Source organism: Vicia villosa, linkage group LG3 (genome assembly GCF_029867415.1).
Source record: "Vicia villosa cultivar HV-30 ecotype Madison, WI linkage group LG3, Vvil1.0, whole genome shotgun sequence".
Classification (NCBI taxonomy): Eukaryota; Viridiplantae; Streptophyta; class Magnoliopsida; order Fabales; family Fabaceae; genus Vicia; species Vicia villosa.
In genome coordinates, this window is record NC_081182.1 from 169,617,443 (window position 1) to 169,737,442 (window position 120,000).

The 120,000-nt window shown below is 35.9% G+C and overlaps 8 protein-coding genes across 10 annotated transcripts; 2 read left to right on the plus strand and 6 right to left on the minus strand.

Moving 5' to 3' along the window:
* Positions 1-30,868: 30,868 nt before the first annotated feature.
* LOC131659356 (uncharacterized) lies at positions 30,869-32,727 on the minus strand. The gene is made up of 5 exons (XM_058928562.1): positions 32,517-32,727; positions 32,099-32,427; positions 31,870-32,054; positions 31,565-31,800; positions 30,869-31,446 (listed from the first exon to the last, which is right to left on the minus strand). The coding sequence occupies exons 1-5, from the start codon at positions 32,725-32,727 to the stop codon at positions 30,869-30,871; spliced, it is 1,539 nt and encodes a 512-aa protein (XP_058784545.1).
* Positions 32,728-33,087: 360 nt separating this feature from the next.
* Positions 33,088-35,054, minus strand: LOC131659357 (uncharacterized). Its single transcript, XM_058928563.1, has 5 exons — positions 34,658-35,054; positions 34,379-34,572; positions 34,075-34,321; positions 33,370-34,005; positions 33,088-33,134 (listed from the first exon to the last, which is right to left on the minus strand). Exons 1-5 carry the CDS (start codon positions 35,052-35,054, stop codon positions 33,088-33,090), a joined length of 1,521 nt encoding a protein of 506 aa, XP_058784546.1.
* A 12,583-nt stretch (positions 35,055-47,637) lies between these two features.
* Positions 47,638-51,142, minus strand: LOC131659358 (uncharacterized). The gene is made up of 11 exons (XM_058928564.1): positions 51,052-51,142; positions 50,039-50,241; positions 49,572-49,839; positions 49,233-49,451; positions 49,020-49,110; positions 48,795-48,933; positions 48,579-48,694; positions 48,372-48,492; positions 48,113-48,283; positions 47,948-48,010; positions 47,638-47,853 (listed from the first exon to the last, which is right to left on the minus strand). Exons 1-11 carry the CDS (start codon positions 51,140-51,142, stop codon positions 47,638-47,640), a joined length of 1,698 nt encoding a protein of 565 aa, XP_058784547.1.
* A 728-nt stretch (positions 51,143-51,870) lies between these two features.
* LOC131662579 (two-component response regulator-like APRR1) lies at positions 51,871-56,653 on the plus strand. Its single transcript, XM_058932392.1, has 6 exons — positions 51,871-52,487; positions 52,574-52,735; positions 52,844-52,977; positions 53,972-54,139; positions 54,694-54,790; positions 55,126-56,653. Exons 1-6 carry the CDS (start codon positions 52,319-52,321, stop codon positions 56,076-56,078), a joined length of 1,683 nt encoding a protein of 560 aa, XP_058788375.1. The 5' UTR covers positions 51,871-52,318; the 3' UTR covers positions 56,079-56,653.
* A 130-nt stretch (positions 56,654-56,783) lies between these two features.
* Positions 56,784-59,674, minus strand: LOC131662580 (vesicle transport v-SNARE 11-like). 2 transcript variants are annotated; one of them, XM_058932393.1, is made up of 6 exons: positions 59,524-59,674; positions 59,248-59,365; positions 58,227-58,285; positions 57,959-58,147; positions 57,223-57,393; positions 56,784-57,038 (listed from the first exon to the last, which is right to left on the minus strand). In XM_058932393.1, exons 2-6 carry the CDS (start codon positions 59,339-59,341, stop codon positions 56,886-56,888), a joined length of 666 nt encoding a protein of 221 aa, XP_058788376.1. In that variant the 5' UTR covers positions 59,342-59,365; positions 59,524-59,674; the 3' UTR covers positions 56,784-56,885. The 2 variants fall into 2 exon arrangements, with proteins under 2 accessions (XP_058788376.1, XP_058788377.1); XM_058932394.1 differs by lacking the exon at positions 59,524-59,674 and having other exon boundaries at positions 58,231-58,285; positions 59,248-59,330.
* A 1,055-nt stretch (positions 59,675-60,729) lies between these two features.
* Positions 60,730-61,911, minus strand: LOC131656905 (uncharacterized). Its single transcript, XM_058926464.1, has one exon. It carries the CDS (start codon positions 61,909-61,911, stop codon positions 60,730-60,732), a length of 1,182 nt encoding a protein of 393 aa, XP_058782447.1.
* Positions 61,912-79,326: 17,415 nt separating this feature from the next.
* On the plus strand, positions 79,327-82,895 carry LOC131662582 (probable xyloglucan 6-xylosyltransferase 3). The gene is made up of 2 exons (XM_058932397.1): positions 79,327-80,103; positions 81,677-82,895. The coding sequence occupies exons 1-2, from the start codon at positions 79,568-79,570 to the stop codon at positions 82,500-82,502; spliced, it is 1,362 nt and encodes a 453-aa protein (XP_058788380.1). The 5' UTR covers positions 79,327-79,567; the 3' UTR covers positions 82,503-82,895.
* A 536-nt stretch (positions 82,896-83,431) lies between these two features.
* On the minus strand, positions 83,432-89,739 carry LOC131662581 (putative phospholipid-transporting ATPase 9). 2 transcript variants are annotated; one of them, XM_058932395.1, is made up of 11 exons: positions 88,883-89,738; positions 87,225-88,591; positions 86,979-87,089; positions 86,607-86,884; positions 86,443-86,530; positions 86,237-86,345; positions 85,901-86,113; positions 85,482-85,607; positions 85,280-85,378; positions 85,002-85,193; positions 83,432-84,201 (listed from the first exon to the last, which is right to left on the minus strand). In XM_058932395.1, the coding sequence occupies exons 1-11, from the start codon at positions 89,270-89,272 to the stop codon at positions 83,674-83,676; spliced, it is 3,501 nt and encodes a 1,166-aa protein (XP_058788378.1). In that variant the 5' UTR covers positions 89,273-89,738; the 3' UTR covers positions 83,432-83,673. The 2 variants fall into 2 exon arrangements, with proteins under 2 accessions (XP_058788378.1, XP_058788379.1); XM_058932396.1 differs by having other exon boundaries at positions 84,063-84,201; positions 85,002-85,077; positions 88,883-89,739.
* Positions 89,740-120,000: the final 30,261 nt, after the last annotated feature.

A 120,000-nucleotide genomic window follows, 5' to 3' on the forward strand; every position in this document is an offset into this window, starting at 1 on the left:
AGAACTGGCGACTCTGCTGGGGATTTACTTTCTAAAAACAAAATGTTTTCAAAAGGGGTTACCTTTAGAGTATAGATCACTTCAATGTTTTCAATTGCTTGATTTGATTGCTCTATTTTTCAAAGGTTTGTTTGGGTATTTTGCTTGTGTGAAAGATTCCAACCCGAATCTCGAGATACCTTAAGTATGTGACAATAGACCAAGGAAACTGTCCGGCATGTACCGATACGGTTAATCTGGTAGTCACCGTTAGTGCGATACTTTGGTTTATATTGATATCCCTTGAAAACGATCAAGGAGTATATTAGGCTTCCGAAATGTCATTAAACACTAATTTATCTTAGAACCTTTTAGTTGAACTTGACTTGTGACCTATTAAGTGGCTAGCTTTGAAATTGATCGAAGTTAGTTATCCTCGAGGAATATTTTGATCGGCCGTCCGAGCGCCGTATTGAGATGTTACCTCCAAGGATCATAGAACCCGAATACTATTCTAGGACAGGTTTTAACCATCTCAACTTCAGTGGGGAGGGTATCACCTATCAGCTTCATGAAAGCCTTTAAACTTAAGGCTATTGTTTGATTTGTTTGTGTGTGCCACATGTTTGACATCATAAGCATCATAAGCATATCATTTTTTTCACTAATCATTTCAAGGATCAAAGAGTTTACCTTTGTTATTGCAGGTAATGGCTCCCGCCACCAGAGATTACATCCGAATCAACATCTCAACGGTGCCATCTGAACTAAAAGACTTAGTATCAGAATTTCCCATGAATGCTCAATTCACCGAAAAGCATGGTCACCTACTCCATTTGGTTACCTCAAAATTTGAAGAAGACATGATACGGGTCCTGTTCCCGTTCTTTGATCCCGAACATCATTGCTTTACCTTTCCTGATTACTAGTTGGTACCCACCTTGGAAGAGTTTTCTGAACTAATTGGATTACCTGTTCGAAATCAATTACCTTTCACTGGCTTAGAAAGGATTCCAAAACCTGAAACCATTGCTGCTGCCTTACATTTGCGAAAGTCAGAAATCGAGTCCAATTGGGAAACAAAGAGTGGAATCCAAGGTTTGCTTGCTAAGTTCTTAATGGAAAAGGCTCGGTTACTACTAGAAAGCAAAAGTTACCCAGCTTTTGAGGAGGTTGTGGCTCTTTTGATTTATGGGTTGGTTTTATTCCCTAATCCCGACCAGTTCATAAGTGTGCACATCATCAACCTTTTCCTAACCCGTAACCCGGTACCAACATTGTTGGGAGACATTCTACATTCTCTACACACTCGTACCATGAAGAAACGAGGAACTCTTATGTGCTGTATACCACTACTAGCTAGATGGTTTACATTTTATCTTCCCCGATCAGTGTTAAGGAATGAACAAAGAATGCAATGGTCTCGCAGGATTATGTCTTTGTCTCACTCATATATCCGGTGGAACAACTTCTTTCGGAGAGACATTACTATCATTGACCATTGTGGAGAGTACCCTAATGTGCCACTAATTGGCATCAAAGGAGGCATCACTTACAATCCCTCTTTAGCTTTACGCCAATTTGGATATGCACGGAGCAACGGTCCTCATGACATGATTATCCGTGGCATTGCATTTGATTACGAGGATGATTCCCATAGACACCGATGAAGGTTCATACATGCATGGGGCAGTGTTTATAGAGTGGAAAGCAAAACTTTGGGGCAATGGAATTCTATTCCTTTGGAACCTTACCTCAGATGGGTGGGTACTCATGCTCAGAAATTCATCATGCCATATCCCGCTATTCTACCTGTGACTATTGAGCCAGAAGTCGAAGGAGACGAACCTCAAGTTATTCTACATCCGGATATGCCAACTGACCTGGAAGAGTTGCAGAAATCTTGGGTTCAACTAAAAGAGGAAAGAGACACCTTCAAAGCACATTGTCAAGACTGTGAGAGAAGATTATTGGAGCTCACCGGACAACTCCAAGAAGAACAGCAGATCAACACATTCCTGGGTGCAAAGAGAAAGCGTCCATGGGAAACCTGAGGGATCCTTCATTTTCTTTATTTTCTGTTTTGTAAGCCCGAATGAGGCAAAGAAAAAAAAAAGAAAAAAAAAAGAAAAAATTGTTTAACTAATGTTTGTTTCTCCTTTGTTTTAACAAATCTAAATTCTAAGATCCTTGAAAACATTGCATATGCATTTCATTCATTCATACACATTGCATAACAGGTTCACATGACGGATTTCTCATCTCCTCGCTGTTTATTTCAGTCAGAAGAGATGGAATCTGAAACAAGTATCAAGAATCTAGAAGCACAGAACGCCCAAGTTCAAGTAGCAATTCTGGAATTGGCAAAGGGGAAACAAGAATCTAGGGAGCTCATATCATTTACCTTTCTCGAAGGCGCTTATCTCAGTTCGGCAATCGAATCACCAACCGAGAAGGTCCTGAAAGTCCAGTCCATATGAGTGTAGCATCGAGTATCAACCAACTTCAGTCGGAACCAAAGCCAGCTATCTCGCTACTTTCTAATAGGCCAAAGCCAAGTTCGACTAAGGTTCTAAGGGCAAATTAGTGCTTAATGACACCACGCGGCAGCCAAGCATTTCCTCAGGTCGGATCCCAAGGAACAACAGGACAAACCAATGTGTCACATAAAGATGGCCATCAGATCAACCACATCAGTATATGTTGTGCAGTCTCCTTGATCTCATGCCATTTACCTAAGGTACTCAGATCCGGGTTAGGATCTCTCACACAGCAAAATAACCAAAACAGCCCTGCAAAAATAAAGCAAACAAAGCAAACAGTAGAAAACATTTTAAGTGAATCCTAAACTTTTAAGGTAACCCCTCTTTTTAATCGAAATTCCCAGCAGGGTCGCCAGTTCTGTAATACGGTGAACTGACTTTATCGAAATGTGCGGTTAAGCAAGAGTCGCCACCGACTTTTATTTTATCCAAATATTCAGAAAGGCTAAAAGAACAGGAAAAAACCTTTTTAAAGAAAACTGAGTTCGGGGGGTAATTATGCAAAGGGAATGTAAGGCACCCTTTGCATCCATGGTTTTCCATGGGCTCTTAATTGCTTTGCTCTTTTTCATTCAGAAATATAGAAGAAGTGAATACGGACTTTAGCTCGTAAATGAGCGTTGTAACACCCATAATTTCAGTTTATTAATTTAATTTGGATTTAAATTAAATAATTGGAATTTTAGAATTTAAATTGGATTTAATTGGAAAATGATGGAGTAAGAGCTATTGGGCTTATGGTATGGTGATAGTAAAAGAGGGGTTCCAATTAGTTAGGCCTTTTACTAAGTTATGGTTAATTTATTTTATTTTATTTTTCATAAAATAAGAAAAAGGAACCATTTGGGGAAAAAGAAAGAATACGTGAAAAGAGCAAGAGAAGAGGAAGAGACAAGAACGTGAAACCGGAAGGAGAGCATTCAAGAAATTCATCGAGGTAAGGGGAGACTCTTCCTTTTAGTATCTCTTATGTGGTCTTAGGTGATAGGTAGATTGATGTATGGTTTAGTTCAATTAGATATTGGGATTGTTAGGTTAGGGTGTTAAAATTGGATTGAATTGATGATAATTGTGTGAACTACTTGGTTAATAATGAGTTTGGATGATGTTTTATGGTGTATAATTGAATGTATGATGATTATATGCCTGGACGTGATGTCTGGAATCGTTTTTGGGTGAAAAGGGAGTGAAATCGCAGGGTCTGTCGCAGACTTGGGGTTTGCTAAAATCGCAGGTCCGCTGAGCGGAGGGGGTCCGCTGAGCGGAGGTCCCAAAGTAGTTCGCTCCTGTTTGACGTCGCTTGAGGTCCGCTGAGCGGGGGTCTGAAGGATTTCGCTTCTGACTTGCTCCGCTGAGCGAGCCTTGCTGTGTGTGAATTTTCCCAAACTTCAAAATAACGTATCTTTTGATCCGTGAATCATCTCTTAGTGCCGTTTTGGGCGTTGTGCAAGTAATTAAATGTTTTACATGATGAATGATGAATAATGGTATTAGCCGACTTTATTTCCTTAAAAACTCGATTTAATTACTTGATGAGAATTGAACATTGTGTGCATATGAGATAGGTGTGACAATGTGTTTGATGTGATGATGAATTGGTGGTGATTTGTTATTATGATTGTGATGGATGCATGACTATTTGAATGATGTTGAAAACATGTACATACTTATTCGGTGATGTGGTGTTGAGATGAGTTGTTCATCGTGATTCGGTGTGTTTTAAGTATGTTATATGTGTTTCATTCATTCATATGCATTGATGTTGGATCCCAGTGATGTTTGGATCGTTGGTGGACATATTTCCCATTGTGTGGAAATTGTGTCGGTGGGCCGTATCTCGATGAGGCGTAGATCGGTTAGGTGGATTGATTCCACGGTTTATTGGTACCACATGCATATTGTCAGTTGTGTCATATGCATTTTGTCATAATATGATTGTATGGATTTCTGCAGTATGTGTTGTAACCTATTATTGTGTGAATTAATGAATAATAGATGTGAATCTGAATATGTATAATTGGGTGAACGGTATATTATGATGCTTGTTGCTTATGAATTGCATAATATTTACTAATTGAGAATGAGACTCACCCTTACATGTTGTCATTTTCAGATTGAGGAGTAGCGGCATTAGTGCTTGGTGAGGATGACTCATAGAGTTTATCCGTTTATGTTGGGTCGTGTCGGTCATGCTCTGATCTGTAACACTGGGGAACGATAGTTATAGAGTTTTTATGAAATTAATCTACTTTATTTGTGTTGGATTATGATTCCATTGGATGTATTTGATAATGTTTCTTATTCCGCTGTGATAAACATAATTACGATTTGGTGAACCGTTTCCTAATGAAGCATGACTTGACCAGGATTGGTTTATTTATTTTATATAATTGTGGCACCCTTGTGTTTATGTTTTACTCTGATATAATTGTTTAAAAATTGCCGCGGGGTTTAGAAGGGTGTTACAATAGTGGTATCAGAGCATAGTCGGTCGTTTGAGTCAGAGTTTTAGTGTTAGTTAATCCCTCGTATGCGAATAGTGTAAGGTTGACACTATCGATACATCTCGTTCTAATGAATATTGTTTTATATTTAGCAGAACAATGGCCGGAAGAGGAGGAAGAAACGACGATGCAATTGCTGAGGCTCTGGGCATGATTGCTGGTGTACTGGGAGGGAATGTCAATGGAGCTGGTATTGGTGCTGACAGGCAGCTGAACAGTTTTCAGCGGAACAATCCTCCGTTGTTCAAGGGCACACATGATCCTGAAGGTGCTCAGAAATGGCTTAAGGAGATCGAGAGGATTTTCAGAGTCATCGATTGTGCTGAGAACCTGAAAGTGAGGTATGGTACTCATATGTTGTCCGAAGAAGCTGATGACTGGTGGATGGCTACCAGGGCTGAATTGGATGCTGATGGTGTAGCTGTTTCCTGGGCTGTGTTCAAGAGAGAGTTTCTGAGGAGGTATTTTCCCGAAGACGTTCGAGGCAGGAAAGAAATTGAATTTTTGGAGCTGACTCAGGGTAATATGACGGTACCAGAGTATGCTTCGAAATTTGTCGAGTTGGCGAAGTACTGCGTTCACTACAACAATGACGAGGCTAGTGAATTCTCAAAGTGCATCAAGTTTGAGAATGGTCTTCGTGATGAGATCAAGCAAGGGATCAGGTACCAGAGAATTCGGCAACTTGTCGATTTGGTGGACTGTAGTAGGATCTTCGAAGAGGATAACCTTAGGCTGAAGTCATCTCACTCTCGCGAGTTGGTTGACAAGAAAGGTAAGAAGCCTATGGATAGAGGTAAGCCATATGGTAGAGGAAATCCTAGGGCTGGGGATTGGAAGAGGCCTAGTGGGGGAGATTCTGGTGCTCCCGTTAGGTGCTACAACTGTGGAGAGACTGGGCATAGAAGGAATGAGTGCAAGAGTGGAGAGAAGAAATGCTTCAAGTCTGGTAAGGCGGGTCATATTGCTTCAGATTGTAGGATGAAGATTGTGACTTGCTACAATTGCGGCGAAGAGGGTCACATCAGTCCGCACTACACTAAACCGAAGAAGGATCAGGTTGGTGGAAAAGTCTTTGCATTGTCTGGGTCAGAGACTACTCCGGAAGATCGTCTAATTAAAGTTACGTGTTTTATCTATGACACACCTTTAGTTGCCATTATTAATACTGGGGCGACCCATTCGTTCATTTCATTGGATTGTGCTAAACAATTGGGATTAGAAATATCTGTTATTCATGGAAGTATGGTTATTGACACTCCTGCGTTGGGTTCAGTAACTACTTCTTCTGCTTGTTTGAACTGTTCTATTGACATATTTGGTAGAAAGTTTGGAATGGACTTAGTGTGCCTTCCTCTTGAAGGACTTGCCGTCATTTTGGGGATGAACTGGTTGCAATTTAATCGAGTTCATATCAATTGTTTTACAAAGACGGTTATCTTTCCTGGAGAGGTTAGTGTTGAGGATTTGACTATGTCAGTCAAACGGATGAATTTGGCTATCAATGATGGAGCGGTGGTATTTATGTTGTGCTCCTTGATGGAAGTGAAAGGGGGCGATAGCACTGGTGAGCTACGGGTAGTGAATGAGTATCCGGAAGTGTTTCCGGAAGATGTTAGTGAGTTGCCACCTGAAAGAGAAGTGGAGTTCACTATAGAATTGATTCCTGGAACTAGTCATGTGTCGATGGCACCGTATCGCATGTCGGCATCAGAATTGGCTGAACTGAAGAAACAGTTAGATGAATTGTTGGAGAAGAAGTTTATTCGTCCTAGTGTGTCACCGTGGGGTGCGCCGGTACTGTTGGTTAAGAAGAAAGAAGGTTCAATGAGGCTATGTGTTGATTATAGACAACTGAACAAAGTGACAATCAAGAATCGATACCCTTTGCCGAGGATTGACGACTTGATGGACCATTTGGTTGGAGCTTGTGTGTTTAGCAAGATTGATCTGAGGTATGGATATCACCAAATTCGCGTGAAGGAGGAAGATATTCAGAAGACGGCATTCCGAACGAGGTATGGACACTATGAATATTCTGTTATGCCATTTGGTGTTACTAATGCACCTGGTGTTTTTATGGAGTATATGAACAGGATATTTCACCCGTATCTTGACAAGTTCGTGGTAGTGTTCATTGACGACATTCTGATTTACTCGAAGAGTAATGAAGAACATGCAGATCATTTAAGAGTGGTGTTGGAGTTATTGAAAGAGAAGAAATTGTATGCGAAATTGTCTAGATGTGAATTCTGGTTGAAGGAAGTAAGTTTTCTTGGCCATGTAATTACGAAGGACGGTATCGCAGTGGATCATATGAAGGTAGAAGAAGTATCTCAGTGGGAGACGCCGAAGAATGCTTCAGAGATTCACAGTTTTCTTGGTCTGGCAGGTTACTATAGAAAGTTCATTGAGGGATTTTCGAAGTTGGCATTACCAATGACTAAGTTAACAAGAAAAAGACAAGTATTTGTATGGGATTCAGAATGTGAAAGAGGTTTTCAAGAATTGAAGAAAAGATTGACAAGTGCTCCGATCTTAATTCTGCCTAATCCAGCGAAGTCTTTTAATGTGTACTGTGATGCTTCACTGATAGGTTTAGGTGGTGTTTTAATGCAAGATAAGCAGGTAGTGGCCTATGCTTCAAGACAGTTGAAAATTCATGAAAGGAATTATCCGACTCATGATTTGGAATTGGCGGCTGTGGTGTTTGTGTTGAAGTTGTGGAGACATTATCTCCATGGTTCTCGATTTGAGGTATTCAGCGATCATAAGAGTCTGAAGTATCTCTTCGATCAGAAAGAGCTCAACATGAGACAGAGAAGATGGTTAGAATTTTTGAAGGACTATGATTTCGGTTTGAATTACCATCCTGGTAAAGCAAATGTTGTTGCTGATGCATTGAGCAGGAAGTCATTGCATATGTCTATGCTAATTGTCATACCCCAAAATTTGCCCTCACATATTTGCAAATGTTATTTTATTTCGAATAATTGACATAGCACAGTTGGTAAGGATTTAAGGTTAAAAGGTACAAGAGCGAGAGGTCCCGGGCTCGAATCTCACTTCTAACATTTCTCCTTTTTATTTGTTTTCTAATTTTAATTCTAACTTTATTTCCATTTATTCAAAAATCATAAAAATTGCATTTTTTTTAATATTTTAATTTAATTTTTGCAATAATTAAATAGGCATATTTTAAAGTAGTCAATTTTCACTTTTATGCATTTTTTAGTCAAAAAATACCAAAAATCATAAAATATTTAAAAAATCTAAATAAAGGGAGTTTTTTTTATCTTATTTGTTCTATTAATAGCTCTTTTCATGTCTTAGGGATCAAGTCAATCTCATTAAATTATTTTGATTTAATTTATTGCTAGAATTAAAACAGATTAATTTTTTGGCCTTGATTTGATTTATAGATTTAAATTTTCCTTTTTTACTTAACCTATTTTTTGTGTATAAATAGTCACTCTTTTCACACATTCACAATAACTTTCTAACCCTTATTCTCTCCCTCTCTCTTCTCACAAACACAAAAAATATTTTCTTCTACTTCTCCTTCTTCAGGGTTTCAATTCCGGTTGCAACACAGTAATAATTTTCCATCATATCAGTCGAATTCTGAAACTACTGTTTCGATTTGCTCCGAATTTTTTCCAGAAGTTCAGAAGAAAATTATAGAACAATACTCCTTTAGAATAGAATTCTAAAGGATTTCGACCCTCAAAATCGCAAATTCCTCTTTTTTCTATTTTATTTGATTTAATTTCTATTTTCATGTTTTCGAAAAAATCTAAAAAAAATTGTAGTTTCGTGTTCTTATTTTATTTGATTTATAATCAGGTTTTTATATTTTTTTGATTTTATTTTAATCACTTTTCTATTTTCCTATTTGTTTTCTTAACCGTAACATTGTGTTGGTTTATGAACAGGTTTTCTATGGATTGACCAAGTGGATGGTACCCCAATTGTTTTTATTTGGCCAAAAACCTTTTGGTATTTGGCCAATTCAAGGTCATTCATATTTGGCCAAAAACCTTTTGGTATTTGGCCAAATCTAGTTTATTCTTATTTGTCCAAGAACCTTTTGGTATTTGGCCAAATCAAGGTTATTCGCAATTTTGTCCATAATTTAATTTTCTAAACACCAATTCCTTTTCTTGTGTTATTATTATTACTATTACTAATATTCTTATTCTTATTATTATCTTTTGCAGGTACCTCCTTAAGCCACCACACAGAATCCCACGCCCAGCTAAGTTTCTCAATCCTTTTTATTTCAATTACATGAATCTTTTATTTACACCCTTTTCTTTTTTTAATTATTTTTATTTTTATTTTTTTTCTTTTATATTTTTTTTATTCTATTATTATTATTTACTTATTTAACAAATTAGTTTTTTAATAATAATTTTATATTTATTTATTTAATCGAAAATTCAACTTTTTTCATAACATTACAAATAATTGTTTTTTTTAGGTTTTTAAGCTAATAATTATTTTAGGGTAATAGTTTAATTTTGGGTTAATTAAATTTATTTTATGCCTTAAACCCTAATTTTATCATGATCACTAATCACTGTTGTTGGTAGGTGTTGTCCATTAACCTTAGTCTAGGTTTTTTACATATTTTTTCAATTAAACTATAATTAACTTTTGTCCCCTTTCAGGTTTTGTTTTTTCCTTACCTTTTTTGTTTGCCTCAATTATTACTGTTTTAGTTTTTGATCTGCCACGTTATTGTTGAGTAGGTCTTTAATGCACTAACATTTCTCTTCTTTGTGCCTAATTTTCAGGATTAACCAAAATCTTTCAGCAACGCGCCATCAGATAAAAAAAGAAGCTAAGTTCCCTTTATTTTTCTTAATATTATTACATATTTATTTTTCTAATTCTTTTGGATTTCAACCTCCTTCTTTATAAATGTAAAAAATAATTTTTATTAATTTAAGTTGATAATTTTAAATTAATTATGATTAGTTTTTTTTAAATTAATTAGGTTAAATAATTAATTAAGATTTTTAAGCTAGTAACTATTTTAGGGTAATAATTGAATTTTTGGCTAACTATTTTTCATCATGATCACTAATCATTGTTATTGGTAGGTGTTATCCACTAACGCACTTTTAAGCCTTCTAAACCCTTTAAGCTCACAATAAGTTTTCTTTTTAGGGTTTTTAGATCTTTAATCAATTAAGATTTGTAGATCATTCATACACTAAAATTTTTTTTCTTTTGTGCAAATTTTCAGGGTTACCCCAGTATCCTCCGACTACGCGCCGTCAAATCGAAAGCTAAGTTTTAATTCTTTTCCTATTTAAATATTACTTTACTTTTATTTTTCCTTTTGCCCAAAATAGGGTTTGCCTCGAATAGTCAATGAATCCCTCCTACACTCACCCTATTATTTTTCTTTTAATTTTCAGAGTCAATCGAGGGTTCGAGGAAAATCAAAGCGTTCAAAGATGTCTAGAACTAATTATTGATCCCTTTTATTTTTTTCGCCTTTTTAATTTCCCCCGCCCCCGCAGGTGTTTATTGTAATAGCGTAGGAAATTTTATTTCTGCTTTTATTTTATTTTAATTGCGTGGTTAGTAATTTAGGGAGTGATAACCATGAATTGAACATAGATCACCTAATTACAAGATAAATGTCATCTAAGTTAACCACGTGATTGTGCACCCACACACCTTTAGGGTAATCCCTCTTGTTGCCTTATATTGTTGCCTTCATTTTGTTGCCTAAAAATAGTCAAGTCCCCCGATTCCGAGGATACCTAAAGCAAGGTTGCCTTTATACATTGAAATTATCATATAATATTTTGTCCCTCGAAGTTGCCTCGTTAATACATGATAATTGTCCCAATTGCTAAGGTATCCTCTCATGATGCCTAAAAAGATAAAATGACTATTATATCATTCCCTTAGACTACCTGTCCTCTTTATGGCATGGGACAGTCTTTTGGCGAATGATTATTCTCGATGACCCTTAAACATCCAATTGAAAGACTTCCTGCCCTCTCATGGTATGGATAGACCCTTTCGCCCGAAAAGCTAAAAGAACAAATTTCAAACTTAGGGTAGTTGCTACTAATTGCTTGCTCTAAATTCAAAATCTTTTTCCACTATTTTCAAAATCAAAATTCAAAAAGACTACGCTTATTTACAAGCTAAAGTTCTTATTCAAATTTCTATTCACACCTTACTTTTCAAACATTTTCAAACATTTCAAAAGTGAGCTAAGCAATTAAGAGCCCATGGATAACCATGGATACAAAGGGTGCCTTAAACCTTCCCTTTGTATAATCTACCCCCCGAACTCAAAATCTTTAAAAGGTCTTTTTCTGTTCTTTTAGCCTTTCTTATTGGATAAAATAAAAGTCGGTGGCGACTCTTGCTTAACCGCGACATTTTCAATTAAAAGTCAGTTCACCGTGTTACAGAACTGGCGACTCTGCTGGGGAGATGCTTTCAAATTAAAGAGGGGTTACCTTAGAGCTAGGATCACTTTAAATTTGTTTGACTTGTTTGCTTTATCTTTAAAGGCTGTTTTGGGTATTCTGCTGTGTGAAAGATCCTACACTCGGATCTAGTGTACCTTAGGTATGTGGCATTAGACCAGGGAGGCTGTACGACATGTATCGTTATGGTTGAACTGGTAGCCACCGTTAGTTTGACACTTTGGTTTGTCCTGATGGCCCTTGAATCTGATCGAGGAGACGTTTGGCTGCCGCGTGGTGTCATAAGCACTAATTCGCCCTTAGAACCTTAGTTGAACTTGACTTTGGCCTATAGGAAGTAGCGAGATGGCTGGCGTTGGATTTCTGACTGAAGCTGGTTGATACTCGATGCTACACTCATTGAGATTGGACTCAAGCGATGCTTTTGGCTAGCCGATTGTGCGCTATGTTGAGACAATGCCCACGAGAAAGATCAGGGATATGAGCACCATAGAACCCGGTTGCTATTCTAGGACAGGTTGAACCAACTAAACGTCAGTGGGGAGGGTGCTTACCTACGAACTTCAAGCAAGCCTCTAAACCTAAGGGCACTTGTATGACTTGTTTGTGTTTGCTACTAACCTTTGTTTCCTTGCAGGTTTTGTTAAAAGACTTGTTTGCCCTTACTATCTCACGCTGTGCCTAACGAACTGCATTCGCATAACATTCATGACATCATGACATCATAGCATAACATGATTTAACTAACCCTTTCAAGGATCTTAGGGATTTAGGGCGCACAATTTCAGGTACTCCCATCAAGGACCGATTTCCTAATCAAGGGGCAAGAGGATTTATTTTCCTCTAGCCATATACTTTCAAATCCAGAGGTATCCCAAATCAAAGGCGATGACCCACTCGATATGGTGAGCTTGATTATCAAAGAAGAATATTCCAAGACGAAAGTCAGAGTTCTTCAAACAAAGATGCGACTGAATCATTTTCTAATGTTGCTAACTAAATCTCCTATAGATCCTTGAAAACATTTGCATTTGCATTCATAACATCGCATCACAGGTTTCTACCACAGGTTTCTCACCTCCTCGCTGTTTATTTCAGCATCATGAATCTCGAACAATCAGTTAAAGATCTCCAAGCTCAGAATGTTGAATTCTAAGCCTTGATTCTGAATCTATCCAAGGGGCAAGAAGAGCTGAAATCCCTCCCTACCAAGGAAAAGAAGAAGAAAGGCAAGAAGACTCCGGTGTATAGGCTTATACCGATCTTACAACTCAGGGACGCCGAGCCCTCTGAAGACAGTAACGAAGATGAACAAAATGATGATGCTAGTGTCAAGACTGATGCAAAAAGTAACTCTGATTCTGCCAAGCCTTCTGAAGAAGAAGAGGACTATTAACATGAGGACGAACATTCCGATGACAAATTGTTGGAACAACGTATGAAAGCCATGGAAATTCAGAAGATACCTGGACTGGATTTTAAGGGATTAAGACTCATCTCTGGAGTTGTTATACCTCCGAAATTAAAGATCCCAACTTTTGCAAGGTACGATGGAGTCTCTTGCCCTAAGCTGCACTTGAGGTCTTATGTAAGGAAGATTCAACCGCACACTGTCGATAAGAAGCTATGGATCCACTTTTTCCAAGAGAGCTTATCTGGAACTCAACTAGAATGGTATTATCAACTGGAAGGTACCAACATCCATACGTGGGAAGATTTGGCAACTGCTTTCTATGTGCAATACCAATGCTGACCTTGCGCCAACCCGCATGCAACTACAAAGCATGTCTATGGGACCTAAGGAAAGTTTCAAGGAGTACGCCCAAAAGTGGAGAGATCTAGCTGGAAGAGCCCAACCGGCCTTGACTGATAGAATTGGTGGACATGTTCATGGGTACACTAACTGGTCCTTTCTACAGCCATTTACTAGGAAGTTCCTCATCTGGTTTCACTGACCTCATAGTGACTGCGGAACGTTTTGAAAGCGGTATCCGAAGCGGTAAAATTCAAGTGGCTACATACTCTAATACCTCAAAGAAGACGCACAATGAGAGGAATGAGTCTAATACCGTGGGAGCAGTCTTAGCCTCTAATCAAGTACTGGTACAACAAAGGGGCAACCAGCGTAAACAAGGCGCACCTAAAAGACAATTCACAAAGATCAACATAACTTTGGCTGAAGCGTTACAACAATTGCTAAAAGCAGAGTTGATCACTTTAAAGGATCCCCCTAAGAATCCTAGTACTTCTGCTCGTAGCTATAATCCTAATGAGAGGTGTGCATACCACTTCAATAGTCCCGGTCATGATACGAATAGCTGTTGGACATTAAGGAACAAGATCCAAGATATGATCGATGCCGGAGAAGTTGAATTTGATCCTCCTGAGACTCCTAACAGGAATGCTAATGTTGTGATCGGTTAGAAGGAAGAACTTTTAGATCATTAGTTTTACTTTTCATTTGCTGATTTCTATTCTGTTTGTTTAAACATTCGACTTATGATAGATATTATCTGTTTTAATAATCATCATTGATGCATTGCATATGTTTGTCTTGAATAAATTATTTCTCTATCACTCACCTTAAAATGCACTTTTACTTTGCATATGTCTTATGATATTTCAACTCCTGCTAAGCTGTGAGCCTTTTAAGGGAGAATGACGAAAATGATACCGCAACCTCATACAGTATGCTTTTGAACGGACTATGCTGACGATGTACAGGCATTGTTTCAATTCCTAAAAAATGGAGATATAAGGAAGTTAATCCCTCGTCAACCCCTTTGAGCCTAAGGTGTCCAAGTTTCTTTCTTGTGCAATTTTAAACCCTTGATCATAACCTGGGGCAGGGTAGTTCTCAGTTAATTTGGCTGTGTATTCTAAGAGAATCATTCAGTACATCTTTCAACAAAGATTTCAATCATAAGCGTTCATCCGCGCACATCAAAGAAGTGTTGGAGTTGTCAATCAAAAGCCAATGATGGTCCAGCAATCGTCAAGCAAGGCAGTCAATATATATAAAAAAAATGAAATGAAACGAAACAATGAAAAGGCATATATACGAAAAAAGCCTGCTAAGTCAAGAATCAAAAGATGACTTAGGCAAAAATCAAGGCGTCCCGCTGACTGTAAGCTCAAAATAGACAGTTCAGGCAAAAGTTAGGGGTATCAAAAAGATGAAAAAAGAAAATAGATTCCTGAACAACACAATGTTGTGACTACCTAAAGGAAGAAGTGACTGCCATCTCAAAGGTTCTCTTTGCTTATGAACCATCATCATTATCAAAGGCGCAAATCCAAAAGTCTCTTGCAACCTGAATGCATAAGGTGAATTAGCTGAGCTTAGGATCGAAGAACATCACGAAGATTGGGATGGGTATAAATAAATTTTGAGCCTTTATCTTTTGTTTCTTAAACCGTGAACCAAGCCACGTTACAACCCTCGAAAGTCCTAACTGAAGCAAGGTTAGTTCGAAAGCATACTGTCACCAAAAAGGTATCCCGACTCCTTAAGGTTTACCACAAATGCTGAGTTGATATTTCGTTTTTACAAACATCACGTTTTTACAAACATCACGTTTTACAAATATCATGTTTTTACAAACCTCACGCTTTTACATCTCCTATTTTTATGCTTTTCAAAAACTCAAGACAAATGTATGCATTGCATCTCATGAATTCATTATTAAACAAATCTTGCTACGTAATTTCAAGTGTTAGCATCAGAAAGAACCTGCACATGATACAACTAATGACTGAAGGTTATCCCGACTCAGAGAAGCAACGCCGCCGACGTATACAAGGGGCATGACACGTTTTGCCCAATCAATTTGGGGCAATAAAGTCAAGATTCCGAGAATCTCCCAAGGATGCCAAGAAAATCAGAAACATGCACCCAAGTGGGTCCAAAACTACTTCCCGATCAATCAGAGATATCATACTAAGTACTAGGGGCATGTCGCCTATAGTGCACATCTCATAAAGTCCTCGCGAGGCAAATCTCTTCAAAATTCCCTACTAGCAGGGGCAAATCCATTCAAGTACAGTTTAACGTCTTCGATCAATATCCATTGGCATGTTCTAATCAACACAAATCCAGGAATGGCAAGTGCTATAATCACTGGGGGCAATATTCAAGGCATTCATGTTTCTCCACAGAGTCGACTTCACAAGATCATATCCCCACAGAGTAATCCTCAAAGAAGATATCCTTAAACATACTCATCCAACAAAAGACATAGCTCCTCAACAGAGATTACCTCTTCAACATTACCGGTTCCCCGACACTTTTCTCTTCTCCAACATGGGTTACTAATACTTTTTGTCCCCAATCAGGGTACATCAAGTTACTGATCATCCCCAAGCAAGAATCATGAATTCCCAGCTGAGCATCTTCAAGACAAGATCAAACATTAAAATTACAAACAATAGAAGGATTTATTTTCTCAATCGAGATACTCCAAAATAGCATGTTCATACATCATGTATCATAGTAAATTCATACATACATACACCTCATTGCATAGGCATATTACTCTCATTCATTTCAAAAAAATTGCAATGCATGCATCACGACATTGCATGAAACTAATGTTTCTTTTTCAGCTTATTTCTATAATCAAATAAACATTGTCTTCTAGATATAGTGCAGAGATAATCAAGTCAACGATTCAATTCTGACGCTCATTCAAGACAAAGATTTAATTCTGACACTTAATTTTGGGTATCCTCCAAAGATAGTTCAGAGATAATCAAGACAAAGATTTAATTCTGACACTTAATTTTGGGTATCCTCCAAAGATAGTTCAGAGATAATCAAGACAAAGATTTAATTCTGACACTTAATTTTGGGTATCCTCCAAAGATAGTTCAGAGATAATCAAGACAGAGATTTAATTCTAACACTTAATTTTGGGTATCCTCCAAAGATAGTTCAGAGATAATCAAGATAGAGATTTAATTTCGACACTTAATTTTGGGTATCCTCCAAAGATAGTTCAGAGATAATCAAGACGACGATTTAGTTCTTATACTTAGTTTCGAATATCCTCCATGAATAGTTCAAAGGACTTAGATCTAATTCAGTCACTACGAACAGTGCTGACACGATCAATCTCCAATAAACTTTCTTTCAAGGCCTGGATGGCATCTGTAAGCCCATCTCCAACAGATGCCTCAATACTTCACAACACATTGAATTAGTCTTACGCATGACTTATTCTTCAACCTAACGTATGGTTTTCCAGAGACATCTAAGGATGCAATATTGAATCAGTCTAACGCATGACTTATTCTTCGACCTAACGTATGGTCTTCCAGACATCTGAGGATGCAAAGTAAATATGATCTGACGTATGACATACTTTCTAGCCTAACGCACGGCTTTCCAGACATCAATTGCTGATGCAAACTAAATTCAGTCTAACGTACGACTCATCCTAGGATACAACCTGACGTACGGTGTATTCTGACAAATATCAACACAACGAACCTGGTCTAACGTACGGCCCATCCTTCAGCCTAACGCACGGCTTTCTAGACATCTACGGATGCAATTGGATTCGGTCTAACGCACGACCCATCCTTCAGCCTAACGCACGGCTTTCCAGACATCTACGGATGAAAATTGGATTCAGTCTAACACACGACTCATCCTTCAGCCAAACGCACGACTTTCCAGACATTTAACAATGCAAACTGGACCCAGTCTAGCGCATGACTCGTCCTAAAAGTATAGCCTAAAGTACGGTTTACTTTGACACTTATCAATACAGTGGATTCAGTCTAACGTACGACTCATCACAAGTATATCCTTCAGATACGATCTAACATACGACGTATTCTGATTCTCAAGTCTATCAAGCTGGATGGCATCTTTAAGCCCATCTCCGACAATACTCTGCATGGATGGCATCTTTAAGCCCATCTCCGGAAAGTTCCTTCATCGTCAGCAAGGGCAAATTTCTTGGTATTCTAGTGTTCAATCCTCTTCCACCTTCAGATTCTGACAGGCACACAAGCCAATCTACATCTTCAGGTTTAAGAAGATTGAACAGGGGCAGCTGTCATACCCCAAAATTTGCCCTCACATATTTGCAAATGTTATTTTATTTCGAATAATTGACATAGCACAGTTGGTAAGGATTTAAGGTTAAAAGGTACAAGAGCGAGAGGTCCCGGGCTCGAATCTCACTTCTAACATTTCTCCTTTTTATTTGTTTTCTAATTTTAATTCTAACTTTATTTCCATTTATTCAAAAATCATAAAAATTGCATTTTTTTAATATTTTAATTTAATTTTCGCAATAATTAAATAGGCATATTTTAAAGTAGTCAATTTTCACTTTTATGCATTTTTAGTCAAAAAATACCAAAAATCATAAAATATTTAAAAAATCTAAAAAAGGGAGTTTTTTTTATCTTATTTGTTCTATTAATAGCTATTTTCATGTCTTAGGGATCAAGTCAATCTCATTAAATTATTTTGATTTAATTTATTGCTAGAATTAAAACAGATTAATTTTTTGGCCTTGATTTGATTTATAGATTTAAATTTTCCTTTTTTACTTAACCTATTTTTTGTGTATAAATAGTCACTCTTTTCACACATTCACAATAACTTTCTAACCCTTATTCTCACTCTCTCTCTTCTCACAAACACAAAAAATATTTTCTTCTACTTCTCCTTCTTCAGGGTTTCAATTCCGGTTGCAACACAGTAATAATTTTCCATCATATCAGTCGAATTCTGAAACTACTGTTTCGATTTGCTCCGAATTTTTTCCAGAAGTTCAGAAAAAAATTATAGAACAATACTCCTTTAGAATAAAATTCTAAAGGATTTCGACCCTCAAAATCGCAAATTCCTCTTTTTTCTATTTTATTTGATTTAATTTCTATTTTCATGTTTTCGAAAAAATCTAAAAAAAATTGTAGTTTCGTGTTCTTATTTTATTTGATTTATAATCAGGTTTTTATATTTTTTTGATTTTATTTTAATCACTTTTCTATTTTCCTATTTGTTTTCTTAACCGTAACATTGTGTTGGTTTATGAACAGGTTTTCTATGGATTGACCAAGTGGATGGTACCCCAATTGTTTTTATTTGGCCAAAAACCTTTTGGTATTTGGCCAATTCAAGGTCATTCATATTTGGCCAAAAACCTTTTGGTATTTGGCCAAATCTAGTTTATTCTTATTTGGCCAAGAACCTTTTGGTATTTGGCCAAATCAAGGTTATTCGTAATTTTGTCCATAATTTAATTTTCTAAACACCAATTCCTTTTCTTGTGTTATTATTATTACTATTACTAATATTCTTATTCTTATTATTATCTTTTGCAGGTACCTCCTTAAGCCACCACACAGAATCCCACGCCCAGCTAAGTTTCTCAATCCTTTTTATTTCAATTACATGAATCTTTTATTTACACCCTTTTCTTTTTTTAATTATTTTTATTTTTATTTTTTTTCTTTTATATTTTTTTTTATTCTATTATTATTATTTACTTATTTAACAAATTAGTTTTTTAATAATAATTTTATATTTATTTATTTAATTGAAAATTCAACTTTTTTCATAACATTAAAAATAATTGTTTTTTATAGGTTTTTAAGCTAATAATTATTTTAGGGTAATAGTTTAATTTTGGGTTAATTAAATTTATTTTATGCCTTAAACCCTGATTTTATCATGATCACTAATCACTGTTGTTGGTAGGTGTTGTACATTAACCTTAGTCTAGGTTTTTTACATATTTTTTCTATTAAACTATAATTAACTTTTGTCCCCTTTCAGGGTTTGTTTTTTCCTTACCCTTTTTTGTTTGCCTCAATTATTACTGTTTTAGTTTTTGATCTGCCACGTTATTGTTGAGGTCTTTAATGCACTAACATTTCTCTTCTTTGTGCCTAATTTTCAGGATTAACCAAAATCTTTCAGCAACGCGCCATCAGATAAAAAAAGAAGCTAAGTTCCCTTTATTTTTCTTATTATTATTACATATTTGTTTTTCTAATTCTTTTGGATTTCAACCTCCTTCTTTATAAATGTAAAAAATAATTTTTATTAATTTAAGTTGATAATTTTAAATTAATTATGATTAGTTTTTTTTTAAATTAATTAGGTTAAATAATTAATTAAGATTTTTAAGCTAGTAACTATTTTAGGGTAATAATTGAATTTTTGGCTAACTATTTTTCATCATGATCACTAATCATTGTTATTGGTAGGTGTTATCCACTAACGCACTTTTAAGCCTTGTAAACCCTTTAAGCTCACAATAAGTTTTCTTTTTAGGGTTTTTAGATCTTTAATCAATTAAGATTTGTAGATCATTCATACACTAAAAAAAAATTTCTTTTGTGCAAATTTTCAGGGTTACTCCAGTATCCTCCGACTACGCGCCGTCAAATCGAAAGCTAAGTTTTAATTCTTTTCCTATTTAAATATTACTTTACTTTTATTTTGCCTTTTGCCCAAAATAGGGTTTGCCTCGAATAGTCAATGAATCCCTCCTACACTCACCCTATTATTTTTCTTTTAATTTTCAGAGTCAATCGAGGGTTCGAGGAAAATCAAAGCGTTTAAAGATGTCTAGAACTAATTATTGATCCCTTTTATTTTTTTCGCCTTTTTAATTTCCCCCGCCCCCGCAGGTGTTTATTATAATAGCGTAGGAAATTTTATTTCTGCTTTTATTTTATTTTAATTGCGTGGTTAGTAATTTAGGGAGTGATAACCATGAATTGAACATAGATCACCTAATTACAAGATAAATGTCATCTAAGTTAACCACGTGATTGTGCACCCACACACCTTTAGGGTAATCCCTCTTGTTGCCTTATATTGTTGCCTTGTTGCCTTCATTCTGTTGCCTAAAAATAGTCAAGTCCCCCGATTCCGAGGATACCTAAAGCAAGGTTGCCTTTAAACATTGAAATTATCATATAATATTTTGTCCCTCGAAGTTGCCTCGTTAATACATGATAATTGTCCCAATTGCTAAGGTATCCTCGCATGATGCCTAAAAAGATAAAATGACTATTATATCCTTCCCTTAGACTACCTGCCCTCTTTATGGCATGGGACAGTCTTTTGGCAAATGATTATTCTCGATGACCCTTAAACATCCAATTGAAAGACTTCCTGCCCTCTCATGGTATGGATAGACCCTTTCGCCCGAAAAGCTAAAAGAACAAATTTCAAACTTAGGGTAGTTGCTACTAATTGCTTGCTCTAAATTCAAAATCTTTTTCCACTATTTTCAAAATCAAAATTCAAAAAGACTACGCTTATTTACAAGCTAAAGTTCTTATTCAAATTTCTATTCACATCTTACTTTTCAAACATTTTCAAACATTTCAAAAGTGAGCTAAGCAATTAAGAGCCCATGGATAACCATGGATACAAAGGGTGCCTTAAACCTTCCTTTGTATAATCTACCCCCCGAACTCAAAATCTTTAAAAGGTCTTTTTCTGTTCTTTTAGCCTTTCTTATTGGATAAAATAAAAGTCGGTGGCGACTCTTGCTTAACCGCGACATTTTCAATTAAAAGTCAGTTCACCGTGTTACACTAATGGTGCGAGAATTGGATTTAATTGAACAATTCCGAGATTTGAGTTTAGTATGCGAAAGTACTTCTAATAGCGTTAAGTTGGGAATGTTAAAGTTAACTAATAGTATCCTTGAAGAAATTAGAAACGGACAGAAATCTGACGTTGGATTGATAGATAAGTTGACATTAATCAACCAAGGTCGAGGAGGTGAATTCCGAATTGACGAGAATGGTGTCATAAGGTTTGGAGACCGAGTGTGTGTACCCGATGTTGCTGAGATCAGAAAGAGTATTCTGAAAGAAGGACACCGGAGTAGATTGAGCATTCATCCTGGTGCTACCAAGATGTATCATGATTTGAAGAAGTTATTTTGGTGGCCTGGAATGAAGAAGGAAATTGCTGAGTTTGTTTATGCTTGCTTAATTTGTCAGAAGTCGAAAATTGAGCATCAGAAACCGTCTGGATTGATGGAACCGTTGTTTGTTCCGGATTGGAAGTGGGATGGAATTTCCATGGACTTTGTATCTGGTTTACCTAGAACGAGCAGGAATTGTGATTCTATCTGGGTTATTGTAGACCGGTTGACGAAATCTGCTCACTTTATTCCAATAAGAATGGATTATCCGATGGAGAAGTTGGCTCAGTTGTATGTTGAGAAGATAGTGAGTTTGCATGGTGTTCTAGCTAGTATTGTGTCGGATAGAGATATGAGATTTACTTCTAAGTTCTGGACAGGATTGCAGGAAGCCTTAGGTACTAAGTTGAGGTTGAGTTCTGCTTATCATCCGCAGACAGATGGTCAGACGGAGAGAACGATTCAATCGTTAGAGGATTTGCTACGAGCTTGTGTATTAGAGAAAGGTGGTGCTTGGGATAGTTATTTACCTTTGGTTGAGTTTACCTACAACAATAGTTATCATTCGAGTATTGGTATGGCTCCGTTTGAAGCATTGTATGGTAGGAGATGTAGAATGCCGTTGTGTTGGTACGAATCTGGAGAAAATACGGTGGTTGGACCGGAGATTGTGCAACAAACTACAGAAAAGATCAAGATGATTCAGGAGAAGATGAGAGCTTCTCAGAGTCGTCAGAAGAGCTACCATGACAAAAGAAGGAAGGATATTGAATTTAAGGAAGGAGATCATGTATTCATGCGGGTTACTCCGATGACTGGCATTGGGAGAGCCTTGAAGTCGAAGAAGTTAACTCCGCGTTTCATTGGTCCATTTCAGATTACTAAGAAGATTGGAAAGGTTGCTTATCAGGTTGCTTTACCGCCTGCACTCGCTAATTTGCATGATGTGTTCCATGTATCCCAGTTGAGGAAATACATTGCGGATCCGTCTCATGAGATTCAAGTAGATGATATACAGGTGCGAGATAATCTGACTGTAGAGACGTTACCTATGAGGATTGAAGATCGTAAAGTGAATCAGTTGCGAGGTAAAGATATAGCAACGGTGAAAGTGGTTTGGGGAGGACCAGTCAGTGGAAATGTCACATGGGAGTTAGAGAGCCAGATGAAGGACTCTTACCCGGAACTTTTCGTCTAAGGTGTGTTTTCGAGGACGAAAACTCTTTTAGTGGGGGAGAGTTGTAACACCCATAATTTCAGTTTATTAATTTAATTTGGATTTAAATTAAATAATTGGAATTTTAGAATTTAAATTGGATTTAATTGGAAAATGATGGAGTAAGAGCTATTGGGCTTATGGTATGGTGATAGTAAAAGAGGGGTGCCAATTAGTTAGGCCTTTTACTAAGTTATGGTTAATTTATTTTATTTTATTTTTCATAAAATAAGAAAAAGGAACCATTTGGGGAAAAATAAAGAACACGTGAAAAGAGCAAGAGAAGAGGAAGAGACAAGAACGTGAAACCGGAAGGAGAGCATTCAAGAAATTCATCGAGGTAAGGGGGGACTCTTCCTTTTAGTATCTCTTATGTGGTCTTAGGTGATAGGTAGATTGGTGTATGGTTTAGTTCAATTAGATATTGGGATTGTTAGGTTAGGGTGTTAAAATTGGATTGAATTGATGATAATTGTGTGAACTACTTGGTTAATAATGAGTTTGGATGATGTTTTATGGTGTATAATTGAATGTATGATGATTATATGCCTGTACGTGATGTCTGGAATCGTTTTTGGGTGAAAAGGGAGTGAAATCGCAGGGTTTGTCGCAGACTTGGGGTTTGCTGAAATCGCAGGTCCGCTGAGCGGCGGGGGGTCCGCTGAGCGGAGGTCCCAAAGTAGTTCGCTCCTGTTTGACGTCGCTTGAGGTCCGCTGAGTGGGGGTCTGAAGGATTTCGCTTCTGCCTTGCTCCGCTGAGCGAGCCTTGCTGTGTGTGAATTTTCCCAAACTTCAAAATAACGTATCTTTTGATCCGTGAATCATCTCTTAGTGCTGTTTTGGGCGTTGTGCAAGTAATTAAATGTTTTACATGATGAATGATGAATAATGGTATTAGCCGACTTTATTTCCTTAAAAACTCGATTTAATTACTTGATGAGAATTGAACATTGTGTGCATATGAGATAGGTGTGACAATGTGTTTGATGTGATGATGAATTGGTGGTGATTTGTTATTATGATTGTGATGGATGCATAACTATTTGAATGATGTTGAAAACATGTACATACTTATTCGGTGATGTGGTGTTGAGATGAGTTGTTCATTGTGATTCGGTGTGTTTTAAGTATGTTATATGTGTTTCATTCATTCATATGCATTGATGTTGGATCCCGGTGATGTTTGGATCGTTGGTGGACATATTTCCCATTGTGTGGAAATTGTGTCGGTGGGCCGTATCTCGATGAGGCGTAGATCGGTTAGGTGGATTGATTCCACGGTTTATTGGTACCACATGCATATTGTCAGTTGTGTCATATGCATTTTGTCATAATATGATTGTATGGATTTCTGCAGTATGTGTTGTAACCTATTATTGTGTGAATTAATGAATAATAGATGTGAATCTGAATATGTATAATTGGGTGAACGGTATATTATGATGCTTGTTGCTTATGAATTGCATAATATTTACTAATTGAGAATGAGACTCACCCTTACATGTTGTCATTTTCAGATTGAGGAGTAGCGGCATTAGTGCTTGGTGAGGATGACTCATAGAGTTTATCCGTTTATGTTGGGTCGTGTCGGTCATGCTCTGATCTGTAACACTGGGGAACGATAGTTATAGAGTTTTTATGAAATTAATCTACTTTATTTGTGTTGGATTATGATTCCATTGGATGTATTTGATAATGTTTCTTATTCCGCTGTGATAAACATAATTACGATTTGGTGAACCGTTTCCTAATGAAGCATGACTTGACCAGGATTGGTTTATTTATTTTATATAATTGTGGCACCCTTGTGTTTATGTTTTACTCTGATATAATTGTTTAAAAATTGTCGCGGGGTTTAGAAGGGTGTTACAAGCGTAGCCATTTTGAAGGTTTATGAGAAAGAATATGAAAATGTTTTTTAGCCAGAGCAAGGCAATTAGGGGCATTTACCTTAATAATGTAGAAAATCGGTTCTTTTAGCCTTTCAGGGTGAAAGGGTCTATCCATGCCATAAGAGGGCAGGAATCCTTTCATTTGGAGGTTGAAGGGTCATCGAGAGTTCGTTCGCCATAAGACTCTCCCATGCCATAGAGAGATAGGTAGTCTAAGGGAAGGATTAGAATAGCCTTTCGTAGGCAACCAGAGGATACCTCAGCTTTTCGTAGGCAACTTTCGAGGGACGAGATCATATTAGTGTATCGAAGGCAGCATCATTAGGGACTTATGATCTTTGCATAATCGAGGCAACATGGCTGAGGTATCCTCATATTCGAGGGACATGGCTATTCTGCAAAAAAACACAAGGCAACAGGCAACAAGAGGGGTTACCAAAAAGTGTGCGTTGGTGCAGCAATCACGTGATTAATTCAATATATTATCTTATAATTAGTGAGGCTAATTCAATTCAAGGCTTGCACTCCATAAGATTACTAACCACACAAAAATATAAACAATATAATTAAAGCAATATGGGGAAGGGGAAAAAGAAACCAGTGGGGGAAAGGGAGAATGAAGCCAGCGGGTTTGACATAAGTAATAATAATAAGAAAAATAAAAAGAGGTTAAGGTTTTAGGGTTCCCGACTATTTGAGCTTTGGCGGTAGGCAAACCCTGAAAATGTGGGAAAAATAGAAACCAAGGGGTAGTGAGTGTATTATCAATTCAAACGATGATTAGGGTTAATCCTAATTTGATAAAGAAAATAAAATAAAATAGGTGTTTAAAATAAAAAATAGAACTTAGCTTTTGATTTGATCTGATATGGTTTATTGTCGGGAGTAGCCTCGAGGTCAATCCTGAAAAACGGCAAAATAGGCAAACGTGAGTGCAAAATAGTCCATTGACTTTCGAGGGTTTAAACCTAATAAATTTTATAAGGCAAATAAATAATAAGATAGAGTCGGGACTTAGCTTTGTGAAGGGCGTAGCGCGTAATCGGAAGTCATTCGATAATTACCCTGAAAAACTGCACAAAGAAAAAAGGAATTTTTCAGTATAGGCATGATCAGACGACAAACCTTGTAAACCCTGATTCGGGCACAAGTTAACTATGGTTAATAAAATAAATAAAACCAGATTAATTAATTATTGGTTTTCAACCTAATTAATTAAATCGGCAAAAACAAAATTTCGATTAAATTACTAACCCTAATAAGTATACTAATTAATAAAAATATTTAAACAAATTAAACAATCAAATAACTAAATTAAATTAATCATTTAATTTATTTAAATCAAACAAGAATTATTATTATCAATTAAGTCAATTTAATCATTTAATTATTTAAATAAAAATTATTAAAATAAATGATGATGATTTTATGAAAATAAATAAGTTATTAGTATAATAAAAGTAAAATAAATAAAAACTATAAAAAAGAAAGAAAGAAAAAAACAAAAGAAATAGAAGCATTTGTGTAATTAAAATAAAAAAAATTGGAATACTTAGCGTATAATCTGGTGTGGTTGGCTTCTGGACGTCCACGGTGTGCCTGTCAGTTTGCATGCGTTAGATCAAATATTTGCAAGATCTGATGGTGATGAGCGAAGATCCACCAGAATCTGGTGTGGGCGCGTAGCACCGAATCCATGAGTATACATAAGAAAAAGATTGACCAAAATTAAGAAGAGACACTGGGTATCGAACCCAGGTCTCGTTGATTGCCAGTTCGCCTCCACTTCCACATGCGCTGCTTGCTTTGATCGTTAATTGCCACAAACGAATTTATAATAAACAAAACAAAACACTTTTTTAAAAACTGAAAACATGCCCGCATACCATCCCCTTCCTCTGTTTTTCTATAAATGAAGGCAACCCCTTTACCTACGGTGCCTTTGCGTAGCCATAGGTTTTTTCCATGGAACCTGCAAATTATCATTGACAAACACGAACAAATAACCCAGATAGAACACACGTGACCTCCCGAGTCCAATGGGGCCATTAATTTAGTCTGAAATTGTCTCTAATTAAAAACCCTCATTTGAGGAATAAGAACACTAACTATGGCAAATCCCTTAACCTGCGATAAAACTCGAATTGAATCACCCAGATAGCTTGCACACATCATTCTAACCATGAATATGTAATCAAAGCTTGTTCATGATGCAAGAATTAACGTAATTGAAACCAAAAAAAATACTGTGCAAACCGTGAGTGCTCTGAGGATGGTACTGGATGTCTTGGCCGCTTGCGTGGATCGAATTCGACTCGAGGATCACTGAGAGAGCTTGCTTAATCCTTGTAAGGGTTTGAAATGATCTCCAAACTCCTCGGCTGCATCCCTTGTTTTCACGTTTTCTTTGAGACTCGGATAGGGGTTCTCAAACTGCCAATCCCCTTTGTATTGTCAATTTTATGCAGCTTTTATAAGGTCAAATTAGGTCTTGAAGAATAATTTTTGATTGAATCTCATTGAATGTTGATTGAGTGAGATTGAGGATAATTGAGATTTGTTTCTTTTTTTTGAGATATTGAAACCGAAAGTTGTTTCTGATGCACACAGGGAGAGACTCCTTTTTTTTTTTAGTCTAGCTTTACAATCCAACCTCATACCTCTCTCTTCATTATTTTATTTTTTATTATTTTTTCTTCTTTAATAAATTAACAAGGGGAAAAGGATTATAATACTATCCTAAAATAGAAGACAAAAGCCTAACAAAACTATTCCTGATAAAACTTATAAAAAATAAAAGAAATTAATTCATAATATAGTAATAATAATAATTAATAATTCTAACCTTTAAAACGTGACAGTTAAAAAACTAAACTTAAAAATTACTAAAATTAATAAAAATTGTCATATTAGAAAGATAAGGTAAAAGTGTCGAGAAGTGGGATTCAAACCTGTGAACTTATATCCGTAAGTTTTAACCTCTTACCAATCGTGTCATTACTTTGATTCGTAATAAAATGGCATTCACAAATATGTGAGGGCAAATTTTGGGGTATGACATATGGTCTTAAACAATCTTCTAGGACTTGGTTTGAGAGATTTAGCACTATTATTCAACAAATTGGTATGATGCGATGTGAAGTTGATCACTCAATGTTTCATCGTCACTCATTTGTTAGGTGTATTTACTTAATTGTGTATGTGGACGACATTACCATTACAGGTAATGATCATCATGGAATCACACAAGTAAAACAACAATTTGTCATCGTTTCTAAACAAAAGACCTCGACAGACTTCGTTATTTCTTGGGCATAAAGCTTGCCCAATCCAAACAGGGGATTGTGATTTCACAAAGAAAATATGCTATGGATATTTTGAAGAAGACATGACTGTCAAGTCAGTTGACACTCCGATGGATCCCAATGCTAAACTTATGCCAGCTCACGGGGAGCCACTTTCCAATCCTGAAAAAATATAGAAGATTAGTTGGAAAACTGAATTACCTCACTATTACTCGCCCAAATATTTCATTTCATGTTAGTGTGGTAAGTCAAATTCTTATCTCTCATTGTAAAGGGCATTGGGAAGCTATGATTCGGATATTAAAATATATTAAAGGAGCTATAGGAAAATGCTTACTTTATGAAGACAAGGGACACACTCGAGTTGTAGGATACTCAAATGCATATTGGGAAGGTTCTCCTTCTGATAGGATAGGAGACCCACCTCAAGCTATTGTGTTTCTTGGGTGGTAACTTAATTAAGAAACAAAGTGTCGTTGCAAGGTCAAGTGAGGAAGTAGAATATCGAGCCATGGCAACAATAATCTGTGAGCTTATATGGCTCAAACAGATGCTTCACGATCTGAGATTCGGGGATGTTTCACATATGACACTTATTTGTGATAATCAAGCAACTCTATATATTGCATCAAATCCAGTGTTCCATGAGAGAAGTAAAAACATTGAGATTGATTGTCATTTCATACGGGAGAATATTTTATCTGGAGATGTCAACATTAATTTTGTCAATTCAAATGATCAGTTAGCTGATGTTTTCACTAAGTCTTTGAGAGGTCCCCGAATTAATTATATTTGTAACAAGCTTAGTGCATATGATATATATGCTCCAGCTTGAGGGAGAGTATTAGATATCAAAATATTTCGTATCACATAAATAGAATATTCTGTAAGTAATTAGAATATCATGTAAATAGGAAATAGAATATTATGTAATTACTATGACATTTATTCCTCCTATTATATATAATGAGCTCCGTTATGTAATTCAAACACATAGATTCAATCCAACTTTCCTCTTGTTTTCTCATTATTCAACAATTTTATTTTTTTCTCTATTTATTTATTATCAATAATCAATTTTTTATTTTAATAAAATTAATAATTTAGTTTATCTCACATTTCACTATCAACACTATCTATTTTATTTTAATCAACCATTGTCTTAATTTGAGAGACAAAATCTTTATTTTTAAATATTAATTTTTTTCTCCATTTCACGATTACTTTTTTTATGATTATTTGATACAACTAAATTTATATGATTATTGCTCATTTTACAATTAAGTAAATTATTTCAAATTTTTCATGTGTATCTAAATACATTTTATATTGTATCAAATAATTTTTTTTCTCATAGGTCATTATCACTAGAATGTCTATCTTATTTTAATCAACAATTTTCAAGACAAAATCTTTATTTCAAAATATCTTTTTTTTTTCCTTTCTTCTTCTCACGAGTTACTTTTTTTCTTTTTACATTATTATTTAATACAATTAAATTGACTCATTTCTAATTTAATTGTATCAAATAAAATTTCTATTTTATGGGTCACTATCAACACAATACATATTTTATTTTAATCAACAACTACTTTAATCTTAAAGATAAAATTATTATGTTTAAATATTAGATCTTTCTTTTTCTTTCAATAGACGAGTCCATTTTTTTCTATTTTGTATTTTAATACAATTTAATTTATATAATCATTGTTCATTTTAAAATTAATAGTTAATTTTAAATTTAAATATATATCTAAATATTTGATAATTATGCAGTCGCACAAAAGTATATGTTTCTTGCTAGTTACTCCCTCCGTTTTTTATTATAAGTCGTTTTAGACTTTTTACACAGTTTAAGAAAAATAATAATTGTTGAATGAAAATGAGAAATTATGAAAGTTTTTACAAAATTATCTTTCATTAATGACATATGGAAGATAAATTTATATAATTGAAAGGAGAGAGAATAATAAATATTTAAGGATATAATAGGAAAAGTAGCATTAATTATTCATTGGAATTGTAAAGCGACTTATATTTAAATACAAATTTTTTTTCCAAAACGACTTATAATAAAAAACGGAGGAAGTATATAATAATTTCGTACTGATTTTGTCGATCTTTGTGCTCTAACTCAACCATGACATAATTATAACATACAATTTAGAATATTGTCTCCATAATGATTTATAAGAAAAACATACATATTTTTGTTGTTATAAACTAAACTGTATTTAAAGTGCATTTAATTTGTTTTTTTTATCTAATTTTTCACATAAATAATAATTTATTAAATTTGCTTTTACATCTTCGCATAAACATCTTTTAGAAAAACACAAAAATTTGAATTTTCTAAATAAATATAAAAAAAATTGTCAAGAAATATGAAATATTTGCCTTTGCTTATAAATCATTAAGAAGGAGCATGTTATTGTCAACTATCGCCATATCTTATGACAAATTAACCTATCATTAATGTTTTACTTAATCATCATCTATAACAAAACATTTAACTATTGTCCATTTTAGTTGCCCAATCAATAACTAACCTCATATTAACAATTATCATCTCGTTATTATTTATTACTACTAAACACCACTAGTAACCGTGCTGTCGCACGGGTTATTTTTTAGTGATGTTGTGTTGTTCCGGATGAAATTAACATATGGAATTTGACTATAATGAAAAGATATAATCTGCCAAAAAATATATTAATAATATATTGATAGTATTGTTAATGTCATGAAAATGCAGAAGTATTAGCCTCCATATGAATATTTTTGGCTCTAGTAAAATTCCAAATGTTATAAGCATAGTACTGACCAAACAATATGCTGCTATAAATAAGCGGAGAAATACAAAATGTGTTACAAAAGCTTATAAAAAATAAGTCGAGCTGCAACATGACATTCCAAAATGAAGTGAATGAATATAACCTGAAAGATATGAAAAAAACAGAATTTCAGTTATATTGCAAATGAATAACAATTCAAAGTGGTAAATCTATTTGATACATGTTTGGTACTAAATAATATGTAGCCTCGAACTTTTTAAATGTTATGAAAGACTTCCTTGAAAACAACATTGGTGGTAGAGAGCATAGGTTGTTTCTCTTTGTCATGAATAAGAATCCTCAAACCCTTTTTCGATTTGACTCTTGAGATAGCGACATACAATTGCCCATGACTAAAAACTTCCTTTGGCAAATACAATCCCACATTGTCAAGTGACTGGCCCTGTGACTTGTTAATAGTCATGGCAAAGGAAACAATAATTGGAAATTGGCGTCTCACCAATTTAAATGGCCATGGAGACTGTGAGGGGGATAAAGACATTCTAGGAATATAAAAGATGTTACCAATATTTTTTCCAGAAACGATCTTGGCTTCAATGACATGGGCAGCAAGTCTGGTTACAGTTAGTCGTGTGCCGTTGCACAAGCCCTCTGACTGATCTAGGTTGCGCATTAACATAATAGTGGCCCCGACTTTCAACCTGATTGAATGGCTAGGCAATCCCGAGGTTTTCAGAGCGTTCAAAAACTCGGGGGTGACATGCTCATATGCATCAAAGTTAGTTACATCTGATCTATCAATGGAATCACTACTAAAGTATTCTCTCTCTTCTCCTACATCATGAAAAAACAAAGAATTAGTTAATAATGTTAATAGAAAAAAGGTTATATTTATGTACCAAAGATATTTATGATTAACATTTAGGAAATGAACTAAGTGGCATATCAATACCTGGAAGAAGGTTAGTGATATATTGGTTGATATCATCAACTACTTCGATTGTTGAAGCTAATATCGCACGACTTTGAAGATCATTGGAATCAAGATAATTATGAATGAGATCAGGGTAGGTATCTTCAACAATGGCCTGAATAGGATCTGCAAAGTTTGAAATTATGAACTCATCTGGAATACAGATATCAACATAACCATCATTAGGTTCACACATGGTCCCATCTCCAATATTTAAAATCCACTCAGAAAAGCTCCTAATCTCATCAGCTGTAGCAGTAGGTGGACCACTTTGCAATCTCATGTTCTTTGTAAGTCTCAATACTTTACAATGATCCCAAATATAAGAAGCATTAATTGTTGCATGGATAATATCAGATCTAGTACCTCTTGGTATAACAGGAAGAATCTGTCTGAAGTCACCACCAAAAACAACAACCTTACCTCCAAATATTTTTTTAGATGCATGTGTGGGGCCACTCATGATATCTTTTAAGGATTTGTCCAAAGATTTTCGAAGCAAAACTTGTTAGCCATAGGAGCCTCATCCCAGATGATTAAATCCGTAAACTTAAGAAGCTCAGCAATATCATCTTTTTTTTCAATGTTGCAAATAGAAGTCTCTAAAGTAGGAACGGGAATCTTAAATCTAGAATGAGTTGTTCTTCCTCCTGGTAACAACAAACTTGCAATTCCACTTGAAGCAACCGGCAAGACAATTTTCTTTTTGGACCTAAGTGCTGCTGATAAAGTGTTCCACATAAAGGTCTTACCAGTCCCACCATAGCCATATAAAAAAAACACCCCACCTTGTTGCTTTTCTACGGCATCCATGATTTCCTCAAAAATGCTTCGTTGCTCATCTATTTATAATAGTTAATTCAAAAAAGAGTGTTAATAAAAACATAAAATGGGTATACTTTCAAATATTTATTCAATAGAGTCTACTTACCTGTAAGAGAAGCATACAAAGTATCAAAAATTTGTTTTTGAGCAACAACCTCATATTGAAGTTCATCATAAAGTAGCCTATTTCCAGTAAAGGAGACGACAAAATCTTTTGGATATGGCATTGTCTTGAAGTCTTTCAGACTTCGATTATTATTTTGTAAAAGTGTCTCAATGGCCATAAGTGTCCTTTCTTTTAGCTCGGCATCGCTCATTGTCAGACCTACGAAATAATTGGTAATAATAGAATGTGATGAATGATAGAAATAAGAACTAAATATTACTTAGACATTTGTAATAATGATAGTTACATATGGATGATAGGCAATGTATCAGTTTTGGAAATGAAGATCTAAAAAAACTTAATGAGACATAGTTTCTACAGGCTACTTTCCATTGTTCTTATACTGCACATGTAAGCTGGCAGTGTTTTAATTTCTAATGTGATATCCAACACCGACACGGTTTGAGTCATTGTTTGTACATTATAGTCTCCATTCTGCATACCATATATTGTAACCCATTAGTTAGGAATCTTCTCATAGAAAAAAGAATAAAACTTGTCAGATGGTATATTAAACGGATTCTGAGTTCCCAGCATATAGACCATAGTTTGTAAATACTAAAACAATTATGACATTTATATTTTTAAATTAGGCAAGGTATTTTAATTATTATATGATGGTGTTCCCCACGGTTTACTCTAAGTTAATGCATTAACTTGGATATTCTGGTTCAAATATATTGGATGCATGTTATATGTAAAATAAAAACAGTATTATGCAGGTAGACAGTTAAATGCATGAAGGGAGCAATATATCTAAACAAATACCACAGTGAGAGTAAAAAGAAAATACCTTGATTTCTTGTGAATAAGCGTTGCTCATAAAGAATGCCATCTGATAAATACATCCAAGTCTTTCTCCATACATGTTCCGGTCTGTTCATGGAAGAAGATAACAACATTGTTACAAATAACTTGCGTAAAAAAGGACCGGAACCCCAAAGATGTGCCTCTTTGATCGCCTCGACAAATTCTCGATCATCTTGTAGAAATCCCATCGCAAAGCATGCGTCCCTAAAAGTTTTAAGTTGTTTTCCATCAACTTTCTTAATGTCTTTATAGCATAAAGGACCCTTTGTGACAGTGAGCATCATTCTTAAATAAAACAATTCGCCAGTGCTTTGAGGAACCCAAATGAGTCGACCAATGGTATATCCTCTTTTCCTTGGCTTCCAAGTCCGACTTCTTTTATGATAAACAAATTTTGAAACAAAGTCACCATAAGTTAGCAATCTTGCTTCCTCGTAAGTTTTGTTTGCCTCAAACCAAGAAGTAAACATTGACTCGGTTACACTTGGCTTGAGTAAAACATCACCAACGTGCTCGTAGTCTTTGTAGTACACGGAGTTTTCACCTTCCATAAGAAAAAACAGTCTCTCTACAGCCGGCTTCCTTCCATGTATGGAATAAGAAAAGATCCTCCAACATGCTTAACTTGGGGAGATGTATCGACAATCCAAATATTGCTTGATCTCGTCAACGTTGTTTTTGTCCTGACCTTGTATGATTGCAGAAATACGATCCGACCCTTTGTTAATGTATTTGAAAAGGTATTTGATGGAAGTACTTTGGTTGCACCATTCCATGTTGATGTGGGCTTCGTATTTCAATAGCAAACTTGGATTGTGAGGCACCACATGACCACTATGAAAGATGATTCCGTTCATTTCAATTGTGTGTCCGTTGTTTCTTCTCCTATAAACCGGATAGCCCTCGTGATCCACTATAGTCGTAGGCTGAAATTTCTTAGGATAAAACTTGGTGCACTTGTTATCCTTCATGCAAGGTGAGATGAGATTTGCCAAACCACAAGGACCATGGACCATGTGAGATTTTACCAAATTGTATAACCGAGGGTGTCTTCTGGGATCGGGGACTTCCGCACTAATGATCTTGTCAATGTCATCGGGCGTTGGATATTTGTTTGAAGGATGCAAAAACAGCAATATATGGGCATGAGGTAGTCCTCTCTTTTGGAACTCAATGGTGTACATATCTAGCATGGGAACAATAAAACAAAATTAGAAATCATGAAAGCAATGGTATTCAAACGTTTAAGTAAATGGGAAGAGGTAACTCACAAGCAAGCACTTTTCCTAGAACGCCTTTTTTGGTTAAATCTGAAAGGAGTTGATCGAATTTGATTTTGAAAACTCTTGAAATGACATCCGGGCGATCTTGAGGCTTCAAATGTAGAGGTCCGAGAACTCTTTGAATCTCCGGCCAATTTGGGTTACATGTAAAAGTAATAAACAAATCGGGAAATCCAACTTTACTGCATATAGCCATCCCATCATAGTACAATTGATCCATAAACCTACGGCCGCCAACAAAGGAAGAAGGCAAAACAACTCGTTTACCTATGCTTATTCCTGGAGCTTGACTTTGATCGCCCTCTTTCTCTAAAGAGTTGTACTTGGACACTCGAAGCTTTGGTTGATTTTTACGTAGCCACTCTAGTTTCTCGGATTCTAACATTGTGTAACCATCGACCAGGAATTGTTGGAACAACCTTCTCGAAGATAACAAAGTCTTAGCTTCAGAAAACCTTGTCTGAATGCGGAAAGCAAGCCATTCGCGTATTGTGAGCCTATTTCTTATGCTGTTTTCGTTGACGGGCAAGTCTCTATGTGCAACATCAGGTCTATAACCGTCCGCACCATAAGGAAATATCAAAGGATACTGGTAAGCCATGTAAGCGGCATGTAGCTCGTTGATTCTTTGAAGTTAGGGATGGCAAACAGACCCAAACCCGCAGGGCCCACCCGCACCCGAACCCGAGTCAACGGGTGAAAACCCGAGTTGACTGGGTTTGGGTTCGGGTTCGGGTGCAACCCGATATTTCGGGTGCGGGTTTGGGTCCTATGAAACCCGCGCCCGAAACCCGAAATCACACCCGAATATATATATATATATATATATTATGGAAAGTTGTAAGAAAATTGTAGGAATAATATATTTTATGTATTTTGTTATGGGTTTGGGTTTGGGTGAAAAAACCCGAACCCAACGGGTGTGGGCGTGGGTGTTATTTTGTCACCCGAATAGCTTTTGGGTTTGGGTTCGGGTTCGGGTGGTAATTTCGGGTGCGGGTTTGGGTAGTATAAAACCCGCACCCGCGGGCACCCGTTGCCATCCCTATTTGAAGTCTTCCTCCCTTTGTATGCATTATGATATCCCTCATTTCCGCCGTGTCAATATCACCAACAACCAAAGCAGCCACTTCAGACACAGTTGGTTGATTATAGACCCTGCCATCGGTGGATCGGTTTGAAATGAGCCGCAGCTTTAGATTTGGAGTTTCCCCATTATTTAACCACTGTTTTGCCATTTGAAAACTTTTAGCATGAGGATTGAATTCATACAGCATGCTTGCTAATCGACTAACAACTTCCGGATCAAAATCTTCTTTGTTCCTTGATATGGAGAAAAAATGAATATTAATTCAAAAGATATTAAAACAGTAACAATATTTACAAAGGAGATATATATGTCACATTCACAGGGATGGGTTTCAAGAAATAACCTTAGTCCATGCATTCGATTTTCAACTTCATTTTCGGTGTCATAAATGTATAACTGAGCAAACTTAGGTTTTTGACCTTGCGGAGGCAACAAACTTCCTATTCGGTGACATGTTTGACCTTGTATCCTTAGTGTTGGAGGCCCACGTCCATTGTTAAATCGATTGTCAACCTTTGCCCCCGGTGATGTGAATGCAAACATCATGTTGTAAACTCGGATCTGTTGTTGGAACTTGCGGCTAACCAAACTATCGTGATCAAACAAAAGTTTTGCAAGGGTTTCTGGAGGCTCTCTAAGAAGTGGGATTTCAACTTTCCCGTTCCCACAACACATCATAAACTTCGGGTTGGCGGAATGAGAACTTTTATGCATTCTCTCTTGATACCACATCATCGCTTTACAATATCGGCATTCAATAAGAGGGGATCCGATATCGTAATATTCTACAAAAGCATGGAATATATCAATATTATAGAAGAAATGGAATATTTAAACATAACTGAAGTACTGTATGCTGGATGTGTTTTAGAACTTATACCTTCAGAGTGGCCGGCAGCGTTATCATGAATTGTGAAAGGTGCATCATAATTGTCGTCTTCCGAGAATAACTCATCATCGGATAGATATGCTGTAATTTTATGATAAAGAAAAAAATCACATGTGTGGGTATAGTTGAAACCCAATGGGAAAAACGGGCTGTAGAGACAGTTATGAATTTCAACCAATATATATAGTGTACTTCCAAGAAGGGTTGTTGAGACAGGTATGGGCTTCAACCAAACATACGGTGTACGATATCGAATTATTAAACTTACTTGCAAAAGGGTCATAGTCGCTTTCATTGTCCGATTCGCTATTAAAATCCAAATTGGCTGTAGGTGTAAAAACCGGACATGTTGGAGTCATTCGATTTTTGGGAGGATGTGTCGGTGTTGAGACCGGGGTATACTCGTCAGCACCAAGACTGCCCCTATTATCCAATTCGCATATTAGATAGTTGTATTGAAATAAATTGTCAAGGGAATGGTTACAATTAAATTCAGGTACCTTGATTTGCATACTTCAGTTGGCGTCATTCGATATTTGGGAGCATGTGTCGGTGTTGAGACCGGCGTAAACTCGTCAGCACCTAGACTGCCCCTATATTCCAATTTGCATATTAGATAGTTGCATTAAAATAAATTGTCAAGGGAATGGTTACAATGTCATGTTTGGTACCTTGATCTCCTATCTTCAGTTGGCGTCATTCGATTTTTGGGAGCATGTGTCGGTGTTGAGACCGGCGTATACTCGTCAGCACCAAGACTGCCCCTATTTGCCAATTCGCATATTAGATAGTTGCATTTAAATAAAATGTCACAGCAATGGTTACAATGTCAGGCAGTGGTACCTTGATCTGCATACTTCAGTTGGAATAGACTGTTGGAAGTTAATTGTTTGGTTGGAGATGTCTGTATTCTGATTCATAGGGAGGTTAGGAGCAGTGGATTTTTTCCTAGGCCTGCCCCTGCCAGGTTTATGGAATGTTGAACACCTATTCAATTTTCAAAGATTAGTAAGATCAAACTTACAAATATATAGGTGTTTTGAAGGGTAATTTAATGAATTGATCAAATAATCTACCCAGGCTGTGGGTTTGCGCTTGAGGTCTGAGTTTGCATGGCAGTTTCTTGCGTATTCGTTGGTATAGGAAACTTTCTGCACAAGTTAAGCGCCATATTTGGAACTCCATATTGATTTTTAGGCCGTCCCCGAGCTGTCTTGGAATCCGGTGGACATCTATTGACAAAGAAAATGTGGAATACATTAGAATTTTTTACCTATAGACAGTTGACTTATTAGATATAAACAATGGTTGAAACAATATGTATGAAAGAAAAATAATTACAATAACGTGGCTCTATTAGAAGAACTCTCGGCTCGAACGACGTTCTTTTCATGAAGCGGAAGGGGGTGTTGATTAGTTATGCTTGGAATTACAAAAGTATCATTTTCCTTAAGTGTAGAAGTTGATGCAAACTTTGAGTAAAGATTTGTTCCTAATGAGCCAATGTGGGAGCTTCTAAGATTTTTAAAACCGTGTATTGATAGGCTAGGTTCTGTCCCTGCTGTGGTGTCGTTTTCTTTTACCTCCCCGTTTCACTTGGGAGGACGGCACGCTAAACCCTTCACGCGAAATTTGGAAGGAGAATGCGCCCGTGGTGGGATGAATTTTATTTCAGTTCTTCCTACGATATCACACGAACTTTCTTATTTGTCCTACGAGTAGGAAAGGGGAAAAAAGATCTCAACTAAACCCTAGGAGTTTGCTAAGTGTGGGGATTTACACCTAGACTAGAAATTCTGGAGTCCGGGAGGTCGGTTATACATAGGGAAGTGTTTAAACACCCTACATATCTGTAGTACTCTACAGGAACCTTCTCTGTGTCATTGTGTTTGTGTTTATTGCTAATGATTGGGAAAGTTTCTCCTTTGTGTTAGGAGAAGGAATTGAATTGATTGAAGAAAGACAGACAGATAGACAGACTGACTATTTTTGGTATTTTATTAGCTCGCTGAGATTCCTTGTGAACCTCATGCCTACATATCCCTAGTGGAAGTCAGAGCTTAATGTAGTTCGGGGAACTAACTAGGGAAATTAATTGTTTTTGGTGCCTTGCTTGAAGCTCAAGGTTGAAGCTTGGAATTAAATCTCTGTTTACAGTAAAGAGACATGAAATTATCTCTACAAAGAGGTATTTGTACTATTCTACCACAAACATTTTGAAAGAGTGACAGAATAACTGGATTCATTTCATTCAAGAGGGGGACCTTACTTGGGTGTACAAGTATGCCAGTCAGATGCCTCTTAAATGAAAGAAAGATGCTCGTCCAAATTAGGGAAAGTGTACAAGTCTGGGGATGTGCCAGAGCATGTCTTTCAGAGTCCTAAATGGGAGACTTTGATTGAAATTGAAATTGAAATGTTTGTTTGTTTGAATGTGGTAGAGTAGTAAAAAAAATATCTCTCTATAGAGATAAGCTATGTCTATCTACTGTATGAAAGATTTGACTTTAGCTGGCTTGTATGAGGCCCAAGCTTGAGGCTTTTTGATTGATTAATTAATGTTATATTTGACTCTGGGAGGTGGCTCCATTGGGGGTTAATTACAGGGTATTTTTGTGTTCTGTACAAAGCCAAGAATTGAGGCTGACTCTGTTTAGGGAGACTCTATTTGTGTGCCTTGTACAAAGCCCAAGGTTGTGGCTGACTGTTGAGGATAATTGAATGAATGACTTTATTTTATGTGCCTTGTACAAAGCCCAAGGTTGTGGCTGACTGTTGAGGATAATTGAATGAATGACTTTATTTTATGTGCCTTGTACAAAGCCCAAGGTTGTGGCTGACTCTAGCTAGGGAAAACATTATTTTCTGCCTTGTACAAAGCCCAAGGTTGTGGCGGACTCTTAAATGAATTAAGTATGGATGACTATATGGGGAAAAGATCCTAAGTGTTAGGAATCTTTGACACATGAAAGATATGGTTTATCTGCCTTGTACAAAGCCCAAGGTTGTGGCTACTGAGTGATGAAGAACTCACTGGGGAGACTCTATTATCTGCCTTGTACAATGCCCAAGGTTGAGGCTGACTCTTGACAGGGGAGTTTTATTGTTTGGGTGCCTTGTATGAAGCCCAAGGTTGAGGCTAACTGTTTTTGTTGGTTTTAACTCTACTGGAGATTAAAAAAGACTGTTTTTCTTTTGGAAGCTAACCCTTTCCAGGGATTTTGACTCAGCTGGTGAATTTGTCTGTTAAAAGACTGACTTTATCATGTTTTTTGGAGGCTGACCCTTTCCAGGGGTTTTGACTTTTTTTGGGGAAATTATCTCCTAAGAGAATGAAATTATTGTTTTGACATTTTAAACAGATGTTGGAGGCTAACCCTTTCCAGGGGTTTTTTGTTGAAATGAAGGAATGGATTGATTTTAAATGACTTTGGAGGCTAACCCTTTCCAGGGAATTTAAGATTGAAAAAGAAAGATGGCAGAAAGATTATCTAGTGGAGACTCTTTGTTTAAAGCCCAAGATGAAGGCTGACTCAATGCTGAGGATGACCAAAACATAGATCCTAGACTCTACTAAGGAGGATTGATGAAGATAAGGGTGACAGAGACTGTCCATGTCTCTCATTCCAAAAAGTATACTCAATGCGAAATTGAGACAAACTTAGCTTGTTTTAAAGTCTGGTTTAAATTGGAAGAAACTCACCAGGGTAGGCTAAAAGGTGACTAAAGACCTGTTCCTATGTTTATAAGAAACCTGATGGGTCCTTGTATACAAGCTCAAGAGGAAGCCGGAAATGCTTTTAAGAAGCCTGTGGGTCCTTGTACAAAGCCCAAGAGGAGGCTAATCGAGGGTCCTTGTTATAGCACAAGAGAAAGCTTATGTGGTTTTGAACTTATTTTGGCTCTAAGCAAATGGGTAAGAGGTTTCACCGGGAATAATTCCTCTTTGGGTGGATGTGTCCTATTTATTTGGATTCTAAGGTTTTTGCCAAGATGTTTCACCGGGAATAATTCATCTTGGGGGTTTGAACTACAGATCTCTAATTAGGAAAGAGCCTTCACCGGGAAGACATTCTCAATCCTAGGTCATATTCCTATAATATATATATAGTTTAACTGTCCTAAGGTTTATACTCAAACGCAGTTCTAAACTAATATATGCACAGTTTATATTTGACAGTAATTTAAATAAAGACTGTAAATTGAAAGCTTGTAAAGCCTAACCTGGATGGAGTGGAGGCCATTGAAGAAGTATGTACAGAGCCTCAACAGTATTTTTGTTGTTTTGTTGATAACAGTTGAATATATATGATAAATAGTTAATGGTTTTTGAAAGCAGAAGAAGTGAAGATGGACAAAGGTCACATAGGTATCTGAAGAGTTTCACCGGGAATAATGCCCTTCAAATACCAGAAGAATGTTTTGAAAACAGAAAGAAGATTTTGAAAATACAGTTTTGAAAACAAGCTAAGAAGAGAAGGTGTTTGGGACTTACACTCTATTAGAGGCCCATTTAAAAAAAGGTTTACTGTTTATGAAAACAGTTGAAAAGATACGGGGTTCTGTTGTTTGAAAACCTCGATTGTCTGTTTACTTTGAAGTTTGAACATAATTTGAATTTTGACAAAAGTCAACTTAATTGAAGTACAGACAAAATCTATACCTAATTAAGACCTAAATGATTAGGGTTTTTATCATATGATTACTCACACAATTAATTAGATTAAAACAAAGTGAAAATGTATATTAAGTATTTAAGAAAATAACTTAAAACATATGATTTTAAACCTAATTAAAATATAGGAAATAAATAATATTTTTATGATTTTTTTGATTGAACACAAAATATATGTATTAAGTGACATGTGTGTGAAAAATGAAGTAAAAATGACTTAATTTGATAGATTAAATAATTAAGTGAAGTTTGTATAAAAAAAGAAAGAAAATAAGAGGTAAAAAATTGGTTTGGCCCTAGTATGGTTCGAACCCACGCCCCTTTGGTCACACCACAAAACAATAACCAACTGAGCTGCGCGCGCAGCTTGTTATTCAGATGCAACGAATTGTTTATATTTTAAAAAGACCCATGAGATTCAAATTTCGCGCGCCACCATCTTCGTCTTCAACCTTGAGCTCAGAAATTTTGAATTTCTAACTCCCTTGTTTCTCAACCAAATGGTGTGATGTAAACATCAATTTTGCTCTGAAAATGGAGGTCGTGAGGATGATTGAGAGCACCTGGGCTTGAATGAATGATCTCAATAGCTTCCCTGAGACTCAATGATGCTAACTGGATGTTTATTATGACTTGAATCCTTCTGAATTGCTCTATGGACCTCCCTCGATTTCAGCTTCAAGTGAACATGGAGGTTGTTGAATTTGGAGTTACAGATGAGCTGCAGCCATCTGGTTAGCTCCACTATGACCTGAGGAGTGTGTCTGGATGATTGGCTTGGCTTGAAACCTTCTGAATCACTCCATGGACCTCCAACTGCAGATGCTCCAAAGTGAGAGCAACAATGGTGTTCCTCCACTTACAGAAGTGATCCAGGTGCTTGGATCACCTCAAATGAACCCCCTGAGGATGATAGAAGGCTTACTTTTCAAAGATGAGCCTTGGTTTGAAGAAATCGATTCTTCTTGCCAAAGAACTTTGAAAAACAATAAGCAAAAGGAGAGAATGAGAAAGCAAGTATTATGGTTGCTTTGGTGTGTTTTTGAATGAGGAATGCCTCTATATTTATAGGCAAATGGTTCAGTACTGAAGTAGAGGAGTGAGCTTCCTTAGTGAAGTTGATTTGCTTCCTTAGCCATGAAGAAAGTTTGGAAAATATCCAAGTGCAATGATGCATTTTCGGGCTAGCTTCCCCAACCATTGATCTTGCAGGATCTTGGGGGACATTTCTGATTCAAAGGAGGGTTCCAATTGGCTAGTGAGAAGATTCCTTGATGATTCATCATTTGCCATAAATTCAAGAATGTAATCATTACTTAATCACATGGCTTGGTTTTGGAATATTCTCTTCAATCTTTATGCAATGATGGAAATTGATGCATGGTATGTTTTCAGATGCATTAGAGGTCGTGTAGCACCACTTAGTGAAGCAAGATGCACAAAATTGCAAAGTTCCAAATTGTACATGACCTATAATTTTAGTTTATGAGGCCAACTTTGGACAAGCATAACTCTTAGCTCAAATTGAATTTGGAGAAGGTTGAACACAATTTGGAAAGCCCTAAACATCTACTTTAAATCATTAGTTTATGTCTTCTTCAGAATCCTTTGGGAAATTTGTGAAAAATGAGGCCAAAGTTGGAAGAAAACTAGGTTAAAACACTTAGAAAAATTTCTAAGTGTTTATGACCTAAACTTCAAAATTTCCAAAACTTCATAAATGGTTGATCTTTTGAAAAAAGTTCCTTTGTAAGATGTTGTTTTATTTTGCAAGATCTACAACTTTCATGTTGGAAGTTTTTTGAGTTGTGTAGGTGAAATTTTGAGTTCTCACCATGCCTTCAAAAACCCTAATTCCCGACTTTTCGCTCCTTGATGAATTTCTTTGAATTTCTTTGGCCAAATGACTTTGACATCCATATATTGATGATATTGATCTTTGAAAGTCATTTTTTGACCAAAAACCTTAAAAGTCAATGATGATCCTTCACAGTTGACTTTTTCCTGACAAAGTGAATTTTTGGGTTTTTGTGTAGAAACAAGATCTTTTCCTCAAATGAATGATGTAAATGGATTATATTGAGGTAGTAGAGATCCTTGAATCATGTCTTGAGTTTTGGATTCATTCCCTGATCAAAAGTCAACCATCTTGGTGAATTAGGTCAAAACCCTAATTTGTCGACCATGTGAAAATAATGACTGTAGACTTGGAATTGAAGTGTGATGTCCAGTAGATCTTGTAATATGAGTTATTTGAAGAAGATTGATGTCTTTGAATGACCCTCTGGGGCTTTTTAGGGTTTCCCAAATGTGATCCCTGATTTTAGTCCTTGATAGGCTCAAAACCCTAGTCTGGTGACCTGAGTAAGCCTGTACTCAGATGACTGGATGTCTAATCAATCATAGATGAGAAAAATGAAGTCTTTGAGCCCCATGATTGTATTAGAGATTAGTCTTTGTATTGATTGATCCTTTGCCTGAGCTTTCTTGTCTTTGAGCATCCTCGATTAGGTACCAGGTGGAGAAATGACTGCTCTGGGTACTTGTCTTATCCTGATGAAAAATCCTGAAGATATGTCATCTCAGGGGGGTCAAAAATTAGGGTATGACACCTGCGTCGCTTATATTTGGACTAATAGAATGTTGATCAACTGGTGTTCTTGCAATAATATTTTGGAATGGCTGAGTAAGGTCGGACAAAGGTTGTCTCGGAGTGTGGAAGGTAGGATTATTAATCATAGTCTGCCCACGGAGTATTAGTTGAGGACTAAATTTTTGACGTTTAAACCGATTTTCTTTCAAAATCAACATTCTTCTAGCTCTAGCCTTTTTTCCCGATGCATTGTGAATATGCTCCATTTGTAGCAACAGAAAATTATCTACAACAGTGGCAATCATACTACAATTAGTAATCGGTAAATGATGACGGTCTTAAAGCAAAGGATTCTTAAAAACAATTGTTCATCAACATTTTATATTATACTTAAGTCAGAACCATTAACATTGTTGTATCCTTGGTCATCACAAAATATTCACTGCTCCTCACTAAAAGTAAATAAGAGATAGCATTAAATTTTCAAGGGTAGATAAAAAACAAAACATCTATATGACAGGTTTCAATTAGAAAACGGTTGATATATTAGTTAATGCTCTTAATGAGGTAGATGTGTCATACATTAAATGCTTCAACAAACATCAGCTCGTATAAAGAGATACCAATACGTGCTATCTATAAGAATTAAACGATGTTTGCCATTATATAGAGAGAAGTACAGTTCAGCCATATTCAACAAATTTTGGCTTTTCCGAATCAGAATAAATAATTGATCATTGAGATATTTGAGTCTCATGCTCCTTCACATGATAAATAAGGGAAGCTATGTGTTCAATAAGGGAAGGTAATACTGTTTTTTCTAATATTTTTGCATACATGATTGTTGCTGCATATTGATCACAGTGATAAATAAGGGAAGGACTCCTATAAATATTTTTAGCAGTAACTGTTTTGTAGAAGTACTACGCAAGGTTGGCCAAATTCAACATATTTTAGATGTCCCTTAAATATTCTTGCTGAGTATAGAACACAGTGGCCATGAGGTTTTTTCTAATAGATGGCATTGACTATTGAGTTAAGCACTGATAGGATATTCTTTGCTGAATATCTATACATGCCTAATTTGAAAATGTTAAACTATCTAGTCCTTTTTTTAGCATTCATATATAAGATTAAGGAATATTCTGTCATGGTACATAAGTTCATATTACACCATTATATTCAGTTTAATCCCTAAAAATATATCTTGACTGTCATGGTACATAAGTTCATATTACACCATTATATTCAGTTTAATCCCTAAAAATATATCTTGACTGTATTAAGGCATATTCTGGCATACCAATTTCGCAGGAAGGCAAAAAGATGATAAGCAATGGTAAGTTTAGTAGGTTTCATGAAAATTCAAGGCACATTATTACAGAAGCATACATACATTAATAGGGTAGGCAGGCTTAGATTTGCACCTGATGAAGTTATTCCAATCTGATGTATCGACCTTGCTTAATAGGATCAATGAGATTGCAAGACTGTTGCATACGAAATAGATGTTAACAAATATGAAAGATGTTGTCAATGCCAACACAAAATCACAGGAAAGGTTTAACTGGAAAAAGTTTTGTCAAGGTAGGTAAAATTTGTTTGTCCAATGAATATAATATTAAAACCTATTAAATTTTATTTCTTAAGAGTAAAATTAGATTTCCAATTTTTAAACAAAGCGTGACAATAGGTAAATCTTAATCTGCCAAGGACATGGTAAATATTTGGGAACTATAAATTGTAGTTAGGATTATTAATATGAAAATGGATCATAAAAATTGTAATGGCAAAACTACTCGGTTACAACAGCTAAATGTATGCAGTCCCAGCTAGAGATAGGACATCATTACATGCTGCAAGTGTGCAGCAGTGCCTGGCATGGATTTGAAACTTTCCAAAACAATTACAACTACAGCCGAAATTACTTTTGAATGGGCACATCAGAAATTAATGTTTTTATGAAAGGGATGTCATAAAAAAAAACAGAACCTATGTACAATGTTTGACTTACCGTGTCAAGGAGTACAAAGCATTTAAGGTAGAAGTGACTCTTTTCTCTAGTATTTCCCAAAATGATGGAATGTGTACCAATCTACCTGCTGTACCTGCGCAGATAAGGACAGTTTTAGAGACTAATTAGCATGGTCCAATGTGCAATGCTGAAAAAGGGAGCTGTGCATTATACAGTGGATAAATGAAAAAGTGATAGGGCTGTTTTGGAAAATGCAGAAATCATGTTTACAATAGGTAAAAGATCTTTAGCACAGAGTTTATCTTTGAACATACAGTCATGACACCTTTGCTTTTTATTTAAAACTCTTGCATCCAAATGGCCATCATTAGGTATCATCTAAAGAACATGTATTGTGACCACATTTTAATGTGATTTTAAAATGGTGCCTACTGCTCTAAGTTTCAGCTCAGTAGTAGGAAAAGTCGATGGTTCAGCTCAGACTACAAAATTGAGTGTTATAGTCTAAGTGAGGAAGCATAAGTGTGTCTAATATCCACCAGCTTAATAAGGGAACATTTAATTAGTGATAATGTATAATATTTTGTCACAGTTATAATATTATTATTACTTTGATATAAAAACATTGAAAATTAATTTTGGTAGTTATCAATATATTACAAATGGAAATTATTAAACTCAAGTGTTATATGCAATAGTTTAGAACAGTGTACTGCTTTGCCCTTTGAAAAATACATCAGCAAGTTAACCCTATGAAATACATAGCTGCAGATTAGTAATGGCAGGGCATGTGCTCTTGGACAAAGCTCAACCTTGATTCACTAACCGTTTTAACAATGAAAAGGGTGTTCAAATGGTTATTCCACAAAGGATGAGCAGCCATTTATCATAGTCAGAAAGAAAAATAAATCTCAATCGGCTTGTTTGTAGTATAACATAATAAAGGAAAAAGCAGGGCAAGATTAAATCTAATGAAAGCAACTTCAATCTTGTAGCACCTCTGTCTAAATAATTCAACATTGTAGCTCACATAAATTCTTCAACAAATTGCTTATTTTTATTACTTTGATATCAAAACATTGAAATTGCTTTCATTAGCTTTATTAAACTCAAGTGTTATGTGGAATCTACTGAATTTTTAGAAAGCTAATCTATTGAAGTCATAACAACTGCCAATACATATTCTTGATAACTAAGTTTGGTTGCATTACTCTGTCTAATAGCTACAGATTAATTAGGGAACATGTAATTAGTTTGGCTGCATTACTCTGTCTAATAGCTACATATTCTATGCACTCCAACATGTTTTTTCTGGTAGGTAATGGGAACATGTTTTTTCTGGTAGGTAATTAGGGAGAATGTGAATAGGGAACATGTAAATTATAGTTCCTCAAATTAGGAACATGTAGTTATCAGCAATGGTATTAGGGAAGATGTAAATTATTTGTCTGAGTTGCAGGATGTTTGCTTCATTTGCAACTCAGCCTTTTTGAATATTATATAAGTAAGTATTCATAAGCTGATAACACGAATTGATCATAAATTAGATAGTTATAATATCAGAACGATTACAAAACATGGTGAATATGCCATAAAGGAGTTATAATACTACAAAGTCATGGCAGAGATAACTACTAATGAGAGTAGTTCAGAAATTATGTCAGTTAGTGGAATATATCGTTACACTTCCAAAATGCTAGATTCAGCAACAAAAAAGAGATAAATTGTTGAAATAAACCCACCAAATTATTCTTTCTTCAAATGCTTAAGCTTCCTTCCAGTCTTGGGCTTAGTGGCGGATTGTTTGGGAGTGATCTCTTCAGCCTGGATGATATCATTAACCGAGGTTGACTCTGATCCCCTCTTGGCTGGAGTACTGTTGGAGCTTGCCTCTGGGCTCGAATTCGGGTTAGCAGCCGAGTATGGCTCAGCACAGATTGATTGCTCCGAAGACTGTGTGAGCTACAAATGAGACATAGAAATCAGTTAATCATTTGTTTCTGTTAACATTAGACTATTTTTTACAATAGATAAAAGTAAAGATCCATGAACTAACTTGGTTTGGAATAAGTATAGGAGCAATGGTGGATGTTTCAAGAGTGTTCTGAAGTGGCATGGTCTGTAACAGAAAACAACCAATTTGATATTAATGTAAATCAAAAGTTGGAGTACTGTAACTTCATATGGAAGTTCTAAAAGAAGCATGAAACATATGAATCACCTCATCTGGGGTGAGGTATTTGTCAAACTTGGCATAAAGGCCCTCCTCGTTAAGTATTTTAACGATAGAAAATTGTCGGTACTGTTGTTGATACTTGACACGGAACACAAATTCTTTATTCAACAAAACATCTAGATGAGCAGGCCAAATTTTAGGATTGTCTTCTCCTGCCTATGAACCAAAACGAAATTAGTTTAGGATTAATAAGCAAGAAACCGGCATAATGCAATAAAAGCAAAATGCCAATGACAAATCTCACCTCTTTCATAACCTCTCTTAATTCCCTAGCAGTCATTTTCGTATAAGGAATACAATCCTTATCCCAAAAAACAAATGTTCCACTGTGGTCACCATAGACAACTTCAACCTCAACTTTGAACCTACCATGAATAAGTGGGTTTAAGGTCATTGATAGATATTTTAGTAAGATATGAAATTAGGTAGAAGGGCAAGAAAAAGTGCTCACTTCATAACAGGTTCAGTCTTTGTATTTCCAGATGACCCAGCATAAGACTCAAAATACCATCCGTTCTTGGAAGCTTTGAAACCAACGGTAGTGCCAATAGTCGTTGCGAAAGAATCCTTTTGCATCGAAGATAATGGAAAACAGAATTAAAATGTTAATGGCGTGATAAAGAATAAGAATATTTTCAGAACATAAAGTATGTAAATTCAGTCAAACCTTTGCTAGTGCAGCGATTGCATGGATACTCCTGACCTCACTCAAGTTAGTCCAGAAATTGTTTCCAGATTGAATGGAAGAATCGCATGTTAATGATTGGGAAAGGGCAGGTATACCGGATAAATCAGTAGTTCCAAAACTGAAAACAACATGATTTTCATAAAATATTTTATCGAATTGAAACACATTAATTGAAGGATTTTTGAAGACAAGTGGATACATTACCTAGCTTTGAAATCTTCCACTTGTGGATGGTCCAAGTTAATGAGAAGTCTAGAGCCGTTCCATGCATTCGAAAGAGACGGAAGACCGGAAACTATAATGCAAGGCAAAGGTTTGTAAGGAAGACAGTGTAACATGAAACATGGAATAGTGATGTAAACATTAGAGTAGATAAATCTAAACATCAAATAAGAAGCATTGTTAACTAATTGAAACCTGAATTTGGCTTGCACCAGGCATGGGTCAAAACGATAATTGTAGGCCCAGAAGTGTTGTTCGGGGTAGTGTAGTTCATGAATTGCTTGCCGTAAGTTTCCCATAATGCCACCTCGATAACATTCCCTTCGACATCTCGCAAGGTAATATTGACGCAAGATTTCCTACCACCACCGCCCATTTGTGTCTTAACAACATCTTGCAACACCCCTATAACATCTAAAATGTATGAAGCAAGTAAAGCAACATTAGAAACATTTGCATTCATGGATATGTGACCTAACATAAGTAGATTCAAATAAGGAAACCATTTTGCAAAATAAAATAGTCTTAGCTCACCATATAAGATGTCATGCTTGTAGTTCCCTTTGAGAAAGTTATCAATAGGATGAAAAATGAACTTGTGGGTTGGTATGTCGGGTAACGCCGCCTTCATCATCGTAGTCCCTCCGTTGAGGACGAGCTTGAGTGGGTGGGAACAGACTTTTAAAGGACCTTCGTTGTCCACGGGCTCTCCGTTATACATAATATAAGTCTCATGCTCCTTCACTTGTTCAAACCAATCTTTGAAATCTCTGTTCCAACTTGTGACATGAATCTTATCAGCCTGCGAAGAGCATTGTTTAATAATGGTCAGTCTACCATATACACAGTTGTTTAATAATGGTCAGTCTACCATATACACAGAAGAATGTAAGGTTTTTTGAAAACTATGAACATAAAGAATAGATGTTATGACAGAAAGAAAACAGTGGTAAATTAAAAAAGCACAAACAAACACTTCTGAATCTTAGGAAAAATGATACCTTTACATCTTGAATGACCATCTCAAGGTGTTGATGGCCATTTTTCTCATTAACAACCCAAAGATCAACAACCCTAATCAGTATTTTCCATACTTGGTTCCCCTTGACCAGATCGTTTATCAGAATGGGAGCCCTTGACATTGTTCCTGTGGTAAAACGCAAGCATAACTTGTCAGGCCAAAGAAAAAACAATCTGAATGAAACTGAATAGGAAGCACGAAACCATTACTTTCTCATAGAGCTCTAAAACATTCTGAATGAAACTTAATCGGAAGCACGAAAAAACATTCAAACAACTTCAATGTTGACGGTAGTGTGAAGCACGAAAAGGGAGATAAACAACTAACAGCTCATGGTTTAAAAAAATAAAAGTAAGAAACGCTTACCTTACGGTGGTTTCTTCACCGGCGCCGACAGAGAACTCTAAAAGAAAGGGAGAAAAAACGATAGAAAGGGAGGAGCTCTGAGAGGAAACAGAATTGAAGTGTGAGAAAGAAAGGAAAAGTGTGAGAAGCTGCAGACAAAGTAAAGTAGGCAAGGAGAGAAAGTACAATTTCAAGTGAATGGACGAATAAGAGAAACACACATGGCCACAGATAAAATTCAATTTGTTAAATACCGAAACACCCTTTTGGCAGGTTAATGTATTTTTGGAAGAAGGTTATTTTAGGTAGTATGCTCAATTTAATAATATTGGGTAGATATAGTAGATTACCTATTATTTACTCAAAAATCAAACATTCTCGGCATATTAATGAAAGTCCATACTTGCCATAAGTGAGGGGATATTTTAGACATATACCCCACAATTACGGATCCGGATTCTCTAACTTTCTAGCGGGTAGAAAGTTAGAGGGACTTTCACTCACTCTCCACCATATGATGAATCGTACCACTAAAATGCTGCCATGTAGCCAAATCGTTTAACAAAAAAAATTAAAACAACATCTAGAAAAATGGCAACAAAACTCATTGCATATTTCTGGAGAAAAATCATTGCAAATTGTTTCTACATTTATCCTGAATATTGTTGTCTTCTTGCAGCTCATTATTATCATTCCCATTAGCCATGAGTTTATGGATGTTACCACTGCCATCAACCATCGTCGTTGTCGTCGTGCATCTACTGTTTATCGTCTCTTCCCCTGCCATCAACCATCGTCAAGAAAAAAATTATGCAAAACAAAATTTACATTTGAATCCTATGAAAACAAAATTTACAGAATACAAGTGAGAATAAAATCAATTAAAATTTCATATAAAACTAAAAAAACAACAACAATACAGTCACATTGCTTACATGACCAAAAGCAAATGAGACACAAATTAAATTAAAAAAAACAGATTTTTTTTTTCTATTTCCACTTCTTTCTCTTCTATGTTTCACCTTTAGTCTTCCTTTTTCTCTTAGAGTTCAAATCTTTCTCTTCTATGTTTCACCTTTAGTATCTCCTTTTCTCTCACAGTTCAAGAAAACTTCCTCATCTTCAATTGACAAGGCATGTCTTCAATGGAGGTGACAAGGTAACATGGGTTAGAGAATTTCAGATCCAGATTTGATAAGGTATGGCTTCAATGGAGGCAACAAGATTATTAAGATTGCATATTTTCTGGGTTATGCATGGGTCATCTTTCCATTTTTTATTTTTATTTTGTTTGTTAAAAAAATTAGCAACGTGGAAACATCTTAGCAATCCAATTTATCAAGCGGTGGAAAACAGGGGAAAGTCACTCTAACTTTCCCGCTAGAAAGTTAGAGAATCCGGATCCCACAATTACACTAGAATTGAGTGAAGAAAAGATCTATAAATGACGTGTCTTCTCCTCTATCGCTACCCAACTATCCTAACACCCATCCCCCCTCCCTTTTTTTATTGCACTTTTTCTCTCTTTTTTCCACGTCCCTTCTTTCTCCTACCGCACTCCATGTGCGCACAGCGCACTCCCCTCCCGCGTATTTTAGTCACCACCACCATTTCCCGATTAACCTCTTCTTCCCATCAAATTTCTACATCCCTTCTCTTTTCTCACGCTAAAATCAAACCTCAAGTTGCAACAATGCTTCAGATTTTCGAAATCATCGAATTTCAATTTTTATAATATATATTTTTACCAAGTTCTGCTAGCACGCGCCATCGATACGACGCCGTTTGATCTCCGTCGTTCTGGTCAACTTTGGAGAAGCTTGAGTTCTTAATTTTATAGATTGAATCAATGGTTTTGCAGAGTGAGGTTTTGGCAAGGTGAAGAGTCTTTGTTTTGATTTTTTTTTTTTTTAGTATGGAGAGAAAGGGGCTTGATTTGAATAAAGAAACAAGTGGTGTGAATAATGGTAATAAGATTGGTGATGGTTTTGTTGATAGAAGTAAAGTAAGGATTTTGCTTTGTGATACCGATTCAAATACCTCTCAAGAGGTTGTTACACTTCTCTTGAGATGTTGTTATCAGGGTATGTATGTATGAATCTAGTATGAAGCAGTTGACTTGTGCAAATTATCATTATTTCTAAAACTGTTGATTTTTCTTGCTTGACAGTTATTTCAGTGAAGTCAGCAAGACAGGTAATTGATGCACTGAATGCAGAGAGTGAAAATATAGATCTCATATTAGCTGAAGTTGGCCTTCCGAAGAAGAAGGGTATGAAGATGTTGAAGTACATAGCACGAGATAAAGAATTGCGCAGAATTCCTGTCATAAGTAAAATTTGGTTATTTACTTTGTTCTGACAATCCAGTATAACCCTTGAATATAAGCAAATTATATGTTCTGCGCCTTATCTTGTTTTGAATATTTTGTTTTGATAAGTGATGTCTGCACAAGATGAGGTATCTGTTGTTGTTAAGTGCTTGAAACTTGGAGCAGCAGACTATCTAGTAAAGCCCTTGCGCACAAACGAGCTATTAAATTTGTGGACGCACATGTGGAGAAGGAGACGCATGGTTTGTATTGTTCAACACTTCAACTTCATATTTATTGATCTTCATAATTTTTATGGTTCGTTCATCCTATTATTAGTTTCCCACCAACTTACTATAAACTTTGAGCAATATGAAATGGATGCTGAATACTAAACCTATGTGGATTTACACCTCTGTTTTGCGTGGTCAGCTTTCCCCATCAAAACCATTGTATTTTGAAAATTAAATGCGCCCTTTCCATTTTCATTTTCGTTTTCATTTTTCTTGTTTCTTGTATTTAGTTTCTAATTAAAGAAATGTTTACCTTGTTGCACTCTGTTTTTCTATATCTAGTGCTTCTTAATTGTTTTCACTGTTTCCTGTACAAATCTTCGAAAACAGGAAATTGAGTTGGTATTTTGTAATTAATAGTAAAACAAAATCAGAAGACAAAATACAAATTTTCTTAGATTGTCAAAATTTGAACTAGAGTTTGAATTACATTTAAAAGCTCCTTGTTTACGTGTATATGATATTTAAATGAGTAAAAAATATGGTCAGCATTCTGAGAGTTTCTGTGGTAGGTTTTGAGTTTGATCTACCTGCATACCTACAAATTTCTGGATTTATGATTGGGCTAGGCCAGTCAGTTCTCATATGCTTTCTTTACTTATCACAACCATTTGGCTAATCTTGTATGGAGTGATAGGAGATGTTTAATATGTTCAAGTCAAAGATCATGATACCTCCCTCATATGTGTAACAGTGTATGGTGAAAACCAAATTCTAAACTTTGTCTATTCAAATTAAACTGACGTCAATCGTACTTAGGAGTTTTATTTTGTATTGGATTATGTGATATGATTTTGTTGCAATGTAAAAGTTTGATATTTGAAAGAGATAAGCATCCTTGACAAGAGATTTTTGTATGGACTTTTCATGTCTACATACACACAGCATTTTTCTCTGGATTTTCCATTAATGCATAGACCTACCCAATATCAAATTGAAATCGTTTTTATATTTATGCTGGCAGCTTGGACTTGCAGAGAAGAACATGTTAAATTATGACTTTGATCTGGTAGCATCAGAGCCTAGTGATGCCAATACAAATAGTACCACCTTGTTCTCAGATGACACCGATGATAGGTCCAAAAGAAGCACCCTTCCAGAGACAGGAATGTCATCCCAACAAGAGCATGAGGTAAGCGTTAAAAAATAGTAAATTAGTATTTAAATAACAGTTGTTTTATTTGGAACATCGAATAAATACAGACATTGCATGCGTCTATGCGACGCCGTATATGTTTATCCCTATCTATCTTTTACTTTTTATTTTCTTTAATATTTCAAAAATTCCACACGAAAACCAAACGACACTGTGCTTGACATCAAAATTTTGATGTCAAGAATAATTTCTTTTTATAGAACGACCACACTGAATACAGGCAGAAAGACAGAAAATATTTAGTTGAGATCTCTCTCAACAATTATGAAGTTCATAGAATTCTGAAACTCTAACAGCGTCCATGGATAGAATCATAGGTAATCCAATTGTGTAAAAACTAGAAACAGATGTAAGTATTGTGTTTATAAAAAAATGGGTGTGCGGTGATTTAGAATTAATTACTCTAATTTCTTTTTATTCAACCAGCTACTGCCTAATGGGAGCAGATATTATTATATAGCTGCTTATTATTTCATGTCAGAGATGCTTTCATATGTAGCTATTTCAATGTATATATTTTACCTTATCAGTCTACTATTGCTAATGCCGCTGATGTTGAGGAACCCCCAGATGACCATGCTTCTGAAAGTCAGCCTGATGCTCATGGAATAAATGATCAGAGGACAGGTGTGTTTCTCTTCTTTTATCCGTCTTTCATATAATTATTATTTTTGCATTAGCATTGAAGTTGTAGTGTAATGGCTAACTACTTCAAGAATATTGTTAGAAGTTAGAACAAGCCATTGTGGCTAATTTAATTCCATAAAATGAATTAAATAATGATTTAATTTGGTTTTCTCATGTTTCCCCCTCCTTTTAGGTAATTTTGTTTGTAAGTGTATATTTGTTCATGTAACTGAATCATTACTTGTGGTAGTTTGCGCAACTACTTGTGGTATTTTCTGTTCATGCCGTTTACATTTTGTCGTTTTCTCTCTCTGAAGATGCTAGTAATTTTGTAGAACATTTTTCATCTGGTCCAAAAAAGAGTGAACTAAGGATCGGGGTTGGGGAGTCATCAGCCTTCTTCACATATGTTAAAGCATCAATGATAAAGAGAAACATTGAAGGGATCATTCATGTTGACAACAATTCTGCTGCACATGTGCAGATGGAAGTTATGCATCAAACATTTGCTCAACAAGGGGTTAATGACCTCGAAATATGTAAAAATGGAGAGACGTGTGAAAGTCAATCGCAAGATGACTTCCCCAGCAGCAATAGTATACCTGATTCCTTATCTATTGAGAGATCTTGTACTCCACCTTCATCTAAGGAAGCTTCACATCAAAACGGTTATAGAGAAGAAAATTTGAATCACAACCGTCCGAAACATCCAAGAAATGGAACATCTTGTTCCGAGCTTGAAATGTCAAACATGGCCGCACAACATGCTTATCCATATTATATGCCGGGAGTTGTTAATCATGTTATGATGCATTCGTCAGCACAAATACATCAAACCAATGACCTGCAGAATCATGCTGCGACATCTATGATTGCCCAGTACAACCATGTTCCACAAGGCGGTCCTCATGCCACTGCAATGATGTCTTATCCGTATTACCCGATGAGTATGTGCTCACAACCTGGTCAGATTCCTACACCTAATTCATGGCCAACCTTTGGAGGTTTAAATCCATCCGAAGCAAATTTAAGTAAAGTTGATAGGAGAGAAGCAGCGTTGATTAAATTCAGGCAGAAAAGGAAAGAGCGCTGCTTTGATAAGAAAATTAGGTATGTCAATCGAAAACAACTTGCTGAAAGTCGGCCTGGTGTGAGGGGGCAGTTTGTCAGAAAGTTGAATGGTGCTAATGTGGCTCTTAATGGACAGCCTCCTTCCATTGAATTTAATGAAGATGGTCAAGAAGATGAAGATGAACAGGGAGCTAAAGACTCTCCCAGAGATGCTTGAATACCTCAATAATTTGCTATTTCATCCAAATGATGAAGGACCAATCAATTCATGTATTATCCTGTCAAGGATCTGCCTATATTAATTGCTTCAACGGAAAGTTTGCGCATCCAAATGATGAAGGACCAATCAATTCATGTATTGTCCTGTCAAGGATATGCCTAGATTACTTACTTCAATGGAAAGTTTATGCAGTGGCATTAATTGGTCATCACTTACTTTCATATGGGGGGATTGCAGGACACTATTTTTAACACTAGAGTAAAATCTAATGTTGGCTGGCCACTATTTTGTACACTTCAAAGTTCAAAGGAATAATATAGAATGTTCAGAGAAATTGTCAACCTTTTCCCTGTACTTGTTTTAAACTAATTCAGAATGTCCAAGTTAGGCAGCTGGAATTTATGGTTTAATTTTGATGAATTTAAATATTAAAATTTATATTAGTTTTATAATTTTTTGTTGCAATTATTGATGTAGAAAAAATTGTTCTCTAAACTATAAACAACAATATTTAAATAAAAATTGAGTAGCTGAATTCAGTTGTTTAATTAAAAGTGAATTGTTCAGGCACAACAAATTAGCTCCAAGTCTAAATGAAATGTTCCATTGTTTAATTTGCCAATTTTTTTTTTTGGCATACAGCCGATTTTTCAGCTGTTCTTTACAAATCTAGTTCAAAGTACCATAAAATTAATTGAGCAATGAAGCATAAAAAACTATAACTTTTTTGAAACACTGTCACATTGATGAGCAGCAAACACTTAAAATCTGAGATACACCTATATAGCAATCAAAGTTAGCAGGCTAATGTGTAAGCTTAAAATATAGAATTAATATGATTGCAAGGACCAGAGCTGCCATCAAGGAGCCGACGATCCATTTGTTCCTGCTCATCCTTTTTGACATGGCAGCCAAAATCTTCTTGCTCTTGCTAATGTTATCATCCACTCCATGGAGCTGGATGAGGAAAAAAATCAGCTCATTTGGAAATGCACAGGGAAAACAGTTTTAAATAGTGAAGTGCCTTTATATAGGTGCATCTACCTCTTGACCTTGAGAATCAAAAGCTAAATCATTTGGATAAAAAGGGGGCCAATATATTACAAAATGGAAATCCAGGCGGTAGAATGCTAGAACTTACTGATGTATGGGCATGGAGTAGAGATTGCCGTTGTTGATGCAAATCTTGGAGAATAGAGACACCGAGCTCCTCTGTCTCCAGCAATGTTTTTCTGCTGTTTGTTATTCTATCAGTGGATTGATTTAATCTCTCAGTAGTCATTAAAAGTCTTCCTTTTTGATCATTTGATACCTGTTCTAGCATTCATAAGTAGCAATGAGAATACGTAGAGAAGAGAGGCTAAAAGGTTGCTGTACATGAAAAGCATGTATTGAGATACACAAGTGAAATTCGAATGTCAAAAGAATTCAATGTTGAGTTTAAAACATCTAAACCAGGCAATGTCTTCCACTCCTAGCCCTTGAAAGAACATAAAAGACTTCGGTCCATTTATGAATGCACCATACTCGCTCGGAGGATAATGTTTGACGACACATGACTTCCACTAAGAAAAGGCCTTTTTTTACTAGCTGTTATTTATGTTAATATTTTTCTCCTTTACAAGGTTTGAGCTTCTGTCCTTTAACTCTTTTAACTTAACCCTTAGTCCAAATCAGTTGAGCTACCCAACCCCACTAAGAAAAATGCCTTTAGCACTATAATTTACCACTATCCTGTTCTCAGAGCTCCCACTAGCATCTTCATCTTCTTACATGCGTAGTAGTAGTAGTAGTAGTAGTAGTAATCTAAACTAACAGTTCAAAAAGACTAAGATTGACAGCTATTAATACCGAGGAAGGATGGATAAGAGATATACCGATAGTGAATCAACCCTTCCTAACTCTAACAACTCTTCTCGAGAAGCCGTATTGACATTAGTTGATGAGATTCTTTTAACTTCATTTTTCAAATTGTTCAAATCAGTTTTATATTCCCTTAATTTGGCAAGAAGGGTTGCCTTCGTACTTGGCTGCAAGCTCCTAGCCTCAAGGTCCATTTTCCGAATCTGAAAATTTTCAAACAGGAATTATTAGAGTCAAATATCAGGTATAGGGAGTAGGACAAGGAGAGAGGTTCAATTATACCAACGTATCAGCATCCTCCAATCCAGATTTTATTTCAGAAAGTTTCTGCTTCTTCTGTTCTACAGCACAAAATGGTAACTGGCAAATCATTAGTAAGAAAAATATAATTCTTTACTTGAATGGAAAAGGGGAACAATAAAACTAGCAACCTTAACAATTTAGGTTAAGCCTCTTCAATGAAAACAATTCAATATAAATAAATCATCACAAGAAAATGCTCTTCAATTAGCATTTCACCCAGAACAAGCCTTAGATGTGTGTTCATATTTCACATAAAATACTCTTAATTTCATCAGTAGAAACTAGTAAAATAGAAATTTTAAGATCAAATAAAATATCACATCCACTAATTGCAATATGCCAGACAACAGCTTAAAAAATGAAGCAGCGAGTGGCGATAGAAGGTAAAAGTTTCACATGCCCTGCATTCCCAAGCGTGAGATCTCAATCAAGCAAGTTCACGGACATAATTTTAGCAAAGAACACTGTTGATCGAAGGACTATGTAACCTGGTTTATCTGTGAGAAACTAAAAGTTGATTTCTTTTTCTTCTTTTCTAAGTAACAGGTTCTATAGTTAATTGTAAGGAATGGAGAAGAGACTTCACTCTTTAAAAAGAAACACCCATGAAGAACAATTGAGGGTAAACTTCAATGTCATAACAACATCTTCAGGAACTAACAAACCAAAATTACAACTATCCTTTCTAGGAAAACATTCAATGAACCAATTTTGCAATAGAGTTGACTCTACACAACCTAGCAAACGGCTTGAAAACTGTTTAAGAGGTTAAGCAGTTATTTCGTTTCAAAACATGTTTTCCGTTTTCAACAACAACAACAACCAAGCTTTATCCCAATAACTCTACAATCAACTACATGGATCAACTCCCGCCATAATGTTCTATTCAAGACCATACTTGTATCCAAATCATTAATCTTAAGATTTTTCTTAATAATTTCTCCTTTCACAATCACCATAATCTCAAAATCATTAACATCAAACAAAGAGAATCCATTACCTCCATCAAGACCAGAAGCTGTAGTGCACTGCCGCGAAAGATTTGCGGATAACTCACAGAACTGACGCTCGTACCCATCAAATACCTCGCTCATCGTTACCGATTTCTCTTCACCCACCTTTTCAATTTCAAATTCAACGAATCAGATTGAATACAATAACGAACAATCTCAATTACTGTATAATTCAATTGTATATATAATTGCAGAAATTGAATGTCGGAAAATAACTATTAAAGAAGATGTATGCGTAAAGATGAAATGTTGAGAGGGTATACCGGAGATCGATCGGAGGGATCGCCGGAGATTGATCGGCGGAGAGGTGGTGGTGAACACAAACGGAGCTGGCCCAAATGTTTTCCAAGGAATCGAAGAAAAACGACATTTGGTTGGAATCCAACAAACTTTGGCAGTTAATTACGAATGTGCCCTGGAATTATCGGGTTTACATTTGTGACCTTTACATAAAAGTTAATTGCAGAAATACCCCTCATAAGAAAAAACACTTGTTTGAAAATAACCAACCATTAATAACTAAACCTGTTAATAACCATTCAATTATATCGGATATTTAAAAGTGATTTGGATTTGGTTATAAATTTGGACATCACATCCGGATATTTTGCACACCCGTAAGAGCACTCACATCCATACTACTCATGTTGGTGGTATAAGTGGGTCCCATCTAATATAATATACTACTTCACACTTCTCAATTATTTAAACCATCTATCTATATTTTCTAAATATCCATACTACTCACCTAAAACTCTAATATGGGTCCCACAAAATTTACATTATATTTCAAATTTATATTTTATATTAAATAATAATAAATTAAAAGAATATGAAAATATATTAAGTAACATACTACATGACACATAAGTTATACCAAAATACAAAAAAAAAGTCATAAATGTTAAAATAAACTATTACCATAAAAAATAATAAACGTTTAAAATAACTTCTAATCCTGATTATTCTCATGTCCAAAACGTTCCCATATGTGTTCTATCAAGTCCTGTTGAAGGTGTCCATGAACATTTTTCCAAGATGGGAAGGATTGGAAGGATCCATGTGAAGAGAAGTTTGATATTGAATGAAAAGGGAGAAGTTGTGAATGATTTTTTTAAGGGCATGAAGTTAGGAATGCTTTTGAAGTTTGTTATGCATATAATATTTATAGGGATATGGATAACGGCTAGTTTAACTAAAATTGAGTTTGAATAACGGCTAGTTTGACTAAATTTGAGTTTGAATAACGGCTAGTTTGACTAAAAATGAGTTTGAATAACGGCTAGTTTGACTAAAATTGAGTTTCAATAACGGCTAGTTTGAATAACGGCTAGTTTGAACAACGACTAGTCTTCATAAACTAAATTTATATATAGATATTAAATCCAACATACATAATAATTAAATCCAACATAGATAATAATTAAATCCAACATACATAATAATTAAATCCAAACTACATAATAATATCAATTAATTCCATATCTATCTCTAATTACGCCGCACAAAAATTCATGATCTTGTAGTTGTCTTTGTGTCATATTTGTTGTATCTTTCGTGAGTATTTGCAAATCATTAATCTTTGCCGCGTGCAACTCAACATCAATCCTTTTCCTCTCTATCTCCATTTTTTCACTCTCAATACGTGCATAATCACGTGCAAACCCCGACATTAATTCAATTTTTTTGTTTAAGTCCTCTTTCATAGCATCAAATTTAGGAGTAGGCTTTTCCACAAACTTTTCTTTTTGCTTCCTTTTGGCCGCCTTATTACCGATTGGACGATGTAACAAAGTCGGCGATGGTGGATCGTATTCGCTTGTTGGCGTTGGTGGGTTAGAAGATGTTGAATATGCTACAGAAGCCGAACTCTTTGTTCTTTTTGCAGAAGGTTCCGATGAACCTCCAAGCCATTTGGGTTCATCTCTCAATAATTTCCATGCACTTTGAAATGTGAACTTTTCATGACCGTCTTGATAATAAATATCGCATGCCGCCGAAACGATGTCACTCTCAGAGCTACCGCTTTTCTTTACAGCGACAGCTTGTTTGTAGCACCCAACAAACTTTTGTACACAAGGATTAATCTTTTTATGCCATCGACCTTTCAGTGCCATCGGATTCCTATCTGGAAAATTCTTGTGGCGGTGGTTGTTATAAGCTTCACCAATCCTCTTCCAGAAACTATCTCCTTTTTGATCAATCCCAACAATAGGATCCCTTGAAATATTGAGCCATGATTGAATGAGAAGTTCATCCTCCTTTGGTTGAAATCTTATTTTCAACATATTCGTAACCGGTGTAGTTTTGACTTCTTCATCAAGGTTGATTGTTTCCAACCCATCTTGAGCTTGAGTACAAAATTGTGGTGTTTCAGGCTCTTGATCATTTGCTTCCACATGACTATTATCCATTTGAACTCCATGAAACATAGTGGGACTATTTGATTGAGATGGAAAGTGTTGATAATAATATGGGTAATTTCTAAAGTGTGGATAATTTTGTTGATTCGGGATAAAAGTAGGATTTTGAAATTTTGAGTTATGATGTGAGTTTGGATTATTGGATGCATTTTGTTGATTTGGGATAATTGGTGGAATGCCACAATTTTGCATGAAATTGGACCAAGAATTATGGTGGTTGGGGTTCATTGTAGAAGAAGAAAAATTAAAAAAAGATGAAAGAAATGATTGATTAAATGTAAATGAAAAATTATGGTAGATTGACCAAACTACTTTTTTTTTATAGTAAATTAAAACTTGTAAAAAAAATTGAATGAGATGCAACGGTTATTTTTTTAACGGTAAGAAATTAATTTGAAATTTATAGTTCAACCAAAGCAGTTCCAAATTAATATATTAATTGAATGATACGGGTCTTATTTTGGATACGAAGCTAATAAATACCACACCTTTTGTCTTCAATTATCCTTGCTACACTGACAGCAAATGGTACAGCTAAGCAAAAGCCATTGCGGTATTTATGCTCTAAGTACCCCCTCATAAGAAAAAAAACACTTGTTTGATATTGCAGAAGGTCCCCTCATAAGAAAAAAATACTTGTTTGATAAGAAAAAACACTTGTTTGATAGACTGAAATTTAAATTGAGGAAAAGATTTTATCGATATACACTATCATTTTATTTTTAAAATGAGAAAAAAAAAAGAAGGATATGTACCGATATTGTAAAATACACTTACATTGTCCATTAATCACCATTATGCATTATGTTAAGTTATTTTAAATTAGTTGTGTGATAGGATGAATGATGAATCTCTATTGAATGATAATATAAAATTATTTTAAGTTATTAGTGCATTATTTTTAATCTCTTTTAAAATTAAATATTCGGTTATGTGATCGAATAATTTGATGGGATAGTCATATTGTCTATTAACGGATTTAATTTAAGGTTGATGGAATTGTTCAATGCGTATATTATTAACATTTGGTAAAAATGTGTATATTATTAACATTTGGTAAAATTTAAATCTGAGACTTTAAGATTGACAAACTCTCAGATTTCAAATCTATTAGAGTTTTTTAAAATAATTAATTTTTATTATAATTTATTTTAATGTCATGTTTGAATGGTTATGACGGAAACAAAATATAAAATTCTTTTAATGTATAATAATTAAATTTTAATAAAAAGAGATTTAATATTATTTTTGGTTTCTTTTCCATATCTCGGATTCATAATAATTAACTGGAAGTCCAACTTTTAAGATGCCTTATGGTGGAGAAATCGCAGAGGGAGAAATATTCCCGCACCGTCCGAAGACTATGGTCCAAGGTGATTCATGTAAATAGGAGTATTGGTCAAAGCAGGACGAAAGTAAAACTCCTAAGGGAGAAGCGAGATGTCATGAAGGCACTTACCCAAAAAATGGCCACTGAGGTTCTTGCCTAGGCGAGTTATAATCTCGTTCATGTTTGTAAGGACATTAATGTTCTTCATGGGGCCACTCTTTTCTAGCAAGTAATGCTCAATTTTTAATTAGGATCTCTCTTTACTTATATGAATGTTGGATTGTTGCTAGTTTACTTGTAGAACTTCAAAAAACAAAGGAGCACAATCATGATCACATCTTAAAACATGTTGGATCATTACGTGAGAGTCATTGCCGTCTCTTAAGGCTATTAACCATGTTAGATCCCTACATAGGATTCCTTTATACCTCTTAAGGTAATTAAACACGATGGATCCCAGCGTGGGACTCCTTTTCGTCTCTGAAGAGTATTAAACTTGTTGGATCCTTATGGGGAGTCCTCGCATCGAAAGTTAGGATATATATTATCCCTCAAGTGAAACCTAAGATGCCTCAGGGTAGGGCGTGTAACACCCCTTTTTACCCCCATAAAATAATAAGCATATAATCAGAAAATAAGCATGCATATAACTCAAAAGGGCGTCACATCGACGTTTTCAAAAACTAAAAAAAAAAGCTTTTAAAACCGACAGCATTTATCCATAAAATACAATACACCTGGTCATTTCAAATAACACCTGACATATAATCATAATTCATCCAGAATATGCATTAACAGCGGAATTAATACTCATGTGTTTCATATAAATGATACATGTCCCATACCATGATCATAATATTTGGCCTAAAGCCTCTCAACAACAAGTAACCAATTAAACATGTTCACAAGTTATAACAAAATACATAAGCAAATAGAACATGAGTTCGACATCTAAGCTACCCAGTGTTACATGACCAGAGCATTGACTCGCTACTTAATTACCAAGCAACTCGGAATAAACTCCGACTAGATCACACGCCAGCTACTAATTGTCAAACCTGCATGTCGCCAAACGAGGGCAACATTAAAACAGAAGGGTGAGAATACAAACCATTATGAAGAAAGTATAATGAGATACAATGGTTAAATCAACAATTATAGGAATGCAATACACTTGTCTAATCATAAAATTAATGCTAATCATAATTCACATATATCAAGCATACACCTAGTATAAGAGTATAATATATCAATACTATATTCTCAATTATACACATAGCCATAATTATCACATATTCCCGCATTTAACCAATTACGTATTCAAACACCACCCATTCTCAATTATCAACTAATACAAATATCGCTACAACACCAAGTGTACATAATCAATTACCAAACTCATACACATAGCATTACGACATCAATGCACATAATCAATTGTTCACTCGTACACTTATTACAACAACATAATGCACATAATCAATTATCACAATCATGCACATATCATGACAACATAATGCACATAGTCAACTATCACATAACTCTAATGTGACTCAATGAAACATGTGACACTATGCATGTGGTACCAATGTGAAATTCTAAGTTTCACCGGCCTCCGATTCATATCTCTAGAATCTAAGCCACACTTCCGATCCGGACAAGACCAAAGTCCACCAATTGTAAACATATAGTTTACGGCTTCCGATTCGCTCTAGAATCCAAGCCCGCTTGTGTTTCAAAGCAAATCCACCTGTATTTCAAGGCACACTATGATATGAATGTATGTACAATATCACAAATATATGCAATTAAGATCATCTCTACCATCTTAACTTTCCGCATATCACAATAATTCAACTCTATGAATTATCCACCAATTGTACACAACATTCACAACACACACACATCATTCACATATGAGAGGCCAATTAATCAATTACGATTCACACAATCCAATTAACACTAGTAACCATACTATCTCATGTTAATTCTCATTTTTGTCAATTATACATGAACACACACTTTCCACATCAAACAATTAATTATTAGAATTAATGCCATCCAACTACTCATAGAGAATAAATATTAGCACAACATCATGGCATATACATATATTTATTCTCAACATAAACATATTCAAGCCAAAACACAATTACGGACAAATTCTCAAAATACCGTAATTTACCGATAACCGAATAATTGATCCAAGTGCGAACATAATCCAATCAAATCGGCTCAATGCAATTAATATCACTTACTGCCAACAAAACTATTTTTATTGAAAAGAATGTCACGCTAGCTTTCTAACGCTTCAAACGGTACTCAAAACGGATTCACGGTTTAAAAGTTATGAATTTGTAAAGTTTCAACGATAATGTAAACCCCGACATCCTAAACTGACAATCTAAACATGTCAGAATTACGTAAAACAATTAAAAGTATGACTCTTAATAACTTAAAACAACCCTGGCAACTTTATTGACAATTCTAACGACTCTATTGACAACTCTATCGATAACTCTAACGAAATTGGAAATACTTTAAATGAGGGAAGTAACCCAAATATTTATTTCTAACTTAAAATTCAAAAAGAAAAATATTGTATACTAATAATAATTAATCAGTATTTATTAATGTTATTATTAAGTATTATCTAATATAGGGCCCGTTTGTTTTTGGCTTTTTTCAAAAATGATTTTTATAGTGTTGTAAAATTTTGTAAAAAGAAAATTTGCAAAGAAACTTTTTATAAAAACTTCAAATGAAAATTTTGTTTGAATAGTGATTCTTAAAATGTGATTTTAGGTATTTCATCTATTTATGAAAAAAAATTGGATATTAAAATTTCAAAAAATCACTTAATTTTGAAGCTATTTCTAATAGATTTTCATAAAAATCATTTTTGAAATACAACTTTTTGAAAAAATTACAATTTTGACTAAGTTTTGATCTTCAATAATCTATGTTTATGTTCTAGGATGTCAAACTTAATATTTCATTTTAGAAAAAACGAATATAAAAAAACATGTAATATTTTAAAAAACGGTTTTGGAAAATCTATTTTCAAAAATACAAAGAAAAAATTTATTTTTTTAAAGCTGAAACAAACAGGCCCATACATATTAGTAAACTTGAAATGATTAAACTGATTTTCTCAATTAGCTTTAAATGCCGCTACAGTACCTATATCAGTAACATGTCATTCTGACACCAATTGGAAGAGATTTACATTTATTGATTCAATTTATGTGTTTCCTATTTCAATTATTCTAAACAAAATTTATCTTTTGTTCCATGTGCATGTAGTAATAATATCATCATCATCAAAGTATCAATAAAGTCATGCACTTTCTAAAATAAAACTTCTAAATTTCTAGAAGAAAGTATATGATATCAAGTTTACCCATAAAACTAGAAATAAACAACCATACTCTTTTTCTTATAAAGCAAACATATAGTCACATTTATTTATTCATTTTCTTTTGGTCATTGAAAACTTATTAGATAATATATTATGATACAAACATGTTGCAGGTACCACAGTCACTAAAGTATCCACTAGGCTTATCAATTGTCATATTAGTCACTACATATCATTACAACATTGACATTAGCTATATCTAACATTATTAGATAATATACTAAACAATGTACCTACTAAACATGAACCGCTACAGTGCCAGTTAATTTGTTTTTCTCCTCACAGACCATAAGTATTAACATATACAATACGTACCAATTGACATACTCAGTATGTAAAACATCAAAATAGGTTCTCAATTTATCTCTCAGTTTCATCAATATATCAATTCCAAACACAATTTATCATCATATATTAAGGATTACTCATCAAAACCTAACAATGTCAAAACCATAAAAATTAGGGATTTCAACCTAAACATGTTTCTACCCATTGACCCAATCATATTAACCCATAATAATAAGGATTCTCCCCCTTACCTCTTCAATTTCTTCAAACCTAACTTTTGCTCTTCTCCTCTCTTAGTCTCCTTTCTCCCCTTTTCTCTTCTCTTAAAAAAAATCAGCAAAATGAAATGATATCTCTCACTCTCACTCAAACCCTTACTATCTTATTTCCTCTTAATGGGCTTAAGGAAATAACATCCAATTACTTCTATTTCTAATAAATAGGCCCAATTAGATATAATCTTTAATAACTCAATTAACCCATTAAACCAAATAAACACAATTATACACAAAATTAATTAATTAAATTAATTATTATATCACATAATAATTAAATAAATAATTAACACACAAAGTAACATAAAATAATATAATAAAATAAATACGGATAAAATCCTCTAATAACTCAATGTCTCATATTTCCGGTCTAATCTTAATTCCTCGGAAAATTCTCAAAACGCTAAATATTAACTCATTAATATTTCTAATACTAAAAATATTAAAATTTTTGATTAAATATCGATCCGCTATCCCGAATTAATATCGACTAAATCGTCCCAAAACGCGAAAATTTCAATAAACATCACAAATGACTAAATTAAGCAAATAATTATTAAAAACACCAAATAATATAATTACTAATATAATTACTAATAAAATTAATAAAAATATTAATAAAAATCGGGATGTTACAGGGCGATTTGACCCAGACAATAAAATCTTAACAATTGATGAAACATATCAATGGAACAAGAAGCATAATACATGGAAGCCCTTACGGGCAATTTTCAAGGTTACATAAAAATCCCCTTATGCCAATTATTATGGGCGCAATTACAAATACAATAGAAAAATAATAAAAAGAAGGGGAAGTATGCAAGTCATTGACCCTTTTCAGGATCTAGCTTTTCTTTAGGAGTGTCCCCAATGAAGGTTATCACTATGGTAGCATTCTCTACCGGCTTGTCATCGTCAAGCTTAGCTTGACTATCAGGGGAAAACGATGAAGGGGGTCAAGAAGGTTAAGAGATAGCTGAGACATCCACCAAATTTCCATCACGAACAACCTCAAGCATATCCATGAGGCTTAAGCCCAACCTAGGATGAAGAAAAGGCTGTATGATCCTTGACCCTCTCAAAGAAGATATTGGAGGTCTCTGCCAAATTGTCCTTCAACACAAATAACTTGTCCTTCAATCTTTTCTGAGTGTTAAGGGCCTTTTCCAGGGATTCCCTTATCTCATGCTCTTTGATAGTGTCCTTAGATTTGGAATTTGCCTCCTGAAGTTTTCCTGACTGGATCATCTTCTCTACTTGTAAAGCCTGAATTAGAGTATGCCCTTTTGGCTAGATATCCTTTTGTACTTTAACAACTTCGATTTTCACCCCTTATATTCCTGGGTGTGCCTCTCCTTATTAATTCGCTCCATGAGGAAAACCATTAGTAGATGGATATACTCGAGGTTAGACATCTTCAGGGAGGGATGTTTAGAGATTGCCTTGTAGTCCACCGAGAAATCTTTGGAGAAAGGAAGGTGGGAACACATGTGAACTTGGTGGAATCAAAAGTTTAATCACACCACAAAGAGTTTCCATTTGGTGGGGTCCTCTTCTGAGGAGATGTCGGCTAGGCCCCAACAGTCACTTGAGTGGCATTGCCCTTAAGGGATATTTAACCTCCTGCCTTTGCACCTTTGAGATTGAAGGCCCGGTTGAGGCCTTGTCCTCAGGTTAGCGCTTAACCCCTATGGATTATGCTTTCAAGGAAACTCTAAGAGTTGTGAAGACACGTGTAGTGATATTTTTCCCGACGAGGCACTCCCTCATCTCCTCGAACAAAATCTTGGACATTTTCTCTACAACAAAGACGAGTGGAAATAATTAGTGCAAGTTATCTCAAATACAATAAAGGGTGACATTATTTAAACTCATTTATATATATATTTCTAGAGACTCCTCGTTCCATTGGGACAGAGTAATCATAGTACGAGACTTCATAATCTTAGAACCATAAAAATAACCCACTATTTATTTCAGCCTCAAATTCAGTAAGGAAATCATAGTCATACACGTTGATCTTCGCGAGGTTGTTTGTAGAGGTGAGTGGGAACTTGGGGATATCATTAGCCACATTAGTGATTAATGAAGATCTACATTTCCACTCATTAATACAAAACTCTCCCTACAACCTTTAAAGTGGTTAGAGTGAGATTTAAACAAAGCTATCCCAGGAGGGCCGACCCGAGTTACCCAAACCTAAGGCATAGGCACCTTAGTACAACAAAAGGATAATAAGATTCAGATGGTTGGGTTAATCTTTGTTCACCGATATGATCTCGAAGGCTTTGATTAGGCTGCATCCATTAGGCATGATCTGGCAGAGAGCCACGTTAAGCATCGTGAGAACCTTCGCACAAAAGGAAGAAAATGTGAGGCGAACACAACCTCACGGATGGTAGATAGATAAATGTAAAAAGAAGAAGTAGAAGAGACATCAGAAGTGGCCATATGGGCCATCTTCTTTAGCGAGCACGCCTCCAAAATAACTTCTTCGTCATAGGAGGAAAAAATGTAAGTTGTTGACGAAAGGGGGATATATGGTAATTGATGGTGTAGGTGGATCATACTTCTCTCGTATCTTTGGGCTCGAGGTCGGAAATAGCCATGATCGTCCTGTTTCTTGAAAAAAGTGAAGGAAATGAGAAGTCAATATCACTTCCACCACTATTATCACTCTCAAAATTAAGAGAACTTTCATAGCTTCTGAACATGCGTAGTTCCATAAATCTATATTCAACTATCCCATAGGATACTTAGCATTTTTATAACAATATTTCCTTAGGGATATACACTCATCACGAGTAGAGGGTTCAACCAGGTTGCCATCCACATCTAAATCCCTAATAATCACCATAAATAAAAAGGAAAATAACGAGGGAGTACCTACGAAGAACTTAAACTTGAGCTCGTGAAGAGGGAGAAATTACACAATGTAGGAGAAGCGATTTATAAACTCTAGACAAGAAAGTTCATGAAAAAAAAGGAAAAAGGTGGTTCTCATATCTTAAATAGGGTGTGAAAATAAGGGTTGTCAAATGTCTCTAGGTTTCAAATCATATGAGAAAGGTTTCGTACATTCCAACACGTGCCAAAGGGAAAAGGCCAATTGGGTGTCTGAAGGGTAAGTCATTATTACTGGCATTAAATGCCTCGCATGTTTTCCTTATAGCAGACACTTAGAAACTTTCCAGCTGACAGGTATCGCACAGACATACACCTGTAAGGGCGCTTGAGGGACTCAACTAAGTATTGCATAAGGAAATAACTAAGTCTCGCCTCAGTTACTCAACTAAGTCTCGCATGGGGGCTCAACAAGTATCACCTTAGTGACTTAACCAAGTCTCACCCGAAGGAACATTTAATACTTGGGGGGAAAGAGCAAAGCCTTTTCAAGGCTCATTACGAAGGTCCAAAGATGAGTCAGGAGATAAAACAATTCAGCTTCTATGAGCCCTCGGGCTTGTGGAACTGTGTAATCATATAATTTAGAGAGACCTTGGGGCGAGGCGAGGAAAACACTCTTGGCCTTTTAACCTTCTCGAATCTCCTTTGTATTAGTTCGAGTGCCCCTTGTCCAAATGTGTCGCTTGAGTCTCCAAATTTCTTGTTTATAACACATGATCGTGTGTAGAGCATATACTTAGTCAACAGATGTTTCATAGGAAGTTGTGAGACTTAACCACGCCTCTTGGATTTCGGGGAATTAACCACCCATGCATAAGAGTTGTTGATAAATTATAGGGGACTTGATTCAAACCCCATTGATATAAATACATTATTATCATCATAGTGAAATGGATTAACCAATAACACCAACGCTTACTCCTATACAACGATTTCTCACCTCATGTGAGCTAGCTCTTCATACCATAACTATCTTAAATCCTTTAACAACCCTTGTCTACCAGGGGTTATCGTGCATATTGTACTTTTATCCAGTACACAAGATGCTCAACATAAATGGGTGATAGCCGATTAAGGAGAAACTAGCAATTGATTTAAGACGCCGATCACAAACTTGTTGAAATGAAGGCGATAAACGTTTAAGGAAAATAAACATTCGTGAAATGTGATAGCACACCGACAGTTTGGAAGACATATCATCTTCATCTTTTTGCTTCCTCTTCTTCTTTTCTTGTATTATTTTTTTGTTTCTATTTGTGTATTTATATCGTCATCATTATCACCAAAATGGCACTCAAGAGAATTTGTATTGTCGCTAGATCTTTTGCTCAAGATTATGTTTCCGAATAATTCTCATCTCAAGATCAAGAAACCATCATCAACGAGTACTTTTCCAGCCGTCAACTTATCTCATCTCACTATATTGAGGAAATCTTCTTTGGGAAGTTTATATTCTTCAACTTCTTCGAGGAATATAAGGAGTTTTGCTGCAACAAGTCACGAGAAATGTTTTTGAAGCTGGTAAAAATAATTTACACAAGTCTCAGCTACAAGAAGGGGTTAATCACAACTAAGGTATGTAAGACTCAAATTTCTCTTTCTATTGAGGAATTTGTTACTAATTTTGATTTATCATACACTAACTCTCTCTACACTTCTAAGGCCCCTAATGTTGTGTATGATTTTGATTTTCTCTCTTCTTTTCAATCACATTTAATTTATCCATCAACAAATCATATATTTCCTATCACTGTGGGATTTATGACTACGAATATTCCTCTCATTCACTGTATGACTACTTGGTTCTAATCCTAGGAAGTTTAACCTCACATAGGTATCGAAAGCCGATGTGGTAATCACATGGTTACTAGTTAGCAACATGAAAACAAACTAGGCTAGTGGGGTAATCCAACATGTGCAAGAAAGCTGAAGAAAATGAATGGTTACCATATGACAACTTGATTACGAAAATTATTATACATGTTGAATCCAATTTAGAAATTGAGAGTTACACCAAAATAAGGAAACATTGTTTGAGCCAGGTGGAGATCAAGGACTAAAATAGAGTTTTGGTATATAATGGCAGTAAAACGTCAAAAACAACTTCTCAACATCAACAATCGACAACTCAACAACAAGTATCTCAACAAGTAAGAACTTCAAACACTGGTGAATTCGATTATGATATTCCTCAAACACCTTCTACTGTAGTTCTTCTCATAACTATCACAACCAATCAAAAGAAGACAATGTGACTATTAACCAAATGACTGTCCAAGTATCGTTTTTGGAACGCAACCTAGCTGACTCTGGAGTACCTATTCCCTTGGGAGTTTTGGTGATGATAATGATGGAGACATTTATTTTCTCTAGTTTGTTATTTGCTTTAGTTGTTAGCGTGCTTTGATTTTGCTTCCTTTATGTAACTCTCTTTTTTCCAAAATATATTAATGATGTTTGGTTTATCTTAATCTGCTTATGATGTGTTCTATGTGATGTTTATTTTTATCTATTTATAACCTTTTCAATAATAACAAAGGGCAAGAAGTATACCCTAAAGAGGAGTAAAATATACTCTATTTATCTGTGAGAGGGATTTAACTACTTCATTCTTTTTACCTATCTCTTTATGTTTTATCACCTCCTTAAGAGATGCATTGCCAGCATAAAAAGGAGGAGATATGGTTATATAAGTTGTGTAGGTAATGTCGTCAAATGTTTTGATAATGACAACTCTTCCAATGTTTCTTAACGATGACATCTAAAAAAAGAAAGATTAAATCACAAGTCTCGTCAGTTAAATGTTTCAAGTTCTAGTAGTTAAATGTTTCAAGTTCTAGTTGAAAGTGCTACACAATGTTGAATTGACCAAAAGAACTTGAAGTTATGAAGTTGTGATCTTAAAGTTGTGAACTTGAAAATGTGAAAGCTCGCATGTTCCTACATTTAGCGTTTTATCTTATTTTTAATAATTTAAATATATATATGAAACAAGAGTATGCCTTGAGGTACTAAGGTGATGTACACAACAAAAAAGTAATTCAAACTTCTCATCTTTTTTATTAAACTTCCTAAAACCAATATGAACAAGTGATTAAACATTTAGGAAGCTTATTTAATCAATTAAGGAGGTAAAATATCTTGGCTAATCGATTAAAAATTTCTTCTAATTGAAAAAGTGTAACGCCTCTTAATCGATTAAGAATGCTAGTAATTGATTAAGTGACGTCAAAATTCAAAGTTTCATTTTTTGTGCTTAAGTTAATCAATTAAGGCATGTTCTTAGTCATATGAGAGTTATGTTGTACTAGTGATGTGTTGTAATTGATTATTCAAGGGCGTAGTTCTCTTGTGATCTTTTGTAATAGACTTGAAGGTTTCAAGCTAAACTTGTTAAAAGCTTGGTATAAACTTATTGAGCTGAACCTATGTAAAAACTCTAGTTATTTGTGAAAGATTATTAAGCCGAGTCTTTGTGAAAACTCTAGTTACTTGTGAAATCTTATTAAGTCGAGTCTCTATGAAAATTCTAGGTCGTTTGTGAAAGATTTTTGGGTTTATCATGTGCAAAAGTTCAAGTTGTTTTTTAAGTTATTTGGGTTGATCCTATATAAAATGTCTAGCTTGTTTTAGTGGAAATCTTAAGGAAAAACTCTTGAGGACTAGTGTAGGCCACGTACGTGATTTAGGCTAAACTAGGATAATCTTTAGTATGATCTTTATATCCATATCTCTTTAATTTCTATTATTTATTTTTATTACACCGCCTATCTCTCGGTCTCTTCCCATTTCAATTATTTTGCTATTTTATTTATTTTTATTTCTCTTTTCTAACATAATATGTTTTTAAAGTTAAACATTTTATAAAACCAATTTTAAAATTCAAATATCTCAATTCAACCCCTATTATGTTTGGAGTCACTTCGTCAACAAAACACTTGATCCACCAACTATCTAACTCTTAAATAACACAAATGATATTTGAATAATAAGGGGCGAGATCGTGCGATCAAGCTTGTCCACCCATTATGAGTTGTATCTCATAGGAGAACGTGTCAAGTCACATTTTAAGCAAGTTCAATAAAACTCTCTTAATAGATAATTGAAGTATTCGTTGGCCTCATAGATTGATTCCACCTCCTACATTAGATGGCTCACCTCAATCATTCACCAGAGTCAAAATCTAGAGACATGTAGCCAAATTCGTAAGCATTAAAATCACATCTATAAGTACTCAACTAAGTATATTCATTCACTTTTTGCAAATTAAACTTTAAACTTTTTTGTGCTCAACACAAACAATGTGGTATCTATTTTAGTTGTTCTGCAAATACAAAATACTTAAAATTATTGGTTTTGTATTTGATTTTACAATAAAAAAACTATAAAATAAAATAAATAAAAAAGACAAACTTATTTGCGGATCAGTGAATGTATTTTATAGAAAAGTCCAAAATTTTACGATTTTTTTTAAATCTAAAAAAATGTATGTATAACCGTTTTACTCAATTTTATTAAAAAGGTAATAACATCATCTCACAATTTGCATTCCAAATGTGGAGATGATCGGTATAATGTTGCCTACATGGTAAAACCCCCCAAATCATGAGCATTAATTAGTTCAATACGCATATTTGTTTTTATCTAGTTAAAAAAACGGTATGTTCGTTTACTTGCACAAAATAAGACGAAAACTACACATACATCAAATGTGAAAACAAGAAAGTCGGTGTCGTAAATGCCCTCCACTCTCACTGTCTAATACACCACAACACCCATATGCTCCCTCCTCTGTGCTTTGGTTTGTTTCATTCACTTCTCTCAATCCTCCATTACTATGAACCTCATCATCATCACCAACCCTAACCCTAAATCAAATCTCTAACAACACTCACACTCACTCACACAAACACATTATGGGGCAAAAAAATCACTTAATTCAAAAGAGAACAACCAGCGTCAGAGGCTTACCAACGCCCACAACAACAACCCCAACCTCCTCCTCACGTAACCGAGATCTTCCACGTGGCCGTCAGATCCATAAAACATTCAACGACATCAAGATCACAATCCTCTGCGGGTTCGTCACCATTCTCGTCCTACGTGGCACCATCGGTGTTAATCTCGGAACGACACAAAATGACGCTATGAATCAGCATGTTATCAAGGAAACAAACCGGATCCTCGCGGAGATCAAGAATACTTCCGAGTCAGTTTTTCTTGAAATGACAGTTTCCAAAACATGCACAGTTGTTAGAACACGTGATACACACCACCATGACACGTCTTAGATAAAACGTTTAAGAATGATCCTTGTTGGTCTTCAAGGATAAAACATGTCTTGAGATATGTCCTGATTTCATGTTCGACATTATCCTCCTAGCTTGAAAAGATTAGTTCTTGAACGACTTTCCCTAAGTTTAAAAGCAGAAGTACACTGTCTTTGCTGATCTCAATACCCCCTTCAGATTCTGCAGAGAAAAATAAATTCTCCCAGACTCCCTATAATCTCTCAGAGTCCATCTTGAGAAACGTGAGATCAGATAATTAAACCAACCATCTTCATATAGTTCAACCATCTATGCCTTGTCAAGCATACTGAAATGTCACGACATGTTATCTGACATTTCCACCCCACAATTGCATTACTGCATCTCCAGTCCATGAAAAGGTCCAATACTTCCCCTATTATGGACAATAATGCTTCAGTTGAAGATGAACCTTGAAGCACAGGATGAAGAATCCTAAGGGAATTCATCTTCCCATAGAGTAGGGTAACCATTATTACATACTCCTGGTTGGACATACCAGCTGAGTATGACTTCATATTGTAAAATCAGTCCTGACTTTTACAGATCCAGAACCAACAGGTCCTTGAGAGAGATATCAAGTACCCTGAGTTATCCACATAACAGGAACACTTCTGGTTCGTGCCCCTATACCTCCACACATGTTGTCATGACTCTTTTGGTGGCTAAGATGTTATGCAACCATAGTCTGAACCCAACCTCCAACCATTTCTTAGTGTGCTTAAAAGCTTTACTAAGATTCAGACTCTCTAACAGTAACAAAAGGAATACCCTTTAAACAACATGCTGATCAAATCAACCTTTTACAATCACTAGTAGTTGTTGATACTAGTGAAGTCTTCAAAGCATCATAGTAGTAATGCATTGCCTGAGCATATCACTCAAAACAAAATTAGAATCTTCTTATTCTACCCCATATATAGAACTGCCACTTCTGAACGTGGCGTTTGAATATTAAGATTCATGGTCCCAAGTCTCTTCCCCAGACTATCATCAATAATGATGTTACAACATCATTTGAGACATCAACAACTTTACCACAGAACCTATCAGCTTTGGTTCTGGAGTCACCATCCAAGGGACTTATCTCCATTGAGGTCCAAACAGACTCCCCAATTACATAAAAGGATCTCAAGAGATCTCATCTTCAGAGTAACCACACAATAGAATACCATAGAGAGAAATAAACTTTCCACCATTTTCTGAAATAATGTTCAGAATTCAAATTTGTGTACATACGTCAGACAAACACTTAACTCCCGTCAAAGTATTTGTAGTCAGTTCTTATGCAAAACCCCAAATAAATACTCAGATCCCGTGAAAGTATTTATTATCAGTCAGATAAGACTACCTTTTCACACTAGGTAGGACAATTTATCTAACAACCTTCTTCTTCACATGTGTGGTACTTGATGACTTTTAGAAACCTTTTAGAAAGACCTTTTTAGAAACCATAATAAATGGCTCTAATCATTCTTCAACAGTCTGCAAGACAAGCTTCTTGAAAAATACATCAACCACATACTAAAGTGCCTTTTTGGGAGGACTTGAGAAATAAAGCTTAAGTCTCGTTGGCAACTTTGGTTGAAAACAGTCTTGCACATATCCTATCACCATAGGATACACCTGCTGAGGAGATCAAACCCAAATTCTTTTCCAATAAAATGCCTTACTTGGAACAACCAGGGTTGCATCAAATACCATGCAGCAGAATACACAGACACAACCTCCTCAACAGCCTTCAGGCATAATATAGGTTTGAAAATAAATCAAACCATACAGTAGCTTATCACCAAAGCTACACGCTTGAAAAACAACAGACATGTCCAATTTTCACCCTGTCATGAATAGTCCATCCTCCACTTTTAGGGACCATTCAAACAATAATATGAACTTCTCCAAGTTCAAAAAACATTTTAGTAGGTACCACCTACCTTAACCATAATCAGAAAGTATCTTCCCTAGGATCTCACCCTGAAAATATAACAGGATGCCCGCTCTGATAACAATTGAAATTCTGGTATGACAGAACTCAGATGTCCTATAGGATGTCGAGACATCTGATCTGACAGAAAACATGGCAAGGCGTATAACAGATAAAATAGGTACTAAGAAGATAAACAACACACATGATTTGTTAACCCAGTTCGATCTAACTACCTACTTTGGGGGCTACCAAGCCAGGAATAAGATTCCATTATCAGTAGTACTATTTTATGTAAACAATCTCTGGTTTACAGATAAACAACATCTGGTTTACCTAGTCACTACCCAATGCAACCTTTATCTTAAAACTTTATCTAAGACAGGAGAACCTCTGCTCACTCCCTGGTGATACCTAACTGTTACAACCCTACAACAACTATTTAAACAACAACAAGAAGACACACTTCCTCGACCTAACCAGGACCTAAAGCAAACTCCAGTGTTTATAACTTTACTCCTAATCAAGATCAATAACTTGGAGTTGCTTCAAATCTTCCTACAAGAACAATACTCAACTCATTACCTAAAGGTTTCTGAGTAAGAACAGAGTGACCATCTCATAGCCTGTGTGGTTCACTTTACTAACTCTCCTAGAGAGTGGCCCTAAGACTCAGCCCTAATGATTACATCTTAATGAATTTGGCTGGCTCCCTAAACCTAGGTTACAAAGCTTCTATTTATAACTTATACCCAACTGGACTTGGGCCTTCAATCACAACACTTCAGCTGTTACAAATCAGCAAAAACTTCTGCTACAATAAAAGTCTTCAATCGTTTGTTTCCTAAATAATCTCCTTACTTAGAAAGTCTTCATTCTCCTTGATTTCTGATTGAATCTTCTAGACCTTTAAATCTGCGCCACATAGGATTGCATAATATTCTATGAATATTCTTCTTCTATTAATTTTGATCTGAGTCTCATTAATCCAGCTCAGCAGGCGCGATGTCAAAAGCTCCCTCATTGGACATCTTCTTCAACATGTTGTTTCAGATGTTGAATAACTTCAACACAACATGTTCTGACATTTCATAGGACATCTTGTTATACCTGTTCTTCTTAAAAAGTATATACATTCTATTTTACATACTGCTGCTATTATTTGTTTTACTAAAATTAATGTCAATCCTAAAAATAGAGAACATACATCGTCCACCCACTGTGGGTTGTATCTCATAGGAGAACATGTCAAGCCACATTTTAAGAAGTCTAATAAGACTTTCTCAATCGATAATTAAAGTATATGTTGGCCCCAGAGATTAATTCCTCCTCCTACATTAGATGACTCACCTCAATTATTTAACCAGAGAGTCAAAGTCTAGAGACATGTAGCCAAGTTTGTAGGCATTAGAATCACGTCTATAAGTACTCAGCTAAACAAATGAATAGATTCATTCACTTTTTCCATATCAAACCTAAAACTTTTTTGTGCTCAACAACACAAACGATGTGATATCTATTATACTTACTGCAAGTACAAAATGCATAAAATGATTGAGTTTGCATTTGATTTTTATCTAATATTAACAATACAAAAAATAAAAAATAAAAAAGACAAACTTATTTGCGAATAAGTGAATGTATTTTAGAAAATCTCTCATCCCACCAAGTCGGATGTTCCCGTACCGTATGCGTTTCCAATTTTGTCTCTTACTTCTGAAGGTGTATATATGGAAGCATTTTTTTATTGTAACATTAAATTATTCCGTAGATGCATCTACGAAACCTTTTTTTAACGTTGTTTAAACGAGTCTGTAGATACATTTACGAAACAATTCAATGTTAAATAAAAAATATTTTTAGAGATACACTTCAGAAAACGGGGAGAAAAATGAAATTTTGTCAGATACCTAAAAATATTGTGGAGTGGATTGACATATTATCCATATTTTATAAAAAAATCCAAAGTTTTACTATTTTTTTAAAAATCTACAAAAATGTATGTATAACCGTTTTACTCTATTTTATTAAAAAAGGTAATAACATCATTTCATAATTTTCATTCCATATGTGGAGATGATCGATATAACTGCTGCCTACCTGGTAAAACCCCCCCAAATCATGAGCACTAACTAGTTCAATAAGAAAATTTGTTTTTATCTAGTTAAAAAAAAACGGTATGTTCGTTTACTTGCACAAAATAAGACGAAAACAAAACACACACACATCAAATGTGAAAACAAAAAAGTCGGTGTCGTAAATGCCCTCCACTCTCACTGTCTAATACACAACAACACCCATATGCTCCCTCCTCTGGGCTTTGGTTTGTTTCATTCACTTCTCTCAATTCCCATTACTATGAACCTCATAATCATAACCAACCCTAACCCTAAATCAAATCTCTAACAACACTCACACAAACACATCGTTATGGGGCAAGAAAATCACTTAACTCAAAAGAGAACAACCAGCGTCGGAGGCTTACCAACCTCCACAACAACAACCCCAACCTCCTCACGTAACCGAGCTCTTCCACGTGGCCGTCAGATCCAGAAAACATTCAACAACATCAAGATCACAATTCTATGCGGATTTGTTACAATTCTCGTCCTACGTGGCACCATCGGTGTTAATCTCGGGACGACGCAAAACGACGCTGTGAATCAGCATGTTATCGAGGAAACGAACCGGATCCTCGCGGAGATCCGATCTGATTCCGATCCGGCCGATCGGAATCAAACCGAGACTTTTATGAGTTTGAATGAGACTTATGCGCTGGGTCCTAAGATCCGGAATTGGGATACAGAGAGGAGAAGTTGGCTTGGGAAGAATCCTGAGTACCCTAATTTTGTTAGAGGGAAACCGAGGATCATGCTTCTTACGGGTTCGCCGCCGAAACCGTGTGATAATCCTATTGGGGATCATTATCTTTTGAAATCTATTAAGAATAAGATCGATTATTGCAGGTTAGTGCTGTTTTTGCTTCCAATTTTTTTGTATTGTAATGTTTAGTAATGCTCAATTTTGTTTGTTTGCTGTGAGTTGAAATTGATTTTGCCTTGGAATCTGATTTTCATAGGCAAATGTTAGTAAAGTGGTGCTTAATGCTTTATGTTACTTTCCATGATTTGGATGCTAGACTTTATAATGAGAACTCTTTGAAAAAATAAGCTTGTGTTAGCTTGATAATTTTTCATCAAATCTTACAAGATTTATAGTAGAAACCAACGTAATGTACATTACTTCACTTTGAAGCTTAATTTCAACGCAATCAATTTTGTAGATCAAACTTATTCATAATTGAGTTTAAAAATGCTGGCCCGGCTTTGTCTTTTGTGTTCTGTTGTAAGTGATTTAACTTGTTATTTAGTGCAAAGGTTACTTTTTTCATTATATGCTTTTATCTGTGATATTTATGGCTAATGCTATGGTGCACAAGTGGAATAAGTCTCGAACGATGCACACTTTTTTAACCATTAGATTATTAAGCACCAACCTGTAATGATAAACTCACCATGCCATCACATCATATCCACTCCCTCTTCTTCGCCTTCTCTGCCCTCTCTATTCTAGCGTGGTTGTATTGGCTTATTTTAATGGAAATTTCCAGTTTGGTTATGACAGATTCATAACTTCATATGCTAATGTAGCAATAGTATACAATAGCCCTATGGTTCTGTTATGCATCTATATCTATAATTTGCTTCTAGGTGAAAACATTGTTCACCCCAATGTCGTTAGGCTTTTAATGCTTTTCAAATTCATTAAGTATTAATTAAAGGTCTTAATGTTGTCGATGCCATATAAACATGCCAGACGGGAATTCCTTCACAAATTTCCTATGGCAGTTGTCCAAAACTTTGTCGTGCCATGACCGCCATTTAATAACACTGAAAATGCTTAAGTGGAATTCTTTTGGGAAGTGAAGAATCAAAGAAAAGTCATACTTTTCTGTGACATGTATCATGATCGGCAGAAAACATAAAAACAGTTGAATAAACTATATTTTCATAAGAAATTTCATTCGTCCTAAAGTGGTGTGCCCAAAATAGATCTTCCGGTAGTATTAATTTATGTGATTTTTGTAAGGTTGGTTTGGGACATAAAAATTGTTGAAGTTGAAGTCAGGGAGGGGGAGAAGATGGAGTAGGTTTTGTGTGGTAGAGTACATATGGCCGGACTTAATGATCTATGGTGAAAAAAACTTGTGCACAAGACCTATATACCACTTGTGCACAGTAGAATTAGCCTATTTTAATATCTACAATGAGCGGTTTGGATCCGTTTTTGGAAAATGAGATAATAAATTTAAAAATAGTTATTTATTTTTCAAGTATGAGCTGTTCATTTAAGTTGAAATTAGCTTTCAGAAACTCTCACTTAATTTTTCCATAAATGACTCTTAGTTTACAGAAATTTTTCCGGAAGAGAAGAAACTTGTTTGCTCTAAAATGCTTGAAGTTGATTTGAATTTATGCTGAATATATCTTCATTAACTACAGTTGTAATAAAGCCCGTGTATTATATTCTAATCTGCAGATTGCATGGCATTGAAATTGTGTACAACATGGCTCACTTGGACATGGAGCTTGCAGGTTACTGGGCCAAATTGCCCATGATTCGGAGGCTCATGTTATCACACCCTGAGGTGGAGTGGATTTGGTGGATGGACAGTGATGCTTTCTTCACGGACATGGTGTTTGAGCTTCCCATGAGTAAATATAATGATTATAATATGATTCTTCATGGGTATCCTGATTTGTTGTTCGAGCAGAATTCTTGGATTGCGGTGAACACAGGAAGCTTTTTGTTTCGCAATTGTCAATGGTCCTTGGATTTGCTCGATGCTTGGGCCCCCATGGGCCCAAAAGGACCAATTCGGGAGGAAGCTGGAAAGATTTTGACAGCAAATCTCAAAGGAAGGCCTGCATTTGAGGCTGATGATCAATCGGCATTGATATATTTATTGTTGTCAAAGAAGGACAAATGGATGGAGAAGGTATTTCTTGAGAATTCTTTTTATTTGCATGGTTATTGGGCTGGATTGGTGGATCGGTATGAAGAGATGATGGAGAAGTATCATCCAGGGTTAGGGGATGAGAGGTGGCCTTTTGTAACACATTTTGTGGGGTGTAAGCCTTGTGGAAGTTATGGAGATTATCCAGTGGAGAGATGCCTTAGTAGCATGGAGAGGGCTTACAATTTTGCCGATAATCAAGTGCTTAAGCTCTATGGGTTTAGGCACCGTGGATTGTTAAGTCCTAAAATCAAGCGGATCAGGAATGAGACGGTTACTCCTTTGGATTTTGTAGACCAGTTTGACATACGAAGGCAACCTGCAGGCAAGGTGGAATCAAGAAATTAGATTAAGGTTTCAAATTGCAGTTTTTGATACTATGGTTGATAATTGCAGTCAATACAACCTCAATTGCTGTCACGAAATTAGAGAAACATTGATATTTGATTTCACCTGAAACATTCATGGTGCGGTGGTTCCAGAATGTAATTTAAAACCATGAGGAAAGTAACATGTCTGGGGTGGTAATGCATAGGCTATATTTATAAGTGGAATATGATGCGAAGACGGTGAAACATGTAACTTTTTCTCTTTTGTTTTATTGTCTTGGTAAGTTAATAGGAACACCATATAGGATAAAATTCTTTCTTCATACAAGTTGTTATTTTTCTGTATCATGTTGAGTAATCAGTACTTTTTTTACTGATTTGCTGTATACTGAGCATCTTTGTGTGTTTTTCCCTTCTCTGGCGCAAATTCATGGATTTATTCCATTTCCTGTTAAATTTAAGAGTTTATTGTAACATGAGTGATCCCAGTAGTAGCACAATTGAAATGTTAATGTTCAAATTAAAATGTTAATGTTCACGATAGAAGGGTGAGGAAACAAATATGTTTTTCAACTTGAAAGATAGTTAAATTAAAAAATAAAAAGGTGTTGTTTACTTGTGATGTGCTCTAAGAGTAGATGTTAAAAAAATTAAAAGTGAAAATTAACTGTTGAATATTATAAAATTTTAACTAGGTTTATAATGGAATTTAGACTTTAGAGAGTAATATACAGATTTTAGCATGAAACCAAATTGCATCAAATTCTCATTTGCATTCAAATAATAATTCTACAATGTTACTCAAAGTTAAATTAAGGAGGTGTGAGGTGTGTTGATACAAGGTTTGACCCATGCTAGTAGCATTTTGTCTTTTCTCTTAATGTACTTGCATAAATAAATTGTGAATACTTATAAATCAATTATTTTTTGAAAAAAAAAATCTCTAAATTAAATTGAAAATAAAATGTATCATAAATCTCTTGGATCTTTTAAACTCTACATATTTAGTATCCAAACTGTGTAATTTATGTAACTACAAAAATAAAAAAATTTAAATAATTTACATACACATGTAAGCTCTACCTTGCTCGCAATCTCAACTACAAACCGTTGCTGTACGTCCTTTACATTCTAAACATGTAACAATCATATATTCACAAAAGTTACTGGTTGTTGGCAGCAAATAATTTCTATTCAGGTTCATTACTCTTCTTGTCCCCATACCTCATCCATTGTACCCTTTCATGATGCATAGGAAAAAACCACATTTTAATCGTCGAGCTCGAAAAGTACGGTATAAGCGAAGAAAGCGTCACGAATAGCGTGACAATCCAATAGGAAGGAGTCGGAGCAAGAGTCTCGACAAAGACTTTGTAAGCATTTGTGGAAAAGCTTGGAGGCAATGATCCATATACAAACATGAAGAAATACCAAAGAGCAATAGAACCCCATATGGCAATATGTTGTACTAAAGTGAAGTATCGCACAGATAGCGCCATCTGTAGGTTTACAACCCAAACGACACAAGTATACATGGTTTGTCCTAGCATGGATTTTCCGGCGGTTTGTCCGTCCTTGTCGAAGGCTTGAAGGCCTATCGCTTTTGTGCAGAAGAAGAAGATTATTATGGCACTGACGAATCCATTGAGCATCCAGCTTAGAATCCGGCGCCAGCTGAATAGGACATTTTGTACACCTTCTTGGTATAAGATGGGAAACTGCAACATTAAACAGAAATATCATTGAATGATTGTCATTCATCATTGATAAGAGGAAACAAAATGAGTGTTTTTAACTTCGTTTGTGTTCGGCTTTTAGTAGTTGTCTCTGTCAAACATGATTTTAGTGAAAATGTATATTTTTAGTAGAAATCATAGTTCTTTTAAGAAGCTATTTTATTTTAAGTAGTTTTAGTTTCACATTATAATCGAATATTTTTCAAAATCTTAAACAATTACAATAAAAAAATGTGTAAATTTTCTTCAGTATAAAAGTGATTTCTATTAAAAAGAAGCTGAAAGAAACAGGTAACCTTATAAAATAAAAGTGATTTTTGCAATAGTAACCAAACGGAAATTTTCGGCTTTCTATAAAATCTGTAACAAATAAACAATTTTTTTACACAATCATAAAATTGCTATTAAAAAAAAACAAGAATTTGCTAAGCACTACTATTTTCAAAAGTTAAAACAAGTAAATGCAATGTTTTTGTATTTAGTCTTCTCTTTCATAAACAAGAATACTATTTTAAAACAGAACAGTGAAATTTTCAGTTTCTGAATTATTAGTGCACACATGTCAAACTAAACCTATATAGTACCGATACTTCAAATTGAAAGTGAGTTTAGTGTCCAACACCCGTCAGTGTTCAACACCGACACATGTGGTTACATTCAATTATTTTACATTTCAAATTATTACCAGTAGTTGTATCGTATCAGTGTCAGTGTTGTGTTGGTATCCGTGTATGTCTCCGCGTGCTTCATAGAACATGTCAGATGGTGAATAGTAAGCTTACCTTATGGCAGTACCTAGCAGATACATCTTGATCAAAGACCCCAAGGGCAATGGCAGGAAGTGAAGAAAACAAGACACTATAGAAAGATAAAAACCAGTCATTGTATGCCGGTTGTCCAGAAAATGATGCATACACCTCATATAAGAATAGAGTGAAGCCAAATGTAATATTCTTGTAGAAAAAGTAACATATCTGCCGCAAGAATAAACAAGGTACATTAGATCATCTTTCGGAACCTTAACCTATTGAATGTTGAGATCAAATTTCAAAGGTCTTACCATTGTGGACATCCTCCGGTAACACCAATGTCCGTGTACAAGAAGTAATCTTTCTAAATACCGGAACTGCGCAATTGCAATATCACTAGACATAACGGCCTAGTGGAGAGAGAGGATAAAAAATGAAAAAGTTATAACAAAATGGGATATGGAAGTGAAAATCAATAATACAAAAGAACACTGTAGTTTTTTTTTGAAGTACCTGCATTCCTTCAACACCACTGATTCCAACACCTACATCAGCTTCTTGAAGCATTCCTACATCATTAGCTCCATCACCAATAGCTAATGTTGTCTTCCCAGTTCCTTCTTTGACCAGTCTAGTAACCTTTAATCAGATGCACCAATAAAAATTAATTTAAAAAGCTATCCAGCACCATTTTCATAGCTAGCATACAGACAGAAACAAACACGCCGGTCGGTTTGCTTTTCTCAGTTTTATCACAAAAAAAAAAATTGAAGTTACAAAATATTATGCAGTTGTTTAGAAAAGAATCAGTTAATTAATTAGGTATGCCAAAAGTTGGTATCCCGTTTATATGTAGGTATAGATCAACCATAAAAAATAAGGACAAATTTGTCAAGTCGAGAGGAAAAACAAAGAAAAGGCTTTAAACATACCAGTGCCTTCTGCTTTGGTGAAGAGCGACAGCAGATAACAGATGCACAGCGAGTTGCAAGCTCTAAAAACATATTCTTTGTATTATCCTCAAGAGCATAAACAAGTGATTTTCCATCAATTATAAGAGCAAATGTTTGCTGAGAGGGCCCTTTAGATGCAGAAAGCAGTTTAGAACCTTCCGATATCTGATGATACACACTTTCCCTTGATGCCTGTAACATGAATCCACGAAAAAATATTAGCACTCCAACCCTTATGTTCTTTTCCCTGAAAAAAACCAAGTCACTTTATCACTGCACTTGTCAAAGATTAAAGGCTAAAATATTTTATTTTACGTTGATGATAGCCTTCTTGTCTCCATTCTTTTCCAATGCTTGAATATCTGGAATCTCCAAATGAATTATAATCTGTTTCATTCCTTGTCGAAGCAAACGACAAGAAAAACTGCATTCGTATATTCATGTCAAACATCTTGGAAAGTAGTTCTCTTGATAAAGCCATTGTAAAAAAGAAAATGCAAAATTAAATTATAATATTGTACCCAATGTTGATGGCTGTCTCCATTTTGTCCCCAGTCAAAACCCAAATCTTAATTCCAGCCTGTGCAAGCTTGTCAATACATTCAGGAACCTAGCAAAACAATATTCATGATTTCAAGTCTTGATCCAACGGATACATTTTCTTTAAGAGAAATTATTTTGTTACCCCCGTTTTGGAGCTTGTCCTCTACAGCAGTGGCCCCAAGAAGGATTAGATTCCTCTCAATCTTATCTGATACTTCCTCAATCAACGATTCACGGTCTACAGTGACCGAATTTTTTACTTCGGAAAATTTATCGTCAAACTCGTGATATTCTTCTTCATCGAGTTCACGATATGCCAGTATCAACGTTCTTAAACCTGCATCAGCATACTCATTCATATGTTCCAAAGTTTTCTCTTCAAACTCTCTCCCACTCTTGGCAAGCCTTTCAAACATGACACTGCATGAAAATTATAACTCAAAGCAAGTTAATAGGTTAAATGGAAAGGTAAAACTCGAAAATACCGCAGGCGACATGTTATTTAGCCGCTAACCTGTCGGCACCTTTAGAGAGTAACAAAATTCTCCCTTCTTCATCTTTCACTATCACCGACATTCTCTTCCTTGAACTATTGAATTCTAAGACATTGAGAATCTTGAATGTCCTGCAAAATGAAATCAGTTACTACTACGTAGATGATGTATTTGGATTACTTGACATGAATAAAATAAATGTGTGAATGCAGGAGTCAAAATCCCAAAATAACAAACAGACAAGAATTTGGAAAAACAAAACTAACCTATTAACTTCATTACCAGATACCGGATCCAACTCTTTCATCGATAAACTATTCTGGGTCCTTTTGTAGAATTTAAAACCAACTTCTCTTGCAGCAATCACAAATGCGGCTTCATCAGGAGATTCAGCTTCATATGACACTCTTCCAGTATCTTCATCTACTTCAGGTATGGCGGTATGACAAACAGACAATAAACGGAAAAACTTTTGTATAACATCGGCACGAGGCTCATTAACCCAGTTTCCATTCATTATCCTTTCATCCATAAAGTTAAAACCTTTGATCTGTTCTTTTCGATCATGAACTTCTCTGATATCATCTGATTCTGATTCCGACCTATTAACTTGTTGATGTATCATAGGTGAATTATTATTTATATTACTAATGGCTTGCTCAACCTCGGTGACACCACGACCATAAGCTACCCCAGCAACCGAACATTTGATGAACTCCATCGAGTTGCAAGTCAAAGTTCCAGTTTTATCAGAAAGGATCGTGTCAATTTGGCCCAGTTCTTCGTTCAAGTTTGAAGTACGGGCAAGAGCCGGTTTGTCCAGTTCTTCGTAGTACATATTGATATCTTGATTAATGAAGATGCATTGAAGGACTTTGACCAATTCTATTGAGAAATACAAGGATATTGGAATGAAGAAGTTATATAACATTAAGGCCGTCAAAAAATGAAATACAGAAGCTGCAGCAACTCTTTTAGGATCGAAGAAAATGGTGGAGTCATCTGGTCTTAGATACCATCTTTTCATAACTCCGTTGTGTAAGTCGCGTTTAGTTACAATTCCAAAGAGAATAGAACCAACGAAAGCAATTAAAAATAAAACACAAAATAAGAAGTAGATAATCTTATCCATCTTCTTCTCTATTTTGCTTCTTTTCGAAGGAGGGTCAGTGGCATTTTGAATAACCTTCGTGTCATGACCGGTAAAGATGACTGCTCCATATACATAGTCCGTGTTACGAAGTTTAGAGTCTCGTAGAAGAAGTTGTTGAGGAGAAAGGGGATATTTTTGTCTATCAAACTCCATGCTCCCAACAAACGAGTACAAATTTGCATTTGGATCTTCACATTTGACCTCCGCTTTGAAATCACGGAATTTAAAGTCCTCGTTTAAGGAAGAAGTTACTTCCAATCCTTGTTTTAGCTTCAAATTTGTCTCCCCATCCAAGTTCATAGTCTCAACATAGCACACTGCATCGTCATAACTCGACGAAAGCAATAGGAGATCAGCAGGGAAGAACTCATCCTTCTTTACCTTCACTATATTCCCCACCTTGAGATTCTTCCACTCCGTATATTCGAAATTTCCATCGCCTTTGTGAAATATAACTCTTCTATTGTTCACCTCAATATCCTACAAAACTATGCAGTTAGCTAAGTAATGAGATGATAAAACCAGTCTAATTACGTTCAAATCTACGAAGCACTAACACAGACACCACACACGACAACAACAACAACGGTAATAATTAAAAAAAGTGAAAGTGATTGAATATAATCACATTGTCAATGTCACTTTCGTGTCGGAACCAAACACACTTTGATTCTGAAGTGTCATTTCTACATTCATATCTACATACATTTGACATTAAAAGAACAAAACTCACAACATGATAAAGTGACATTTATCAGAATACACAACTACCTGCTTTTTCCGACGCCAATCTTCAACACCTTCTTTCACCATAGTTGCTCCAGTAATGATACATAGAGGAAGAATAGCACTAACCGCCGTATACGGAGCAAGATTAGTGAAAGCCAAGATACCAGTAACAAGAAAATAGAAATTAGCTACCCTCCTAAACTGCTCAAACAATGACTTAGGCAAGAAATTAGCAACAGTATATTTTGTTGATCTAACAGAATTATCAGCATAACTATTCCTAAAATCTGATTCAAAACTATCTTGTTCATTACATAAAACAACCCTAGAAAACCCTTGTCTTCCAATCTGTGGATTTTCTGTCCTAAAGTTTGGTTTTTGACCACTTCTAAATGAATATATCTTGCTGAAATTAAGCTTCTTTATCTTCATACTACAACCCTTAAATCTACTTTTATCCAATAATTGAAGTAAGTCAATCCAAAAAAAAGGCAAAAAAAACCTACTCAGATGGTAAATTTCTTTAAATTCTCAAAAAGCTACCCAACTTAATTAAAAAAGCACTTAACTTTAAAGTTCACAGCAAACAAAATTATCACAAAAGCGCGTTTTGAAAAGCAAATATTAAGCAGAATATATATATAGAAAACCAGAAACAGTGTGAAAATTGAAGAAAATCTAGAAACTGAGACAAATTCAAAAATGAAGAACTTTGAAATTGACTCCATAAAACCGTGGTTGTTGAGCATTTTATCAAAACGTGTTAATGGTAAATTTCCTAGAAATTGAATAGAAGAAACAAAGATTGGTTCTTTGTGAAGTAAGATAAAGAAGTAGCATCAAAGTGGGAGTACTAGGAACTGAAAAGTTTCATTTGAAACAAAACAGAGAAAGATCTGGATTTTGAAGATAGAATAGTAGTAAAAAAAAACCAAAAAAAAACATTATGGAATAATGTTTTTGATATTATTAATGAATGACACTAATTAATAAATAATGTAAAATGTAATTTTTCTATAAAAGAATTTAGTAATTTTTTAATTCTTTTTTTAACTTTTTTTCCATAAATCTTAGTTTTCTATTTTTAAAATTTTTTTATATATATATTTTTGATAATATTAATGAGGGAATTTTCATAAAACATAATTTTATTTTAGAGAATAATATTTATACACTGTCAGTGTAAAGTTTTTTTACACATTTAATCAATAAATAATCAACAAAATGTTATGTCATTAAAAAAAAAATTAAAATAAAAGTGGGGTGTAATTGAATGCATGATTGTGATTGATTGATATTGTAAAACTATTTTAAACTGTAGTGTGTGACTTCTTTTCTCTTTATTTTATATAATATAAATTATATTGTTAGTTTATTTAAAATAGATACAGTAAAATATAAATTTAAAATAGAGGTTTAAAATATCTTTGCAATACATGTCGATTACATTCTTAAATCTAATATATTATTAAGTAGATACATCTCATATAAATTTTTTTTTAAAAAAACACATTACCACCTTAACTACTTTTATATCTTTTGCATTTTCTTTAATATTGTGTAATTTAGGCTATGTTTGTATTTTGAATTGATGGAACACGGAGTAGAATGAAATAAAATAATATTACGTTTTATTGTTTAAATTGATAAAAAAATGATGGAATTGAGCGGAACATAAAGAAATGTATTTTATTCCATTTCATTCAATTCTTTAATTTTGGTTTTATTTAATTTGGGGTATATGAAATAAAATGAGACATTTTAAATAAAATAATTATATAATGGACTTAGTCATATTTCATTTTACTCCGACATGTTTCATTTCAACTCTGTTGTGTTTTTTCAATTCAAACATAATCAAAAAAAATTTTAAAAAATTAACATAAAAGTTTATTTTATAATATCCTTCGCATTTTATGCACATAACATATCGTTGTTTCAAACATTCATTTTCTTCTTTTTGTTTTATTAATATATTGTTTATTATTGAGAAATAAATATTTTCAATGATAAGAGAATAAAAAGTAATTTCCTATAAATTTAAAAAACACACTACCACTATAATTACTTTTATATCCTTTTATAGTATCTTTAATATTGTGACACACGTTATACTTTAAGGGTTTTATAAAAAATTAATATAAAAATTAATATAGAAGTTACAAATTATGCATGTATATTTGAATGTTATGGATTGTTAGCATTGCTCTATTACTTATTATCTATAGTATATAATTATTTAAAACTAAAAATAAATAAATAAGATTAATTAATTAATGAAAAAAATAATATAAAGTTTTCTATTACAATAATGATATAGTTATATATAGAATTTTTTTGGCTAAATATCTTTTTTTTTCTCTTAACTATATCTATGGGTTCAATTTGATCCCTTAACTTTTAAAAACATCATTTTAGTCTCTTAATTCTACAAAATCAGTCACGTTTAGGGGTGGCAAAACGGGCCGCCCGCCTCGCCCACCGTCCGCCCCGCCTTATGTCCGCCAAAAAACGAGCGGGGCGGGCATGCCCGACAAGTAAAATAGGCATAAAATTCATGTCCGCCCCGCCAAGATGGCGGGTTGGCGGGCTTATCCGCCTATTTTTATTTATATTTTTTTAATAGATTAATAGGCTTTTTTACCTTTTAATTAAATTTTTCACTTATTTTTTAAAACATTTTTTTATAAAAGCAACTTTATAAAAAATTTACTTAAAAAAATATTATATATATTTATAAATAAATGTATAAAATAAACCATCAAGAATTGAAATTACTAGAATTAACTAAAAAAAGAGTGAGTTTTGGAGGAGAGGCGGGTTTTGGCGGGCGACGGGCTTTGGCGGGGCGGGTAAGGCGGGCGGCGGCTTTTTGCGGGGCGGGCTTTGGCGAGCAGAGGGCCTAAAATCCCAACCCAACCCGTCATTTTTTGGCGGGTGCGCGGGTCGGCCCGGCGGGCCACGACCCGTTTTGCTACCCCTAGTCACGTTAGTCCTTTCTGTCTATATGTTAGTCAAAGTCAAAGTCAACGGATAAAGTTATGTGACACTGACGTAAAGTTTCACGTGTTTAGATCAACTTTAGTGAATGAGTTAGCGACAGGAAAACCGTCACTAAATAAAATTTCAAAATTTTGATTTGTTCTTCGTCATCTTCATCTTCTTCAAGTTTCTTAAAAAATATGGGAATCATTAGATTTTAAAACACAAACTGAAATTGAATGTTTTACTTAAACACAAACCTCCAATTTATTCATACTGAAATTAATAAGCAAGACTCATACTACTTTTTTATGAGGTAATAAGCATAACCATCCACTATCATTATTATTTGTTTTTGTTAAATTTCATATATTAATTTGGTTGTTAATTGGTTGTATATATTATGTTTTTTTTTTGTTGTACAATTTGTTATTAGATTAATATTTTAATTTTTGTGAATAAAATTGTTCTGGATTGGGCCAAGATTCGGCTCAATCTACTTTCGGCCCACTTAACCTTGGGAGTCCAAACCAGCTCATGGCCCACAAAGAGCGAACAACACTCGTCTAATCCATGTCCGACATAAGGGCTCCCCGCGAACTATCTTGCGCCCGGCACAACACTCCCCGCGAGCACCCTCTTTGCCGAGGACCCTACTCCTCGTAGGGCTCCTTCATATCCAACCCCCCGATTAATATGGAGTCCACGTGGTCCCTAAAAGACCGCGTCTCCCTTAAACTTCGAAGTGGTTGACCAGAACAAAGGGCACTCACGCATCTCCGATATTTCCGCCTAGGAAACCTGGCAGTCTCCTAGTTGGGCCTGGAAATTCAGCCCAGTAGCGAGATCATGGCCCAGCGCTGGGGGCAATAAATACCCTCTTTCACTAGAGGGTCAGGTATTCAATCTCTTCTAAACTTTAGCTCGTACTTGCACTCCCTTGCTCGTTTTCTTACTTTGGCATCGGAGTACCTTGCAGGTACACCCCCTTCACTTCCCAAAGATCCAGTTTCGAGCAGGCCGTGACGATCCTTCTGATTAGGTACGATCAGTGGCACCGTCTATGAGAAACAAGCTTCCCCATCTTTAACAAACAAAGATCAAAGCAAATTCATCCTGCGATCATCATGGCCGGCAACAACAACAACATCAACCAAGCTCCCGACCCCTTCCACCTCGATCCCCTCATCCATGGTACCACGCCCGACGGGCTGAATCGACACCGGAGGGAGGGACAACAACCCACTGCTGACGGGCCAGGGAGAACAAGGCACGAAGTCTCTCAGCCCACCATGAACGAGCAGGCTCAAGTCCAAAACAACAGGAACGAGCAGGCTCAAATCCAAAACAACGAAGCTGACTCCAGGGACGGGCGTCCCGCTTCCTCCTTCACTCATACCTCTCATAGGAAAGAAACCCAGTACGAGGGCAACCATGAGCAAATCGACATCCCCGAGGATGCTGACCGCACGGCCATTGTCATACTCGAGGCCCTCAAAAAGACCAACCGCCTCATTCAGCAATAGAGTGAATGGATTGATAGGCTGGAAAGGAAGTGACGATCACGATCTCCCCCACGGAGACACCACTGATCACGCTCCTCCTCGTCTTCACGCTCCCCGTCGAGGAGGTACCGCCGACGATCGCCCTCATCTTCGCGCTCTTTGCCCAAGAGATATCGCCGCCGAAAATCCGATTCCCGCTCCCCTTGACGAAAGAACTAGAAACCCGAGGAAGAAGAAACTGGAAGCCTCTCCCCAGAACGAGGACATCAGGGCCCCACCAAAGTTGTTGTGAAGGGCCGCGAACGCTCCCCTCCCAAAGGTAACCGTAAGACTTCTGGAAAAACACAAAGGAAACCTCGTTGAAAGCACAGCAACCGCGGAAGGCACTCAAACTCCCCCAGTCCCAGCGACGAGGAGGACTTCCGCAGCCCTTTATCAGAAGAAATCCGAAGAGCTCGTCTGCCCCGAGGAATGGAGAAACCCCCAACTCTGGACCTCTATGACGGGACCACAGATCCTGACGACCATATCCGGAGCATTGAGGCCGTCATGGACTACCATGTGGTCCGAGGATCTATCAAATGTCGGATCTTTCCTACCACTCTCAGGAAAGGAGTGATGACCTGGTACATGAACCTTTCTCCCAACTTCATCCATTCTTGGTCAGAACTCAAGAAATTCTTCTCGAACCACTTCACAGCATCTCGTCGTCAGCCGAAGTCCGAAACGACCCTCGAAGCCGTAATTCAAGGGGCCAACGAACCTCTCCGAGAGTACCTCGACAGATTCAATAAAGAGGTCGTTCAGGTGCAGACAACCGATCACATGAAGAGGTATCTCCTGGAATGGGGACTCCTCCCCGGCAGTGACTTCAAGAAAGCCATCAAAATCGAAAAAGTACGCACCATGGACGCCCTTCTGCTTAAATCCCAAGCCTATATCGCATATGAGGAAGGCGAAGCAGCCGTGAAGAAAGGCTCGTGAGGCAACGATACTACTCGCAGCTCGAGCCAAGACTATTCTCTTTCTCGCCGAGGCAACGAAAAGAGAAAAGATGACAGGCCTCGTGACAATAAGGAGCAGAGAGGACCAGCTGGTCGGTTCAACGACTACACCCTGCTGATCACCTCTCGCGAGCACATTTTGACCGAATACAAAAACACAGAGTTCAAAAACTCCAATGTTCGGCCCCCGAAGCCAAATCCCACCAAACCGGGGATCGACAAGTCCAAATACTGCAAGTACCACAAAAGTCATGGGCACCTAACCGACGAGTGCGTACACCTGAAAGACGCCATCGAGACTCTGATCAAAGAAGGTCGTCTCTCCAAGTATACGAAGAAAAGAGAAACCTCCCGCCGAGAAGGGCAAGGGACTTCTGATGGGGACAATTCACCAGATGACAGACCACTGCAGGTCGCTCTATCCGTCACCCGACCAGAAGACTTCATACCCTCGGCCGGGGTAACCTCCGCCCTGAGCCCATGGGAAGGATTCCCGGCCGCCATGGTCATCTATAACGGCGGAGACCCAGGCTCCCTCGGTAAAGAGAAATTTTGACGAGCTCATCAGCGCCAACTCAGACCTCGGTCCAACTCTCCAGAAGTTTAGGGGAAAATCAGATCCGATAACCTTCTACCTCGAAGAGCTTCCGGGCGGAGCCCCAAATGCCACGATCCCCCTGCTCGTTCGAGCAAGGATGCCTAATTTTGACGTCCGTCGGATCCTGATCGACGAGGGAAGCTCAGTCGACATCATGTACTCCCATCTCTTCAAAACCCTCAAGCTGGACGACTCCCACCTCACTCCATACGTGGGTTCCGACCTCCAGGGCTTCAACGGAACCACCACCAAACCTTGGGGTTAGATCGAGCTGATCCTTACTTTCGGGGAAGGAGAAGCTTCTAGACAAGTCAAGACCCGATTCCTGGTGATCGACTGCAAAACTCTCTACAACTGCATCATCGGACGGCTCACTCTAGCCGAACTCACGACTGTCCCCTTGACCGTGCACCTCAAGATGAAGTTCTACACCAAAAAGGAACGAGTATCCACCATCAACACCGACATCAAAGCAACCAGAAGGATATTCGACGCATCGATGAAGGGACTACAACTGATCACCCCTCCTTATAGCGCCAACAATAAGCCAAGGGCCAAAGACAAGCCAGCTCAAGAGGACCTGCAGCAACCGACCAATGTCAGTTCAATCGACCACGACGCCTGATTTACAAAGGAAGAACTGAAGAACGGCGAAGAGTCACAACCGAGGACAGCCCACCCCGTCTGACCAATTCCGGACGGCGACTTTGAGCTTGTCCCACTGGGCGACAACCCCAACAAGGCTGTGAAGATTCACAAAGACATCCCGGATCTGCCGAGGAAGCAACTCGTAGCATGCCTTCTAGCCAACGCCGACTTGTTCGCGTGGAGCGCAACTGAGATGCCCGGACTCGACCCCGAGGTCGCCTGCCACCACCTCTCCATTGATCCAGCCGCAAAGGAAGTAGTTCAACGTAGGCGTGGGCAGTCTCCGGAGAAATCAGAGGCTGCCGAGAAAGCTGTAAAAGACCTCCTAGAGGCAAACTTCATTTCTGAGGCCAAGTATTCAACTTGGCTCTCAAATGTTGTACTAGTTAACAAATCTAATGTAAAATGGAGAATGTGTGTAGATTATACCGATGTTAATAGGGCTTGTTCCAAAGATGCTTACCCTTTGCCTAACATTGACAACTCGGCCGGTTATAAATTGTTATCTTTTATGGATTCTTACTCAGGTTACAATCAAATCCCCATGGCGAGATGCGACAAGCAGTGCACGACATTCATGACTGAGTCGGGCAACTATTACTACAATGTAATGCCCTTCGGACTCAAGAATGTCGGAGCCACTTACCAGCGGATGATGAACAAGGTATTCCGAGGAGAGATCGGAGACACCCTCGAAGTATACATGGACGACATGATCGTCAAATCCCGAGAAGACACTGACCACACCTCGTATCTCGAACGAGTATTCGAACATGCCAGGTCCTGCAAGATGCGTTTCAACCCAGAAAAATGCACCTTCGGCGTTTGGGCAGGAAAGTTCCTTGATTTCTACTTGACCGAAAGAGGAATAGAAGCCAACTCGGACAAATGCCGAGCATTCTCGGAACTCCCGACACCCAATAATAAGAAATCGATCCAAGTCTTAAACGGGATGCTCACAACATTGTCTCGATTCGTCGCGAAATCCGCCCAACACGCTCTCCCATTCTTTAAACTGTTGCGCAAGGAAGCGACCTTCGAATGGTCCGAGGAGTGCGAACAAGCACTATCCCACCTCAAGCAAATCCTCTTGGAACCACCCGTCCTATCCCGACCAGGAAATGACGATATCTTATACCTCTACCTAGCCGTCTCGAACGAGGCAGTTAGCGCGGCCTTAATCCGAGAAACCGAAGACGGGCAGAAGCCCGTATACTTCACCAGCAAAGCTCTGCAAGGACCCGAAGTGCGATATCAACAAATCGAAAAAGTTGCTTTGGCACTAATAATCGCCGCTCGAAGATTGAGATACTACTTCCTCGCTGTCATACCCAAAAATTTGCCCACCATATTCAAATATTCAAATTATTTCAAAATTGGATTTTTTTTATAAAATTTTGAGGTCATTGACATTGACGTCTTGAATTTTATAAATATTCGATTTTAAGTCTATTATAAAATATAATAATTTACTCTTAAATTATTTATATTTTAATAAATAGCAAAATGTTTTCCCATTCTTCATACACTTTCAATTGACTTTTATTTCAAACAAATAAGATAGCGCAATTAGTAAGGAGGTAAGACTTGCAAATACAAAATCTCGGGTTCGAATCCCACTTCTAACAATTTTTTCTTTTATTTGTTTCTAACTATAGTTTTAATTTTATTTTCATTTATACAAAAAAATCATTTTTTATCATTTTATTTTTAATTTTCGTATTAATTAAATAGGACTTTTTTTAAATAAGCAATTTTAACTTTTTATGCATTTTTAGTCAAAAAATCACCAAAAATCATAAAATATTCAAAAAATTCAAAAAAAGAAGTTTTTAATCTTATTTGTCTTATTTTTAGCACTTTTTATAACTTAGGGAACAAGTCAATCTTATTAAATTAGTTTGATTTAATTTTTTATTAAAATTAAAATAAATTGATTTTTGGGCTTTGATTTGGTCCTTAGTTTTACTATAATTATTTTTTTCTAACCTAATTCATGATTATATTAATAGGACTAACAATTCTAACCTTTACTCTGAATCTCTCTCTTCTCACAAACACAAAAATCGTAGAACACTACTCATTTAGAATAGAATTCTAAAGGATTTCGACCCTCAAAATCGCAAATTCCTCTTTTTTCTATTTTATTTGATTTAATTTCTATTTTCATATTTTCAAAAAAATCTAAAAAAATTTGTAGTTTCGTATTCTTATTTTATTTGATTTATAATCAAGTTTTTATATTTTTTTGATTTTATTTTAATCACTTTTCTATTTTTCCATTTGTTTTCTTAACCGTAACATAGTGTTGGTTTATGAACAGGTTTTCTATGGATTGACCAAGTGGATGGTACCCCAATTGCTTTTTTGGCCAAAAACCTTTTGGTATTTGGCCAAATCAAGGTAATTCATATTTGGCCAAAAACCTTTTTCAAATCCTTTTGCTCAAACTTCTCAAACATTTTGAAAACAAAAAGTGAGCTAAGCAATTAAGAGCCCATGGATAACCATGGATACAAAGGGTGCTTTAAACCTTCCCTTTGTATAATTTACCCCCCGAACTCAAAGTCTTTTAAAAAGGTTTTTTCTGTTCTTTTAGCCTTTCTATAAATTGGATAAAATAAAAGTCGGTGTCGACTCTTGCTTAACCGCGACATTTCAAAACGTCAGTTCTCCCACTGTATTACAGAACTGGCGACTCTGCTGGGGATGCTTTCGAATAAAAGAGGGGTTACCTTAAAAATTTAGGATCACTTAAATGTTTTCTTTTGTTTGCTTTGCTTGTTTTATTTTTCAGAGCTGTTTTGGGAATTAAATGAAGGACGAATCCTACACCCGGATTCAAGTACACCTAAGATAGGAAGTGGCATAGTCATGGCGACCTCCTTCATGTATGTGGAGGATTGGTCAATATGAGAGTTCACGCTTAAGTTAGGACTCTATGGGTGTTTGAATGCTTCTCTTGTATGAGAAAGGTTCGTGCGGATATTTGTGGGTGAGTCGGAGCTTAAGGACCTTTAGTTACCTTTAACCCATCATGGCTTTTAGGAACGTAGTGCAGGGACTACTCTTGATGTATGTTGAGAGCATAGTCGCTACCCGATACTACAACTCAGATAGGCTCTTCCTCAAAGTATCATTGCTTGGTATGTATGTATCATGTTCGAGGGTGCTTTAGGAGGGCTGACAATTCTGGGTAACTTGGTAGAACCCGTTGCTGATATCATCCTTATCCTTAGAAGTACCTTTGGGGAATGGTAGTTACCTAGTCAAACTCCATGCAAGCCCTTAAACCCAAGGACATTTGTGTGACTTGCTTGTGTGTTCTACTAACCCTTCTATGTCCTTGCAGGATTTTCTTGTAGGACATTTCGTCCTTATTACCTCATGCTTTACTCAATGCATTACATCTTCATGACATCATAACATCATGACATCATAACATAACATGATTGACTAACCCTTTCAAGGATCTTAGGTATTTAGGGAGCACAATTTCAAGTGCTCTTATCAAGAACTGAATCCCTATCAAGGGGCAAGAGGACTTATTTTCCTCTGGCCACATACCTTCAAATTCAGAGACTCAGTACCTAGCAAGGGACAAGAGGATTCGTTTTCCTCTGGCCACATACCTTCCAATTCAGAGACTCAGTACCTATCAAGGGGCAAGAGGGTTTATTTTCCTCTAGCCATGTACCTTCCAATTCAGAAGCATCCCGAATCAGAGGCGATGACCCACTCGATATGGTGAGCTTGATTCTTAAAGAAGGACGCTTTAAAACGAAAGCCAAGGTTCTTCAAACGAAGTTGTGACTGATTAAATTTCTAATGTTGCTAACTGAATTCCTTAAAGATCCTTGAAAACATTGCATCTGCATTCATAACATCGTATAGCATGTTTCTCACAACAGATCTTTCATCCTTCCTCGCTGTTTATTTCAGCATCATGGATCTCGAGCAACCAGTAAAAAAAATTCAGGTTCAGAACAAACTAGTTCCAAGAGATGATCCTTAACTTGGCCAAGGGGCAAGAAGAGTTGAAGGCATTTCTGATCAAGAAGGACAAGATCAACATAGGCAGCAAGGTGGTCAAGGTAAATGGAAATCCAAACCTAAGCGATCATTCACTCTGTTGCACATGCCGCTGTCTCAAGTTCTGCAACAACTGCTCAATCAGAACTTGATAACCCTATCGCCTCCATATTCAAATCCTTCCAATCCTGCTCCTGGATACAAGTATCATGTGAGATGTGCTTATCATTCGAACAGTCCTGGTTATGATACGGAGGAATTGTGGACCATTGAAGCACAGGATTCAAGACTTAATCAATGACAAGATCATTGATTTCAATTCACCTGAGGAACCTCATAGAGCTGATGCTGTGCACAACCAGAAAGGTCGTAACGAACGCAACCAATCTGTTGGGGAAGTTCTAATCTCTACACCAGTTCCACAACAACGACGTAAGCCAGATGCACCTAAGCATCAATTCACCAAAATTAATATGTCATTAGATCAGGCATTGCAACATCTTTTGAAGGCAGGAATGATTACTGTGAGGGATCCTCCTCAACACATCAACACTTCCTCCGCTAAGCACAATCCAAACGTGCGATGTGCCTTATCATTCCAATAATCCCGGGCAAGACACCAATAGCTATTGGGCACTAAAGATTAAGATCCAAGATATGATTGATGCTCGGGAAATCGAATTCAACCCTCCCAAGACTCCTGTGGTGATCATTGCTCCCATGCCTAATCACGACAAGACTGATTAATGTCTAGAAGGATGAACTTTTAATCATTAGACCTATTTTCATGCGCAATTTCTATTCTGTTTGTTTAAACATTCGACTTATGATAGACATTATCTATTTGAATAATCATCATCAGTGCATTGCATATGTTTGTCTTGAATAAATTATTTCGCTATCTCTCATTTAAATTGTGTCTTTACTTTGCATATGTTTTGTGATATTCAACTCATGCTAAGCTGTAAACCTTTTGAGGGAGGATGACGAAGACGATGCCGCAACCTCATACAGTGATGCTTTTGAACAGACTATGCTGACGATGTACATGCATTATTTCAATTCCTAAACAGTGGAGATGTAAGGATGTTAATCCCTCGTAAACCCTTTTGATCCTAAGGAGTAGAAGTTTTCTTTCATATGCAATTTAAAACCCTTAATCATAACCTGGGGCAGGGTAGTTACTCAGTTAACTCAATTATACTAGCCGTTGTTTACGCAAATAATGATGAGTCCCCGTAACCTTAAGTCAGACAGTCAATATCCATAAAAAAGAAGAAGAAAAAAACTGTTAAGTCAAAACCTATGAAGGAGACTTATCAAAAATTGAAACATTCCGCTGACTGTAACCTCAAAATAAACAGTTCAGGCAAAAGTTAGGGATAATAAAGTAAAAAAAACCAAAAGAAGTTGTTATAAATCCTCGACAAAAAAAATATTACAAAAAAGGATGATTGTCTGTCCAAAATAAACTATCGGGGCTTTAACCATCATTAAAAATCAATGTTACAACTTCAAGCTTTGCTAAGGCTTAAACGTAGAATTAACTGAGCATAGGATCGAAGAACATCACGAAGATTGGGATGGGTCCAAATAAATTTTGAGCCATTATTTTTTGTTTCTTAAACTGTGAACCAAGCCACGTTACAACCCTTGAAAGTCCTAACTGAAGCATGGTTAGTTCGAAATCATACTGTCACCAAAAAGGTATCCTGACTCCTTAAGGTTTACCAAAAATGCTGAGTCGTTATCACGCTTTTACAAATATCACGCTTTTACATCTCCTGTTTTAATGTTTTTCAAAAACTCAAGACAGACATTTGCATTACATGTCATGAATTCATTATTAAAACATATTCTGCTACATAATTTCAAATGTTAGCAACGAAAAGAATCTGCAAAGGGTACAACTAATGACTAAAAGTTATCCCGACAGACAAAATCACTTCAGAAGCAATGCCTCCTATGTATATAAGGGGCATGACATGGTTTATCCACTCAACCTGGGGCAGTCAGGTCAAGATTCCGAGAATATCTCAAAGAATGCCAATCAATCTGGGGCAATTAGGTCAAGACTCCAAGAATCTCTCAAGATTCCAAGAATCTCTCACTTTATGATTACTAATGGCAGGTCTCCCATAGTACACATCTCATAAGGTTCTCACAAGGAGAATCTATTCAAATTCCCTACTAGTAGAGACAAAGCTGTGCAAAACCTGTTTGACACTTCAACCAACATTCATTACAAATCCAGGAATGGCAGTTACTATAATACTGGGGGCAACGTTCAAAGCATCCATGCCTTCTCACAGTGTCGGTTTCATAGGATCATATCCCCACAGAGAAATCCTCGAGAAGATATCTTCAAATGTTCTCTTCCCAACATAGATTTAGCTCCCCAATGGAGTTTACATCTTCGACACTGCCGGTTCCCCGATACTTTTCTTTTCTCCAAACAGGGTTATTCGTCTATCTTATCCCCAGTCAGGGTACGTCCAGATCAATCATTCAAATTGCTTTCATCCCCAAGCAGAAGTCAAAAATCCCCAGCTGAGTATCCTCGAGCATGGAGCGGGAGTTCCTACTAAAATAGAAGACTTATACTCTATATTCTTCACAACAGTCAGGGATTTATTTTCCCCACCAAACTATTCTATGATCTACTGTCATCGTCGACAATATGTTGCATACATACATCATTCATAATCAATCATTACACAAATACATACCATGCATCATGACATTGCATGCTTCTAACTTTGTTTTTCAGGTAAGCTCCCAAGCGGACGAATATCATCAAACAACTTATCAACTCTAACAATCAAATTTTCTTCTCCAAAAGCAATCTAGACGAATATTCGTTCTGATAATCATTCATATTAAACTCTCATCACATTAGTCCCCTGGCAGTGAAATATCACATTAGTCCCCTGGCAATGATATCTACATCAGTCCCCTGGCAGTAATCAAAATTTTTCCAAGATCTAATTCAGTTACTACGAATGGTGCTGACACGATCAACATTCAAAGATCTAATTCTATCATCACGAACGATGTAGACACGATCATCCTGTAAAGATCTAATTCAGTTACTATGAACGGTGCTGACACGATCAACATTCAAAGAACTAATTCTATCATCACGAACAGTGTAGACACGATCATCCTGCAATGATCTAATTCAGTTATTACGAACGGTGCTGATACGATCAACATTCAAAGATATAATTCTATCATCACGAACGGTGTAGACACGATCATCCTTCCAAGGTGTAATTTAGTTGCTACGAACGGTGCTGACACGATCAACATTCAAAGATCTAATTCTATCATCACGAACGGTCTAGACACGATTATCCTTCCAAGGTCTAATTCAGTTACTACGAACGGTGCTGACACGATCAACATTCAAAGATCTAATTCTATCATCACGAATGATGTAGACACTATCATCCTTCCAAGGTGTAATTCAGTTACTACGAACGGTGCTGACACGATGAACATTCAAAGATCTGATTCTATCATCACGAACGGTGTAGACACGATCATCCTTCTAGGATCTAATTCAGTTACTACGAACGGTGCTGACACGATCAACCTCCAACAAACACTTCTCAATACATCTGAGCTCAAATACAACCTAACGTATGGCTCATTCTGGTACTTCTCAATACAAAGGATCCAGTCTAACGTATGACTCATCCTAGGATACAACTTGACGTACGGTGTATTCTTATAACTATCAACACAGGGGACCTGGTCTAACGTACAACCTATCCTACAGCCTAACGTACGGCTTTCCAGACATCTATCGATGCAATTGGACCTAGTCTAACATATGACTTGTCCTAAAGTACAACCTAACGTACGACTTACTTATCCAGACATTTATCAATGCAAATTGGATCCGGTCTAACATACAACCCATCCTACAGCCTAACATACGGCTTTCCAGACATCTATCGATGCAGTTGGACTTAGTCTAACGTATGACTCATCCTAAAAGTATAGTCTAACGTACGACTTTCTTTGACACTTATCAATACAGTGGATTCAGTCTAACGTACGACTCATCCTAAGTATGTCCTTCAAATACAGTCTAACGTACGACGTATTATGACTCACAAGTCTATCAAGCTAGATGACATCTTTAAGCCCATCTCAATCAAGTCTCTCAATATCTTGGTGGCATCTCTAAGCCCATCCCCAATAGTGCAAATTTATGGGTACTCTAGTGTTCAATCCTCTTCCACCTTCAAATACCGACTGACATACAAACCACTCTACATCTTCAGGTCTAAGAAGATTGAACAGGGGCAGCTGTCATACCCCAAAATTTGCCCACCATATTCAAATATTCAAATTATTTCAAAATTGGATTTTTTTTTTTAAAATTTTGAGGTCATTGACATTGACGTCTTGAATTTTATAAATATTCAATTTTAAGTCTATTATAAAATATAATAATTTACTCTTAAATTATTTATATTTTAATAAATAGGAAAATGTTTTTCCATGCTTCATACACTTTCAATTGACTTTTATTTCAAATAAATAATATAGCGCAATTGGTAAGGAGGTAACGCTTGCAAGTACCAAGTCTCGGGTTCGAATCTCACTTCTAACACTTTTTTCTTTTATTTGTTTCTAACTATAGTTTTAATTTTATTTTCATCTATATTAAAAAATCACAGAAAAAGTCATTTTTTATTATTTTATTATTAATTTTCGTATTAATTAAATAGACATTTTTTTAAATAAGCAATTTTAACTTTTTATGCATTTTTAGTCAAAAACATCACCAAAAATCATAAAATATTCAAAAAAATCCAAAAAAATAAGTTTTTATTCTTATTTGTCTTATTTTTAGCACTTTTTATAACTTAGGGAACAAGTCAATCTTATTAAATTAGTTTGATTTAATTTTTTATTAAAATTAAAACAAATTGATTTTTGGGCTTTGATTTGGTCCATAGTTTTACTATAATTATTTTTCTTCTAACCTAATTCATGATGATATAAATAGGACTAACAATTCTAACCCTTACTCCGAATCTCTCTCTTCTCACAAGCACACAAAAAAAATTTCTCCTTCTTCAGGGTTGCAATTCCGGCTGCAGCACAGTAATAAATTCTCCAGCCTATCAGTCGAGTTCTGAAACTACTGTTTCGATTTGCTCCGAATTTTTTCCAGGAGTTCAGAAAAAATCGTAGAACAATTCCTCAAAATCGCAAATTCCTCTTTTTTCTATTTTATTTGATTTAATTTCTATTTTCATATTTTCAAAAAAATCTAAAAAAATTTGTAGTTTCGTATTCTTATTTTATTTGATTTATAATCAGGTTTTTATATTTTTTTTATTTTATTTTAATCACTTTTCTATTTTTCCATTTGTTTTCTTAACTGTAACATTGTGTTGGTTTATGAACAGGTTTTCTATGGATTGACCAAGTGGATGGTACTCCAATTGCTTTTTTGGCCAAAAACCTTTTGATATTTGGCCAAATCAAGGTTATTCATATTTGGCCAAAAACCTTTTGGTATTTGGCCAAATCAAGGTTATTCGTAATTTTATCCATAATTTAATTTTCTAAACCCCAATTCTTTTCTTGTATTATTATTATTACTATTACTAATATTCTTATTCTTATTATTATTTTTGCAGGTGCCTCCTTTGGCCAAAGGGATCCGGTGTCAATTCTTCCTTACACTTATTTGTTTGCTTCATTGCCCTTGAAAACCTTGGTAAAATCTTTTTTTTAACCATTAACCCTAAAATATATAATAGGTAGATGTTGTCCATTTTCATGAATTAGGGTTAGGATTTTATCATATTATTTATTTTTAGGCTAATATTTATTTTTAGGCTAATTAATTTAATTTTAGGTTAAATAATTTTTTTATAGGTTTTCAAACCCTGATTTTATTTTTGGCTAACTATTTTTCATCATGACTATTAATCACTGTTTTTACTAACCCTTTTTATTATAAATATTTTAAAATCAGGGTCCGTCCTGTTGTTTTAAAAAACCTTTTAATTTCCCTTTTATTTTTTGCCTTTTTATTTTCATTCGCCTTTTTGCCTTGCCTTATTTATTCTATTAACTATGGTTAACTTGTTCCCCATTTGGGGTTTGCCTTTTATTATGTTTATTTTATTCATTTGCCTAATTTCTGTATCTGCCCCAAAGCCTTGTAATAGTTTAGGGTTTATATTATTTTGCCTCTGCAGGTGTTTATTGTAACATATTTATGATTTTATTTTCCTGCCTTTATTTTTCTGCCCACAGGTGTTTATTGTAATAGCGTAGGACCTTTTAATTCTGCTTTTATACTGTGTGGTTAGTAATCTAAGGAGTGACAAGCCTGCTAATAAATTTAGTTTGCCAAAATTATAAGATAAATATAACTGAATTGAATCACCTGATTGTGACACACACACACACACCTTTAGGGTAACCTCTTTTTGTTGCCTTGTTGCCTGTTGCCTTTTTATTATTATGATTTTAAAATAGTCAAGACCCTCGATTCCGAGGATACCTAAAGCAAATGTTGCCCTCAGTTCATTCATCATCAATTCTATCCCTCGATTTTGCCTCGGTAAATGATGATTTGTCCCCATTGCTAAGGTATCCTCGCATGATGCCTAAAAAGATTAAGGACTATTCTATCATTCCCTTAGACTACCTACCCTCTTTATGGCAGGGTCGGTCTTATGGCGAACGATAAACCTCGATGACCCTTTACATCCAATACAAGGACTTCCTACCCTCTTATGGTATGGATAGCCCTGAAGGGCTAAAAGAACATCTTTTATAAACTTATGGTAGTTGCTACTAATGGCTTGCTCTGGTTTAAATTCAACTTTCCTCTTTCAAAAAACCTTCAAAAAGGTTACGCTTACTTTACAAGCTAAAGTCCTTATTCAAATCCTTTTGCTCAAACTTCTCAAACATTTTGAAAACAAAAAGTGAGCTAAGCAATTAAGAGCCCATGGATAACCATGGATACAAAGGGTGCTTTAAACATTCCCTTTGTATAATTTACCCCCTGAACTCAAAGTCTTTTAAAAAGGTTTTTTTTCTGTTCTTTTAGCCTTTCTATAAATTGGATAAAATAAAAGTCGGTGGCGACTCTTGCTTAACCGCGAAATTTCAAAAAGTCAGTTCTCCCATCGTATTACACTCGCCCATACAATCATCGTCCGAACCGACCAACCAATCAAACAACTCCTCGGCCGCTCGGACATGGCCGGGAGAATGCTGAAATGGTCCCTAGAGCTATCTGAATTCGACATCCAATACGAAAGCAGGAAGGCGCTGAAAGCTCAGGCATTGGCCGATTTTTTGGCCGAGATGACCTCGATCACCTCCCCCCTCCTTCAGCCGAGAATAAATGGACCATCTTCGTAGATGGCGCCTCCAGCATCTCGGGAAGCGGAGCCGGTGTCATCTTGGAAAACGATGAAGGACTCATCATTGAGGTATCCTTAGTTTTATCCTTTACCACTTCAAATAACCAGGCCAAATACGAGGCTTTCCTCGCTGGCCTGCGAATTGCCGAGGACGTAAGCGCTCGTGAAGTAAAGATTTACACTGACTCCCAACTAGTCGCATCTCAAGTTAACAACGACTACCAGGCCAAAAACGATACCCTCATCGAGTACCTCGCGCTGGTCAAAGGAAAAATGAAAAACTTCGCAAGAGCAGAAATCTAGCACATACCCCAGGAGCATAATTCTCGGGCCAACGTCCTCTCCAAACTTGCGAGCACGGGGAAGAAAGGCGGGAACAAGTCAGTAATCCAAGAAATCCTCTTGAAGCCAAGTGTGGATAAGAGTGCTTCCCTGACGCAAGTGCTCGCCATTGGCAACAATCATTGCTGGATGACCCCGATGTATAATTTCCTCACGAAGAACGAACTGCCGACAGACGCAAAAGAGGCCTCCACAATTAAAAGACGAGCCTGTTCGTACGTCATTGTCGAGGATAAACTATACCGGCGAGGATTTTCCACCCCCCTTCTGAAATGCGTCAACGCCTCCCAAGCGCTCGAGATACTGCAAGAACCTCACGAGGGGATCAACGGCCAACACCTCGGCGGTCGCTCATTGGCGAGAAAGGCTCTTAGAGCCGGATACTATTGGCCGACCATGCAGCAAGACGCTAAAGAACATGTCCAGAAGTGAGATAAGTGTCAATGCCACACCGACATTCACCTAGCTCCACTGCACGAGCTTAAATATCTATCATCACCCTAGCCATTCTCCACTTGGGGAATGGACCTCCTTGGACCATTCCCGGTAGGATCATACTAGAACAAATACCTGGTGGTCGCCGTAGACTACTTCACTAAATGGATAGAGGCCGAAGCGCTCGCCAAGATCACCGCCCAAAACGTCCTCCAATTTTATAAACGAAATGTGCTCGTTCGGTTTGGGGTGCCTCAGGCCATAATAATCGACAACGACACCCAATTCACTGATAGAAAGTTCCAAGAATTCGTGTCCAAGCTCGGTGTTATACCCCAAAATTTGCCCGCATCTTTTTTCAAGAAAACTTCAATCTAAAAATTAAGAGTTTCATATAATCTTGGATTTTCATATCCTGGTTTATGAATACTTGGTTTTTAGAATTTTTCTTATACGGTATTTTGGCTCGCTGTTGGATTTATTCTTACGCAAATGCCAATTACTGTTTATTACTTCACACACGCTATTTATTTAATATTTATTTACAGATAAATAGTACTGACACAATTGGTACAGAGTTAAATCTTTTGCAGGCGCATAGTCTGGGGATTCAGACTGTACTGGTAACAAGTAAATTATTATTAATTTTTTGTTTCCCACTAGTTTTTGTACTATATTCCATTATTTTCAAAATCTTTTCCTTTCTTTTCAAATCTCTTTTTCAAAAATCAAATCCTAACTTTATTCTATACATCTCTCTTTTTTTCCAACACTATCATACACTTTCTTTCAAATCTTACTTCCACTCAAATTTTCCTTTTGTACGGAATCACTTCATTCCCCAACGTCTCTATCCTTCTTTTCATTCTATAAATACCTCTCATTTTTTTCATAAAATCTCACATCAAATTCTAACTCATCTCTCAAATTTCTACTTCATATTCATTCTCTCTTCATCCCCCGGCAAAAATGGCGAAGCGGATAGAGACGTGTTTTCTTATGATCATCACCGTCGTGGTGGTAATCATGTCCTTCTTCTGTCTGCATAGCCCTGAAAAATTTGGACCTGGGATGTTGATACTCCCAATCATCTACATGTTGTTGTTTGTAGCATGGGTTATTAATCGTCATTCTTAAAGTTTGCCGTATCTCTTATTTTCTTAATGTACCGTTTACTCGTCGTACTGTTCATTATAGTATGTAATATTTGTACTGTCAGTATTAAATGTCATACTAGTTTTCATATTGTTGCTTAATTATCCAGATAATATTTTGTGTGTTTTCTGCCAGTTAAATATTTATTTTTCTGTGCATTTAATGATTTTTAGGGTTATTATCGGTAATTTTGCTCGCATACAGTATTTATTATTTACTATGTCTGTGTTTTTTCTAACAAGTCATGTAAATAAATTTTCACCATTAACATAATCAAAAACAAAACCAAAAATAAAAAGAAAAATTAACTTTGACTGTTGAATTTTCACTTTAACTGCTACATGCCTGAACAGTCAGTTGACAGTCAAACCGCTGACAGTGCAATTTTCCGTGTTTTGTACCATCAATCAAATCAAACTTTTGCATTTCAAAATTCCAAGATTCTTGTCCTAGAAGTCTTCTGAATATCACATGATTAGCAGAGACTCAGCACTGCACAAAAATCAGGTACGCTTAACTGTCTCCTACACAAACAGTCCCTCTAACTAGGGTTTTCTTGTTTTTTTTCAGGAGAACAAGTTTTTGAGACCTCAAATGGATTTCATGGACCTCCATATATCTCAAAGTACCATCATACAAAATTTCAAACATCAATTTGCTCAGACGCACAGTCAGCAGTTCAAACAGTCAACAGACGACCCGTTTGACCAAAAAAGTCAACAGACAGTCAAAAATGAAATTTTTTGTCAACATCCATATTTTGTCAAAGGATTCATCATTTGATCATTGTTTGATCATAATTCATCAAGGAAAGATCAAAAATCAACAAAACCCTAAGTTTCAAAATTAGGGTTTTCTCCTAAAAAGTCAACTGAAATTTGACTGGTCATAACTCTCTCATCCTTCATCCAAAAAATTCAAACCAAAGCTCATTTTGAAGAAGATTAAATTATCTTTCAAATTCAATTGGTCCCATGGTCATTAGATTCACCATTTGAAAAATATGGACAAAGACATTACAAGTCATTTTCAAAGTCAACAAAAAGTCACTTTTTTCAAAAGGACACACAAGGAGCATGGAAGATCATTTTGATATGAGACCAAAGACATTGGTTAGAGGACTCTTTGAGGTTTCTAAAAAGTACAAGATCTCCTTCATATGACAAAAATTGAGGGATTTACACCTTGTTGAAGTTGGCTAAATTTTGGGAAAATGCATGAAATCAACATTGGTCAAAAATGTGTTTTTTCCAAATGGGGCCAAATTTTCATGATCCAAACATGTTTCCTATAATATGAAGGGCCTCCCACGACCAAGACAAAGCCCAAATCATTTTTGTTCCTTTTTTGGTTTAATTTTATCATATTTAAGATTAAATTAAAAAAGGAAAAATGGAAGGATAATATAGCTTTGTTTCTAAGCATGACTCATCAAAGATCATTCAATATTCTGCAGCCAAGGAAGTACAGCAAAAGAGGTGTGGAAAATTCAAGCTATGGTGGCTTGAATTCAAAGCTACATATATTTAAAAATTCAAAAATTCAACAAAAGCACTTAATGCTTTTAGCTTAGTTTCTAAGCACTTCCTTGCTTATATAAGGGCTATCACACTTCAGTAATAGAGGGGACACGAATTCAGAACCTAAGCCTTGCTTGTAACATGCTTGTATCAACTTGAATTTTTCAAAGAAATCTAAAATTCGAATTTTAATTTCTAGCTTGTTTCAGTTCAAACTAAACACTCAAATACAATCCCCAAGCATCATTGAATATATTCCAATCAGTTTCAAGCCTTGGAACACTCAGAATCGTCCACTAGACCTCACGGTTTGCTCGAACTAAAACTTACAAAAATCTCATCACACATGCATATTTAACAAGATGTAGACTCATATTTAAGTTTAGTTTGGGGTTCTGATCATTTATGGATAGTTAATTGCAGTTTGGTTGCATATACACGAAGATACCATTCTAGGGTTTGTGAACTCAATTTTAGGGCTTTTCGTTAGAAGCAAAATTAATGGCATATTCGAACTCAGTGAATCAAGCCAAACAGCTAAGGTTTGCATTATAAAGCTAAGGTTTATGGCTAACATAAAGAAAGGTGACAAACAGTTAATAGGGTTAAGGCAAATATTATCAAAGTTAAAGGTTTATGATTTAAGGAAATAAATAAGGAAAAAAATGAGATTTGTGGGGAAGGGGACTCGCCTTGTTGCCAAGTGCCTACGTACCTCCTTAGGGAGGATCAGAGTCTACGTAGTTCGGGCACAGGATTGTACGCCTTAGAATTTGATTTGAATGGTTTGAAGTTGATTTGAAATTGTTTTTGAAATGCGAAGTTCGAAGGTATTTTGAATTACCTTATCGTAGTTATGAACATCGCAATATTGAAAAGATGAAAATCTGTAATTACGTGGTTTAGTGTGTTTTAGATGTTTCGGGCGTACAACCCTGATTTGGCACAATTAACCGCAATGATCAATAGGTTTGATCACCATAGTTAAAAGATTGGGGTTTTGCACCATTATCAATTCAAATCGATTGATTCGATTATCACTAATAATGAATTAACGTATTTTATTATTTTATGAATTTGTATTTTTATACTGTTACCTCTCATAACCGATTAATACGATTACAAATAATAACAAATTGATAAGGTATGCTAATCATCATAACCAATAAGATGGTTAAAACCATTTAGCAAAATAATGTTTATTTTAATTTATAGGATTTGATTAATTAAATTAATCGATTATTAACCATCGCGACCAATAAATTTAGTCGAAACGAATAACAAATTAAATCCTAATACCTTCTGACCCTGTGGCCAATGGGATGGAGCAAACCCTAATATCTTGATAACAATCTTCTAAGGTTTTTTTTTAAAATTAATTCAATTAAAATTAATTCGATTAAATCGGGCAATCGAGACAATAATCGGGAATAATCCTAAATAATTACATTTTAATCATATTTTGTGTTCTAACCCTAATTATGTCATTAACCTTCATTTAAGCAAATTAATTGAATTAAATATAAATTTATTTCATTTAATCTAAATAATGAAAATAATACAAAGAGAACCTGGCTTTGATTCTGTGCGTGTGGCCTTTGAAGGTTTATGGTGGTCCCTCAGCCTTATGTACGTTAGATCGGAATTATAGGATATCTTAAGGCCTGGAGGTGAGGACATACGGTGTGCCTCCTGAGGTGCGCAGCGCAAGATTTTGTAGAAAAAAACTTTGTAAAATAAATATGGCGCAGCAGGGGTTCGAACCTGCGCCCCTTGACTAACACGATGCGCTCGTTACCAATCGAGCTAGCTGCGGCATTTGTTTAATGATCACGCTGGGTACAAAATATATAAAACACAGTTAAAACCAGATTTAGAAAAACAGATTTTTCCGCCCAGCTGCGTCCTCTTCGCAGACTTCCTTTTTTTCAGAAATTCCCAGAACCTTTTACCTACGGTTTTGGCGCGTAGCTATAGGGCCTGCAACACAAAATTCACGAGATATGCAATAGAAATTCATGGTAAGGGTACCGATAGATCAGAATTTTAACGTTGAACACCATGGATCCATTCTTTTGGACCAATTGTGGCTAGAACATAAAACCCCAATTTTGTAACCTTGAACCCTAACAATGGTGTGTCTCTATACTTGTATCTAAAATCAAATTAAATAGTCCAGGAACGTTGCAAGCATGATTATGAGTCCGAATATACCATTAAAACGTGTTTACAGCGCATAAATTATAGAAATCGATTCACATAAATGGGGTGCAAACCGAGAGCAATAGAGAGCAATTCTGGACGCGGCAATTGAGGGTGATGATGTCTCTAGCTTCGGAACAGTCTCAGGAATGTATTAGAATTCTTCAAACCCTTTGAATTGTCGTGAAATCTGGAATTCGAAGTGGAATTTTTCTTAAAATTTTGCGTTTTTGTTTTGACTCTGGGAGGCCAGCTCTGGGTCCTTTTACGGCAAAAAATCCCCCCTTCTACCAAACTCTTTTTTCTTTATATATCCATCAATTTAGGTTTTTTTCTCCTACACCTAATGGGCCTATCATTTGATTTATTATTTTAACCCAAACAAATTACTAATCCATTGATTAATTGTATATTGTAATTATAATAACAATAATAGTTGAAAATAATTATAATAATCTTAATAATAATATTATTACAACTACTACTAAATAATAATAGTTAGTTATAATAACAAAATGATTAAGCCAATTATAGATAATAAACCATATGAATAATTCGTGAGAAAGGACTAAAAAACCTCAAGAAGACGGAATAGATGAGCTAGATGACTGAGCTCAAGCATTTTCTGATTTTAACCCCCATTTTGACTCAGGATATCTTATAAGAACGCAGGTTTGACAATAGGGATGTCAAACCCCATGATTCTTAATTTTGATCCTTGATGAATTAAAAGACATGAATTGACCGGGCAAATTTTGGGGTATGACACAAGGATGGTAAAAATATCTTGATAGATTGGTTGGACCAATTTATCCTGAACTTGTGAAGGACTTCTGGGTACATGCAACGGTTACCCCAACTGCTATCATTTCCTTCGTGCTAGGGCATGAAGTGGTTATTACTGAAAAGCTCATCAGGAAGCTATACAACCTGAATGATGAAGAAGGTTGCACTGGTCTTCAACATGGAACGGTTAACTGGTATCAAGTTGAAAATCAAATCTCTCTTGCCTTCGGAACTGAATCACATAAAACGGGAAATTTGAGGCCGTTTTATCAAGTATGGACTGAGATTATTCTGGGTTCTCTTCACCACAGAAAGAAGATGTTCTCCTCCTCCGCTTACTTCAGTCCGGATCACAAGTACACTCTCTTCTGCATTGGCAGAAAGATAGAACTCAACATCTCTCACATTCTGTTTGAGAATCTGAAGACTTCTATTTTTGAATCAAGAGAAGATGAAAGGGCGAAGTACCCTCATATTCCAAGGAACACCATTCCTTTCGCCAGAATGATATCTGACATTCTGACTGAAAGTAATCTGCTGGATTCCATCAGGACCCTTGATGCGTCCCAATTTCTTGGAGTGGTTCAAGGTCCCGTCTTCAACGGTGTAGATCTGTTCAGACTTGATCTCATCCAGACGGTATCTTCTGTTGGTACAAGCTTTCCTGACATTCTGTCAAGGAGAGTTCCTGTTGAAGGTTTTGCCACATTGTTCCATCTAGAACTTCACAAGGCTGTCAAGCATCACTTGGAAGATTCTGTTCGGAAGCAATCAGAAGTTGATCCTGCTTGGATCCGTGGCAGAGTACTTCTGTCCAAAGCTGATCTTCAGAAGAAGGATCAGAAGAAACAGCAGGCCAGGCTAAAAAGAAAGGCTCAAGCAGATGAGGCCAAGCAAGCCAAGAAGCTGAGGGTCACCTATGATCCTGACAAGGTGAACACTACTGAATACAGGCAGCAGAAGATCAGAGATTCGTTTCGTACTACCAAATCTGCAAATGCTCCTTCTGCAATAGTTACAAGGCATGTCTTTACACCTCCTCCTTATGTTCCTCAATCTTCTACCCAACCACTTCCTTCTGAACCACAAAATACCTTCTCTATACCTAATCCTCTTCCACCTTCTGTTTCCTCTTCTGTCTTAAACCCTACACCACTGAGTATCCTTCCCCCAACTCCTTCTGATAAAACATCTTCATCAACCCCCATCATAATTATTCCTTCTTCTCCTACCCCAATCTCAGATATCCCTTCATCCTCTATCATCCCCACATATATTCCATCCTCCTCAAACACCGCACCTTCACCTTTTCTATCCCATCCCCTACCTACCATAAAATCTAACCCCTACTGCCTTCTCTACCCTGACTACAAATTCACCTTCAATCCACCTGAACCCCATATTTACCTGGAGCTGTTCATACATGAGGTGATTAGCAGGCTGGATCTTCTGAAGGATGCTTTCTTCAGTGGTCTTGATGATGTTTCTACGAGAAACCTCTGGAGAAACTTTCGCCAGGATTTTCAAGTAGGAGCAATGGGAGTACAGAAGAGACTAGTGGCTGCTGCCCCTGGTTATGCTGGTTATCTTCTGGAGGGTGACAATGGTATTTACTATCATCCCCTCAGAAACAGTGTTGCTGCTGAGGAGAAGAAGTTTGTGGATGAACTGGAGGAAGCAAGAATTGCTGCTGCAATGGAAGCTAATCCTTGCAGGGAAATTGTGGTATGGAAGCCTCAATACCTTATTCTGCTGGGAGATTTCAAGACTCTCTTTGACTTCTGAGGGAAAATCCTTCTGTGGAAGACCCAAGCCTTGTCATTCCAAAAGTTGTTGACCCACCAGAAGTTGAAGGACCTTCTGCCCCCAGGAATCTTGCTGCCATTCTTCAGGCACTTGAAAATGGAGATTCTGAGGTTCCGGCTGCAGAATATGGAGATGCTTCTATGCAAGAAGCAGATGCTGAGGATCATGTTGCTGAAAAAATTCCTATTGAGGAAAATCAAGCAAATGATCTAACAATGGAAGCTGCGGATCACAATGCCATTCCGGTGGATAGAAGTTGTGAAGCTTCTTCTGATGAACCTTCCCGTCTTGCAAGGACTCTGGAAGTTATTCAGAAGAACCAGGAAGAGTAGAGATCAATCAATGCTGAATTTCGTAGGCAGAATGGGAGCAACAGTGGGGTTCATGAGATGCTGGCCAAGATCATGTCGAAGCTAGGGTCATCTTAGATTGAGTCTTAGTTGTTTGTTTCTTTTTGCTTTGCTGCATCTGTTTTGTGCATCTTCTTTTGCTATCCTCTTGTACTTCTGTACTTCTGTTTTCTCTGAGCTTAATGTAAATTATCCTTTTCTTCCATATGTTTGTTTTTGTTTTTCATCTGAATCTTTTATGTTTTTGATGTTATGACAAAAAAGGGGAGAAATGTGTGATAAATGATCTGATTTAATTTTATCAGTTGCTGGGAGAAAGGCTCCACATTTCTAACAGAACTTGCAAAGTTCTATACTTTTGAGTGTTGTCTGTGCAGGAATTGAAGATCCTCTTTAAAGCTCAACATGAGAAGCAAAGAGATGAGGAAAAGCAATTCTATAAGGAATCAAGCTTTTGGAAATTGAAGCAAGCTGAGTGCTAGAAAGCTTCAAGGATCAGAAGCAAGAAGGAAGAATGTTCAAATATTCTGATGATAGAATATACTTTCATTCCTATTCTTTATATGTTCTGATGCATGTTCTTAGTTACAAAAAATGCTCTGAAACATTATGTCTATTTTCTCTGATACATATTATATGTTCTGAAACATATTCTATGTTCTGATTCATTCATGCTGACTTTTGTCGTTTAGTTTGTTCTGTAACATTTCAGGATGTAGAGATGCTCTGATGATGCTCTGGTACATTCAACAATGTTCTGATACAATCTAGCATGCAATGATTCAAGAAGAAATTTAAGCTCTGAAGCTGTCCTATAGAAGCAAGACTCAGAAGCTGTGAATACTCTGAAGATCTAGGAAATTCAAGTTCTGAAGCTGTCCTATGGAAGCAAGAATCAGAAGCTGTGAATGTTCTGAAGATCTAAGCATATGTGAACGTCTCTACTGAAATACTCGGGGAAGTCTTTTATTTATAAAATTCATCTAGTATTAATTTCAGGGGGAGATTGTTAATCTCAGGGGGAGACATATTCACACAGTGTCTATATGCTTATGCTATAGCTGTGTAATTGTCTTTAGCCGTCTGTCCTTTCTGATCGCAAATTCATATCATTTATGTATGTTTTTGTCATCATCAAAAAGGGGGAGATTGTTAGAACAAGATTTGTTCTGATCAATATTCTTAGTTTTGATGATAACAAGGATATGAATTTTGTATGAGATAATGTGGTACTCTAATACTATGCAATTTCCGTTTCAGGAATTATACAAAGAGTATGCACAAAATCAGCGCAAGAAGCACTGACTCAGAAGGTTCAGCATGCAACATCAGAACATGGTCTGGCAAGACATCAGAAGATGGTCAAGCAGAATCAGAACATGGGTCTATGGAAGCATCAGAAGAACTTGAGTTCAGAAGCAGAAGCACTGAAGTTCTCATGGTATCACGCTCAGAAGCACTTCAAGGTTAGAAGACAAGAAGATGCTCTGCACCAAGCTGTTTGACTCTGATGATATTCAAACGTTGTTTATACAAACATCAGATCAGAAGCAAGTACTAGATGGCAGACTACGCTGACTGACAAAAGGAACGTTAGAAGCTATTAAAGGCAACGTCAGTAGACACAGCGGAAACAAGGCTCGAGGTAGTTGACAAAAGATTGAAACATTAAATGCAATGCTGTACGGATTACGCAAAGCATTAAATGCTCCCAACAGTCATCTTCTCAAGTGCCTATAAATATGAAGTTCTGATGAGAAGCTATGTTACGAACTCTGAACCAACTTGCACATACGCTGTTCAAATCAAAAGCTCTCAAACTTCATCATCAAGCTCACTACATTGCTGTTGTAATATATTAGTGAGATTAAGCTTAAACTTTAAGAGAAATATCACAGTTGTGATTATAGCTTTTCAGAAGCATTGTAATACTCTTAGAATTTGTTTACATTAATTTGTAAAGGACTAGAGTGATCAGGTTGTTGATCAGTATACTCTAGCAAGTCTTAGAAGTTGTCTAAGCAGATTGTTCCTAGAGTGATCAGGTTGTGATCAGGATACTCTAGAAGACTTAGAGAATCTCTAAGTGGAAAACCATTGTAATCAAGTGTGATTAGTGGATTAAATCCTCAGGTGAGGTAAATCACTCCAAGGGGGTGGACTGGAATAGTTTAGTTAACAACGAACCAGGATAAAAATCATTGTGCAAATTGTTTTTATCTTACAAGTTTTAAAGCTACACTTATTCAAACCCCCCCCCCCTTTCTAAGTGTTTTTTCTATCCTTCACAAAGAATCTTAAGGAATAGATCCAACCGGTTTGTGGTGGAGTGTTCAAGCATTTCAAGTTCAAGAATAAATTCAAGTATTATTTTCAGGTTCCTATCATTTATTTAACTTATAGTTTTATGATTATTGCTTATTAATTATTGAATATGTCTAAATATATTAACTATGATTGTTTATGCATGTTCAATTCAATAAGTATGTTTAGCTAAATAAATCAGATGTTAGTATGTAAACTAATTGAACAAAAAGGAATCCGAAATAAACTGGCCTAAATATTATTTTATCGTAAATCACTTTTTCTAGTTTTAGTGTCTAATTGAATTTATTAGAAGGTTAGAAAATCAATAGAGCGGAAGTTTGAGATTTAAAAACTAGACTAAGATTGGAAATCAATAGAGCCGGAGTTTAAGATATTTAACCAGATAGTGGACACTAGACATTAGTTTTAAGGACAGCGAGAGCGTATTAAAACTAATTAGATTTTTATTCATTTTAAAAAAGTGTTTTTAAACTCAGTGGGACAGCGAGAGCGTACGTTAGAGATTACTAGCATAATCTAAGTCAACAGAGCGAGAGTTTGAGATAAGGGTTTTTAAATGAATAATATTTGCTGAAGAAGGAATTCAATTAATTCTGTTATTTTCAAAAGGTGGTTTTAAATCTAATGGGATAGCGAGAGCATACATTACGAGTTAGAATCATAGTCCGATCCAACAGAGCGAGAGTTTGAGAGGAGGACTTTTATATTAACGGTTTTAATGAAGGATTTTTGTTAGATTAAAAACCAGGCCAATGGAACTTTAGATTCCCTAAGTTTGACGAATTACATACCGATATCCGCCTATTAATATTTTATCTAGATCTAAGTCTTATTCCCCCCTAAACAAAATTAAAATATCACTAGCCTTAGCTTTACATAGTAACTTTAGCTAACGGTAGATGATTCATAGTCCCTGTAGATTCGATATCTTTTAAAACTACACGACACGATTGTGCACTTGCAGTCTTCCGACTAATAGACACATAAAGTCGCGATCAACAATAATCAAGACTTATGCAAAGAAGATGATTCTCAACCTCTTAAACTACATAATCACATATTTCCAACATTGCATCATATTACACCACATGACTTCAAACCAATCATCAAAGCATTAATTAGCACCTAGCAATTCAATCACCCATATCATGGATATCATATCTAATACATACCAACAAATGTCATCCACAATTCGTTGATTCATAACTCATATATACATAATTTCATGGTATTCACACAACAACATCATAATTAATTCAATAAGTGCCATAACGCTTCATAACGCTTCGAACGGCGCATGAAAAGGAGTTACAGATCAAAATTTATGACATATAGAAGTTTCATAAAATTTTACTCAACAATGTTCGCTCATCGGCCTCCCAGCGCGCTTCCCGAGACTAAATCCAAAAACTTTCCACTTTTTCAATCTCGCTTAGCGGACCAAGTTCACTTAGCGGACTCACGATTTCTCAAATTCATTCCCAGACTTCGCTTAGCGGCCTGAGCTCGCTTAACAGACTCGCGATTATGCGAAAAAATTACAAAAAAACCAACAATCTAAACCACCCTAAACCACCCTCATACTATTAGAAATTGCACATACAATCAGTATTTAGAATATATTACCAACAATCTATACTAAAAAAATATTTTTAATAGCATCTCTCATGATTTCAACATAAACCCTAACATTTATAAAATCTATGAAATTGAAAGAATAGAGATTACACACAAAGCATACACACAACATTACCCAATCATATAAACCTATATTAATTTGGATTCCAACCCTTACCTCAAGTCAATCTCCTTCTATCTTCAAGAATCTCACAATCCTCTTCTCTTATCTCTTCCTCTTTTCCCAAATCAAAGTTATGAGATGCTAAACCTAATTTCTCTTACTATCTTTCTCAAATTAATGGAGCTTAGTCACTCACACCCCCTTATTACTTCTTTTTCAATTAATTATAGGTCCAATATCTATTATCTCACTATATTCACTAATTAATCAAATAGCTCAATTAGCATAATAACACACAATTAAATAATTAT

Bases quoted from the DNA above. Each gene is read 5' to 3' on its own strand.
- LOC131659356 (XM_058928562.1), bottom strand. From the start codon at position 32,727: ATGAGCGATGCCGAGCTAAAAGAAAGGACACTTATGGCCATTGAGACA. The intron at 32,055-32,098 runs GCTAACAAGTTT...AAATCCTTAAAA, and splicing joins TCTGGGATGAGGCTCCTATG to GATATCATGAGTGGCCCCAC. The intron at 31,447-31,564 runs GTATTGATATGC...TTCATGATGTAG, and splicing joins TATCACTAACCTTCTTCCAG to GAGAAGAGAGAGAATACTTT.
- LOC131659357 (XM_058928563.1), bottom strand. From the start codon at position 35,054: ATGTTAGAATCCGAGAAACTAGAGTGGCTACGTAAAAATCAACCAAAG. The intron at 34,322-34,378 runs GCAAATCTCATC...TTTTATCCTAAG, and splicing joins TCCATGGTCCTTGTGGTTTG to AAATTTCAGCCTACGACTAT. The intron at 33,135-33,369 runs GTATTTTCTTTT...TAATTGTTTTAG, and splicing joins CTTATTCACAAGAAATCAAG to TATTTACAAACTATGGTCTA.
- LOC131659358 (XM_058928564.1), bottom strand. From the start codon at position 51,142: ATGGTTGATGGCAGTGGTAACATCCATAAACTCATGGCTAATGGGAAT. The intron at 49,452-49,571 runs GTGAGCTAAGAC...CATACATTTTAG, and splicing joins CAAGCATGACATCTTATATG to ATGTTATAGGGGTGTTGCAA. The intron at 48,695-48,794 runs GTTTGACTGAAT...TCGATGCAAAAG, and splicing joins CAATCGCTGCACTAGCAAAG to GATTCTTTCGCAACGACTAT.
- LOC131662579 (XM_058932392.1), top strand. From the start codon at position 52,319: ATGGAGAGAAAGGGGCTTGATTTGAATAAAGAAACAAGTGGTGTGAAT. The intron at 52,488-52,573 runs GTATGTATGTAT...CTTGCTTGACAG, and splicing joins CTTGAGATGTTGTTATCAGG to TTATTTCAGTGAAGTCAGCA. The intron at 52,736-52,843 runs GTAAAATTTGGT...TGTTTTGATAAG, and splicing joins GCGCAGAATTCCTGTCATAA to TGATGTCTGCACAAGATGAG.
- LOC131662580 (XM_058932393.1), bottom strand. From the start codon at position 59,341: ATGAGCGAGGTATTTGATGGGTACGAGCGTCAGTTCTGTGAGTTATCC. The intron at 58,148-58,226 runs GTATAATTGAAC...GAAAATTTTCAG, and splicing joins TGGAGGATGCTGATACGTTG to ATTCGGAAAATGGACCTTGA. The intron at 57,394-57,958 runs GTATATCTCTTA...ATGCTAGAACAG, and splicing joins GAAGGGTTGATTCACTATCG to GTATCAAATGATCAAAAAGG.
- LOC131656905 (XM_058926464.1), bottom strand. From the start codon at position 61,911: ATGAACCCCAACCACCATAATTCTTGGTCCAATTTCATGCAAAATTGT.
- LOC131662582 (XM_058932397.1), top strand. From the start codon at position 79,568: ATGGGGCAAGAAAATCACTTAACTCAAAAGAGAACAACCAGCGTCGGA. The intron at 80,104-81,676 runs GTTAGTGCTGTT...TCTAATCTGCAG, and splicing joins AATAAGATCGATTATTGCAG to ATTGCATGGCATTGAAATTG.
- LOC131662581 (XM_058932395.1), bottom strand. From the start codon at position 89,272: ATGAAGATAAAGAAGCTTAATTTCAGCAAGATATATTCATTTAGAAGT. The intron at 86,346-86,442 runs GTACAATATTAT...ATACGAATGCAG, and splicing joins GAGACAGCCATCAACATTGG to TTTTTCTTGTCGTTTGCTTC. The intron at 86,114-86,236 runs GTAAAATAAAAT...TTCATGTTACAG, and splicing joins ACAAGAAGGCTATCATCAAC to GCATCAAGGGAAAGTGTGTA.